The sequence below is a fragment of the Heteronotia binoei genome, chromosome 15, assembly GCF_032191835.1.
Source record: "Heteronotia binoei isolate CCM8104 ecotype False Entrance Well chromosome 15, APGP_CSIRO_Hbin_v1, whole genome shotgun sequence".
In the NCBI taxonomy this organism is placed as follows: domain Eukaryota; kingdom Metazoa; phylum Chordata; class Lepidosauria; order Squamata; family Gekkonidae; genus Heteronotia; species Heteronotia binoei.
In genome coordinates this window covers 4,480,104-4,616,812 of record NC_083237.1, presented here as the reverse complement: position 1 = coordinate 4,616,812, position 136,709 = coordinate 4,480,104, and the positions used below count along the sequence as shown (strand labels likewise).

At 48.8% G+C, this 136,709-nt stretch overlaps 2 protein-coding genes across 2 annotated transcripts; both read right to left on the bottom strand.

The window, feature by feature from the left end:
• Window positions 1-4,085: 4,085 nt before the first annotated feature.
• LOC132584496 (polyunsaturated fatty acid lipoxygenase ALOX15B-like) lies at window positions 4,086-35,995 on the bottom strand. Its single transcript, XM_060256387.1, has 14 exons — window positions 35,730-35,995; window positions 26,717-26,921; window positions 25,485-25,566; window positions 24,996-25,118; window positions 22,653-22,756; window positions 21,255-21,427; window positions 20,348-20,491; window positions 19,265-19,468; window positions 18,759-18,845; window positions 18,474-18,643; window positions 17,514-17,635; window positions 13,765-13,865; window positions 7,891-8,061; window positions 4,086-4,274 (listed from the first exon to the last, which is right to left on the bottom strand). Exons 1-14 carry the CDS (start codon window positions 35,874-35,876, stop codon window positions 4,086-4,088), a joined length of 2,022 nt encoding a protein of 673 aa, XP_060112370.1. The 5' UTR covers window positions 35,877-35,995.
• Window positions 35,996-45,626: 9,631 nt separating this feature from the next.
• On the bottom strand, window positions 45,627-103,856 carry GUCY2D (guanylate cyclase 2D, retinal). Its single transcript, XM_060256073.1, has 20 exons — window positions 102,984-103,856; window positions 89,796-90,094; window positions 88,081-88,435; window positions 86,124-86,208; window positions 85,767-85,863; window positions 83,600-83,707; window positions 73,222-73,305; window positions 64,260-64,340; window positions 63,899-64,075; window positions 63,467-63,623; window positions 62,555-62,704; window positions 58,122-58,270; window positions 57,863-58,026; window positions 54,629-54,821; window positions 53,000-53,174; window positions 50,209-50,307; window positions 48,689-48,783; window positions 47,765-47,850; window positions 47,524-47,653; window positions 45,627-45,756 (listed from the first exon to the last, which is right to left on the bottom strand). The coding sequence occupies exons 1-19, from the start codon at window positions 103,699-103,701 to the stop codon at window positions 47,566-47,568; spliced, it is 3,360 nt and encodes a 1,119-aa protein (XP_060112056.1). The 5' UTR covers window positions 103,702-103,856; the 3' UTR covers window positions 45,627-45,756; window positions 47,524-47,565.
• Between the last annotated feature and the right edge of the window lie 32,853 nt (window positions 103,857-136,709).

Sequence of the window (136,709 nt, the reverse complement as noted above, 5' to 3'; positions counted from 1 at the left end):
GTTCTTATGTGACACAGTGTTGAACTGGATGGGCCATTGGCCTGATCCAACATGACATCTCTACTGTTCTTATGTGACACAGAGGGTGTTTTCGCACTCACCTTCAGCCGGCGCCGCGACCCTCTTGACGACGGAGGATCTGTGCTGATTTCCCACACGAAGCGCTGGAGCAACCAGAAGAGCCGCCAATTTCCGGCGCGAAGCCCGCTCAAACGTAAATCGCCAAGAAGCAGGAAAACGCTTGAGCGGGCTTCGCGCCGGAAATTGGCGGCTCTTCTGGTTGCTCCAGCGCTTCGTGTGGGAAATCAGCACAGATCCTCCGTCGTCAAGAGGGTCGCGGCGCCGGCTGAAGGTGAGTGCGAAAACACCCACTGTGTTGGACTGGATGGGCTGTTGGCCTGATCCAACATGACTTCTCTTATGTGACACAGAGTCTTGGACTGGATGGGCCATTGGCCTGATCCAACATGGCTTCTCTTATGTTCTTATGTGACACAGAGTCTTGGACTGGATGGGCCATTGGCCTGATCCAACATGGCCTCTCTTCTGTTCTTATGTGACACAGAGTATTGGACTGGATGGGCCATTGGCCTGATCCAACATGGCTTCTCTTATGTTCTTATGTGACACAGAGTCTTGGACTGGATGGGCCATTGGCCTGATCCAACATGGCCTCTCTTCTGTTCTTATGTGACACAGAGTATTGGACTGGATGGGCCATTGGCCTGATCCAACATGGCTTCTCTTATGTTCTTATGTGACACAGAGTCTTGGACTGGATGGGCCATTGGCCTGATCCAACATGGCCTCTCTTCTGTTCTTATGTGACATAGAGTGTTGGAGTGGATGGGCCATTGGCCTGATCCAACATGGCCTCTCTTATGTTCTTATGTGACACATAGTCTTGGATTGGATGGGCCATTGGCCTGATCCAACATGGCTTCTCTTCTGTTTCTTATGTGACACAGAGTCTTGGACTGGATGGACCATTGACCTGATCCAACATGGCCTCTCTTATGTTCTTATGTTCTTATGTGACTCAGAGTGTTGGAGTGGATGGGCCTTTGGCCTGATCTAACTTGGCTTCTCTTATGTTCTTATGAGACACAGAGTGTTGGACTGGATGGGCCATTGGCCTGATCCAACATTGCTTCTCTTATGTTCTTATGTGACACAGAGTGTAGGACTGGAGGGGCCATTGGCCTGATACAACATGGTTTCTCTTCTGTTCTTATGTGACACAGGGTCTTGGACTGGAGGGGCCACTGGCCTGATCCAACATGGGTTCTCTTCTGTTCTTATGTGACTCAAAGTCTTGGACTGGATGGGCCTTTGGCCTGATCCAACATGGCTTCTCTTATGTTCTTATGGGTGGGTGGGTGGATGGATAGATAGATAGATAGATAGATAGATAGATAGATAGATAGATAGATAGATAGATAGATAGATAGATAGATAGATAGATAGATAGATAGATAGATAGATGGATGGATGGATGGATGGATGGATGGATGGATGGATGGATGGATGGATGGATGGATGGATGGATGGATGGATGGATGGATGGATGGATGGATGGATGGATGGATGGATGGATGGATGGATGGATGGATGGATAGATAGATAGATAGATAGATAGATAGATAGATAGATAGATAGATAGATAGATAGATAGATAGATAGATAGATAGATAGATAGATAGATAGAAGATGATGATGATGAGAGAGAGAGAGAGATGCGTGTGAGAGAAACTGGATGAAATCAGACTTGCCTGTTCATTTTTATATAAGGCAGAGGCTGAACAACAAATTAGCATACAAGCATATAATATAATGAAATCTTATTTCAGCTTGTTATTTCTGCTTGCATCTGCTGAAACATATTGCTGCGCAAGAACCACAACAGTCACGAGAGACCCAAGTGGACAGCCGTATTGGTATGAAGCAATGTGGCAAAGTCCGATGGCACCTTTAAGACCAACAGAGTTTGATTCAGGCTGTGAAGCTTTCGTGTGCATGCAGAGGTTGAACAACAAATTAGCATACAAGCATACAATTTAATGAAATGTTATTTCAGCTTGTTATTTCTGTTTGCATCTGCTGAAACATGAAACAAAATGGTTGCTTTGGGGGGGAGGGGGAACTCAATGGCAAGATATCCCATTGAGAGCCTTTCCCGAGCTCCACCCCAAAATCTCCAACTTGGAATTGGCAGCCGTAGCGGTCATGCCGCTTTCCAGCAGCCTTACTGTAGCTTGGCCCTCACTCCAACACGATGCATAGCTCTCTGACACCTGAAGCAGGATTTCCACCCTGAACAGTTGAACTGCCTTCGTTTCACACAACACACACCTTCGACAGAATTTGCCAGCTTTCAGACAAACCTTGGAGATGGATCTCTACTGAAAAACACTCCTTCCTGCCCTCACCTCCTGTAGCGGGTTTTTTTTTTTAATATTGTGGAATTGTACTGTTATTACTCTAAACATTACAGACAAACCGGAATGGGTCCAGAGGAGGGCGACGAAGATGGTGAGGGGTCTGGAGACCAAGTCCTATGAGGAAAGGTTGAAGGAGCTGGGGATGTTTAGCCTGGAGAGGAGGTGGTTGAGAGGTGATAGGACCACCATCTTCAAGGACTTGAAGGGCTGTCCTATAGAGGAGGGTGCGGAAGTGTTTTCTGTGGCCCCGGAAGGTAGGACCAGAACCAACGGGTTGAGATTAAATCAAAAGAGTTTCTGGCTCAACATTAGGAAGAACTTCCTGACTGCTAGAGCGATTCCTCAGTGGAACAGGCTTTCTCGGGAGGTGGTGGGCTCTCCTTCCTTGGAGGTTTTTCAATAGAGGCTAGATGGCCATCTGACAGCAATGAGGATCCTGTGAATTTAGGGGGAGGGGTTTGTGAGTTTCCTGCATTCTGCAGGGGGTTGGACTAGATGACCCTAGAGGTCCCTTCCAACTCTATGATTCTATGATCATTTTGTAGTTTGCCTTTCTAATTTTAAAAAAGCAACAGACATCTCTGTTGCCTTTACGCCAGGACAGCGGCAATCCCCCAAAATCTTTTCACCATTCTCCCTTGGATTTGTCGGTGAACTCTGAAAATCTCACCAGTGGAACTAAAAATAATGGGTTTTGTTCTTATCTGCTTTTCCGCTTGTGCAAGAGGTTAGAGGAGCCCTTCTGACCCCGCCCCCCCTCCAAAAGAAACCACTATGTGACAGTTGAACTACCCATGTAATCAAAAGTTATGCTCAATAACAGACTGCAGTGGGGGTGGCGGGTGGGAACTGGGCAAGCTTGTCCCTTCTGTTCCTTCTTTAGCAGTGGAAAAGCTGGTACGACGTAACCTACCATCTGGACATCTCATGAAGCTAACAAAATGATGCCGGTTAATACGGTCACAAGCAGCGTTGTGTGTAGTAGGGTTGCCAATCTCCAGGTGGGGGCAGGGGCTCCCCCCACTTCAGGGTCGTCAGAAAGCGGGGGGAGGGGAGGGAAATGTCTGCTGGGAACTCTGTTATTCCCTGGGGAGATTTATTCCCATAGAAAATCATGGAGAATTGATCTGCGGGTATCTGGGGCTCTGGGGGGGGGTTGTTTTTTGAGATAGAGGCACCAAATTTTCAGTACAGCATCTAGTGCCTCTCCCCAAAATATCCCCCAAGTTTCAAAACGATTGGACCAGGGGGTCCAATTCTATGAGCCCCAAAAGAAGGTGCCCCTATCCTTCATTATTTCCTATGGAAGGAAGGCATTGAAAAGGTGTGCCGTCCCTTTAAATGTGAGGGCCAGAACTCCCTTTGGATTTCAATTATGCTTGTCACAGCCTTGATCTTGGCTCCACCCCCAAAGTCTCCTGGCTCCACCCCCAAAGTCCCCAGATATTTCTTAAATTGGACTTGGCAACCCTAGTGTGTAGACACAAACTCAGGCATTGGAAGGAAAAAAGCAAAGCAGACATCCCACTCCGGGTGCATTCACACAACACTCAAGAATGTAGTTTGCAACTGAATTTTTACTGTGCAAGAACAGCAAAAATCCACTTGCAGAACGGCATGCTTTAGCGTCGTGTGGGACGCACCCTATATGGAGACGCTGTTCTCGATTTCCGGAGGGTAGAGGTGCCAATAGCCGATGAAGCCTGGCTCCAGCTGCTGGTTCCGCTTCTTAATTTCCTCGGAGATCTTCTCCAGATGTGTCTGGAAGGCCTTCATTAACCTCTTCGGCTCTTCCTCCGTGAAATGCTCTTCAGGGTAATTCCCCAGGGGGATCTGTTAAGGCAGGGAACGGGAAGAGAGACGCCACATTAGGTAATGGATAATGGCATGAAAGGATCTGGGGAGGGAGAATCAAAGGCCGGGTTGTGGGTTATCAGTTGCAAGTTCAATGCTGCTGTGATGCAGGGGGGGGCGGTTCCTCAGTGTCCCCACAGCATTATGGTACAATCAGGCCTCAGATTCGGCTGTAGCTCACAGGAGCGCAGCTCCTAAACCTCCCTGAGAGTTCCTCCTCTTCCTCCCCACCTACCTACCTTGTCCATTGAATAGGAGGTGCAGCTGCATAACTAGGGTTGCCAATTCAAGAAATATCTGGGGACTTTGGGGGTGGAGCCAGGAGACATTAGGGGCAGAGCCAAGATCAAGGCTGTGACAAGCATAATTGAACTCCAAAGGGAGTTCTGGCCACCTCATTGAAAGGAACCACACACCTTTTCAATTCCTTCCTTCCATAGGAAATAATGAACAGGGGCACCTTCTTTTGGGGCTCATAGAATTGGACCCCCTGGTCCAAACTTTTTGAAACTTGGGGGATATTTTGGGGAGAGGCACTAGATGCTATACTGAAAATTTGATGCCTCTACCCCAAAAAACAGCCCCCCCCCCAGAGCTCCAGATACCTGCAGATCAATTCTCCATGATTTTCTATGGGAATAAATCTCCATAGGGAATAATAGAGTTTCCAGCAGACATTTCCCTCCCCTCCCCCTGCTTTCTGACGACCCTGAAGAGGGGGGAGGGTCTCCAAACCGGGGGATCCCCTGCCCCCACCTGGGGATTGGCAACCCTATGCATAACAATCCTTGGATTAGGAGAGCGGGCAGCCAGCCAGCCACCAGGGGCTTTGCCCTGCCCCCACAGCCAAGGAGAGCCCCAAGTGAGCGAGGCCTGCTTGGGCCGGCTGGATCTCTAGCCAGCCCAAGCAGGCCTCGCTTGCCTGGGGCTCTCCTTTCTTGCATCAGGTTGCTTTTGGCTGGGGGTGGGGCGGCATATGCTAATGTGGATTGGAGCCTTTAGTCCCTGCGCGGAGAATGTGCAATCGTCATTCTGCCTTCAGATTTTCGGCGCTCCCAAATGTGTGCCCCGCTCATCCATTTGTGCAGAGCTAGGTTTACACCTTCTAGAAACCAGAGCCTGGATTATGGCTTTTTAGTTCTGGTTAAAACTTCATTTCAGAACGGATTCAGAAAGTTTATTACACTACCTGATGAAACACAGGCTTAGCATGACTTGGCTCTCTACATTTACCCACAAACTACAAAAACTTGGTATTGAGGTGGACTCTCTTTTCTTATGTGACGAATTATATATCTTAAGAACAATCCAACTAAGGCTTACGGATCACGAATACCAGAAAGTGTTCCCCTCACATCCCCCTGCTTGCTCTGCACCCAACCTAGGTATACCCCAAAGACATTGGAAGATACCCCATTATTATTATTTTTTTACTTTAGACTCCCCATTCCATCATCGGACTTTTACTTTGGCATGTTTAAATGCCTTCTCATCAACAGTTCTCGATGGTAGGTTTAGACAAGATAGCTCTCCAAAACAGATTATGCCCATGTGAATTAGAGTCCTTGATTCTAGATCCCATATTATTTTAGAATGTCCTCTCCAGGCCTCACAATGTAGACAATTTTAGCTGAACATCTCCCAACACAATGTATTTACTAAAAGGAAAATTCTATCCTGCCTTTTAGAAGTTGTCAATCCCCATATTACTACATGTGTTGCGAACTTCTTAGTAGATACCTATAAAATTAAAATCTAGGCATACTACTGTATTTTAATTGCTGGGTGTCTCCTTTTGATTAGTATTATTGGCTGCTATTTTAATTGATTGTTTATGTATTGTTCTTACTAAATTTCAGGCCTTTGTACCTACTTTTGATTATGAATCGTTATTGCTCTTATGCCAATAAAGGTCTGCACTGAACTGCTAATGAGTTATGCTAATGAGTTCCACCAAATGGCCCGAATACAATCATATGCTTCCCAGGGCTCCCTCAGTTTTTCTCAAATCAGCTTCATTTTTTTTAGGATTGCTGTAAAGCCTCAATTGTAGCAGGAACTCTTTTGCCTACATCAGGACCGCCTGATGTAGCCAGTCCTCCTGGAGCTTACAGTAGGCCCTGTACAAAGAGCCCTGAAAGCTCCAGGAGGATAGGCTACATCAGGGGGTGTGGCCTAATATGCAAATGCAGGGCTTCTTTTGTAGCAGGAACTCCTTTGCCTATTAGGCCACACCCCCTTGATGTAGCTAATCCTCCTGGAGCTTACAGTAAGCCCTGTACAAAGAGCCCTATAAGCTCTTGGAGGAAGAAGAAGAAGACTGTAGATTTATACCCCGCCCTTCTCTCTGAGTCAGAGACTCAGAGCGGCTTACAATCTCCTATATCTTCTCCCCCCACAACAGACACCTTGTGAGGTGGGTGGGGCTGAGAGGGCTCTCACAGCAGCTGTCCTTTCAAGGACAACTCCTGCGAGAACTATGGCTGACCCAAGGCCATTCCAGCAGCTGCAAGTGGAGGAGTGGGGAATCAAACCCGGTTCTCCCAGATAAGAGTCTGCACACTTAACCACTACACCAAACTGGCTACATCAGGGGGGCGTGGCCTAATAGGCAAAGGAGTTCCTGCTACAAAAAAAAAAAGAGGCCTGCCTAGATTTCACTTTTTGAAAAAGTAAGATTCTAGCCCTTCCATTAAGGAGATATAAGGGGAAAGCATTCATCTGAAAGGAGTGGAGAGGCAAGATTCACTCTGCCAACGCCTTGCAGGAGCTCCTCCAGTCGACCCAAACCACTACGATCCAAGCCCACACCCAGGCCACCTAAATGGATAAGGTGCAAGCATCGCATGGTTTAAGGTGGCCAAACTCCAGATGGTAGATGTCAGTCTTGCAGGATTTTGACTGACCTCTGGGCAACAGAGATCAGTTTTCCTGGCACATATGTTTGTTTTGGAAGGCCTAATACCCTACTGGGGCCCTTCCCCTCCCAAACTCGCCCTTTCCAGTTTCCAAACCCAAACTCCAGGGATTTCCAAACTTAGAGCTACATGCGTGGGCATTGCTGTTTTCCAGGTTCAATGCAACTGTTCTCTTGCTCAGCAGCAGGCTTCAGATTCAGCAGGAGCTCACAGGAGCACAACTCCAGAACCTTTCTCCTCCTCCACTTCCCCATATACCTACCTTGTCCATTGAATAGCAGGTACAGCTGTATAACAATCCTTGGATTAGGAGAATGGGCAGGGCTTTGCCATGCCCCCAGCAGCCCTCATTAACCCCTGGAGAAGCCCACCCCACCCTTTCTCCACTTCTTATGTGATTCTGGGCGGCAGGTGGCTTGCTGTCCTTTTGACTGGGGAAGGGGGGGAGGGTGGCCCAGGCGAACCCCTGGAGAGCAAGGCCTGCTTGGGCTGGCTGGATCTCTAGCCATACCAAGCAAGCCTCGCTCCCCTGGGGCTCTCCTTTTTTTGCATCAGGTTCCTTTTGGCTGGGTGGTGGTGGTATATGCTAATGAGTTATGCTAATAAGCTCTGCCAGCTATTTTTTCGACAAAACGGCCCCTTCTCAAGAGCTTCTGGGGTGTCACCCACACACTCACCATGTCTCCAGGATCGGCACTAAGCAGCCAGAGGGTGCTAAGGATGATGCAGGTGGTGTTGATGGCGGGGATGGTCTCTTTGTAGTCCTCCTCGTTCGCTGTGCCTTTGGTCTTCGGAGGGGGCTTCCTCATGGAGGAGGGGAAGTTGGGCATCCAGGCGCCCAAATCGTACTGTGGCCAAAAAATCCCAGACATTCAGTACCTGCGGGTTCTACAGAGCCCAACCCACCTTTGTTCTTAACACCTGTGTAGCAGCAAGGGCGGGAGACACCTGCTGGGCTTCGCACCAAAGTCCTGCACGGGTCTGTCCATCCCAGTCACGCATCCTCCTCTCACACCCGCCCAATGACAGACTCGTGTGCCGCGGTAGGTGTGAGAAGATGCAGAAGGGCTGAAGGAAGAGGGGGAGACACAGCCGTCACCCCTCTCTGCCTGAATTCCTGTTGCACTGATGTCTGGCTTCTGATTCAACAGGAGCAACTGATGCAGGCCTCAGATTCCACAGGAGCTCACAGGAGTGCAGCTCCTGAACCTTTCTGAGGGGCTCCCCCCTTCCTCCCCACCTACCCGCCTTGTCTGTTGAATAGTAGGTGCAGCTGCATAACAATCCTTGGATTAGGAGAGCGGGCAGCCAGCCAGCCACCAGGGGCTTTGCCACGCCCCCAGCGGCCCTCATTAACCCCTGGAGAAGCCCAGCCCACCCTTTCTCCACTTCTGATGTGATTTTGGGTGGCGGATGGCTCGCTGGCCTTTTGACTGGGGGGGAGCGGCCCAGGAGAGCCCCAGGTGAGCGAGGCCTGCTTGGGCTGGCTGGATCTCTAGCCAGCCCAGACAGTCCTCGCTCACCCGAGGCTCTCTTTTCTTGCATCAGGTTTCTTTTGGCTGGAGGGGGTGGCATATGCTAATGAGTTATGCTAATGAGCTCCACCACCTATTTTTCTACAAAACATCCCCTGGTCAGCTCCAAGGCAGAAGGCTAGGAACCCTAACTCCCCTGCCCACACAAAGTGTTCTCATTTCCATCCTCCACTTGGGCCCTCCAGCTAAGTATTAAGCCCCAAGCGAGGGGTTTTCAACCACCTGGAAGAAAACGCAGCCTGCCCGTTCACCCTTCATGTTCCCACAGCCACCCAGAATTCCAAGGGGCAGACAGCAAAACTCCACCACCTGATGAAGTCTTATCCAAGCTGTGCAAAGTTTTCATCTGGCCCTCTTCCTGGAGGGCTGCCACTCTCCAGGAGTGACTTGTACAACAACACAAAAAAAAACTGCGGAAAACAACGAAGAAATCATGAAAATTACTTCAAAAATCGAATGAATTAATTTTTATAAACACTACAACATCACATATTATTGTATATTATCGAAAATTTGTGAATACAAGGTATAAAGTGCAGAGAAGACGCTTGAAGACTATTCACCCGACTCTGCGGGACAAATAAAGTGCCGTTGTCACAGGAATGCGGTATGCTGGGTGCTGATAAGTGGAATGCGTCTCTCGGATGAAGACGCTTGAAACAGTATTACAGGCTTTACTGTTAGAGGCTGATGACTATCCACTATTAGCCACAGTGTGTGTGTGTGTGTGTGTGTATATATATATATAAAAAATTTTGGCCACTGTGTGACACAGAGTGTTGGACTGGATGGGCCATTGGCCTGATCCAACATGGCTTCTCTTATGTTCTTATGTTCACTATATATCAAACTTCTTTAAAGGATGAAAGTCTAAAGTAACGTCTTAAAATAAAAATAAAAATTCTGAAAAACAAAAACTCCCTGCATTTGCAACACGGTTGACGCTGGCACTTTCTTTGTCCCGCGGAGTCGGGTGAATAGTCTTCAAGCGTCTTAAGTCGGCAAGGGACATGATTAACTGCAAGCACTTTTGAAAATTTATTCTCTCCACTTTATACCGTGTGTTCATGAATTTTTGATAATATACAATAATACGTGATGTTGTAGCATTTAAAAACTAATTAACTATATTTTTGAAGTACTTTTCATGATTTATTCGTTATTTTCCACAGTTTTCTGTGTTGAATATATGAAGCTGCCTTCTACTGAATCAGACCCTTGGTCCATCAAAGTCAGTATTGTCTTCTCAGACTGGCAGCGGCTCTCCAGGGTCTCAAGCTGAGGTTTTTCACACCTATTTGCCTGGACCCTTTTTTGGAGATGCCAGGGATTGAACCTGGCGTTGTTATATAAGTCGCTTTGTCCCGTGGAACTCTAGGCTTTTCTACTTTCCAGGTGTGGCCTGGGGATCTTGCAGAATTATAGCTGCTGCTGATGCTATTGGATTACTCCCTGCCTTTCTCTCTGAATCAGAGACTCAGAGCAGCTTACAGTCTCCTATATCTTCTCCCCGCTTCCCACAACAGACACCCTGCGAGGTGGGTGGGGCTAAGAGAGCTCTTACAGCAGCTGCCCTTTCAAGGACAACTCCTGCGAGAGCGATGGCTGACCCAAGACCATTCCAGCAGCTGCAAGTGGAGGAGTGGGGAATCAAACCCAGTTCTCCCAGATAAGAGAGCTCTGGCTGACCCAAGGCCATTCCAGCAGGTGCAAGTGGAGGAGTGGGGAATCAACCCCGGTTCTCCCAGATAAGAGAGCTCTGGCTGACCCAAGGCCATTCCAGCAGCTGCAAGTGGAGGAGTGGGGAATCAAACCCGGTTCTCCCAGATAAGAGAGCTCTGGCTGACCCAAGGCCATTCCAGCAGGTGCAAGTGGAGGAGTGGGGAATCAACCCCGGTTCTCCCAGATAAGAGAGCTCTGGCTGACCCAAGGCCATTCCAGCAGGTGCAAGTGGAGGAGTGGGGAATCAAACCTGGTTCTCCCAGATAAGAGAGCTCTGGCTGACCCAAGGCCATTCCAGCAGCTGCAAGTGGAGGTGTGGGGAATCAAACCTGGTTCTCCCAGATAAGAGAGCTCTGGCTGACCCAAGGCCATTCCAGCAGGTGCAAGTGGAGGAGTGGGGAATCAAACCTGGTTCTCCCAGATAAGAGAGCTCTGGCTGACCCAAGGCCATTCCTGCAGCTGCAAGTGGAGGAATGGGGAATCAAACCCGGTTCTCCCAGATAAGAGAGCTCTGGCTGACCCAAGGCCATTTCAGCAGCTGCAAGTGGAGGAGTGGGGAATCAAACCCGGTTCTCCCAGATAAGAGAGCTCTGGCTGACCCAAGGCCATTCCAGCAGGTGCAAGTGGAGGAGTGGGGAATCAAACCTGGTTCTCCCAGATAAGAGAGCTCTGGCTGACCCAAGGCCATTCCTGCAGCTGCAAGTGGAGGAATGGGGAATCAAACCCGGTTCTCCCAGATAAGAGAGCTCTGGCTGACCCAAGGCCATTCCTGCAGCTGCAAGTGGAGGAATGGGGAATCAAACCCGGTTCTCCCAGATAAGAGAGCTCTGGCTGACCCAAGGCCATTCCTGCAGCTGCAAGTGGAGGAATGGGGAATCAAACCCGGTTCTCCCAGATAAGAGAGCTCTGGCTGACCCAAGGCCATTCCTGCAGCTGCAAGTGGAGGAATGGGGAATCAAACCCGGTTCTCCCAGATAAGAGAGCTATGGCTGACCCAAGGCCATTCCAGCAGCTGCAAGTGGAGGAATGGGGAATCAAACCCGGTTCTCCCAGGTAAGAGAGCTCTGGCTGACCCAAGGCCATTCCTGCAGCTGCAAGTGGAGGAATGGGGAATCAAACCCGGTTCTCCCAGATAAGAGTCCGCACACTTAACCACTACACCAAACTGGCTCTCCAGAACACAGCTCTCCTGGCTGCTTAGGAGGGTAGACTCTGTGGCATCATAACTCCCAAATGTCCAGGAATTTCCCAACCTGGAGTCGACAGTGTTAATTAACGGCATCTGTGTGCCTAGCAGACTTCACATATCCGTGGCTCTCTGCTCCCCTCTAGAGGCAATGGAGTGCCATTACTAGATACGTAGGAATGCACGCGGTCTCAAAGCCACCACTGACTTACAGGCAACCGCAACAAGGGACCGTCAAGACAACTGAAAAGCAAAGGTGCTTTGCCACCAGCGTTCCCTCTGGGCTGAGTTTGTGTGAGCTAGCTCGCCGTTTTTCAGCCTCCAGCTCACACATTTTTGCCTTCGCTCAGGAAAGACAGCCCCAGAGCAAACGGATTTATGCTTGAATGCCAGTAGCTCACGAAGTGGAATTTGTGCTCACAGACTCCACAGCGTGGAGGGAGCATTGTTCACCACTGCCTTCCTCTGCAGAGTCCGCTTTCATTGCCAAGTTTCCTCGGGTTACAAAGCCCAGTTCAATAAATATCTGGAGCCTTTGGGGGTGGAGCCAGGGGACACTGGGGGTGGAGCCAGGAGTAAGGTTGTGAAAAGCATCATTGAACTCCAAAGGGAGTGCTGGCCATCACATTGGAAGGGACCGCACACCTTTTAAAATGTCTTCCCTCCATTGGAAATAATGACGGATAGGGGCACCTTCTTTGGGGACTCATAGAACTGGACTCCCCGGGTCAATCCTTTTGAAACCTGGAAGGTGTTTTGGGGAGAGGCACGGGATGCTATGCTGCAAATATGGTGCCTCTTCCTCAACAAACAGCCTCCCCAGAGCCCCCGGTACCCGTGGTTCAATTCTCAATTATTCCCTATGGGAATTGGTCTCCATAGGGAAAAATTGGTGCCCAGCAGACATTCCCTACCCCCGCTTTCTGATGACCCTGAAGCAGGAGGAGGGCCTCCAAACTGAGGGATCCCCTGCCCCCACCTGGGGATTGGCAACCCTATGGTCTCCCTTCCTAGTAGGTGGCAACCTTATGGTTTGCCAGTTTGGTGTAGTGGTTAAGTGTGCGGACTCTTATCTGGGAGAACCGGGTTTGATTCCCCACTCCTCCACTTGCACCTGCTGGAATGGCCTTGGGTCAGCCATTGCTCTGGCAGAGGTTGTCCTTGAAAGGGCAGCTGCTGTGAGAGCCCTCTCCAGCCCCACCCACCTAACAGAGTGTCTGTTGTGGGGGAGGAAGGTAAAGGAGATTGTGAGCCGCTCTGAGACTCTTCGGAGTGGAGGGCGGGATATAAATCCAATATCTTCTTCTTCTTCTATCTTCTATGGTCTCCCAACCTAGAAGGTTGACTGGTGGAGTGTTGCCCAGAAACCAGACAATGAAGCTCCTGTGAATTTAAGGGGAGGGGTTTGTGAGTTTCCTGCATTGTGCAGGGGGTTGGACTAGATGACCCTGGAGGTCCTTTCCAACTCTAGGATTCTTTGGGAGGTGGTGGGCTCTCCTTCCTTAGAGGGTTTTTAAACAGAGGCTAGAGGGCCATCTGACAGCAATGAAGATCCTGTGAATTTAGAGGGAGGTGTTTGTGAGTTTCCTGCATTGTGCAGATGGTTGGACTAAATGACCCTGGAGATCCCTTCCAACTCTATGATTCTTTGGGAGGTGGTGGGCTCTCCTTCCTTAGAGGGTTTTTAAACAGAGGCTAGAGGGCCATCTGACAGCAATGAAGATCCTGTGAATTTAGGGGGAGCTGTTTGTGAGTTTCCTGCATTGTGCAGGGGGTTGGACTAGATGACCCTAGAGGTCCCTTCCAACTCTTACGATTCTGACTGTTAGCCACCAAGAGTCCGCTTGCGGAGTGGGTGACATATAAATCCAAAGTAAGTAAATAAATAAGACACTTAACAGGGCCAAATACAGCTGATTTTAAGAGGCATCCTCTTTCCCCAGTTTGTCCTGGGAATATAGTCCTGGAGAAGGGCAATGCCAGAGATCTCATCTAGAGAAGTCTCAGCGTCCCCTGTAGTCCCTTGTATCCTAATGGGGAGCCGGAGCTTAGTTCCACGTGAATGGCCATGCATTTGCAGGTGCAACGAAGGAGCCCCTTTTCCCTACCTGTCCGCTGTTGACAGCACTGTGCTGGGCTGAGCAGGTATAGATCACCATAGTCAGGAACTTCTTGAGCTCTTTCAGGCTGCCTAGTGAGGACGGAATGCCTGCAAAAGGAAAGCAGCCTTCAACCGCAATCGATCAGGAATGATTCCGCTACAATTTAAAGGTTGGGTGTGAAGTCCATGAGACCACACATCGTACCCCTATCACCGCTCCACATCTGATATCCAGCAGATTTCCAACCATCCGCTTGTTTTTGCCAAGCAGTTGCTAGTCCTCATGATCCCCAAGGTTATTTATGCATTTAGTATACCTTTTCCCACCAAAGGGATCGAGGTGGTTAACAATATCAAAAATCAGTCAGAACCATATATGGTACAGGAAAGGAAAGGTCCCCTGTGCGAGCACCAGTCATTTCCGACTCTGGGGTGACATTGCTTTCACAGCGTTTTCACGGCAGACTTTTTTGACGGGGTGGTTTGCCACTGCCTTCCCCAGTCATCTACGCTTTCCCCCCGACAAGCTGGGTGCTCATTTTACCAACCTCGGAAGGATGGAAGGCTGAGTCAACCTTGGGCCGGCTACCTGAAATCCAGCTTCCGCCAGAATCGAACTCAGGTCGTGAGCAGAGAGTTGAGACCACAGTACTGCAGTACTGTTGCTTTACCACTCTGCGCCACGGGGCCGCTATATATATGGCATAACCATTTGTTAAAATTCAAACCATCAGCATTTTGAAAAGGACGTTTCTAGACAATAGCGAAAGAAGAAAGTTTGTCAGAAGAAGAATTGATCACCGTCATCCCTCTTCCTTTATATCTATTAGTCACCATGGCCGGTGTGTGGGAGCGGGCGAACCAGGCGATTGCCTAGGGTGCCCACTCCTGCAGCGCCCCCTCCCCACTCACACCGTCCCTAAACCTCCCGCTTGTTTTTTCTCGACTCTGAGAGATTGGAGGAACTCCCCCGATCCCTCAGAGCTGAAAGAGCAGCGTTCCCTTCTCCAGCATCCTCTGTGGATGTCAAGCATTGTCTCTTTTTCTGATGATAGTTATCAAATTATAGAAATGTTACTACCCCTGAATTAAGCTATGCACATCAAAGTGATGAAACCCTCTTTTGTCCCTTTCGCTTTTACTAACAAATGCAGGAATGCACTCTTTGAAGATAAAACCTCCTGGGGCTAATTCCCATGCCAGCCAGGCTGGAACCCAGGATGAGCTGACCGCAGTAGAGATAAGGAAGTTACAGTCAGAATTTTCACACGCGAATGGAGAGTTGTTTAGGGAATGTAGAATTGTTTATAGAACCTTTGATGTGCCATCTTTAAGTATGCATTTTATTATTACTCTGTATCCGTTCCAATTCTTAGCTCAGCTGAGCCACAGGGATTATCGATAAACCATACTTTGTTTCAAAATTCAAGGACTGGTTACTTTGAGATCTAATGCTTGACATTGGGTGCTGGGGAAAGGAAGGGCTGAGTGCTCTGGCCCCACTCTGGGGGGGGGGGGGGGGCGTTTGCTCAAGAGGAGCCCTCCGTGCAGATGGGGCCATGGGGAGGTCGAGTGGGGGGCGGCATTTGCACAGAGGGCTCCACAAGAGGAGCCCTCTGTGCAAATGGGGTCATCTGGCCCTGCTCAGCTTTCCCGCACAACAGGAAGGGGGTGGTGCTGGTGCTTTTCTCCTGGCCCAAGAGGAGCCCTCCATGCACTGCCCAGAGCCTTTCCTGGGGCAGCAAAAAGCCTAGCGCCTGCCCTGTTAGTCACCGTAAGAACATAACAAGAGGCCCACTCAATCAGACCAGTGGTCCATCTAGCCCAGCATTCTGTCTCAAACAGTTCCTTTGGAGGGCCAACAACAGGGCACAGAGGCCGAGGCCTTCCCAGTTATTGCCTCTGTTCCTGTCAAGAGTATTCCAACTGAGGCTGTGCCATAGATCTACACAGGGGTGGAATTCTAGCAGGAGCTCCTTTGCAGATTAGGCCACACACCCCTGATGTAGCCAGTCCTCCAAGAGCTTTGCTGCAAATTTAGTGCCTCTATCTCAAAAAACAGCCCCCACAGAGCCCCAGATACCTGTGGATCAATCCTCCATTATACCCTGCGGGAATCGGTCTCCATAGGGAATAATGGAGTGCCCAACAGATATTTCCCCCCCCCCTGACCCTAAAGAAGGGGGAGGGCCTCCAAACCGGGGGATTCCCTGCCCCCACTTGGGAATTATAGCAACCAAAAAGAGTAACATGGAAATTGGAGCAGGAGAAAAGCCCAAAGGCATCCACATCAAACCAGCCTCAAATATAAAGGTTCAATATTTTATGTAACAATTCATTGGTAAGAAATTACAATGCTATACAAAGCGCAACTGGAAGCCACAAGCCCGAACAAAAAATTCATCTACTCATAGTTGACCGTCTAGTCTTTAAAACTGGAATTTCGGGAAGTGGTATGGAAAGCCGTGAGAGTAGGGTCCAGTGCTCCAAATCTTCTTTTAGCCAGTGTAAAGGTGGGAAGCACAAGACCGCAACCGGGATGCGCATAATGCCCTGTTTCGCACGAGGCTTCGACGAGCTTCAAAACGCCGTCGTCTGTCTGCAGAACGGTTGGAGCGTTGGTCTCCCATATGAATTGTTTCTATTTGTTTTGAAGCTCATTCGTGTGAAACTTTCACACGAGGCTTCACTCTTGTGAAACAGGGCCTTATGCGTATGTATCCCTGTTGCAGTCTTTTGTCTTGCTGCTTCCATCCTTTGCACTGATTTGGAGCACTGGACTCTGCTCTCACGGCTTACCATACCACTTCCTGAAATTCCAGTTTTAAAAACTAGACGGTCAACTACGAGTAGATGAATTTTTTGTTTGGGTGTGGTTTCCAGTTGCACTTTGTATAACATTGTAATTTCTTATCAATGAATTGTTACATAAAATATTGAACCTTTATATTTGAGGCTGGTTTGACGCGGATGCCTTTGGCCTTTTCTCCTGCCCCACCTGGGAACTCGCAACCCTAGTGAAGACCTTTAATAATAATAATAATAATAATAATAAAATTTTATTTATACCCCGCCCTCCCCACCGAGGTAGGCTCAGGGCGGCTTACAGAGTGTGGCAAAAGCCATATTAAACAATAAAACAATTATACATTCAGTACCATTTAAAATTACCATTAAATTACATAATATAAAAATCTAAAATCAATCTAAAATAATCTTATCTTATTGCTAACTCAATTGTTGATGTTAGTGATGGCATGGTGTTCGTTTCAGGTTCCATCTTGGAAGGCTAGCCGGAAGAGGGCAGTTTTGCACGCCCTACGGAATTGGATAATATCCCGTAGGGCCCGCACCTCTTCCGGCAGCTGCTTCCACTGTTGGGGTGCTTTTATAGAGAAGGCCTGCTCTCTGGTTATTTTTAGTTTGGCCTCCTTTGTGCTGTGGTAGGTAATAGCTGCTGTCAAAACAACATTTATAAAACAAAAAACCTGCACAGTCAATCAAACCTCCAGTGGCCAATCAGAGACCTTGATGGGCAAAAGCCCCACCTGGCCCTGCCCACTTTCTAAAAACACTTGATGAGCACCAGGAATGGTGTTAGCAGCAAGCACCCTGCTCCCCCTGAACACCACACTGAGAACCACCCATGGGTCAGAGTTCGTTAAGCTATATTAAGGTGTCCCAACAAGCATGGAGTAGTTGCATGAGAGGTCCTCTTAGCTCATCCCATCCCAAGAGAAGAAGACTAGATTGTACCTGAGGACTTCCGATTCAGAAAGCCTTCCGTAAAGATCTCCTTGATCCAACACTGCAGCTCAGGATCTTCTGATACGGAGGAATCCCTTTTGTAATAAAGGTCAACAATGCCTGAGACAAATCTGCAAGAGAACAGCAGGATCAAAGGCTCCTTAATAAGCTCGAGAGTCATGGAGTAAAAGGACAGGTCCTCTTGAGGATCAAAAACTGGCTAATTAATAGGAAGCAGGGAGTGAGTATAAATGGGCAGTCTTCATAGTGGAGGACAGTAAGCAGTGGGGTGCCGCAGGGCTCAGTACTGGGTCCCATGTTCTTTAACATGTTCATAAATGATTTGAAGTTGGGAGTAAGCAGTGAAGTGGCCAAGTTTGCAGATGACACTAAATTGTTCAGGGTGGTGAGAACCAGAGAGGATTGTGAGGCACTCCAAAGAACAGAAGAGAAGCCATGTTGGATCAGGCCAAAGGCCCATCCAGTCCAACATTCTGTGTCACATAAGAACATGAGAGGAGCCATGTTGGATCAGGCCAATGGTCATCCAATCCAACACTTTGTGTCACATAAGAGAAGCCATGTTGGATCAGGCCAATGGCCCCTCCAGTCCAACACTCTGTGTCACATAAGAACAGAAGAGAAGCCATGTTGGATCAGGCCAGTGGCCCATTCAGTCCAACGCTCTGTGTCACATAAGAGGAGCCATGTTGGATCAGGCCAATGGCCCATCCAGTCCAACACTCTGTGTCACACAGTGGCCAAAAAACCCAGGTGCCATCAGGAGGTCCATAAGTGGGGCCAGGACACTAGAAACCCTCCTACTGTGCCCCCCAAGCACCAAGAATACAGAGCATCACTTGCCCCAGACAGAGAGTTGCAACAATACACTGTGGCTAACAGCCACTGATGGACCTCTGCTCTGTATGTTCATCCCACCACCTGCAGTCCCGCCCACTCCCACCTGACCTTTCCACAGCCTCCCAAATCCTGAGGCCATCATCCCTGTAGTTGTAATTGGGTGTGGAGGCCACCCCACGAGACTCCAGCTCTTCCCCCAGGCAGAGGGAGGAGTAAGTCAAGGCTTCGGTGCCCTTCTGCAGAAGCTTCATCAAGCCATCGTAACCAGTGCCGGTCGCCTGAAAGGGGGATAGAAAGGGGACCGTCATCACCCCTGCAAGGAATTGAAACTCCTCTTGCTTTTTGGATTGGGACAAAAATGGGGTGGGGGGGGTAAAAGGCAGGTGTGCTTACTTTGTCAAAGACACCACCCTGGTTAATGAGACGTTCCCGGGCCACCGCGTTGATGTGGAGGGTGAAGCGAGTGTGGGGGATGAGTAGCTGAAAGAGAAGACCGAAAAGGAAGAGATGGAACATCAGTTGGCTTCTTGGCTCTTCTCCTGGCCCCAAACTCTCTCCTAAAGCAGAACGGTGCTGGACTGAGCGGAAGCGCTGTACTTATTCCAGGAAGAGGTGCAGAATTCTGCCGACTGAATTCTGAAACCAGGATGCTTTGAGCAGATTAGGTTCATTTGCATGTACAGGCTCCTTTTGCACGCTCGTTTCTTCCAGCCATGGGGCAGAACAACGAACAAGAATCTAAGGCACTTTGGAAACCTCCGTCGGACTTTTTACCTGGCATTAATCAAACACGCCTCAGTCGAAGGACCAGAGTCTTGCTTTAAAGCAACTAAACGCCGTCCTCCGCCCAATGCTATATTCCAGGACTGTCAAAAATCCCTCCCCGATCTCAGCCTCACCTTGTAGACTGGGTGGCACATGGGCAGCTGGCGGAGCGTGGCCAGGGTGAAGACTTCAGCCAGCAGGTGTGTCCGGAGCAAGTGGGCGAGTGCTTGGTGAACATGGAAGTCGGCATTTCGCACCCAGGTCTTGGCTAGGATCCAGTCCCATTCGGAGTCACTGGGCAGGAAGATGGGAGCGTCTGGGCCAGGGGTCTGGCTCAGCTGTGGGGGAAGAGTGAAAAACAGCCTTAAATGGGAGACAACAGCCGAGATTCGGAATGAACCAAGACGCTGCACGGCCGGGAACTAGGGTTGCCAAGCCCAATTCAAGAAATATCTGGGGACTTTGGGGGTGGAGCCAGGAGACTTTGGGGGTGGAGCCAGGAGACACTGGGGGCGGAGCCAGGAACAAGGGTGTGACAAGCATAATTGAACTCCAAGGGAGTTCTGGCCATCACATTTCAAGGGACGGCACCCCTTTTAAATGTCTTCCTTCCATAGGAAATAATGAAGGATAGGGGCACCTACTTTGGGGGCTCATAGAATTGGACCCCCTCGTCCAATCATTTTAAAACTTGGGGGTACTTTGGGAAGAGGCACTAGATACTATACTGAAAATGTGGTGCCTCTACCTCAAAAAACATCTCCCCCAGAGCCCCCGAAACCTCCAGATTAATTCCCCATTATACCCTATGGGAATCCATCTCCACATAGGGAACAATGAAGTGCTCAGCAGATGTTTCCCTCCCCCACCCCCCGTTTCTGGTGACTCTGAAGTGAGGGGTTGGCCTCTCTACTCACGAGTTGCTGCCAACTTCTTCACAGCAACACAGACACCCCATCCCAAGAGGAAGCCTTTCAATCGGAGACTGAAGCCTCTGGAGTGGGAAAGTCACATGATCCTCTGGGGGCAGGGCTTCCCCCCGCCGGCCAGCTGACTGGGGGCGGGAAGGAGCCTGGGAAAGCGGAAGAACCCCCGCTGGGACCTGGGGATTGGCAAGCCTACCAGGAACTCTTCAATGCTTTTGTTGTGTATGTGGATTAATGTGGATGGTTATCACGGCATGCCTGGTACACCTTTGCAGCCCCCAGACTTGTTACCTGAATGGCCAGGGGCACCACCTCCTTCTGGGGTGAGAGGTGCAGCAGGCAGAGAGGGGCCGTGATGTACTGCTGCTCGTCATTATTGAGGCCTGCGGGGATTCCCTCTAGGATGTGGTAGTCAACGATGAAAATGGTCCCTTTCTGCAGAGGAAAAGAGTGCAGAGCAGACTTCAGACAGAAGACAGGGAGGAGGAATGGAGGCAGGATGGGGCCCCTCCTCCACTTGCACCTGCTGGAATGGCCTGGGGTCAGCCATAGCTCTGGCAGAGGTTGTCCTTGAAAGGGCAGCTGCTGGGAGAGCCCTCTCCAGCCCCACCCACCTCACAGGGTGTCTGTTGTGGGGGAGGAAGGGAAAGGAGATTGTGAGCTGTTCTGAGACTCTCTGGAGTGGAAGGCGGGATATAAATCCAATATCTTCATCTACCTCACAGAGTATCTGTTGTGGGGGGGAGGCAAAAGAGCTTGTGAGCCCCTCTGAGACTCTTCGGAGTGGAGGGCGGAATATAAATCCAATATCTTCATCTACCTCACAGGGTGTCTGTTGTGGGGGAGGAAGGTGAAGGAGCTTGTGAGCCCCTCTGAGACCCTTCGGAGTGGAGGGCGGGATATAAATCCAATATCTTCATCTACCTCACAGGGTGTCTGTTGTGGGAGAGGAAGGGAAAGGAGATTGTGAGCCCCTTATGAGACTCTTCGGAGAGAAGGGCGGGATATAAATCCAATATCTTCATCTACCTCACAGGGTGTCTGTTGTGGGGGAGGAAGGGAAAGGAGATTGTGAGCCCCTTATGAGACTCTTCGGAGAGAAGGGCGGGATATAAATCCAATATCTTCTTCTTCTCCTCCAGCATGAGGGCATTCCCCCCCCCCACACACACACACTTCCCTGCTCCTGGCTCCTGACCTCCAGTTCCTTCTTCAGCGTGGTGCTGCTGCCCAGGGAACTGGCCACCATCTCTTGGGTCACGGGGAACTTGGCAGGGATCTCCATGCATTTCTGGATCATCTGGGGGTTCAATCCATTCAGGAACTGGTATCCAAAGAACTTGTTGCTCTTCCAGTTATTTGTGGCATATTCTGGAACAGGGAACACCAAGGCAAGGATTTAAGGGGGTCAAATCCATTTTCAGAGGGCAGCACTGGTGTGTAAGAACATGGACCTTTCAGCTCATCACACACACACACACACACACACACAAAGAGTTTTGGGCAGGGAATTGGGTTGGCTCAGGTGTGTTACATCAGTAAGAACATTAGAGAACATAAGAGAAAACATGTTGGATCAGGCCAACAGCCCATCCAGTCCAACATTGTGTAACATAACTGTGTAACATAACTGGAGAGCCAGTTTGGTGTAGTGGTTAAGTGTGTGGACTCTTATCTGGGAGAACCGGGTTTGATTCCCCACTCCTCCACTTGCACCTGCTGGCATGGCCTTGGGTCAGCCATAGCTCTGGCAGAGGTTGTCCTTGAAAGGGCAGCTGCTGTGAGAGCCCTCTCAGCCCCATCCACCTCACAGGGTGTCTGTTGTGGGGGAGGAAGGTAAAGGAGATTGTGAGCCGCTCTGAGCCTCTTCGGAGTGGAGGGCGGGATATAAATCCAATATCTTCTTCAATAAGAACATAAGAGAAGCCATATCAGATCAGGCCAAAGCCCCATCCAGTCCAACACTCTCTGTCACATAAGAGCAGAATAGAAGCCATGTTGGATCAGGCCAGTGGCCCATCCAGTCCAACACTCTGTGTCACATAAGAACATAAGAGAAGCCATGTTGGATCAAGCCGAAGGTCCATCCAGTCTAACACTCTGTGTCACATAAGAACAGAAGAGAAGCCATGTTGGATCAAGCTAAAGATCCATCCAGTCCAACACTTTGTGTCACATAAGAACATAAGAGAAGCCATGTTGGATCAGACCAATGGCAAATCCAGTCCAACACTCTGACCATTTTCGCACACAGCTTACCACACAGTCACAATCCTGTTCCCTCTGCAGCGTCCGGTCGGATTTCCCACCATCTGCTGTTTACGTTTGCTACGCAAAAGCCGCGGCACTTCCTGTAACTCCGGCGCAGATGGTGGGAAATCCGACCAGATGCTGTGGAGGGAACAGGATTGTGACTGTGAGGTAAGCTGTGTGTAAAAATGGTCTCTGTGTCACATAAGAACAGAATAGAAGCCATGTTGCATCAGGCCAAAGGCCCATCCAGTCCAACCCTCTGTGTCACACAGTGGCCAAAAAACCCAGGTGCCATCAGGAGGCCCATCAGCGGGGCCAGGACACTAGAAGCCCTCCATCTTACCTGAGAGAGGAGTCTTGTTGAACCAGAAGACCTGCTTGATGTCCTCCAGCTCCTTCCAGGATTCTTGGCTATCAGAAAACCCCTTCAGCTTCAGCTCCACTTTCCTAGGGATTCCAGAACAGGGCAGAAAAGTGGGTGCCACGTTTTAAGAGGCTTCCTGCAAGGGGATAAGCAATCCCCTCCAGTGATGGGTGAGGACACTGGCCACGAAATTGCGGAGGGAAACCACAGAACAGCCTCCTGCTACTTGTACACATGGCAAAAGGGACAGATGGCTACAGCACCTGAACTACTGTTGAGTGTCTGCAGTTTACTCATGATTGTCACATGGTTGTAACTCATGGCTGAAGGCATCTTTTGTGAGGGCCGCCTTCTGTAAATCTTCCTGGAAACTCCCAGAGTCCAGCATTATAACTAGAGCATCACATCTGTCCTGCGATTCTCTCCTCCCTTTGCCCCCCAGCCTCATGTTTTCACTTGGCTGGACGAATGTTGAGCTCTGTGTCCCTCTTTTTGTTCTGCTGCTGAGCTCCTGTGGTTGCTGGACTGAGGAACAACCCCTTGCTAGGCAGCTTGCTACAACAGGAAGTCGTCGCACATTTCTGGCCCCCTATTGGCCCAGAGAGTGTTTTTGTCCAGCGACTGATGGCAGAGCCAAGGCCCTTGCCCAAGCCCCTCTGGATGTGGAGAGCTCCCTCCCTGAAGAGAAGAGTCAAAAGCAGTGTTCCCTCTAAGTTGAGTTAGTGTGAGCTAGCTCACAGACTTTTAGCCTCCAGCTCACACATTTTTGTCTTCACTCAGGAAGGATGACCTCAGAGCACAATAATTTACGCAGTCGCTCACCACTTGAATGCCAGTAGCTCACAAAGTAGAATTTTTGTTCACAAGACTCAGTAGCTTAGAGGGAACATTGGTCCCAAGCCAATGGAAAAGGCGTATTCTTAGCCCTACAACACTGCTGTAGCTATAAGAGAAGAAACCTGGCTGCATCTGGGATTCAGCGAGTCCTCGTGCTCCAGGTTCTAAGTATCCCCCATACATATCGTAAAAGTTTTGTTTTCGTTGCATTATATGCAATTCTGTCTCATGACACCGTTTATTACATGCCTTATAGCACTCACGTCGCTCTGTTAAATTTTATGGTCTCTTGCCAGATCTCAGAAGGTAAGCAAGGTTAGCTTTAGCTAATATTTGGATGGGTGACTTCTAAAGATTACCAGAGTCGTGGTGCAGAGGCAGGCAATGGCAAAACCACCTCTGAAATGCCTCTTGCCTTAAAAACAAGTCTAGCTTGCCACCTAGTGGTGCATAATAGTGAAGAGCTAAAACTTTTGGCTGCCAGACAGTCATAGGATCTCCAAACTACAACACTACAAACAATGTTTGATGATGATGAAGAAGAAGAAGATGATGATGATGATGAAGATGATAAAGAAGATGAAGAAGAAGAAGAAGAAGAAGATGATGATGATGATGATGATGATGATGATGATGATGATGATAAAGTAGATGAAGAAGAAGATGATGAAGAAGAAGATGATGAAGAAGAAGAAGATGCTGAAGAAGAAGATGATGATAAAGAAGATGAAGAAGATGAAGAAGAAGAAGATGCTGAAGAAGATGATGATGATAAAGAAGATGAAGAAGAAGAAGATGATGATGATGATAAAGAAGATGAAGGAGAAGATGATGAAGAAGATGAAGAAGATGATGATAATGAAGATAAAGAAGAAGAAGATGATGATGATGATGATGATGATGATGATGAAGAAGAAGATGAAGATGAAGAAGATGACGAAGATGAAGAAGATGAGGAGGAGGAGGAAATGAAGATGATGATGATGATGATGATGAAGAAGAAGATGATGAAGATGATAAAGAAGATGAAGAAGATGATGATGATGAAGATGATGAAGATGATGATGATGATGAAGAAAAAGATGATGATGATGATGATGATGATGATGATGATGATGATGGTGATGGATATGATATAAATAAAGTAGGTGCATAAATCCCCTGACCTAAATGACCCAGGCTAACCCAATATCATCAGATGTCATAAGCCAAACAGGATTGGCCCTCCCTGGTTGATACTTCAATGGGAGACGACCAAGAAAGTTCAGGGTTACTATGCAGAGGCAGGCAATGGCCAACCACCTCTGAATGTCTGTTGCCTGGAAACCCTACAGGGCTGCCATAAGTCTGCTACGACTTGATGGTACACTCTACCACCACCAAGTACACAACTAAATAACTGGGTCCTTCTAACCAGGACATCCCACCAACCCCCTGGGCAAAACCTCCTTTGCTTCTTCATGCTCTCTTTTGCACATCACTTACTTGGCTGTGGTGCGTGTCTTAAAGAGTGAAGACTTCACAAAAGAAAACTTGTCATCTGTGTCCAACTGTTGGGGGGATTCCACATCCAGGCAGTGGGGGATGCCCTCAACCAATGTCTTCCACCTTTACAGAAGAAAGCAAATGTCCTTGAGATGTCTCCACCTCCATTCCACACCAAAGCAAGAACAACCTACTAAATGAGACCAGTGACCCCTCTAGCCTGGCATAATCCTGTTCCCCACAGTAGCCCCCCAGCGGCCTTGGGAAGCCAAACAACAGGGCTTTAGGGACCGAGGCCCTTCATTTGTGCTGCCTCCCAGCTCTGGTATTTCAGAGGTTTGCTGCCTCCAAACATCGAGGCCCTCTTCAGTGTCCATGGTGACTAGCCATGGATGGACCTCTGTAACTCTCTTCTCCTGGGGGACAGAGCCCAGAAGCCCCTTCAAGACTTGAGGAGCCGTGCCTATTGACATCAGAAGTCCTACTCACCCGTAGTCCTCCTGTCTGCTCTTCAGCTGTTCCTCCCTGTGTGTTCGGAGTAAGGGGTTCGAGTCCATGGCAACCGTTTTTGCTGCAGCGACAGATAACAAAATGGTGCACCTAGCAAAGAGGCACGGTTCCGATCCAGAGAGCCCCGGTTCAAACCTAGTTTACAAGTCTCTTGTGATGTCATCTCAGCAAAGGACACTCTTGGAAGAGCTGCTATGTGCTGGGACGGGGGAAATGTCAGACCATCTTCAAGAGATGACCCCCAAACCAGAAGCTTCTCTTTCTGAGACCATGCTAACAGGTTTGGTCAAGGAACAGTGGCAAGTGGTTTTGTGATTCAGTGAGTTGGGCTTGGTCTGAAGGCCAGAGTAGACATAAAAGGGCCTTTATTTACCCATGGGTCCACCAATTCACTTTCAAAACATCAGGGGATCCATTTTTGTCACAGAAAATGAAGGACAATCCCCCCCACACCTTCTTTTTCCACATCACATAAAGGCACATAAGAACATCAGAAGAATGCTGCTGGATCAGTCCAGTGGTCCATCATCCTGTCTCATACAGCAGCCAATCACTTCCTCTGGAAGGCCAACAACAGGGCAGAGAGGCCGAGGCCTTCCCCTGAGAAGAACATCAGAAGAGCCCTGTTGGGTCAGACCAGTGAGAGTTCATTTAGTCCAGCCTCCTGTCTCACACAGTGGCCAACCAGTTCCTCTGGAGGGCCAACGACAGGACAGAGAGGCCGAGGCCTTCCCCTGAGAAGAACATCAGAAGAGCCCTGCTGGATCAGACAACTGAGGGTCTATCTAAACCAGCATCTCGTCTCACATAGTGGCCAACCAGGTCCTCTGGAGGGCCAACGACAGGACAGAGAGGCCGAGGCCTTCCCTTGAGAAGAACATCAGAAGAGCCCTGCTGGATCAGACAAGGGAGGGTCCATCTAGTCCAGCCTCCTGTCTCACACAGTGGCCAACCAGTTCCTCTGGAGGGCCAACAACAGGGCAGAGAGGCTGAGGCCTTCCCCTGAGAAGAACATCTGAAGAGCCCTGCTGGATCAGACCAGGGAGGGTCCATCTAGTCCAGCCTCCTGCCTCGCACAGTAGCCAGCCAGTTCCTCTGGAGGGCCAACAACAGGGCAGAGAGGCTGAGGCCTTCTCCTGATGTTGAGTCCTGTGCCTCTTTTTTGTGCTCAGGGAAATGGGAAAGGGCAGACCTGAAGCAGAACCACTTACCTGTCCCCTCCCTCAGCTCCAGGTGCTCAGAGCTTTCAAGCCACTGGTAGCAGGGGAAAGTGTAGGTATGGCCCTGTGGGGAGATCACCTTGACATAATTTAAGTACCGCTGGGTCGGGATGATGTTAAGCAAAAGCTTTTTCTGGAGACGGAGGAGCAAAATCTCTCCCAGGTCCCGCTCACAGGTAACTTCATATTTGTTCTCCTGAAATGGGAAAATTGGACGATGGAAACTTGGCATCGGCAGAGAGAGAGAGAAGAGCTGGTTAACGGCAAGAAGCTATGAGTTCGAGTGTGATTCCTGGTTGAAGATCCTCAGGTCTAACTTGCTCTCTTGCAGCCCCTCTGGGACTCAGCCATGTCCTCCTCCGTCCTGCCTGGCCCTCTGGCTCTCTGACAGACGAACATCAAACTGCTCCACCCTCTTTCCTTCCATTGCTTACATTCCCCCAACTGAACCCTGTTCTCATACTCCCTCTAAGCCATGGAGTCTTGTGAGCAAAACTCTACTTTGTAAGCTATGTGAAGTTCTGAGCTACTGCATAAATTAGTTTGCTCTGGGCCATTTTTAAGAACGTAAGAGAGACCATGTTGGATCAGGCCAACGGCCCATCCAGTCCAACACTTTGTGTCACACAGTGGCCAAAAAATCCAAGTGCCATCAGGAGGTAAACCAGTGGGGCTAGAAGCCTTCCCGCTGTGCCCCCCCCCCCCAGCACCAAGAATGCAGAGCATCACTTGCCCCAGACAGAGAGTTCTAACAATACACTGTGGCTAATAGCCACTGATGGACCTCTGCTCCATATGCTTATCCAATCCCCTCTTGAAGCTGGCTATGTTTGTAGCCGCCAACACCTCCTGTGGCAGTGAATTCCATGTGTTAATCACCCTTTGGGTGAAGAAGGACTTCCTTTCATCCGTTCTAACCTGACTGATCAGCAATTTCATTGAATTTTTTCTGAGCCAAGACAAAAACGAGAGAGCTGGAGGCTAAAAAACCCGTGAGCTAGCTCACGCTAACGCAGCTTAGAGGGAAGAACCCCACCTAAGACATTATGATTGTGATTAGACAGTAGTTACCAAGTTGCCAGGCTCCAGGCAAGCCCTGGGGATCTCCAGGTTACAGAGATCAGTTCCCCCTGGAGCAAACAGCTGCTTCGGAGGTCTCTGCGGCGGTATATCCCACGGAGGCCCCTCCCTCTTCAAATTCAGTCCTCCCCAAGGTCCACCCCAAATGTCCAGGAGTTTCCCAACTCAGATGTGGCAACCCTCGCTGGGGAGGGCAAAATGTATATACGAGGGGTGGCCAACGGTAGCTCCCCAGATGTTTTTTTGCCTACAACTCCCATCAGCCCCAGCCAGCATGGCCAATGGCTGGGGCTGATGGGAGTTGTAGGCAAAAAAAAACATCTGGAGAGCTACCATTGGCCACCCCTGGTATATACTGTTCATTGGGGGACTTCTCACGAAGGAGGGCTCCTGCAGAATAAAATGCAGCCCAAATGCTGCTAGCAGGGGAGAAGCCCGAGCAGAAAGGAAGGAAATATTTCTCAACCTTTCCTGTCTTGCACGTGCGCCCCTCCCCTCCCTTCCCTGCATCAGTGATAAGGATCTCGGCTTCTGGGGAAGCCACAGGCAGTGAAAACCACACACGAGCTTCTGAAGAAAGGGCTCTGCCATAAGAACATAAGAGAAGTCATGTTGGATCAGGCCAATGGCCCATCCAGTCCAACACTCTGTATCACATAAGAACATAAGAGAAGCCATGTTGGATCAGGCCATTGGCCCATCCAGTCCAACACTCTGTCACATAAGAACATAAGAGAAGCCATGTTGGATCAGGCCATTGGCCCATCCAGTCCAACACTCTGTCACATAAGAACATAAGAGAAGTCATGTTGGATCAGGCCAATGGCCCATCCAGTCCAACACTCTGTCACATAAGAACATAAGAGAAGCCATGTTGGATCAGGCCATTGGCCCATCCAGTCCAACACTCTGTGTCACAGAAGAACATAAGAGAAGATATGTTGGATCAGGCCAATGGCCCATCCAGTCCAACACTCTGTGTCACATAAAAACATAAGAGAAGCCATGCTGGATCAGGTCAAAGGCCCCTCCAGTCCAACACTCTGTGTCGCATAAAAACATAAGAGAAGCCCTGTTGGATCAGGCCAATGGCCCCTCCAGTCCAACACTCTGTGTCACATAAGAGAAGCCATGTTGGATCAGGCCAGTGGCCCCTCCAGTCCAACACTCTGTGTCACATAAAAACATAAGAGAAGCCCTGTTGGATCAGGCCAATGGCCCCTCCAGTCCAACACTCTGTGTCACATAAAAACATAAGAGAAGCCCTGTTGGATAAGGCCAATGGCCCATCCAATCCAACACTCTGTGTCACATAAGAGAAGCCATGTTGGATCAGGCCAATGGCCCCTCCAGTCCAACACTCTGTGTCACATAAAAACATAAGAGAAGCCCTGCTGGATCAGGCCAATGGCCCCTCCAGTCCAACACTCTGTGTCACATAAAAACATAAGAGAAGCCATGTTGGATCAGGCCAATGGCCCCTCCAGTCCAACACTCTGTGTCACATAAGAGCTTCTGAAGAAAGGGCTCTGCCATAAGAACATAAGAGAAGTCATATTGGATCAGGCCAATGGCCCCTCCAGTCCAACACTCTGTGTCACATAAAAACATAAGAGAAGCCCTGTTGGATCAGGCCAATGGCCCATCCAGTCCAACACTCTGTGTCACATAAGAGAAGCCATGTTGGATCAGGCCAATGGCCCCTCCAGTCCAACACTCTGTGTCACATAAAAACATGAGAAGCCCTGTTGGATCAGGCCAATGGCCCCTCCAGTCCAACACTCTGTGTCACATAAAAACATAAGAGAAGCCCTGTTGGATAAGGCCAATGGCCCATCCAATCCAACACTCTGTGTCACATAAGAGAAGCCATGTTGGATCAGGCCAATGGCCCCTCCAGTCTAACACTCTGTGTCACATAAAAACATAAGAGAAGCCCTGCTGGATCAGGCCAATGGCCCCTCCAGTCCAACACTCTGTGTCACATAAAAACATAAGAGAAGCCATGTTGGATCAGGCCAATGGCCCCTCCAGTCCAACACTCTGTGTCACATAAAAACATAAGAGAAGCCCTGTTGGATCAGGCCAATGGCCCATCCAGTCCAACACTCTGTGTCACATAAGAGAAGCCCTGTGACACAGAGTGTTGGACTGGAGGGGCCATTGGCCTGATCCAACATGGCTTCTCTTATGTTTTTATGTGACACAGAGTGTTGGACTGGAGGGGCTTCTCTTATGTTTTTATGTGACACAGAGTTTTGGACTGGATGGGCCATTGGCCTGATCCAACAGGGCTTCTCTTATGTTTTTATGTGACACAGAGTGTTGGACTGGATGGGCCATTGGCCTGATCCAACATGACTTCTCTTATGTTCTTATGGCAGAGCCCTTTCTTCAGAAGCTCTTATGTGACACAGAGTGTTGGACTGGAGGGGCCATTGGCCTGATCCAACATGGCTTCTCTTATGAGGGCCTCCAGGGACCCGCGGGCCTCTGGAGGCCCTCCAGGGACCCGCGGCGACCTCTCCGCGGCCTCCGCGGGCCTCTGAAGCAGCCTGTCGGTCACTTCCGGGTTCCTGTCCTGCATCTCGACCTGTGTTATTAGTGACAGGCTGCTTCGGTGTGCTGCTGCGCCGGCCCCCTGGGTCCCACAACAATGGGACCGATGCCACAGGGACAGGCTCGAAACACTCTATAACCCCTCAAAAGAACAGCAGTCTAGCTCGCTTCCCCCGAGCCCTGCCGCCATTAGCCTCAAGGGGGCTCATTTTGCGGCATCTCCCAGCAGGAGGGTGGCACCTGCACGGGACACATATCAAATGAAAGAGGGGGCGCAGGGCTATCAGAAACAGCCGGCGGAGGGAGTCGGGAGACCACCCCACTGGGGGATCCACACCCCGAAAGTGATGAAGGTGGCACAGATAGAGCCAACAGAGCAAACAGGACAAAATAAATAGGCTGCATTATGCAGCACAGTCTCACTGGAATCTCACTGGAATCTGACTGGCTTCTCAGCGTGGAACCCGTTCTCTCTAGTCTTCTCACTTTGAAAAAAGTAAAAAAAGAGTTTTATTTAACTTTATTTCCTCCTTTCCCTCTCTATAAATAATCTTGGTGTTTCAGGCGGTGATATTTGGGGGATTTTTGGGGACGTCACAGGAAGTGCTGTGAAGTCACTTCCTGTTTCCAGCAGTGGCATTTGGGGGAAATGATGTCACAGGAAGTGATGTCACTTCCCGTTTCCGGCAGGTGGCGCGGGGGAAATGATGTCACAGGAAGTGATGTCACTTCCTGTTTCCGGCGGTGGCATGACATCACCGGAAGTGCCGTCACCGGAAGTGACGTCACTTCCTGTTTCCGGTGGTGCGCGCGCGCACCCCTACCTTCCCCCTCCCAAAGGTGTCCCTGGCTGGCCTTCAGACATTATGGCCACCCTACCCATAATCACGTGGTCAAAGAAGAAGACGATCGAAACACGCGAAGATAAGACAACCTAGGAAGCGTGTTACCACATTCATTGTAATCCACACACATGAATAACCAACAGAAAAGCAGTCTTGATTCGTTCTTCCAGGCCTATGCTTAATTCAAGGACGTCTTAGCTGATCATGTATACTGCAAACTTTGCATTTTGCACACAGAAGTAATTGCTGTTTAAATCTGGCAGTCTTTGCATGTTTTCTTCAGAAGTATTGTTGTTAAAAAAGTTGATACTGGTACTTTCCTTTGAAACGCCATTAACATAAATACTAAATATATTGCAGAGTGTGATTAAGCACTAATATAATATTGTGGGGAGTGTGTAATTCTTATATTAAACTGTGTTACACTAGCTGTAATTACTGTTTGCATAGTAGTTTTTCACAGCCTCCTATGTTGCTCTCAACCTTGGCTGTGTTCCCTTGTTTAGTTGCCAAGCCTCCAGGTGTGGCCTGGACATCTCCCAAAATTCTCATTCATCTCCAGACTTCAGAGATCAAATTCCCCTGGAGAAAACGGATACTTTGGCAGCTGAACTTTTGGGAATTATACCTTGCTGAACTCCCTTCCTTCCCCACCATCTACCCTTAAATCTCCAGAAATTTCTAAACCCAGAGTTGGCAACAGTGGGTTAGGGTTGCCAGGTCTGTGTCAGAAAATACCTGGAGACTATGGGGGTGGAGCTGGAAGAGGGCGGGTTTTGGGGAGAGGAGGGGCCTCAGCAAGGCACAATTCCACAGAGTCCTTCAAAGGAGTAATTTTCTCCAGGGGAGCTGATCTCTGCTAGCTGAAGATCAGTTGTGAAAGCAGGAGATCTCCAGGCCCCACCTGGAGGCTGGCAACCCCAGGAAGAGTTGTTTTGAGTAGGAGAGAAAGGGAAGCAGCCAGTGGGGGAAGGCCTAAAAGTCTCTGCCTACATCCTAGTTTCTGAAACACGTGTGTGCAAGATAGGCTTGCCAATCCCCAGGTCCCAGCGGGGGTTCTTCCGCTTTCCCAGGCTCCTTCCCGCCCCCAGGCTGTCAAGTCTGCTGTATTTTGGTCAAACTGCATTATCTTAACTTTGGATCAGAAGTAAAGGGTTCTGGGTAAACCACACTGAACACCAAGTGCTGCTATCTAACTTTCCTCACCCCCTCACCGTCCCTTTGTTGTGTAGCCTGCTTTGAAATGGTGATATGGGAACAAGATAGTGGAACCTTCTCAGGCAGGGTGTCTGTGGGAGTGTGAAAGCGCCAAGGCCGCAGCTTGGGAACGAAGTAGTAACATCCTGATGTGAATATACACTGCATAGAATGCCCCTCCCTCAGGAATCCTTTTGATCTATACCTTAAATGCTTGGTTAATGTCTATGTACCCCAGTCCTTCAATCTCTATCATGGTCTGTAGTTCTGTCTTCAATAAACTAGTAACTTTGTTTCAACCAAAGACTCGTTATTGAATCCAGCCGACTTGACACAGGCAGCTGCCGGCAGGGGGGAAGCCCCGCCCCCAAAGCCACCATATGATTTTCCCTCTCCGGAGGCTTCAGTCTCCGATTGAAAGGCTTCCTCTTGGGATGGGGTCTCTGTGTTACTTTGAAGAAGTTGGTAGCAATTCGTGAGTAGAGAGGCCAATCCCTCGCTTCAGAGTCGCCAGAAACGGGAGGGGTGGGGCTCTTCATTATTCCCTACGTGGAGATCGATTCTCATAGGGTATAATGGGGAATTGATCTGGAAGTTTGGGGGGCTCTGGGGGAGCTGTTTTTTGAGGTAGAGGCACCAAATTTTCAGTATAGTATCTAGTGCCTCTCCCCAAAGTACCCCCCAAGTTTCAAAACGATTGGACCAGGGGGTTCAATTCTATGAGCCCCAAAAGAAGGTGTCCCTATCCTTCATTATTTCCTATGGAAGGAAGACATTTAAAAAGGTGTGCTGTCCTTTGAAATGTGATGGCCAGAACTCCCTTGGAGTTCAATGACGCTTGTCACACCCTTGTTCCTGGCTCCGCCCCAATGTCTCCTGGCTCCACCCCCAAAGTCCCCAGATGTTTCTTGAATTGGACTTGGCAACCCTAGTGCAAGACATGCCATTTGGCCTTCGAGACGTTTTCTGGATTGATGTGAGCCCAAAACATCACTGCTGCCTCTCACATGTTAACAGCCAGTGGCCACACACAATGCACTTGAATGCGCTGCGCTGCTGTCTCTCTGGAGACTCATGCAGTTAAAATCCCACCCCACCTCTGCGGGGGTGTGATTCTGAGGAGGAAAACAGCCAGTGAGGGAAAGGCTCAAAACCACCACCGCCTCCTCCCAAATTTGTGACACGTTTTTGCCATTTGCCCTTTCATAAGTTTTCTTTATTAATTTGTGTGTGTTGTTTTTTTTAAAAAAAAAATGTCTCTGGCGCTTCTTTGGGGACTTGCTCCGGCCCTCTCACAAAATGAAAATAGTAAAATTATACATACAAACTAGGGTTGCCAAGTCCAATTCAAGGAATAACTGGGGACTTTGGGGGTGGAGCCAGGAGACATTGGGGTGGAGCCAGGAGCAAAGGTGTGACAAGCATCACTGAACTCTGAAGGGAATTCTAGCCGTCACATTTAAAGGGACTGCCTTCCCTCCTTTGGAAATTTTGAAGGATAGGGGCATCTTCTTTGGGGGCTCATAGAATTGGACCCCCTGGTCCAATCTTTTTGAAACTTGGAGGGACTTTTGGGGAGAGGCACCAGATGCTATTCTGAAAATTTGGTGCCTCTACCTCATAAAACAGCTCTCTCTGAGTCCTAGATACTCGCAGATCAATTCACCATTATACCTATGAGAATTGGTCTTCATAGGGAATGATGCCCAGTAGACATTTCCCTCCCCACCCCCACCGCTTTCTGATGATCCTGAAGCGGGCGGAAGGCCTCCGAACCAGGAAATCCCCTGCTCCCGCCTGGGGATTGACAACCCTAAGACAAGCAACCATCAAACTTATCACCAGCCCCCCAGGCTAAAAACAATAGTCACTGTTTTAAAATGGTGTCTATAGAGATGTTCCCAAGCTAATGGTGGGCCGTAAACCCACAACTAAAAATGATGGAACCTCTCACTGAAAAGCTGGGGTAACAAGGAACATTTCAGCCTGGCACCAATGGAATGCATAGGGTTGCCAACCTCCAGGCCTGGGTATCTCCTGCTTTTACAACTGATCTCCAGTTGGCAGAGATCAGTTCCCTTGGAGAAGATGGCTGCTTTGGACTCTAGGGCATTGTACCAAGCCGAGGCCCCTCTCCTCCCCTCCCCTTCCCAAGCCCCACCCTCTCCTGGCTCCACCCGCAAAGTCTCCTGGTATTTTCCAACACAGACCTGGCAACATTATGCAAACGTGAGGTGCCACCAAGTGAAAGGCCCTGTCTCTTGCCTTGTGGTGACGTGGGGTGGGCAGGGGGAGACTGAGAAAAGGAATCAGAAAAGAAAGTAAAGACGACCCCGCTGTGGGAGAGAGACGAAGCTGACAGTAGTAAATATAAATAAATGCTGAGAAAATGTCCTGTGTTATATACAGAGGGACTATTTGAAACTCCCATGCTCAGTATCAAAGTTACCTGGAACTTGGCCACGGCTATATCGATTCCAATTAAATTAGGATGCCCTTGGGTAGAAAACGCTGCATGCCTAATGTTGCATGCCTAAACATGGAAAACGTCAAGCAATCTGCCACAACTACTATAAAAAGTATTCCTTTCAGGTACGTAAACCATTTGAAAACTAAAAGCCTATTGCGTGGGGGGGGGGGGGTGTTAATGCAAGTTAGTGCCGCTTTGAAAATGTTATTTGTACACCTTTTCCTTGTTCATGCAGTAGTCTAAGAAAGTGTGTGTTTTTTTTTAAAGAAAAAGAAGAAAGTGCCACGCCCCAAAAGGTTGCCCTGCAATTAGGGTTGCCAATCCCCAGGTTGGGCAGGGGAATCCTCCGGTTTGGAGCCCCCCTCCGCTTCAGGGTCGTCAGACAGTGGGGGGAGGGAGGGGAATGTCTGCTGGGAACTCCATTATTCCCTATGGAGATTTATTCCTATAGAAAATCATGGAGAATTGATCCGCGAGTATCTGGGGCTCTGGGAGGGCTGTTTTTTGAGGTAGAGCCACCAAATTTTCAGTATAGCATCTAGTGCCTCTACCCAAAATACCCCCCAAGTTTCAAAACGATTGGATCATGGGGTCCAATTCTATGAGCCCCAAAATAAGGTGCCCCTATCCTTCATTATTTCCTATGGAAGGAAGGCATTGAAAAGGTGTGCCATCCCTTTAAATGTGATGGCCAGAACTCCCTTGGAGTTCAATTATTCTTATCACACCTTTGCCCCTGGCTCCACCCCCAATGTCTCCTGGCTCCACCCCCAAAGTCCCCAGATATTTCTTAAATTGGACTTGGCAACCCTACCCGCTATCCCCCACCCGCTCCCCACCCCTCCCCACTCACCACTCCACTGACGAACTTGGAGGGCCAGCTGCCCAGACTGGTTTCAGGGCTTTCTCCTTCGGTGCCCACAAAGGAGAGGGAAATGGGATCAAGGGCTCCCAAGTATAAAAAACTGCCAGTGGACACACAGACCGTGTACGTGGCCATGCTGGAGCCTGCACGGAAGAGTAGTCTGTGCCTTTTGCCTTGTCTCGTAAGGCTGTGGCTGTAAGAGGAAGCTTCAGTCTGTCCCAACCAGCTACTTCAGCCGCCTCGCCTTGGGATGGGTTTTTGTAAAAGTGTCAACCAGCCTTAGCAAAATAACCCAGCCCTTCTCCAGCTCCACCCCTGTCAATTGAGGCAGGCTGATGCCCAGGCAGCCTTAGGAGGGGATGAGGGACTGGTTGTGACTTGTGCCTGGGAGTGTTTTGTCCTTTCCAGCAAGGCTCCAGGGTCACCGGCAAGCAGGAAATGCAGAAGGCGAAGCTTCCCCCAAAACTGTGTCTGCTCCTAGGGCTTCCCAGCCTCCAGGTGGATGCAGACAGACAGGAAATGAACACCGCTAAGGTTGAACAATCACAAACAAAACACCGTGTAACATAAATTTACACCACGCTAGACCACGGGTGTCAATCTGACATAAATGAAACCTTGTCGGGCTGGACCATGTGGGTCATAAAAATGTAACGCCAGGCAGCAGAGACATAAACTTTATAAAGGACAATTACCATTAAAGATTTTTTTTTAAACACCCCTTAAAATAAAACCTGCTTAAAACGTTAGCACTCGTTGGTCTTAATGGTGATTTCTTTGTGGGATCCAGGGAACCGGGCAAAGGAAGCTCTGGCTCGTTCCTTCTTTCCCCAGGGGACCAGGAGAGGGAGGAGCTTCAGCCAATAGGAGGAAGAGAGGCTTCGCTTAGTAGCTCTGCTGTGCGATTGAGAGAGCCTGGCAAAGCAAGCTCTCCCTCCCCCCTTTCCTCCCCAAGGGAGGAGCCTCAGCCAATGGAGAAAATAGTGGTTTTGCTCTGTAGCTCCTGTGTGATTGAGCAAGCCTGGCAAAGCAAACTCTCCCTCCCCCACCCTTCCTCCACAAGGGAGGAGCTCAGCCAATGGAGAAAATAGAGGTGTGGCTTAACATGCAAAAGAGCTCCTGCTAGAATTCCACCCCTGATTACAACTGATCTCCACAGAGTTGTTCCCCAAAAGGCAATTGCTGTTTTGGAGAGTGGACTCTATGGCATTGTACTCTAGACTGGATGGGCCACTGGCCTGATCCAACATGGCTTCTCTTATGTTCTTATGTGACACAGAGTGTTGGACTGGATGGACCTTTGGCCTGATCCAACATGGCTTCTCTTATGTTCTTATGTGACACAGAGTGTAGGACTGGATGGGCCATTGGCCTGATCCAACAGGGCTTCTCTTATATTCTTATGTGACACAGAGTGTTGGACTGGAGGGGCCATTGGCCTGATCCAACATGGCTTCTCTTATGTTCTTATGTGACACAGAGTGTTAGACTGGAGGGGCCATTGGCCTGATCCAACATGGCTTCTCTTATGTTCTTATGTGACACAGAGTGTTGGACTGGAGGGGCCACTGGCATGATCCAACATGGCTTCTCTTATGTTCTTATGTGACACAGAGTGTTGGACTGGATGGGCCTTTGGCCTGATCCAACATGGCTTCTCTTATGTTCTTATGAGTCCAGAGATAACAGCAGGGCAAAAGAGCTCCAGAGGAAGAAAGCTTCTCTTCCAGATCCATAGAGTTTATAACTTGTGCCCCCTTCAGTTGGGAGATAATTTGAGGGAGGTGACCTAGCAATCCTTTGTTCCCCCCCCCCTTCGCTCAGAGATGGGATTTCTCCATCCATTTGCCTGCCCATAGGATTGCTTGCCTTCACACTGGTTTGTTCCTAGAGTCTTACTAGCCCTGACAGATGGACGTTGCCCTGTTACAAGAAGACAGGCCAAGCGCAGTCAACGTTAAGAGAAAATTGTGGACCAAAGGGCCATTTTTTGCACTCAGCTTTAACTGATTGTAATTAATTAATTGTAAAAAGAGCCCCGTGGCGCAGAGTGTTAAAGCTGCAGTACTGCAGTCCTCAGCTCTGCTCACGACCTGAGTTCAATCCCCGTCGGAAGCTGGGTTTTCAGGTAGCGGCTCGAGGTTGACTCGGCCTTCCATCCTTCCGAGGTGGGTAAAATGAGCCCCAGCTTGCTGCGGGGAAAGCGTAGACGACTGGGGAAGGCAATGGCAAACCACCCTGTCAAAAAGTCTGCCGTGAAAACGTTGTGAAAGCAACGTCACCCCAGAGTCGGAAACGACCGGCGCTTGCACAGGGGACCTTTCCTTTTTCTTAATTAATTGTAAATGTTTTATGACGTCTCCATTGTGTGTGGTCCTTAGCCACCCATGGCTGTGAGGCAGGACAGACAGACAGACAAGACACCCCCAGAACCTCCAGCTTTGCCTTTTAATTAGACAGTCGCATACAGTCATTTATGGCCCAGCTGCAAAGCAACTACCGCTAATCTGATATGGTACAAAGTAGGAGACCAACCCACCCTCTCCAATGTTATAGTGATTTATATTTATATAGTGATTTACACACTGACGTCTCTCCCACGCCCAGATGCCCGCGCTGCTCTCCCCGCCCTGCTCCCTGAGATCTGCAGAAAAACAGCATTGCAAAAAATACAGGTCAATAATGCAAGTCAATAAAACACTCCGTCGTTATTAACAACAGCCAGAAGAATAAAGAAAAAGTACAATCTGTACACAGTCTATGAAAATGATAGACAAATTCCAAGGCTAGCCAATCTCTGCCCAGTGGGGAAATGGTGGGCGACCACCATTGCCTGCCCCTTTAAGGAAGTATCTTTGTCTGGTGACAAATAGCAACCATCCCTTTAACGAAATATCATTTCATTGTTCCCTTTTCTCTCTGTACATGTATATATAAATAAATAAAACGTTCTTTCGAACGTGTCGCCTCGCTGCTGTCAGGACGACACGTTTCTAAAGCAAGTAGGAAACCAGTATTACATGGTAAATGTTCAGCAAATCTTTGAAACCCAGAGGTACTGGTAGGAGCTTCACCCCAGACATCTACCGCCAACCTCCCCTTTCCACATGTCGCTTTTGTACCTGAAGAATCTAGCTAACAACAGCACCCTAAGCAGAGCTACATCCTTGGGCTTAGAAGGCTGTCATTCGGTTTAGGATGGCGCTGTATGCAGAGACCGGATTACAGAGAAGATCGGTTATGATGCGTCCCTTTAAAACAGGCAGTTTGCTAAATCGATTGAAAACATTTCAATCCATTAACTTGGCAGCAGATTTTTAAAATGTTACTTTTTAATGCAAGTTGTTTTAAAAATCAAGGATTTTTTTTTTAATTGCATACAATCATCTTAGAAGGGACTTTCCTTCTGTGCAAGAGAGCAGAGAGGGAATACCTCTCTTGAGACTAAACTCGTGTTCGCGGTAAAGCACAGGAATTATTAATCAACCTTCCTACATGGTAAATTCATAAATCCAGTAGAAGCGCCATGTCAAATTGTCTTTTGTGTTTTCACACCTACGGACAGAAGGTAGCTGCAAAGCACTTTTAAGTGGCAAGAGCGCATTTGGTCTAGGTTACACTGTGATGCCTGGACATGTCATCTAAGAATAAAGTTTGCTTTGTCCCCTTCAGAATGATTGCTTGCTTCTTGTTTGCAAATCTGTGTGTGATTCATTCATTTAATTGAACCGGATACACCGGATACTCAGTTCTTTGGTACAGATTAACCAAGCGCCATAAGATTTATGTATCACCCCCATGATCTTGCTTTATCTCATGATAAGGACTTAAAATCTTCAGGGAGAGACCACAGCATCACGTTTCAACGCCGATTCCATAATGGCATCACACCAAATGACGCAAGCCTTGATTGAGACCGATTCCCCACTAGCCTTATGCCGCTCTCACCCTCCTCTTCTCCGCAGGGCTTCTGTCGGATTTCACACCATCTGCAACTCACTCCGCCTCTTTCGCGCAGCAAACAAGATCCTCTAAAAACTGGTTTCTGTTTGCCGTGCGAAAAAGGTGAAGCGAGTTGCAGCCCTGGGGAAGATAGTGTGAAATCCAACACAAACCCTACAGAGAAGAGGAGTGCGAGAGCAGCATAAAGCTAGCGAGGAATCGATCTGAGAAATTCGGGGCCCTATCTTGAAGGGTTGCCAATACTGACTATTCTTTTGACGCTGAAGGCTTCCTTTCCTTCAGCAGATTTCCTTACATTTGTTCACCATCCTTCATGAAATATTGATTCAAACTCAAATCAGTACATTTCTAATGCTCAACCAAACTTTCCTGGTCCATCTTCCTTCGACACAATTAAAGGATCTTCCTAGCCAGGACTTTCCCCCCGTGTCTCTTTTCCCCACCCTAACAATCATTCCCTTCCAATTATATGAAAGTTTAACGAATTATCCCAGTGTTTCTCACTATCCTTTCGTCCTTCCAGCTTCAGGATGGAGGCAGCTCAAAGAAGAGCATATACAGGGCAAGGCAAGAACTTCTTTAACTCCACCCAAATCTGTCAATCAATCACAGTCTGCTTCCTTCCCTCACCCCACAACAGATGTTGGAGATTATTTCTTCGTTACTGAATCAAACGATTAAATACTTGAAGCTGTCTTATACTGATTGAGACCGTTAGTCCACTGATCTGTCTACTCAGATTGGCATGGGCAATCCAAGGTCTCAGACAAAGGTCTTCACACCACCGATTACCTAGTCCATTAAACTGGAAATGGTGGGAACCCAGGAGTTTCCTCTTGCCAAGCAGATGCCCTGACACTAAGCTACAAACCCTCACCACTGCTGAAGCCAATTTTCTTGAGTCCTCCTGTAAAGTTCTTGCTTCCTAGCCAGCCCCTGTCCTCTCACTTCTACCTTTGGAAAGCCAGTTTGGTGTAGTGGTTAAGTGTGCGGACTCTTATCTGGGAGAACCGGGTTTGATTCCCCACTCCTCCACTTGCACCTGCTGGAATGGACATATGGACATATGAAGCTGCCTTATACTGAATCAGACCCTTGGTCTATCAAAGTCAGTCTTGTCTACTCAGACTGGCAGCGGCTCTCCAGGGTCTCAAGCTGAGGTTTTTCACACCTATTTGCCTGGACCCTTTTTAGTTGGAGATGCCAGGGATTGAACCTGGGACATTCTGCTTACCAAGCAGATGCTCTACCACTGAGTCTACCACTGAGTCCCAAGGAATGGCCTTGGGTCAGCCATAGCTCTGGCAGGAGTTGTCCTTGAAAGGGCAGCTTCTGGGCAGAGCTCTCTCAGCCCCGCCCACCTCACAGGGTGTTCGTTGTGGGGGGAGAAGATATAGGTGATTGTAAGCCGCTCTGAGTCTGATTTGGAGAAAAGGGCGGGGAATAAATCTGCAGTCTTCTTCTTAAAGGGTGGCCTCTTCCTCCCCTCTCAAAATTCTGCTGCCCATCCCTAAATCTCCAGAATTTTCCCAAATTGAAGTTGGAAAACCCGGGTGCTTTCTCAACCTATGTGACATTGTGAAGCACAGCACTGGGGGAAGGAAACCTGACACCTTTGTAGCTGAAGTCTAGGATTTATGGGTTTATACTTTTTTAAACATTTCCCACTATGGAAGAGCCGCAGAGGGGCGGGGGGTAGGCTTCCCAATCCCCAGGTCCCAGAGGGGGATCCCCGGGTTTTACAGGCTTCCCCCCACCCCCAGCCAGCTGGCTGGTGGGGGAAGCCCCGCCCCCAGAGCCATCATGAACCTCCATAAACGATTCCCATAGGGAATGATGGGGAATTGATCTGTGGGTATTGGGGGCTCTGGGGGAGCTGTTTTTTGAGATAGAGGCACCAAATTTTCAGTATAGCATCTGGTGCCTCTCCCCAAAATACCTCCCAAGTTTCAAAAAGTTTGGAACAGGGGGTCCAATTCTATGAGCCTCGAAAGAAGGTGCCCCGATCCTCCATTATTTCCTATGGAAGGAAGGCATTTAAAAGGTGTTCAGTCCCTTGAAATGGGATGGCCAGAACTCTCTTGGAGTTCAATTGTGCTTGTCACAGCCTTGATCTTGGCTCCACTCCTAATGTCTCCTGGCTCCACCCCCAAAGTCTCCTGGCTCCACCCCCAAAGTCCCCAGATATTTCTTGAATTGGACTTGGCAACCCTAGCGGCGGGTGGGGAATCAGAGTGGAGAAATAACAGGGAAAGGATAATATACCCTCTCCCTCCTCCACCACTTCTCTACTATACATTTCCCCTTCTCAAGTTGTTGTGTTTTTATTTAAAATTGGCTTCATGATGAAGTATACAAGATTATAATGGGTAAGAGTTAACCAACCCCTTAAGAGAAAAAAAAAACCCTAATTTTTGACTGCCACATACGGTAATTATTCCCACAAGACAATTCTGCCCCCCTAGTGACATGTTACATGGACTGCATTTCAAAGAAGAGCTTAAACGGGTCTAAAGTGCTTAAATATGGGGATCCTCTGGGCTTTTTTGTAGCAGGAACTCCTTTGCATATTAGGCCACACCCCCCTGATGCAGCCAATCTTCCTGGAGCTTACAGTAAGCCCTGTCAGAAGAGCTCTGGAAGCTCTTGGAGGATTGGCTGCATCAGGGGGTGTGGCCTTATAGGCCCTTATAACAAATGAGTGGAATGGAACCCCAGGGTATCCCTGTAGACCTTACAGTAGGCCCTGTCAGAAGAGCTCTGGAAGCTCTTGGAGGACTGGCTGCATCAGGGGGTGTGGCCTTATAGGCCCTTATAACAAATGAGTGGAATGGAACCCCAGGGTATCCCTGTAGACCTTACAGTAGGCCCTGTCAGAAGAGCTCTGGAAGCTCTTGGAGGACTGGCTGCATCAGGGGGTGTGGCCTTATAGGCCCTTATAACAAATGAGTGGAATGGAACCCCAGGGTATCCCTGTAGACCTTACAGTAGGCCCTGTAAGAAGAGCCCTGTAAGCTCCTGGAGGATTGGCTGCATCAGGGGGTGTGGCCTAATAGGCCCTTATAACAAATGAGTGGAATGGAACCCCAGGGTATCCCTGTAGACCTTACAAGTAGGCCCTGTAAGAAGAGCCCTGTAAGCTCCTGGAGGATTGGCTGCATCAGGGGGTGTGGCCTAATAGGCCCTTATAACAAATGAGTGGAATGGAACCCCAGGGTATCCCTGTAGACCTTACAGTAGGCCCTGTCAGAAGAGCTCTGGAAGCTCTTGGAGGATTGGCTGCATCAGGGGGTGTGGCCTTATAGGCCCTTATAACAAATGAGTGGAATGGAACCCCAGGGTATCCCTGTAGACCTTACAAGTAGGCCCTGTAAGAAGAGCCCTGTAAGCTCCTGGAGGATTGGCTGCATCAGGGGGTGTGGCCTAATAGGCCCTTATAACAAATGAGTGGAATGGAACCCCAGGGTATCCCTGTAGACCTTACAGTAGGCCCTGTCAGAAGAGCTCTGGAAGCTCTTGGAGGACTGGCTGCATCAGGGGGTGTGGCCTTATAGGCCCTTATAACAAATGAGTGGAATGGAACCCCAGGGTATCCCTGTAGACCTTACAAGTAGGCCCTGTAAGAAGAGCCCTGTAAGCTCCTGGAGGATTGGCTGCATCAGGGGGTGTGGCCTAATAGGCCCTTATAACAAATGAGTGGAATGGAACCCCAGGGTATCCCTGTAGACCTTACAAGTAGGCCCTGTAAGAAGAGCCCTGTAAGCTCCTGGAGGATTGGCTGCATCAGGGGGTGTGGCCTAATAGGCCCTTATAACAAATGAGTGGAATGGAACCCCAGGGTATCCCTGTAGACCTTACAGTAGGCCCTGTCAGAAGAGCTCTGAAAGCTCTTGGAGGATTGGCTGCATCAGGGGTGTGTGGCCTTATAGGCCCTTATAACAAATGAGTGGAATGGAACCCCAGGGTACCCCTGTAGACCTTACAGTAGGCCCTGTAAGAAGAGCCCTGTAAGCTCCTGGAGGATTGGCTGCATCAGGGGGTGTGGCCTGATAGGTAGGCTTCCCAACCCTCCCGATCTGGCGGGGGACGCCAGGATTTCCACCCTCTTCCCCCGCTCCCCCCAAAAACGGAAGCGGGGGGAGGGGGGAAACGGTGCCACGAACATGGCGAGCCGCCCCCTCCCCCCGCAGCTGCTCCTCCGTGGCGCTGTTGGGCCAAAGGCTGCCGAGGGCGGGCAAGCCGGGCAAGGGGGCTCTGCTCTCAGCCAGCGGCCGTTTCCCAAAGGGGAAGCAACGGGGGCGGAGTGTTGAGGCGGCCTGGTGCCCTCCCCGGCCCGGCCCCCCTGCCCGCACATGCAGCCGCCGCTCCCTCTGGCCGGGTTTGGGGGCTGGCTGAGCGGCTCGGGGTGGGCGCGGCATTGCCAGTGGCTGAGAGAGGCGCCGAGGGGCCGGCCGGCGGGTGTGGCGAGGCAGGGCGGCTGTAGCGGGCCGCGGGAAGGGAAGAGAAGGCGGGCGAGCAGCAGATCAGGATGGCAGCGGCGCTCGGGAGGGGTGGCTGGAGCTGCGTCAGGCAGGCGAGGCCGGTACTGGCGGCGGCGGGGCGGGCAGCCCCACGAGGCACTGGGCCAGCAGGCCGCGGTAGGCCGGTGCGTCTCCCTCCTGCAGCAGCCCCCGATTCCAACCCAGAGGCGGAGCGCGCAACGCTGCTGCGCCGCTGCCCCCCCCCCCCCCCCCGCAGCTGCTCCTCCGAGAGGGGCCCAATTTGAGCCCATCTCAGAGGAGCAGCCATGCTCCCTGGCGCCGTTTCCCCCTCTCCACCTAGCTCCACCCCAGTGTCTCCTGGCTCCACCCCCAAAGTCTCCTGGCTCCACCCCCAAAGTCCCCAGATATTTTTAAAATGGGACTTGGCAACCCTACTGATAGGCCCTTATAACAAATGAGTGGAATGGAACCCCAGGGTACCCCTGTAGACCTTACAAGTAGGCCCTGTCAGAAGAGCCCTGTAAGCTCTTGGAGGATTGGCTGCATCAGGGGGTGTGGCCTAATAGACAAAGGAGTTCCCCCTGATGTAGCCAGTCCTCTTGGAGCTTACAGCAGGCCCTGTCAGAAGAGCCCTGTAAGCTCCTGGAGGATTGGCTACATCAGGGGTGTGTGGCCTAATAGGCAAAGTAGTTCCTGCTACAAAAAAAAAGGCCCTGGGGTTCCTTATTGCATTGCTTCATCCACCATGACATCTCCAAACGAATCCTGTCTCACAGGACTCCTCAGCTCCCAAGCAGAGTTCCCACTTACAACCGATACCAGTTCGTCACAAACAGAAGGAACAGGGGATACATCCTGCCCTCAGGCCAACCAGCGACCCTCTCTTGCCCTGGGAGTGGGGTCCCCGTTTAGCCAGATCATCACCACCACCACCACCACCCCCCGAGGAACCACTCCCCGAAAAGCAAACACGGCAGGATGACCAAACCTCCCTTGTAAGAGAACCACTCTGGCAGGGTCAAGCAAGACCTTCTCTGTATCCGTCCTCATTCAGCGACCTTACAATTCAAGGATAAGCCCCTTCCAGAATAAAGCAAAGTCTCTCAGATAAAGGAGCAGAGTGTGAACTGCCGCACTTGGTTTGGGAAGTCCCGTCATGCACTTGGTTCTAGGGATGACAGTGCAAATGGCCCAAAATATGAGTCAGCCTCCATCTGGTTTTTCAATCCCAGGCCATGCGGCGTATCCCAAAGTAGCCAAAGTCCCAGCATGGAGCTGTCCTTGATTTCTTTGGTCGCTTGGAAAGCGAACGGCGAACTCCAGATTGGTAGAAGTCCCATCGCCCCGCACCGGAACCAAAAAAAAAAAGCATCGAGAAAAGGATGAGCCAGCTTTGATTCATGCAAGACGGCTGTGGGCAAAGGAGGCCGGGAGCTCCTCCAACACCGGCCCTGATCCGTCCTCCTTCCACAGAGTCCCTCCTGTCCGCTTGCCTCCTCCGTGCATGAAGGGCTTCGTCAGGGTTGGTCAGAAAGCTCCAGCAGGCCACCGGGAATCAGCTGTTGGTTTCACTGGTTAAACGGGAGGAATGAGGTTAGCTCTTCTCAAAAGGAAGCATACCATTGCTGTCAACCCATCACTCATTTATTTGTCTCCCAAGCAAGGTTCCCTCTAAGCTGCAGAGTCTTGTGAGCGGAAATTCCACGTTGTGAGCTGCTGGCATGAAAGTTGGGAGCTACTACATCAATGAGCGTGCTCTGGGGTCATCCTGCCTGAGCAAAAACTCACAAAAACGTGTGAGTTGGAGGCTAAAAATCTGTGAGCTAGCTCGCATTAACTCAGCTTAGAGGGAACACTGCTCCCAAGATATACTTGCTTCAACCACCGCACCCCACCCCCCGCCGCCCAGTACCACTGGGAAAAGGGCTGCAGGCTGCGGGGAGCGTGGGCAGTGGGTGAAAGTTCGCAAGTGAACAGGGAAAAGACACACAGGCAGGTGGGAGGCATATGGGTAGGGCATAGGGTTGCCAAGTCCCCATCGGCTGCTGGTTGGGGGACTTTTTGCACATGCGCAGCCCGCACAGTGCAATGACATCACCTGAAAGTGACATCATCACATCGGGCATATTGTGCAGAACGCTCTAGCAATTGGGGGGGGGGGAACTAGGGCACTATACAGTTTCCCCCCAAATTGCTGGAGTGCCCCTGCATGAAACCATAGAGTTCCCCCCCCCCTCCAAATTGCTAGAGCGTCCATGCTCCACAATGTCATGTCTTGGTGACGTCATCACGCCACAAGTGATGGAGCTCTTAGTGGGCGGGGATCCCCTGGCAGCCCGCTCTGTGCTGGTGGGTTGGGTGCCCTGAAACTGGGGGGAAACCCCACCCCCAGTGGGAGCTTGGGAAGCCTAGCAGGACAAAGAAAAGGGAGGCATTTGTGTGTTGGGGGGGGCGGCTTTTGATGGGAAGAAGAGGGAAGGGAGGCGCTGGGAACTGTCTCTGTCCAAGAGCCCTCAAAAACAAGAACTGGCCCTAGAACAAAGCAGTAGACAAGCGCACCTTGAAGACCGACTAAGTTTTATTCAGAATGTAAGCTTTCGTATGCTCTTAAGCAGACTTCATCAGACAAAACGGGAACGGCAAGCATCAATTCTTAATATAAGTGGGCAATGCAGAATCAGGGGAATGTTTTTAGCAGATTAAAAGAATCCCAAATAGGGATCTGTGTCTGTTAGTGTTACGACAGAGCAGGGCTGAAACAACACCGGAGGGTGATGAAAAGCAGGCTGCTGTTGTAGGCGCGAAGTGCCATACATCTAGGTAACATTTTGGCTTCGTTAGTTTAAACAGAGGGCATGGCTTCTCAAGAGGTTATAACATCCATTATAGTTTGCCATTAGAAAAAAAAAAGGAAGGCATTAAAATACCGTGGAGGATGGATTGGAATATGCAATAAGACAAACAGCCAATATCCCCCACTTGAGTGTGTTAACGCAAAAAATAAAAAACCCAAATATTCTGATACGCTGTTCTAAAAGAGAAATGATATGTTATTATGCTAGCCTTCACCGCTCCGCTTCTTTGAGGGCAAGAGGATCTTTCTCTTGATGATCAGAAAGATGTGGAGAACTGAGCAGTCCTTAGAAAGCAGTGCCTCAAGAACAGCTCTGTCTAGAACTCTGCATAACAAAGGGTGGAGAGCTCAAAGCCGCAATTAACCCATCTTGTACACCCATTTTGGTTTTTGGTTTTTTCAAACGTCCAGGGGCTTTCATTTAAGGCTGCTTTCGCCAGAGACAGCAAACTGGGTACCCCTCACCCTTCCAGCCCAGGCTCACCTCCATTTCACCCTGGCCTCATGTTGCGCAGCCCCTCTCAGGCTAGATGGCTTGCCCCGGACGTGCTTTCTGCAACTTCTTCTTCCGGTCGTCTGGAATCTCCGCCATGTTGATACCGTGGCTGCTTACCCTGCAGCAGAGAGAGGAAACGGGGTCAGAAAGTGATGGGTGACTTTCCACAACTGGCCTATTCTGTTCCTAAAGGGGATGGAAATAAAACAAACCAAAGAAATAAAATTACCCTCCTAGCAAGTCAGGAGGCATCGGTATGGGCTTATGAAATCCCTCTCGGCCTGTCAGCCAATAGGTGTCTTCCACGCCTTTCCCCTGAAGAGAAAAGAGAGCTGTTGAATATGGGGGGGGGGGGGCACTGTCACCTGGACTATTAAGGGGGCCAGCATCACTGTAGGCTACAACTAGGGTTGCCAAGTCCAATTCATGAAATATCTGGGGACTTTGGGGGTGGAGCCAGGAGACTTTGGGGGTGGAGCCCGGACACATTAGGGTAGAACCAGGAGCAAGGGTGTGACAAGCATAACTGAACTCCAAAGGGAGTTCTGGCCATCACATTTCAAGGGACGGCACACCTTTTCAATGCCTTCCTTCCATAGGAAATAATGAAGGATAGGGGCACCGTCTTTGGGGGCTCATAGAATTGGACCCCCTGGTCCAATCTTTTTGAAACTTAGGGAGTATATTGGGGAGAGTCACCGGATGCTATATTGAAAATATTTTGCCTCTACCTCAAAAAACAGGGGCCCCAGAGCCCCAGATACCTGCTGATCAATTCTCCATTATTTCCTATGGGAATAAGTCTCTGTAGGGAATCATGAGTTCCCAGCAAACAATTCCCTCCCCCGTTTTCTGATTACCCTGAAGCGGGGGGAGGGCCTCCAAACCAGGGGATCCCCTGTCCCCACCTGGGGATTGGCAACCCTAGCTACAGCCCAAGCTTCTGTTGGCCCCGTCCGGCAGCTCCAACAGACACAAAACGTGCTGTGCACAACCCCATGCCTTTTTACATCCAGGCAATCCTATAAACGAGGCAGGCTGTTTGTTGGCCAAAGCTCTCCGGAGACAAGGATCGTGTCCCAGGTTTGCAGATGGCACCCTGGGCGGAGAGAGGAGCAGAGCTTGAAGAAAGCAGGGTGTGGTGGGGAGATACCTTGAGTTCTGTTTTGCCCCGGATCTCCAGTTTGAAGCCTTCTCTGAGCGATTGCAGGAGCTGTACTGTACGTATGTTGACGTGGATTCGATAAGCTGCAGAGGCAACAAAGGGGGAAGGGGCGGGTGAGAAGAAGAAGAAGAAGAATTGCAGATTTATACCCCGCCCTTCTCTCTGAATCAGAGCGGCAATCTCCTTTATCTTCTTCCCCCACAACAGGCAACCTGTGAGGTGGGTGGGGCTGAGAGAGCTCTCACGGAAACTGCCCTTTCAAGGACAACCCCTGCAATAGCTATGGCTGACCCAAGGCCATCCCAGCAGCTGCAAGCGGAGGAGGGGGGAATCAAACCCGGTTCTCCCAGATAAGAGTCTGTGCACTTAACCACTTAGCAAGAGCTATGGCTGACCCAAGGCCATTCCAGCAGGTGCAAGCGGAGGAGTGGGGAATCAAACTCGGTTTTATTTGTTTTATTTTATTTGCGTTATATTTATATCCCGCCCATTCCATTCAGACTCAAGGTGGCTAGCAGCATAAAATAGACAGTCAACAAAAACAATATTAAAACAATAAAACAATCAGATAAATAACAATACTTCAGACAGATCATATAATATTTTCTTCTCACGCGCACAGATCCTGGGCAGTTAGATGTGGTGGCAGCCCTCTCTCTGTTTAGATGTCATATGCCATCCGAAACAGTTCAGTCTTGCAGGCCCTGCGGAACTGCGATAAATCCCGCAGGGCCCTGATGGCTTCTGGAAGGGTGTTCCAAAGTATTGGGGCCACCACCGAGAAGGCTCTTGCTCTGGGGGAGTTGAGCCTAGCCTCCTTTAGCCCAGGGACGGCCCAAAGATTTTGAGAGCTTGATGGCAATGCTCTCTGGGGAAGATGTGGGGCAAGGCGGTCCCGCAGATTGGTAGGTCCTAGGCCGTATAGGGCTTTGAAGGTTAATACCAGGACCTTGAAACGGATTCAGTATGCAACAGGCAGCCAGTGGAGCGCTCTCAGCTCGTCAGCTCTCCTGACAAGGAAGCCCCATTAGTAGCCTGGCTGCGGCATTCTGCACCAGCTGCAGCTTCCGAATCTGAGCCAAGAGCAGCCCCATGTAGAGAGCGTTACAGTAATCGATTCTCGAGGTGACCGAGGCATGGATCACCGTTGCTAAGTCGCCACGCTCAGGGCAGGGGATTGACTGCCGTGTCCGCCGAAGATAAGAGTCCACGTACTCTTTTCCCAGATAAGAGTCCGCGCGCTTCACCACTACACCAAACAGGCTCTCAACCCAAGGGGGTGAAAGATGCAGTTTCAGGCACACATGAACAAGTCGAGATTCCTGAACAAAAGGCATTGGGGAGAGAACCTGCTATCCTCTGCGGTAACAGACGCTTGGGGGCCAGAGGACTGCAGCGCCTGAAGTACACGAATCCCTCACTCTAGGCCTGGGCTCAGACGGGATGTATGCTCAGGGCAGGGGGGCTGCCTGTCGAGCACACACTTTCAATCACTCTAAGTTACTCACGCAGGCCTGTGGACTCCATTCGAGAGGCTGTGTTGACGGTATCCCCAAACAGACAATATCGTGGCATCGTCAGCCCCACCACGCCAGCCACGCAAGGCCCTGTCAAGGAGGATGGCCACAAGTTGCCATGACTTTTTAAGACCACAGCTCTTATTTAACAGTTCTTTCTAGGGTTGCCGACCTTCAAGGGGTACCAGCAGATCTCCCAGAATCCCCACCAATTTCCAGACCGGAGAGATCAGTTCCCGTGGAGGAAACAGCTGCTCCAGCAGGCATACTCTACGGCAGGGCTCTTTTTCTAGCAGGAGCTGCTCTCCATATTAGGTCACGCCCCCATGATGTAGCCAATCCTCCAAGAGCTTAGAGCAGGGGTGTCAAACATGCAGTTCAGGGGCTGAATCAGGCCCCCGGAGGGTTCCTATCAGGCCACTGAGCAACTGGCTGTCATTTGCTTCCTTCTCCCTCTCTCTTGCTTCCTTCTGCATAACAGCTTGCTTTGCAAGGCTTGCTCCATTGCATAGGAGCTACAGAGAAAAACCTCTATTTTCTCCATTGGCTGAGGCTCCTCCCTTGGGGAGGAAGGGGGGGGAGGAATAGCTTGCTTTGCCAGGCTCTCTCAATCGCACAGCAGAGCTACTGAGCCAAGCCTCTCTCCCTTCTATTCCCCTGGGGAAAGAAGGAAAGAGCCAGAGCTTCCTTTGCCCAGTTCCCTGGATCCCAGGGGAGAAATACAAAGAAAGTATCTTTAAGACCAATGTGTGCTAACGTTTTAAGCATGTTTTAAGTTTTAAAAATATATATATATTTGTGTTTGTGTTCTTTATCAAATTTATATCTCTGCTACATAATCTTAAATAGGTATACACATGGCCCGGCCCAACATCGCTTGGCCCAACCAAACATGGCCCAACAAGGTCTCTTTTATGTCAGATCCGGCCCTCATAACAAACCTCTGGCTTAGAGGACTCTTAGTCCAGGGCCTACTGTAAGCTCCGGGAGGATTGGCGACATCAGGGGGGCGTGGCCTATGCAGAGGAACTCCTGCTAGAAAAAGAGCCCTGCTCTATGGTAAACCATAGATTCTTGGTGAAATCCCTCCTCGTTTATTCTCCCATCCATAGGCACCGCTCCCAAATCCCCAAGAATTCTCCAGGTCAGAGATGGCAACCCTTCTTCTTTCCTGTTCTCAGCATCCAAGTTTCTCTCACAAGGTAGGCACGCCTTAAAGAGACTACGGGAAAGCCGTGTTGAAATGCTAAATCTGCCAGCACATATAACTGTTACTCACAAGTGATACTAGTTTGCTATAATGCTTATGTTTGTTTACTCCTAAAAACTGATCAATTTGCTCTTATATAATGAACAGAAGTACATGTCTGAAGATACATTCAAATTACAATAAATGCCACGTATCATCCACTGGTACAATAATAACAATTTATACACAAAAACTTATATAAAGGTGCCAGAGTTTCTCATCCAGAAAACAAATTGTTGGTGACACGTTTCTGGTAATATGCATGTTTCGAATACGATTCTTTGTCCGACAAAAGAGATTAATTTCTCTGGAACCACAGCCCATTTCAAAGTAAGTCTAGGTCAATTTCACAAGGCAACAGTTCTCATTGACGGCTGATAGCCGCAGGGTGATAGTAATTAGTCTGGAACCAGTGCTCTGTGCCAGGGGTGGCCAACAGTAGCTCTCCAGATGTTTTTTGCCTAGAAGATATTGGAAGATATTGGATTTATATCCCACCCTCCACTCCAAAGAGTCTCAGAGCGGCTCACCATCTCCTTTCCCTTCCTCCCCCACAACAGACACTCTGTGAGGTAGATGAAGATATTGGATTTATATCCCGCCTTCCACTCCGAAGAGTCTCAGAGCGGCTCACAATCTCCTTTATCTTCCTCCCCCAAAACAGACACCCGGTGAGGTAGATGAAGATATTGGATTTATATCCCGCCCTCCACTCCGAAGAGTCTCAGAGCGGCTCACCATCTCCTTTCCCTTCCTCCCCCACAACAGACACTCTGTGAGGTAGATGAAGATATTGGATTTATATCCCACCCTCCACTCTGAAGAGTCTCAGAGCGGCTCACCATCTCCTTTCCCTTCCTCCCCCACAACAGACACCCGGTGAGGTAGATGAAGATATTGGATTTATATCCCGCCCTCCACTCCGAAGAGTCTCAGAGCGGCTCACAATCTTCCTCCCCCACAACAGACACCCTGTGAGGTAGATGAAGATATTGGATTTATATCCCGCCTTCCACTCCGAAGAGTCTCAGAGCGGCTCACAATCTCCTTTATCTTCCCCCCGCCCCACAACAGACACCCTGTGAGGTGGGTGGGGCTGAGAGAGATCTCCCAGAAGCTGCCCTTTCAAGGACAACTTCTGCCAGAGCTATGGCTGACCCAAGGCCATCCCAGCAGGTGCAAGTGGAGGAGTGGGGAATCAAACCCGGTTCTCCCAGATATGAGTCCGCACACTTAACCACTACACCAAACTGGCTCTCCCATCTGCAAGTGGAGTAGTGGGGAATCAATGACCAATGGCTGGGGCTGATGGGAGTCGTAGGCAAAAAAACATCTGGAAAGCTACCCTTGGCCACCCCTGCTCTATACGCTACAAACACAGTGTTACTGGTCAGTTACTCAAGGCAGGCGCTATCGGTTCTCCATTAAGGAGAGGCAGGTCACGGCGAGCAGCACTGCCACATACAGGCAAGGCCACGCTCGGGGAGGCCGTAAGCACAGCCGTCCAGCAAACCAGCCTTCACTGCAACTCACCCGAGTGCAGGCCGATGCGAATCCGTACGGGCAGCTCTGGCATGTGGCGCATTCTGAAGGTCCCGACAGCGCTGAGGATGTCCAGTGACATGTTGGCGATCTCAGCCGCGTGCCGGTTCTCGTTGCGTTTGGGAAGTCCCGATGCCACCATGTAGGCGTCGCCAATGGTCTCCACCTATCGGTAAAAGACCAGCCGTCTTGGAAGGGAGAGATGGAGTCCCCTACTCATCCATTTGTGCAGAGCTAGCTTTACACCTTCTAGAAACCGGAGCCTGGATTTTGGCTTTTAAGTTCTGGTTAAAACTTCATTTCAGAACGGATTCAGGAAGTTTATTATACTATCGGATGAAAGACAGGCATAGCATGACTTGGCTCTCTTCATTTACCCACAAACTACAAAAACTTGGTATTGAGGTGGACGCTCTTTTCTTATGTGACGAATTATATATCTTAAGAACAATCCAACTAAGGCTTACGGATCACGAATACCAAAAAGTGTTCCCCTCACATCCCCCTGTTTGCTCTGCAGCCAATCTAGGTATACCCCAAAGACATGGAAAGATACCCCATTATTTATTTATTTTTACTTTAGACTACCAGATGAAGTGAGGGCTTTGCGGAACCGGGTGCAGTTCCGCAAGGCCTGCAAGACTGTCCTCTTCCGGCTGGCATACAATTGACTGGCACCGGTATTTAAGAGCTGTGGAAGAAGGCCGTCGCCATCAGAATAGCATCAACTTAATAGTCTGTTTTTCTGTTTTCACTGTTTTAATCGTTATTCTATTACCGAATGTGTATTTTTTATATTTATTAATTTTATTGTTTCCGGGATTTTATGCTGTAAGCCGCCCTGAGCCTGCTTCGGCGGGGAGGGCGGGGTATAAATAACATAAAATAAAATAGATTTTAACAAATAAAATAAAAGCTTCTGCCTCTCTCCCCGCCCTCTGGCATTCAATGTCAAGATGGTCATAGCAAAAACTTTAGTAGCATTGAAGTGGAAAGATTCAAAAATGCTTACTATTGACCGATGGATGAACAAACTGTGGGATTACTTTATTTTAAGTAGTAGTAGAAGAAGATATTGGATTTATATCCCGCCCTCCACTCCGAGTCTCAGAGCGGTTCACAACCTCCTTTATCTTCCTCCCCCCACAACAGACACCCTGTGAGGTGGGGCTGAGAGAGCTCTCACAGAAGCTGCCCTTTCAAGGACAGCTCTGCGAGAGCTATGGCTGACCCAAGTCCATTCCAGAAGGTGCAAGTGGAGGAGTGGGAAATCACACCCAGTTCTCCCAGATAAGAGTCCATACACTTAGTCACTACACCAAATTGGTTTTTACTACTTCTAACTGCTCTCCTGCATTGTACGATAGAAAATTGATAAGACCATGGTACTCTATAGTTTGCTATCTGTTGCAAACTGATTACTTACCTGCTAATGTAATATACCAGAAACTGATTTACTTTTAGAATATCTGAAGTACGCTGTATTTCTTTACTGTTTCATTCAGCAGACGTTGTATATCTATATTACTTTGTACTGTTTGCTTATTTGTATTTTTTAAATTCATAAAAACCTTAAATTAAAGAAAAGAAGAAGACGGCCAAGAGCACCGATTACGGCACCTTATAAACGTCGTGGGAGCCGATGATGGCATCAAAGAGGGTGTAAAGGTCGTTCAGGAGGTCAACCACCTCAATGGGTTCGCTCATGGCGGAAATGGTGGTGAAGCCCACAATGTCGCTGAAGTACAGGGTCACTTCTTCAAAATACTCAGGCTCCACCGGTGCTCCCGTCTTCAGGGCCTCCGCGACTGACCTGGAGGGGGTCACAAGCAGAAATATCAGTCCACCCACCAGGATGTCCGGAAGGCTGGAGGTGACTGAAGTTTTCACATTGCCGTGCACTTCCGGTAACACAGTTAGACTTCATGTCAGGGCAGGGTTGCCAAGTCCAAGAAATATCTGGGGACTTTGGGGGTGGAGCCAAGAGCAAGGTTGTGACAAGCATCACTGAATGCCAAAGGGAGTTCTGACCGTCACATTTAAAGGGACCACACACCTTTTAAATGCCCTCCCTCCATTGATAATAATGATGGATAGGGGCGCCTTCTTTTGGGATCATAGAATTTGACCCCCTGGTCCAATCCTCTTGAAACTTGGAGGGTATTTTGGGGAGAGGCACTGGATGCTATGCTGAAAACTTGGTGCCTCTATCTCAAAAAACGGCCTCCCCAGAGCCCCAGATACCCACAGATCAATTTTCCATTATACCCTATGGGATCTTCATAGGGAATAATGGAGTGTCCAGCTGACATTTCCCTCCCCACCCCAATTTTCTGATGACCCTGAAGCAGGGGGAGGGCCTCCAAACCAGGGGATCCCCTGCCCCCACCTGGGGAATGACAACCCTATGTGGTCCCCAATTGTTGTGAGCCTGTGGGCCACTTTGGAATTCTGACACAGGGTGGTGGGCACAAACATACAAATGGCTGCTGTAGGAGGTGGAGCCAAACGCAAAATGACTGCCACAAAAGGCGGAGCCCCATCCTCAGAAGAAGCCCAAGTGCAGGGGAGAAGAGGGATAATTTTTAAAATATGCTGAGAAAGAGGGGCACTGAGCTATGGCCCCTTCTGTCTTAACACGCTTCTGTCTGTAGTGCTTGAAAACTCCCCTCCTACAAGTGAGAAGCGATAGAGGGACCTAAAGCCCTCCTGACAAGAAAGGAGGCGGGCCAGCCGGACTTCTAGTAGCATCTCCAAGTGCCCTCTTTCTTCCTCTTCTCTCTCATGCAGCTCATCTTCCCTGATCCTCCCTCTCCCAACTGCCCAGGAAGATCAGAAGAGGAACTACTGGGGAAGGAATAAGGCCACCCTCCTTCCTCATGAGTAGGACTTCAACCTCCTCCAACTTTCTGTGCCTACAGAAAAGGCAGCCATTCTGAACAAGCAGAGGCAGGCTTTGTTTGTTTGTTTCCCAAACAGCCATCATTGCAAGGATTGAGAGAGAGACAGAGACAGAGAGAGACAGAGGAGAACTGTAAAGCACTTTGCATATCAAGCAGCCCCAGGAGAAAGAAACAGAGACAGAGACAGAGAGAGACAGAGGAGAACTGTAAAGCACTTTGCATATCAAGCAGCCCCAGGAGAAAGAAACAGAGACAGAGACAGAGAGAGACAGAGGAGAACTGTAAAGCACTTTGCATATCAAGCAGCCCCAGGAGAAAGAAACAGAGACAGAGACAGAGAGAGACAGAGGAGAACTGTAAAGCACTTTGCATATCAAGCAGCCCCAGGAGAAAGAAACAGAGACAGAGAGAGACAGAGGAGAACTGTAAAGCACTTTGCATATCAAGCAGCCCCAGGAGAAAGAAACAGAGACAGAGAGAGACAGAGGAGAACTGTAAAGCACTTTGCATATCAAGCAGCCCCAGGAGAAAGAAACAGAGACAGAGACAGAGAGAGACAGAGGAGAACTGTAAAGCACTTTGCATATCAAGCAGCCCCAGGAGAAAGAAACAGAGACAGAGAGAGACAGAGGAGAACTGTAAAGCACTTTGCATATCAAGCAGCCCCAGGAGAAAGAAACAGAGACAGAGAGAGACAGAGGAGAACTGTAAAGCACTTTGCATATCAAGCAGCCCCAGGAGAAAGAAACAGAATTTAAAAGCAAGTTCTCTGAAACAGATCTTCAGACCATACCTGGCAATACGCACAGCAGAGGGGAATGAGAAAGGGAAGAAAAAGGAGGAGGAGGAAGAGGACACCCTGTGAGGCAAGTGGGGCTGAGAGAATTCTGAGATAACTCCTTGAGAAAACATCTCTGAAAGAGTTATGACTAACCCAAGGTCACACTAGCAGCTGTAAGTGCAGGAGTGGGGAATCAAACCCAGTTCTCCCAGATTAGAATCCACACTCCTAACTACTGTACCAAACTGTCCCTAATGCAATGAAGAGAGACATCATAAAAGGTCAAAGAGGGTCATCGCTAATCAGTTTTACTGCATTAGTAGTTGAGCTTCAACCAAAGTAGAAGAAACACCCCAATGGGAGAGGTTTACCCTGGAAACCCAGGGGTGCTGTTAAAATCCTCTGGGACCTCATGATTGCAAGGTCTCTTGCTATGAAGTTTTTGCTATAGAGTTCCCAGTGATTCCTAGAGCAACATGATATCACTTCCAGTTTTTCTCAGAAGTGACATCATATCATGTGCCTCCCCATATCCCTGAGGCCCATTTCTCCCTGGCTTCTCTTATGTTCTTATAAGGAAGTCCTTCTACACCCAAAGGATGATTAACACATGGAATTCACTGCCACAGGAGGTGGCGGCGGCTACAAGCATAGACAGCTTCAAGAGGGGATTGGATAAACATCAGGAGCAGACGTCCATCAACGGCTCTTAGCCATAAGGTCTAGATGGAACTTTCTGTCTGGTGGGGCACTGGTGCTCTGTAATCTTGGTGCTTGGCAGGGGGCCACAGTGAGAGGGCTTCTACTGTCCTGGCCCCACTGTTGGACCTCCAGATGGCACCTGGCTTTTTTGGCCACTGTGTGACACAGGGTGTTGGACTGGATGGGCCATTGGTCTGATCCAACATGGTTTCTCTTACATTCCCACAGGGTGCCAGGCACTAGCTGGCAACTCTAGAGGAGGCACAGTACAACTGACTCTCCTTCCACAATCATACAATCCACCAGAAGGAGCCACCAAGGGGCACCTGGCCTAGGTTCTTTTCTCCAGGACACCTTCCTGAGTTCATTGGTTTCTTCTAATCCAGACTGTGAGGGAGTCTCTGTGGCCAGGACCCTCATTCCAGATTCCCACAGGTCAGCTCCCACACCCTCCTGAAACAGACTCACGGGGGAAGCATTTGCGTCAGTAGCCTGTCCGTTTTCTGCTTCTCAATCTCCAACTCTTCTGTCCTCTCCCGGATTAAATCCTCCAAGTTGCTGGAGTACTGTTCTAACATGCGTAGCATGGAGTCGATGATGTTTGTCTTCCGACCCTTGTTGATGCTCTTAAACTGAGGGAGAGGGAAAGTGTCAGAGGTCGCATCCCTCCCACCTAGGGGTCCCGGCATCCAGTCTCCCGGGGACTGTCCCTGCAGCCGTGACTCACCTGGTCAAAAATCTGATCAATGTTCGGCCGCCTTTCCGGCTGCTCACTCCAGCACTGCTTCATCAGCTGTATGCACTCCATGGGAGCCTGGTCCACCGAAACGGAGGGCCGGCAAAGCGGCGGTGGCCTCTCCACCTTCTGGATGATCTCTGCCCGAATCAAAACAATCATTTGGATCTGCTTTGGTGGATATTATTATTGTTGTTGTTTGTTGTTGTTATTGTTAGTATTATTATCATTATTGTTATTGTCATTATTGTTATTGTTAATATTATCGTTATTATTGTTGTTTCTGTTATATCATTATTATTGTTGATTGTTGTTGTTATTATTATTGTTGTTGTTATTATTATTGTTGTTATCATTATTGGTATTGTTGTTATCATTATTGTTACTGTTATTATTGTTGTTATTACTATTGTTGTTGTTAGTATTATTATTATCATTATTGTTATTATTATCATTGTCATTATTGTTTGTTGTTGTTGTTAGTATTATTATTATCATTATTGTTATTATTATCATTGTCATTATTGTTTGTTGTTGTTGTTAGTATTATTATTATCATTATTGTTATTATTATCATTGTCATTATTGTTTGTTGTTGTTGTTGTTGTTGTTGTTATTATTATTATTATTATTATTATTATTATTATTATTATTATTATTATTATTCCGCCCATTTCCCCATTGGGGGCTCAGAGCCCAAACAGAAATACCGTACAGCGAATAGAAATACAATACAGCAAATAGAAATAAAATCACAATAAAATAATAATAAAAGCAATTGCTACATTCACCAAAGTGCAGCAAGATGATTCAGCAAGATGACAGGACAGTAAGGTGGTACAGCACAAAATAGTACCGCAGTGCAGCTTCACGGAACAGCAGCGCAGTAGAGCAGCAGAGCAGTAGGGGGGAGGCCAAACCAATTGATAAATAGATAAATAAATTATCTGGGAGAACCGGGTTTGATTCCCCACTTCTTCACTTGCACCTGCTGGAATGGCCTTGGGGGAGCCATAGCTCTGGCAGAGGTTGTCCTTGAAAGGGCAGCTGCTGTGAGAGCCCTTTCAGCCCCACCCACCTCACAGGGTGTCTGTTGTGGCGGGGCAGAAGATATAGGAGATTGTAAGCCGCTCTGAGTCTCTGATTCAGGGAGAAGGGCGGGATATAAATCTGCAATTCTTCTTTGATAGCACTAACCCATCTTCATCCACCCCTATGTTCAAAGATGGGCTGGCCCTTTAACTTGCAAAGGAAATCCCTGCTGGTCTGCAGACGGCCAGAAGCAAGCTGAGTTCGGTCTCAGCAGCACTGGTGATGGGCAGGGGACATGGGTTCAGACTTGACCAACTTGCTTGTCTCTTGCCACCTGCTGTGAAGGAATCAATGGGCAACTGTTTCTGGCCAGGTGTCATGATCTTGGGGCTGGCAAGGCCTGCAGGTCCCATGGAAGCCTGCTTTGGAGTTACTGGGAAAAGCCTACATTTGCCAAGATCCCCTCTGTCTCTCTGATTGGGTAGCAAGGGGTTTGGAGGGAAACAGGCTCAGAGAGGGGTGGGGCCTGGGAAAAGAATATAAAGGCCAAGCCCAGGGTGTTCTTTCCCTGGAACGCTGAGCTGGAGGTAGGCCGTGCCTGAAGAGCTCAAGCAGGGAAAAGTTCCCTCACCCAAGGGAAGGGGTGAGTGCTGGTTAGTAGTTTAGGGACTGTAAGTTCAGATGCATTAGAACTTTTGTTTATTTTCCCCAGAGAGCACTGCGTTCAGGAACTAAAAATCGATTGTCCATCCCCGGACCAAGGGCTCTACACAGGCCAGGGCCTTCTCAGTGGCAGCACCAATGTTGTGGAATGTGCTCCCTGAGGCCATAAGAGCTCTGCGGGGTCTCTCCCAATTCCACAGACCTTGTAAAACTGAACTTTTTAAACAGGCCTATAACAACTAGGATAGAAGGCTGCCACTCTTATTCTGCTGGGCAACTCAACCAAAAGGACCACCAATAGATAAACCGTATACTCTGTATAGCACCGGTACTTTGTTTTAAATTGTTTTAAATTATAACTGACTGTCCTATTGTTTTATATTTGAAATTGAGATGCTGGTTTTGATATGATTGTTAGCCGCCGTGAGTTTGTTTGGAATGGGTGGGATATAAATGGAAAGTAAGTAAGCAAATAAATTAATTAATTAAGAACAGTAAAGCATCATCACAGCTCAGTCAGCCCCATTCATAGGGACGGTGCTAAGGTGCAGGCCAAGGACCAGCACCCCAGGCAAGCAGCAGTTGCCACCCTGTCGCCAGCACCGGTGTGGGCGAGCACAGCAGCAGCAAAGCTACCGGCCTCCACGTGCATGCTGCCGCTACATGCTGCTGCTCTGCCTCTCGCATCTGTGACGTGAGAGGCAGAGTGATGGCAGCGTGCACGCAAAGACCAGGAGCCTCGCTGTTGATTCTGGGTGAAATATTTCCATCCGCCCGGAAGCAAGGGAGGGTGGGAGGGCCCAAACCTGGCTCCCTTTCCCCGTCTCTGCGCACCCAGAAGCCGCCTACGGTCACCTACCGGTAGTGCCTGCCCTGCCCATTCAAGCACATGAGCATCTTTGTCAGCTCACACCACATTTCAGATTCCACCCCCACCCTTCCCGCCATACAGCCGGAGTTTGCACAAATCAAATCAACATCAGCTCAGTTGGCTCAAGGCAGCCTTGAACTATCTCCAGCTCACTGGCTGCAAATTCATCCATCAATGGAATATATTTTCCTTCAGTTGCGGGTATTTTTTGTTTCTTTTCTATTTACTAACACTTTTTTTTATCTCTCTCTTTATCTACCTTCCTTTTCTTTTACTGTGCTAGCCGTGGATCGCACCTAATTATAATTACCAGATAGTAAATTTTGGAATAACCTGTAATAGTTTGCATAGAGAATATTTAGTCAGTTAAGAATTCATAGCAACGCGTAAGTAATAGTTTAATGATAATATAGGGTTCAATTAGATTAACTGTGTTTCGATACAGGAATTATTGTCCTAATCTTAATCTTGTTTTCATCTTGACCTCTCTCCTTGGATAGAAAAGGGTCTACATCTCTAGATACATCTTTATAACTTAAAATCCTTGCTCGATATTTTATTGCATGCGTGTAAGTATTTATGCTTGTTTACAACCTGATTCCATAAGTTGAATTAATTGTATATGAATATTAATATTGATATTAACTCGTATATTTCTTTTAAAATTCAATAAAAAATATAAAGAGGAGGGAAGAAGAAGAAGAAGATATTGGATTTATATCCCGCCCTCCACTCCGAAGAGTCTCAGAGCGGCTCACAATCTCCTTTACCTTCCTCCCCCCACAACAGACACCCTGTGAGGTAGATGAAGATATTGGATTTATATCCTGCCCTCCACTCCGAAGAGTCTCAGAGGGGCTCACAATCTCCTTTACCTTCCCTCCCCCACAGCAGACACCCTGTGAGGTAGATGAAGATATTGGATTTATATCCTGCCCTCCACTCCGAAGAGTCTCAGAGCGGCTCACAATCTCCTTTCCCTTCCTCCCCCCACAACAGACACCCTGTGAGGTAGATGAAGATATTGGATTTATATCCCGCCCTCCACTCCGAAGAGTCTCAGAGCGGCTCACAATCTCCTTTCCCTTCCTCCCCCACAACAGACACCCTGTGAGGTACATGAAGATATTGGATTTATATCCCGCCCTCCACTCCGGAGAGTCTCAGAGCGGCTCACAATCTCCTTTACCTTCCTCCCACCCACAACAGACACCCTGTGAGGTAGATGAAGATATTGGATTTATATCCCGCCCTCCACTCCGAAGAGTCTCAGAGCGGCTCACAATCTCCTTTACCTTCCTCCCACCCACAACAGACACCCTGTGAGGTAGATGAAGATATTGGATTTATATCCCGCCCTCCACTCCGAAGAGTCTCAGAGCGGCTCACAATCTCCTTTCCCTTCCTCCCCCACAACAGACACCCTGTGAGGTGGGTGGGGCTGAGAGGGCTCTCACAGCAGCTGCCCTTTCAAGGACAACCTCTGCGAGAGCTCTGGCTGACCCAAGGCCATTCCAGCAGCTGCAAGTGGAGGAGTGGGGAATCAAACCCGGTTCTCCCAAATAAGAGTCCGCATGCTTAACCACTACACCAAACTGGCTCTCCAGGGGCCACTGGAGTCACTTTTCCTCTTTCAAGACAACCACGAAGCACTCCAGACTTCAGAAGCACTCAAGATTCAGTGGCAGATGAAGAAACAGCCGTATTGACTCAGTGTGTGTCAGGCCCAAGTTCATATAGATAGGCCGAGGCCCAAACACTCCAACTGTATTCACTTTGTGCGGCGACAGCTTCCTTTGAAGCCACCCTTGCGCACTGAAATGGAGATGTTCTAGCAGCAGTGCTCCGAGCTGTATACCTTCAGGAGTCATATCCAGCATGCAGTAGGGAGCTGCGCGGCAGATGACTTCCTGCATAATTATTGAGATGCTGTAGACGTCTCCCCGTAATGTGCCTCTCCGTTCTAGCGATGAATCCCGCAGCATTTCTGGGGCTGTCCAGAACCGATCTAGAAGGGAAACAGAAAGCAAAAGTCCAGCACTTTCCTCATATCTATTTCCTTATACCTATTTCCTCATTCCTTGCATATTAAAAAAAGCACCAGTCGTTTTTGAATCTGGGGTGATGTTGCTTTCACAACGTTTTCACAGCAGACTTTTTACGGGGTGGTTTGCAATTGCCTTCCCCAGTCCTTTACACTTTCCCCCCAGCAAGCTGGGTACTCATTTTACCAACCAAAGGCAATTTTAAAAAGGTAAAAAATGTAGTCCCCTGTGCAAGCACCAGTCGTTTTTGACTCTGGGGTGACGTTGCTTTCACAACGTTTTCACGGCAGACTTTTTATGGGGTGGTTTGCCATGGCCTTCCCCAGTCATTGACGCTTTCCCCCCAGCAAGCTGGGGACTCATTTGACTGACCTTGGAAGGATGGAAGGCTGAGTCAACCTGGAACCGACTACCTGAACCAGCTTTCATTGGGATCAAACTCAGCTCATGAGCAGAGGGCTCCGACTGCACTACTGCAGCTTTACCACTCTGCGCCACGGGGCTCTTAATATACTATAAATAAAATGTTCCCAAATTTTGTCATACCAATTGTTGAGCGTATAGATATGCGTTCTTCCTTCCATTTTGAGACTGTTGATCTCATCGGCTTGGTAGCAATCAGTAGACAAATATGGCCTTGTCCAATATTTCCCACCAGGAAGGAACCATCCCACCATCCTACCAAAGCCCTCGTCTCCCTCCCTGGTCCCACTTTCCTTACGAACCCTCAGCTTTTGGCCTGTCCCGAGGGATCCGCTGTGACTCCAGCAGCTGGTTGTAGCCGTGGTCTGTGACCTTCAGGACAAAGCGGCCGTCCACCACACAGTTCCGAGACTTCAGCCGCCCGTGTACTACTTCTCTGTGGTGCAGGTATTTCATCCCCTAGAGAAATAGGAGAGGTGAAGGCCTGCTCACGGCCCCATTTGATTCCTCTGACCTCCTCTTGACACCTCCATTCCCTATCATCACACTGCCCCTTCTTTCAGAAAGTCATACATGGTCTCTCTTGCATCGGGTTGTTTTTGGCTGGTGGGGGGGGGGGCAGCATATGCTAATGAGTCATGCTAATGAGCGCCGCCACCTATTTTTCCACAAAACAACCCCTGCCCAGATGTATTCACGAACAATCCCAGCATTTTTGGATATCCCTCAAGCACCTTGATAAGGTCCAGCAGCAAAGACGACTTGAACATCCAATCCAACTTCATGTCCTCGTTGTAGATGAGATCCTCAAGGCTTCCGCGTGAGCAGTGCTCCGAGACAATGGCAAAGATCCCGCAGTCGTGGAAGAAGCCCAAGAAAAGGTTGACATTTTCATGCCGCAAGTCCCGGAGCTAGAGACAAAACCGAGCAAGGGTGGAGGGAGGGAGGAAGACCGTGGGTCCTGAAAGAGGGTATTTGCAGCAGGGGTGCTGTGCACTCCCCTAGTGGTCAATTTGAGGATTACACCGGATTTATTATTCCACCCAGGGAGCACCACTGGCTTCCATTGGCCACCGAGAATAATACAAAACTCACCTTGCAAAACACTGTTTTGGTGGCAGGTCTGATTTCGGTGTGCTTATCTCCTGGGAATTTCTTGAGCCACACCCAGTCACCCTAGAAGGGAAGACAATGGACAGCATCAATGGTCATTGGCAGGACCACGAGAGACACACACACACACACACACCTTCTCCCCCTCTAGCCAGAAAGAAAAGACCACAAGGAAAGAGAAAGGGGTAAGTTGATTTTGAAAAGGGAGCAAGAAATTAACAAATGATAACCCTGCAGGAGCCAGAAAGGGATCGGTCTAGGCTAGGAAAGCAAAGCCGTTTGGAAATTCTCCATCCTCAAGAGCGGGCAGGGGATCTGGCAGTCTATAATGCAAGGAACGTCGTTCTCCTACATTCTCTGCGTATTCACCCCGAGAACATTGTAGTTGATGCACCTGATAGCTTGCTAGGATGCACCCAGCTAGACTCCTCTGCCCTACCCCTGCACTTAGAAATTGACCACAGAGACCAGTGTTCCCCCTAAGCTTGAGTTAGCGTGAGCTAGCTCACAGATCTTTAGCCTCCAGCTCACGCATTTTTGTCTTAGCTCAGGAAGGACGACTCCAAAGCACAATAATTTATGCAGGAGCTCACCGTTTTAAGGCCAGCCGCTCACAACTTTCAATGCCAGTAGCTCACAAAGTAGAATTTTCGCTCACAAGAGAGAGACTGCAGCTTCGAGGGGACATTGACAGAGACTCAGCCCATTCTTTTTGGATCTTCCTTCCCTCCACAGGAAACATGGTACCTTTCAGGGCCCCGACACAGTCTTGGATTATACCAAAGCCTCGTTCCTCCAGAAGTTACAAGAACAACCAGAAGTAGCACCTTGTGCATCTCTGAAGCCAGGCTGGGGTCTGGATGGGAGAACATTGGGGATCCTAGCTATGCCCAGGGCTTTTTTGTGTAGAAAAAGGTCAGCTGGAACTCATTTGCATATTAGGCCACACCTCCTGGCACCAAGCTAGCCGGAACTGTGTTCCTGTGCGTTCCTGCTCAAAAAAAAAAAAGTTCTGACTATGCCATTCATAGTCCCTTTACAGAAGGGGGGGATGTACATAGAACGATGAAACCGTGGCATTCTCCCTGCTCTTATGCAGGACTAAAACTCAAGAGAGGACTAAAACTGCCCCATCTTCCACCCATTAGATTCTCTCACTGGGGCAAAATTCAGGGACGCCCTAACACCGAGCCCAGAGGGTTTATTCACAGGCAGGGGTGGAATTCTAGCAGGAGCTCCTTTGCATATTAGGCCACACACCCCTGATGTAGCCAATCCTCCAAGAGCTTACAAAAAAGAGCCTGGTAAGCTCTTGGAGGATTGGCTACATTGGGGGTGTGTGGTCTAATATGCAAAGCAGCTCCTGCTAGAATTCCAAGCTCTTGGAGGATTGGCTACATCGGGGTGTGTGGCCTAATATGCAAAGGAGCTCTTGCTAGAATTCCAAGCTCTTGGAGAATTGGCTACATCAGGGGGTGTGTGGCCTAATATGCAAAGGAGCTCCTGCTAGAATTCCAAGCTCTTGGAGGATTGGCTACATCAGGGGTGTATGGCCTAATATGCAAAGGAGCTCCTGCTAGAATTCCAAGCTCTTGGAGGATTGGCTACATCAGGGTTGTGTGGCCTAATATGCAAAGGAGCTCCTGCTAGAATTCCAAGCTCTTGGAGGATTGGCTACATCAGGGGTGTGTGGCCTAATATGCAAAGGAGCTCTTGCTAGAATTCCAAGCTCTTGGAGGATTGGCTACATCAGGGGTGTGTGGCCTAATATGCAAAGGAGCTCCTGCTAGAATTCCAAGCTCTTGGAGGATTGGCTACATCCGGGGTGTGTGGCCTAATATGCAAAGGAGCTCCTACTAGAATTCCAGCTGCGTTCACAGGACTTCCAATGCACTACTTAACAAACATTTCCTCAGCATGAGGAGGGAGCTGTCCTTGCAGCCTATGAATTCAGCAATTGGTGTCTGTTTGGGGACAGTAGTGGGAAGGAAAGTAAGAAAGTGGGGGGGAAAGCCAACGTTTTACCAGCTATGCTTCTACGATCGCTATGGCATATGTTTTGCTACTCCACAAATGGCTTAGTATTCTCAGGGTTTGCCACGCCAGTGAGCACTCCAAACAAAAGAGAAGGCTGTGCAACAGACACCGAAAAAGAACAAGAAGCCCATGCAGGGCACACAACCTATCATGCTGCAAATACTTATAGAACACTTTTATAAGGAAAGGAAAGGTCCCCTGTGCAAGCACCAGTCATTTCCGACTCTGGGGTGACGTTGCTTTCACATTTTCACAGCAGACTTTATACAGGGTGGTTTGCCATTGCCATCCCCAGTCTTTTACACTTTCCCTCCAGCAAGCTGGGTACTTATTTGACCGACCTCGGAAGGATGGAAGGCTGAGTCAACCTCGAGCCAGCTACCTGAACCCAACTTCCGCCGAGGATCGAACTCAGGTCGTGAGCAGAGCTTAGGACTGCAGTGCTGCAGCTTTAACACTCTGTACCACGGGGCTCTTACTTTTATAAGACACTTTTGTAAATTCATCGAAGGTTTTTAATCCTGCGTGCTGTCTCAATTGAAGAAATTGAAGCGGTACACAAAGAGCGCTCGCTTCGTTTTCTGAGGACCCTTAAGGACACATACAAATTTGGACATGTTTTCTAATGGCTCCATAGAGCAGGGGAGTCAAACTCATTTGTTAGGAGGGCCAATTCTGACATAAATGAGACCTTGTCAGGCTGGGCCACGTTGGGCCAGGCCGGGCCATGTGTGTACCTATTTAAGATTAAGTAGCAGAGATATAAACTTTATGAAGGGCACAGACAAACACAATTAAAGGGTTTTTACAAAACTTAAAACATACTTAAAGCGTTAGCGTCTTAAAGGTACTTTCTTTGTATCATTCCCATGGGATCCAGGGAACTGGGCAAAGGAAGCTCTGGCTCTTTCCTGCCTTCCCCAGGGAACCAGGAGGGGGAGGAGCCTCAGCCAATAGAAGGAAGAGAGGCTGGGCTCAGTAGCTTTGCTGTGTAATTGGAAGAGTGTTGCAAAGCAAGCTATCCCTCCTCCCCTTCCTCCCCAAAGGAAGAGCCTCAGTCACTGGAGAAAATAGAGGTTTTGACAGCCAGTTGCTCGGGGGCCTGATAGGAGCACTCCCCGGGCCACATGTTTTACACCCCTGCCGTAGAGATTCCAATGTTGTTGTCTCAATCCAAAAGAGTCCAGAAGTCCCTTATGTGGAGGTCTTCCGTACAGGACACCGGTAAGACCCCATTTCCCATAATCGCTTCATCAGGCGCATGCGTGAGGGACTTCTGGACTGAGACAACAACATTGGAAGCTCTACGGAGCCATTCGAAAATGTGTCCAAATTTATATGTGTCCTTAAGAAGAAGATATTGGATTTATATCCCGCCCTCCACTCCGAAGAGTCTCAGAGCGGCTCACAATCTCCTTTACCTTCCTCCCCCCCCTCCACAACAGACACCCTGTGAGGTAGATGAAGATATTGGATTTATATCCCGCCCTCCACTCCGAAGAGTCTCAGAGCGGCTCACAATCTCCTTTACCTTCCCCCTCTCCACAACAGACACCCTGTGAGGTGGGTGGGGCTGAGAGAGCTCTCCCAGAAGCTGCCCTTTTAAGGACAGCGGCCTGCAATCTCCTTTGCCTTCCTCTCCCACAACAGACACCCTGTGAGGCGGGTGGGGCTGAGAGAGCTCTCACAGCAACTGCCCTTTCAAGGACAACCTCTGCCAGAGGTATGGCTGACCCAAGGCCATTCCAGCAGGTGCAAGTGGAGGAGTGGGGAATCAAACCCATTCTCCCAGATAAGAGTCCACACACTTAACCACTACACCAAACTGGCTCTCTCTTAAGGGTCCTCAGGAAATGAAGCGAGTGCTCTTTGTGTACAGCTTCAATTTTTTTTTCGATTGAGGCAGGATTAAAAGCACTGATGAATGTACAAAAGTGTCTTATAAAAGTGTTCTATAAGTATTTGCAGCATTATAGGTTGTGTGCCCTGCATGGGCTTGTTGTTCTTTTTCGACGTCAGTGAGCACAACAGCTCACATATTTTGCTTCCCTACAGTACTAGTTTCCAGCCAGGATGAAAGAAATGGGAGCTGGACTCTATCTAAGGTTGGAGGGAACGGCCTGGAGGGAAATGTCCTGGTCCCTGGAACTGAGGGTTTCACGCATGGATATGGACAGCTGATGTTTTCATGGTTTGGAGGTAAATAACCTCTCTATCCTATTAAAGGGACAAGGACATTTTCTTCACGGCAGTTGGCAACCCTGATTCCGTAACCTACGGGCAATTTATTTGGGTGATTTTGCTGCCCAGAGGAATCCAATGTTCAAGCCCAGGAACACTCCTTTTCTTCGCTCCCCGCCCCCCACCATGAAATAATTCAGGAATAAACCTAAGCATTATTCTGCAGAGTGGATCTATAATACTAGACATTATACTACTACACATTATTTCCCCGCCTTTTGTAATAAAATCCCACAATAATTTATAAACTCTAGAAAGAAATACTGCGCACATCAGCAAAATGGAAAACAAAACTGAAGCGTCTGCACACTGATGGCTCATTGGAAATGCACAGTTTTATCACTGTGGGATTAGGGGGAGAAGGGAAATCTGATTTGTGAAAAGGGTTTCAGTTACTTTTAATTGCAATTATGCAGCCAGTAGAGATGCCAGCCTCCAGGTGGGGCCTGGGGATCTCCCAGAATTACATTTGGCTGTGTGTGTGGACCTGGCAACCCCAGCTAGTCAATCATTCTGCAAAGTTGCAAGCAGTAAGAAAGAAGCTCTTTAGGGCTGAATAGGTACACCCTTTTCACAGTGGGCGGTGGAGGCATGGATAAGAAGCACTAAATTCCCCCAGCTCCGCTCCCCTCCCTCCCAGTCTATTACCAGAGCCAGGCTGGGGAGGAAAAAGAAGACTTGAGACATGGAGGAAGAGTAGGAAGATTCAGCTACCATCCCCTGTCTGCTCCTTTCAAAGTCAAAATTAGGCCCAATCCATCCTCTCCCCCGCTCCATACGGGAAGAAGGCTAACCTGTGAGTAAAATAAGAATGGCTGTGGCCAACTTGTATTCACTGAGGTCTCCGGGACTTAGCAGACCGGTGCGAATTTTTAAAACAATTTCAAGGAGAGGGGGGAAAGCTCTGATAACTTAACAGGAAGAAAAGAAGAATGACTAAACCGGAAAAGGTTTTTTTTAGAAGAAGAAGAAGATATTGGATTTATATCCCGCCCTCCACTCCGAAGAGTCTCAGAGCGGCTCACAATCTCCTTTCCCTTCCTCCCCCACAACAAACACCCTGTGAGGTGGGTGGGGCTGGAAAGGCCTCTCACAGCAGCTGCCCTTTCAAGGACAACCTCTGCCAGAGCTATGGCTGACCCAAGGCTATGCCAGCAGGTGCAAGTGGAGGAGTGGGGAATCCAACCTGGTTGTCCCAGATAAGAGTCCGCACACTTAACCACTACACCAAACTGGCTCTACGGGGAAGAAGAAGAAGAAGAAGAAGAAGAAGAAGAAGAAGAAGAAGAAGAAGAAGAAGAAGAAGAAGAAGAAGAAGAAGAAGAAGAAGAAGAAGAAGAAGAAGAAGAAGAAGAAGAAGAAGAACTGGATTTCTGTAGTGTGGGTGGGCCTGAGAGAGCTCTGAGTGAACTGCTCTTGAGAGAACAGCTGTGAGAGAACTGGGACTGATCCAAGGTCTCACCACCAGCTGCATGTGGAGGAGGAGTAGGGAATCAAACCCGGTTCTTCAGATTAGTCCGCTGCTCTTAACCACTACAGCAAACTGGCTCTCTGAACCAAAGGCCTTTGAGACCCTGGGAAGTCTGTGAGAATCCACCTTCTTTAGATGCTGAAGTCCAAGTGCCATTCATCACTCTCCATCCCCAGCATCTGACAAATCCTTGAGGGAGCCCCGGTAGCTCCAGACTCATGTGGTCTCCCTTCAGCAGCTGATTAGTGACCCATTCAGAGGGTTTTTTTGTAGCAGGAACTGCTTTGCATATTAAGCTACACCCCTCCCCCCCCCCGATGCAGCCAATCCTCCTGGAGTTTATAGTAGGCCCTGTGCTAAGAGCCCTAGAAGATCTTGGAGGGTTGGCTATATCAGGGGGTGTGTGGCCTAATATGCAAAGGAGTTCCTGCTACAAAACAGCCCATCTTTCATCTCCTCACCAGTGTTCCCTCTAAGCTGAGTTAGTGTGAGCTAGCTCACAGTTTTTTAGTCTTGGGCTCACACATTTTTGTCTTAGCTGAGGAAAAATGGCCCCAGAGCAAACTAATTGTTCCAGCTCCACTTCAAGAAGAAGAATTGCAGATTCATACCCCGCCCTTCTCTCTGAATCAGAGACTCAGAGCGACTCACAATCACCTATATCTTCTCCTTCCACAACAGACACCCTGCGAGGTGGGTGAGGCTGAAAGGGCTCTCACAGCAGCTGCCCTTTCAAGGACAACTCCTGCGAAAGCTATGGCTAACCCAAGGCCATTCCAGCAGGTGCAAGTGGAGGAGTGGGGAATCAAACCCGGTTCTCCCAGATAAGAGTCCGTGTACTTAACCACTACACCAAACTAGCTCTCAAGCACCGCTCAGCTTGAAGTCAGCATGCTTTTAAAAGTTTAGCAGACCTAAAGTCATTAAAATGTATTTTAAAAACAACCCCTGTCTATGTTTAATTATGCGAGTTTCAAAATCTTGGCAGGTGATGAAATCCCACCCCAGGCACATCTTGATAGATTTTTTTTTTTGCCACCTTATAATATTTTTTTTAATCATGATTTTGAGATTAGGGAAATCTGAATATATATAAACTTTTATTTATATCCCGCCCTCCCCGCCTAGGCAGGCTCAGGGTGGCTGACACAGGGGTATAACTTATACAGCACTAAATGGGGACTTCTTCCCCCTTGAGACCAAACGGAACCTACATCTAGGGTTGCCAATCCCCAGGTGGGGGCAGGGGATCCCCCCGGTTTGGAGGCCCTCCCCCCACTTCAGGGTCATCAGAAAGCGGGGGTGGGTGGGAAATGTTGCTAAACATTCCATTATTCCCTATGGAGACCGATTCCCCTAGGGTATAATGGAGAATTGATCCATGGGTACCTGGGACTATGGGGGTGCTGTTTCTTGAGGTAGATGCACCCAATTTGCAGGATAGCACCCGCTGCCTCTCTGCGAAACACCCTCTTCGTTTCTAAAGGATTGGACCAGGGGATCCAATTCTATGAACCCCCAAAGAAGGTGCCCCTATCCTCCATTATTTCCAGTGAAGGGAAGGCATTTAAAAGGTGTGCGGTCCCATTAAATGTGATGGCCAGAACTCCCTTTGAAGTTCATTTATGCTTGTCACACCCTTGTCCCTGGCTCCACCCCCAACGTCTCCTGGCTCCACCTCCAAAGTCTCCTGGCTCCATCCCCAAAGTCTCCTGGCTCCACCCCCAAAGTCCCCAGATATTTCTTGAATTGGTCTTGGCAACCCTACTTCCATCTCAGCACTGAAACTGGCTCAGTAGTGCAGCACTGTGCATGTGGACTACCTCAGGCTCTCAGGCTAGGCAGTTTTGAGAAAGTCCTTTCTCTGCCTGAGACCCTGGGGAGAGGTTGCCAGTCACGCAATCGATGCTGAGCTGGACGGACTGAAGATATGGCAGCTTCATCCACCATACAGATCTCCAAATTAATGACCATTCCAAGCCTCTTTCACTATGCCTTGCTGACATTTCCTCCAATACAACAAACCCGAAACCGCTGTGTTCAATGACGCTACAAAACTATAATGTACAAAAATGATATTCAACAAATACTGACACAATCCTTATTATCCAAATTCAATGTCGATCAAGAGCCATAAGACCCGAATTCTGAATCATGTGAAGCTGTTAAGTTGTGTGATATTGTTAATCGGGACCCCGAAAGGAAGCTATACACAAACTTGTTTTTGAAAGTGTTTGGAATGAGTATATGAAGTAGAATTTTTCTGGAAGGAAATATACCTTACCTGAGGAGGGACCATGGACTGAAACGCGCTTTAAAATCCGGAAATCGCGTAGTGGGGATTCATCACTTTTTTTGAGGCTACTTTTCAAGAATATATTCCTCTGAAGACAACAGTGAACAGTATTAAAAGACTGCTTGAGTGAAGAGCCATGTGGCGCAGAGTGTTAAAGCTGCAGTGCTGCAGTCCTAAGCTCTGCTCATGACCTGAGTTCGATCCCAGCGGAAGCTGGTTTCAGGTAGCCGGCTCCAGGTTGACTCAGCTTTCCATCCTTCCGAGGTCAGTAAAATGAGTCCCCAGCTTGCTGGGGGGAAAGTGTAAATGACTGGGGGAGGCAATGGCAAACCACCCCGTAAAAAAGTCTGCCGTGAAAACGTTGTGAAAGCAATGTCACCCCAGAGTTGGAAATGACTGGTGCTTGCACAGGGGACCTTTCCTTTACTTTCCTGAGTGCTTGGTTGGAAGGACATTACATATTGAATTTGTATAATAAGGATTGTGCCAATGTTTGTTGAATACAATTTTGGTACATTATATTTTTGTAGCGTCATTGAACACAGTTGTTCGGGTTTGTTGTATTCGAGATATTTTTACCGTGCTCCCCTCTTTTGTAACTTTTGACATTTCCTCTAAAGCAGAGGCGTTATAACCCAGAAATAGAAGAATGCAATTAACAAACGCCATAGCTTATTTTTTTTCCCCTCCTTTCTCTGTGAGAGGAGCAAAAAAAGGTAGAGAGGGGAGAGAGAGAGAGAAAGAACACGTTAAAGTGCACAAGAGAGGAAGAAAGTCAAATGAAGGACAAAGGATGCACATCCAGTGTTTGAGGTGTGGGGGAAAGATAATGAAAGGTAAAGGCACAGCGATGGGGCAAAAGGCACGCCTCAGGGGCCTTTTCGCCAGACAGGACTTACCTGGACGGCAGCTACAATGCCTTGGCTGTTAAACAAAAGGAGGAGCAAAGGAACGTGGCTGCCAACTTTTTGCTTCTCCTCGGCCTAAGGACAGCAGGAAGCAAGCGGTCAAAACGTGATGCCGGTGGTAGACGGAAGGGTGCAAAAGGGAAGGATGGGAGAACGCTTGAACAACGAGCGGGTTGGGGGAGAGGAACTAATCGACAGCAGCCATGATCACAAAGTTCCCATGGCTCCATTTCAGAGCCCGCCCCGGAAAGCTGAGGCCAGTGGCAGTGCCCTTGTGCATGCACAGAGTGCCTTTCTCTTATAACGCTGAAAAATAAGAAGGTGGGGAGCTTCCAGGTCAGAGGACATGATGGCCAGATCTCTGCTTAGAAATTAGGTATTCAACCTGTTATAACTTGGGGAGCTGTGATTTGGGTGACATTCCCTTATTTATAGTTATTTTAACATGATCCCTGAAGAAAAAAGCCTTTAGTTTTGGTTTTCATTCGTTATATCGGTTGCTGACTGTGGCTGGTTATGGCCCAGCTGGGCCCAGACCAGGCCTTGCTAAGTTCTAGTAAAATTCTGTTTTTCTACCGAGAGCTGTGGAATTCTTACAGAAATCGCTTTGTTCTCTCAGCGATCACTCTGTGGAGGAGAGCTGGGTGGGTTTCTTTTTTCTGGAGAACGGCGGGGATAAGGGAAAGCGTCGCCCAAGCTGGAGAAGGTGGATGCGCAGACAGAAATGAAAATGTTGGGATGACAACACAGAAGCTGTGATCGAGCTCACAAAAGAAGTGCCAAAAAAAGGACGTGGGAGTTACAACACATTTTGAATCCCTGCATGACCCCCGTGCCACCATCTTAGAGGTTTGGAGGGCCACAATCTCCCTGCTGTTTGATTAGGAATTGGCACTGGAGACAGGACAGAATGCTACAGTCTCCAAGACCAACAGAGGAGGAGGAAAAGGCACAGCTCCTGTGTTGCCTAGCAACGGATGGCTGCCGCATCCCAGTTTCCTAGCAACCACCAATAGGGGAGCAGCGTGGCTGGCAGCGATATGAGGGGGAACTGCCCAGTTTGGCTTTTATTTGACTTTATACCTCATGCATGGCCTTAAATTTTTCTCCAGAATTGTTAATATATTGGCTGTCAAGTAATTTGTTTATTCTCCACCCTATAAGGGATATTTGAATCTTCTGTCCTTTAGATACAAGGAAGAATGATGACTTTTCTAATTTTCCGTGGAGAAACACCATTTTTGGTTTTATTTATTTCATTCTCTTTATTTTAGATCACCCAGAGCCCTGTAGTAGCAGGGACTGGGCGATTCATAATCATCAGCAAGGATGGAATTCTAGCAGGAGCTCCTTTGCATATTAGGCCAAACCCCCCCTGATGTAGCCAATCCTCCTGGAGCTTATAAGAGGCCCTGTAAGAAGAGACTTGTAAGCTCTTGGAGGATTGGCTACATCAGGGGTGTGTGGCCTAATATGCAAAGGAGCTCCTGCTAGAATTCCACCCCTGGGCCACACCCCCTGATGTGGCCAATCTTCTTGCAGGTTATAGTAGACTCTGTAAGAAGAGCCCTGTAAGCTCTTGGAGGATTGGCTACATCAGGGGTGTGTGGCCTAATATGCAAAGGAGCTCTTGCTAGAATTCTACCCCTGATCATCATTTTTCCTCTTCTCCATTTTATTCTCACAACACCCCTGTGAGGTGCCTGAGGGTGTGGTTGGCCCAAGGCCACCCAGCCAGCTTCCACGGCGAAGTAGGGATCTGCATTTATGTCATTCAGATCCTAGACAGAATCGGTGACCACTACACCTTGCCACCACTCAGCATGCTCTGTTTCAGTTCTATAACCAGGGCTCAACCTAACCTCAAAGAAAAAGAAAAGGTCCCCTGTGCAAGCACCAGTCGTTTCCGACTCTGGGGTGACGCTGCTTTCACAACGTTTTCACGGTAGACTTTTGACGGGGTGGTTTGCCATGGCCTTCCCCAGTCTTTGACACTTTCCCCCCAGCAAGCTGGGGACTCATTTGACCGACCTCGGAAGGATGGAAGGCTGAGTCGACCTTAGGCCGGCTACCTGAACCAGCTATCGCTGGGATCGAACTCAGGTCATGAGCAGAGAGTTCAGATCACAGTACTGCAGTACTGCTGCTTTACCACTCTGCGCCACGGGGCTGCTAACCTCAAAGGCACCCATGTATAACTGTTTGCCCCGTGGCATTAGGCTTCCCAATCCCCAGGTCCCAGAGGGGGATCCCCCGGTTTTACAGGCTTCCCCCCTCCCCCAGCCAGCTGGCCGGTTGGGGAAGCCCCATCCCCACAGCCATCATGCACCTCCATGAACAATTCCCATAGGGAATTATGAGGAATTGATCTGCGAGTATCGGGGGCTCTGGGGGGCTGTTTTTTGAGATAGAGGCATAAATTTTCAGTATAGCATCTAGTGCCTCTCCTCAAGATACCTTCCAAGTTTCAAAGAGATTGGACCAGGGGGTCCAATTCTATGAGCCCTCAAAGAAGGTGCCCCTATCCTTCATCATTTCCTATGGAAGGAAGGCATTTAAAAAGATGTGCAGTCCCTTTAAATGTGATGGCCAGAACTCCCTTTAAGTTCAATTATGCTTGTCACACCCTTGGTCTTGGCTCCTCCCCAAAGTCTCCTGGCTCCACCCCCAAAGTCCCCAGATATTTCTTTAATTGGACTTGGCAACCCTACGTGGCATTCAGCACAAAGAAACTGGCGAGAACAAAATAAATGGCCTGATATTTCTCTCCCCACCACTTCCTTTTAAAAAAAGTGTAACCTCTTGACTGGGGGAGAGAGTTCTGGTGAACTCAAAAATTTGCACACTGCTTTGGGCCAACGGAGTAAGTCCTAAGAAAAAGAACCAAGTGGACTATGATTTGCTTTCGATTTTGATCCTGGACCACACCACTTCATCGGCCTTCAGACAGCCCACCTGCCACAGAGTTCACTGACACATCCCTGGGTCTTAGTCACACGCCAGGTTCCAACAAAACCAGCAGCTCAGTGTAGGGACTGCGGCTCAGTGGTAGAGCATCTGCTCAGCATGTCGAAGGCCCCAGCTTCTACTTCCAGCATCTCCGGTTGAAGCCGTAGGTGATATTAAAGACCTCCACCTGAAACCCTGGAGAGCCGCTGAGCATCTAAGCAGGCAATAATGCCCTTGATGGAACAAGGGTCTGATGCAGTATAAGGCAGCTTCGTGTGTTCATGTGTGGGGACTGGAAGACTGGTTGTAGTACTTGGCTCCTAGCAGTCCTGATCACCGATTCCGCCTGCATCCACATGGTGAGGATTCTCCATTCAGGGCCAGCGCGTGGGAGTAGGCCAAGTAGGTGGCTGCCTCGGGTGCCACTTGGCCTAAGGGCACCATGAGGTGCGCCCTCTACCCGCATCTGCTGTTCCACGCGCCCGCTTCCCGCCGCAAGCGCTCGCCCAGCCTTTCCCTGCTTAGAAGGGAGCCGGGCAGAAGGGAGCCAGTCGGGGAGGGCTGGGCTGAAGCAGGGAAGGGCTGGGCTGAGCGCTGGCGCTCGCAGCCTGATGATATCACTTCCAGTGATGTCATCAGGCTGCTCACTTTGCACACGAGAGAGAAGATGAGGGGGCAGAGAACAGACCCTGGCCTAGGGGCGTCAGAACCCCTAGCACCGGGGCCTGTCTCCACTGCATTCTGCATTCAGTGGTCATAGCAAATGCTCAGGCATTTTCATTAGCAGTGGTTCGTCCACACGAGTTTTCCACGAGCTTTCCTTCATCAGCTGCCGTTTTCCCTGACACAGCAACGGAGAGCTTTTTGAGGGCACCCGTTTGTTCGTTTAATTGGTACAATGCAGTGGCGTTATATTATTACAGCACTGCAGCAATTACCAATTTCTGTTTAAAACAAAGCCCTCAAAAACCATCCAGTGACGCAGCAAGGAGTATGGTCACTATGAGGGACTGATGGAAGAAAAATGGAGTTGGTGGGGGAGAGGACCCTTTAAAAAAACATATCTTCCAATCCAGACGGTTTTCTAACTCACTTGGACTGTGTTCTTTCAGGGGGAAAAAGCTGTAGCTGGGGAGAAGCTGCAGCACAGTGATAGAGAATCTGTTTGGAATGCAGAAGGTCTCAGGTTCACGCCGCTTCTTCACTAGCAGTTGCTCCGCCGTTAAGCTTCTGCATTCCCCAGCTCAAGCAATCAATTCCCCACCAGTTGCCGTGCGGGCACATTTTGATCCGCAGCTCCCTCCAATTTCCCCTGCAGCTTCTGGATCTCTAAAAAAACAAGAGCAGGAAGCTGCAAAAGAAACTGGCAGGAGCTGCGGATCAAAATGCACCCATGCGGCAACTGGTGGGGAATTGATTGCTTGAGCGGGGAAAGCAGAAGTTGCTAGCGAGGAATTGGTCTCAGTCTCTGACATCTCCAGTAAAAAAAGGACCAGGCAGGAGGGGTTATGAAAGACCTCCGCCTGAGACCCTGGAAAACCGCTGCCGGTCTGAGTAGACACCTCTGACCTTGACAGACTATGGGTTTGATTTGCACTGTGCTGAATTATGTTCAAAGCAGTTTCGGAAAAGAGTATGTAACAAGGATAGCCAAAACCTAGAAAGTGGACAGCCGGAGGACGACTTTGTGCGGATGCGTCCCAGAGCAGTGCTCCACTTGGGAAGCCAAGGCAGAGGAAAAGATCCCTGAAGAAGCAGCCAGGAGGATATGAAGAACTGGGGTGGGGCAGGGAGCAGGAAAAGTCACGCGGGGGCAGCAAGCAGCACCAGCAAGCAGAGCCCTACTGAGGACACCGATAGGGATGGAGGGGGAGGGAGATCCACGAGGCCCTCCTAGCAGAGACCAGGCTGGGCCTGTCCCTCAAGTCCACTTAAGGCCTGTCCCCCTGCCGCTCTCTGTCGCTGCGCCGCCGGCAACTGACTGCCACTCGGTATGCCAAAATGGTGCCCTTCACGACAAGAAGTGCTGCTGAAGATGGGAGAAGACTAGAGAATGTAGGGAAAGCGGGGAGGCGGGGGAGGAGAGGGGGCTTTTAAACAAAAAAAAATCTCTAAAAGGCAGAGGTGCAAACTGGGAAGTTGGAAAGGAACAGGCCGCGTGAGCAGGTAAGGCTGATGGGTAGAGTTCAATGCACATATTCATTTACTTATTCTGCTTTATTAAAACATTTAGATCCCACCTTTCCTCAGATTTCATGACGACTTACAATAGTTGAAAACATTTTTAGTTCAAAACCAAAAATAAAACAAGCCCCAAATCCTCCCCCACCCCCAAACTAGGATTGCCAAGTCCCCTGCGGCCTCCAGCACCATAGAGTTTCCCTCCCAAATTGCTAGAGCGTCCAGAAAAACCATGGAGTTCTCCCAGAAACTCCGAGAGCAGCCAGCGTGATGACGTCACTTGCAAATGACATTATCGCGCCAGTAATGTCGGAAGGAGAATCCCCTCGCCGGCCCAATGCAGCCCTACCCCCTCAGCAAAAAAAAAAGATGGCTGCCATTCAAACTCCCTCAAAAGCCCTGGAGAGGAAATATGAAAAATTCTTACTTCTGGATTTTTAAAAATTGTTCTGTGGAGGTTTTTTCGTTTGTTCCACATAAATTAGTAAACAGTTCAGGAGATTGTTGCTCCGTTTGTTACAATTACAAATAAATATAATTTTAAAAGTAAATGTTTGTAATAATTGTTTGGATACACTATATTTTTAATATGCTAATTGTGATGATTTCAAGACAAGTAAAATTCTCCATAGTCATATTTTATGTTTTTAAGGTAACAGAATGACGTTTAATCTGGAAAGAAAAAAAAAAAGAAGTCGCATTTTTTTCAATTTTTCTGAAAATTTCTGTTTTTTTTCTGAAAAAAACTGGATTTTTTTTTCTAAGCTTTAAAATTTCAGGAAATTTTACATCTCTAAGTATAAGCTTTTGAGAGTCCGAGCTATCTGATGCAGAGAGCTTTGACTGTCAAAAGCTTATACCTTAAACTCTTGTAGATCTCTAAGGTCGTTGTCAGCCTCCAGGTGGGGCCTGGAGATCTGCCGCTTTTACAACTGATCTCCGGCTGGCAGAGATCAGCTCCCCTGGAGAAAATGGCCGCTTTGAAGGGTGGACTCTATGGCATTGGACCAGGACCAAGCTTCTCTCCTCCCCTCTCCAAACCCCACCCTCTCCTAGCTCCACCCCCAATGTCTCCAGGTATTTTCCAACTCAAACCTGGCAACCCTACTCTAAGGTGCTGCTGGACTTGAACCTAGCCTTTAAACCCTGCAACACCAAATATTTTTGCCCGGGATGGAATTCTAGCAGGAGCTCCTTTGCATATTAGGTCACACACACCCCCAATGTAGCCAATCCTCCAAGAGCTTACAGGGCTCTTTTTTTGTAAGCTCTTGTAGGATTGGCTACATCAGGGGTGTGTGGCCTAATATGCAAAGAAGCCCCTGCTAGAATTCCAAGCTCTTGGAGGTTTGGCTACATCAGGGGTGTGTGGCCTAATATGCAAAGGAGCTCCTGCTAGAATTCCACCCCTGGTTTTGTCAATTCCCCATACTCACCTTACCCATAGCACTTATATAGCTTTTTGTTCCATCCTAGGAGAAACCATTTGGCAGGAGAAGGGGGGTGATGTCCAGTGCCACAAGAGACCTTGGAAAGGGCACGGCACTAGAAGACCCATCTACTGAAAAAAGTTCCCCTCTATGGTTTCCAGCCTCCAGGTGGCAACCGGAGATCTCCCAGAATTACAACTGATCTCCAGACAACATAAAATAGCTCTGGAGAAAATGGCTGTTTCAGAGGGGGGACTCTATGACCGTATAACCTGATGAGGGCTCTCCCTTCACCAAACTCTACCCTTCCCATGCTCCACCTCTCGAAATACTCAGGTATAAAGGGTTGCCAGATAACCGTGTAGAATTATTTAGTCTGCAATATTACTGGAACACTCTACTGTTAAACACTATTGTTGCTTGCAAGAATCAATTTATATGATTAATAAAGAATGTAGTACAACTTAACATACTTTCAAGTTGTAACACTTTACATATATAAGATGAACATTCGCAATATCATTTGCTGGAATAATGTTCACACAGAGTCCACTAGCAATTAGGAAATTAAAGTCTGGTGTAGTGGTGAAGTGTGCAGACTCTTATCTGGGGGAACCGGGGTTGATTCTCCACTCCTCCACTTGCAGCTGCTGAAATGGCCTTGGCTCAGCCATAGCTCTCGCAGAGTTATCCTTGAAAGGGCAATTTCCATGAGAGCTCTCTCAGCCCCACTTACCTTACAGGGTGTCTGTTGTAGGGGAAGAAGATATAGGAGATTGTAAGCCAGAGGGTGCGGTCACACTCACCATTAAATTCATCTGCAACGCACCTCTATTATAATCCACACAACCAATTTCCCGATCAGACAACAGCCAGGCTTCCGTTCTATCCCATGTGGGTCCCGTCGCTGGTCGATCAGAGTGCTCTACCAGACCTCGTTTCATGAGACGTCAATCTGCATTAGCGCAGGCACAGTGATGCCCGCTATCTGCACTATCTAGCAGATCCAGCGTCTCCTCCCTTCTCCACGCGAGACCTCGCACACCCACCATGACCTCGTTCTTGAGGGCGGGGATGCACGTCGCTTTTAAATGGGTCGGATCACTAACAGTTTTGCTAGTCTGCTGGCACTACTTTTCCAGCACGAGCTCTATGCGTGCAGAAAAAAAACCAGGAATTCAAATCAGTTCACATCTAGTTCACATCTAGTTTCAAAAGTGAGTTTTATTTCCGGACATAGGGGCGGGTAAACGATTTATCGAGCCAACATTCGCTCGCTCATTCACTGGCGCAGTGATATCACTTGCAGGGGGCTTTGGACGGGAAGCGGTGGTGCACTTCCAACGAGTCACCAACAATGGAGCGTTCAAACAGAGAAATTCCGCTCAGGAACCGTCAGAAGAATTTTCTTCCGGATTTAAAGCAGTATCAAATTAGTCTGCGGGACTCTAACGAGCTAACCACCATTCGCAGATGCTGACGTTTGGACAACCGCTTAAAATCCAACATGCTTCCGGACTCCACTCATGCCCGTAGTGGGATTTTCTGAATGTCTGACCTCACCCTCTGAGTCTCTGATTCAGAGAGAAGGACAGGCTATAAATCTGCAAATAATCTTCTCCTTCTTCATCTTAATCCTCTTCTTAATACTGAAAAGTATACAGTGAATCAATTTCTCAAGGCTCAAGAGGTTCTCTCATGCGGCGTTAAAGCCTTGAGAAATTGATTCACTGTTTTTTGTGCCTACAATGAACTGAGCATTGGTTCCAGAATAATTAAGTGAATTGTCGGACGAAGGATGCTACCGAAACCTGCCTATTTTTACCGGAAGTATGTCACTTTCACTTTTATTCAGGAAAGAATCGCTAGCACCTTTTGAACTTTTCAGTATTAAGAAAATGATTAATTTTCTAATTGCTAGTAGACTCTGTGTGAGCATTATTCCAACAAACGATATTGTGAATGTTCATCTTATATATGTAAAGTATTCCACATGAATGTATGTTAAGTTGTACTACATTCTTTATTAATCATATAAATTGATTCTTGTAAGCAACAATAGTGTTTAAGTAGGGCAGGGGTGGGGAACCTTTTTTCTGCCGAGGGCCATATAAATATTTATAACATCATTCCCGGGCCATAAAAAATTATCAAGTTAAAAAATAGCACTCCGCTGAGGGAGAATGATTCAGGCTGGCAAAATTAATGCAAATAATTGTTTTTCTATTTGAAGGCATGTGGGGAGAGCCTAATCTGGCACACACACATGGCCCGCCGCCATAGGCAAATGCCTAGGTCCAGGGCTTTTTTGTAGAAAAAGCCCAGCAGGAACTCAGTAGCATATTAGACCACATCCTCTAATATTAGCATATTAGGTCATACACTCATTAGCATACTAGGCCACACCCTCTGGGATAATCAAATGCAAACTGAACTGTGACCGTAACTTTTCCAGGCCTTGCAACAATTCTGGCCGGCCAGTAGGCTTCCCAAATCCCCCGCCTGAGCGGGGCCCCCCAATCTGGAGCCTCCTTCCCCCGCTCACCAAAAATCCAAAAAGCGGGGGGGGGGGGAATGGCACCCACCCAGCCCCGATCCCAGCAGCTTCTCCTTGCCCTTCCCTTCCCACCCAGCCCCAATCGCAGCAGCCTTTCTTCCATTTTCCCAGGCTGCTTCCCGCCCCAGTCAGCTGGCTGGAGGGGGGGGGGGGAAGGGAAGCCCCGCCCAGCCTGCAAAGGACCATGTGCCTTTGCACCTCCAGAGGCTTGACTTGAAAGGCTTCAATGGTGTGTCTGTGTTGCTGTGAAGAAGCTGGCAGCAACTGGTGAGTAGAGAGGCCAATCCCCTGCTTCAGACTCGCCAGAAACGGGGTGGGGAGAGAGGGAAACGTCTTCATTATTCCCTATGCGGAGATCGATTCTCATAGGGTATAATGGGGAATTGTTCTGGAGGTTTCGGGGGCTCTGGGAGAGCTGTTTTTTGAGGTAGAGGCACCAAATTTTCAATATAGTATGTAGTGCCTCTCCCCAAAGTACCCCCCAAGTTTCAAAACGATTGGACCAGGGGATCCAATTCTATGAGCCCCAAAAGAAGGTGCCCCTATCCATTATTTCCTATGGAAGGAAGGCATTTAAAAAGGTGTGCTGTCCCTTTAAATGTGATGGCCAGAACTCTCTTGGAGTTCAATTATGCTTGTCACACCCTTGTTCCTGGCTCCGCCCCAAATGTCTCCTGGCTCCACCCCCAAAGTCTCCTGGATCCACCCCCAAAGTCCCCAGATATTTCTTGAATTGGACTTGGCAACCCTACCGGCCAGTCAGGCCCCAGGGAGGCTGCCACATGGCTCAGTTCGGCCCAGCAATCCCCGAGGGCCACACCAAGTGACCTTGAGGGCCATATACAGCCCTCGGGAAAGAGGTTCCCCACCCCTGAAATAGAGTGTTCCAATAACATTGCAGACTAAATAATAACTCTATGTGGTTGTATCCAGGTCCTCAACTTCACCGTGTTCCTTTCCCTTATTTGCCAGTCTCCAGGTAGTGGCTGGAGATCTCTTACAACATATCTCTAGACCACAGAGATCAGTTCACCTGAGGAAAATGGCCACTCTGGAAGGTGGAGTCTATGGCATCATACCCCAAAGAAGTCCCTCCCCTCCCGACACCCTCCATCCCCAAAATCTCCAGGTATTTCCCAGTCTGGAGCTGGCAACCCTACTCCCTCCCCATCCACCCCACTCCCCACACAACCAGTAACCGGAAAACAGGAGAGCGGGACTGAGCACAATGCGGGGAGGGACACGCCATTACCTCAGCCACGGCAACGTTGCTGTTATCCGCATTTGCTGTCACGCTCTTGAGACTTTTCATGTCCGAATTGCTCCTTCCAGCAAGACTAGAATGGCTGTCATCCACTTTCTGGGAGAAAGAAGAAGATGATATTGGATTTATATCCCGTCCTCCACTCCGAAGAGTCTCAGAGCGGCTCACAATCTCCTTTACCTCCCCCCCCCCACAACAGACACCCTGTGAGGTAGATGAAGATATTGGATTTATATCCCGCCCTCCACTCCGGAGAGTCTCAGAGCGGCTCACAATCTCCTTTCCCTTCCTCCCCCACAACAGACACCCTGTGAGGTAGATGAAGATATTGGATTTATATCCCGCCCTCCACTCCGAAGAGTCTCAGAGCGGCTCACAATCTCCTCTACCTTCCTCCCCCACAACAGACACCCTGTGAGGTAGATGAAGATATTGGATTTATATCCCGCCCTCCACTCCGAAGAGTCTCAGAGCGGCTCACAATCTCCTTTACCTTCCTCCCCCACAACAGACACCCTGTGAGGTAGATGAAGATATTGGATTTATATCCCGCCCTCCACTCCGAAGAGTCTCAGAGCGGCTCACAATCTCCTTTACCTTCCTCCCCCACAACAGACACCCTGTGAGGTAGATGAAGATATTGGATTATATCCCACCCTCTACTCTGGAGAGTCTCAGAGCGGCTCACAATCTCCTTTGCCTTCCTCCCCCACAACAGAGCGGCTCACAATCTCCATTATCTTCCTCCCCCCCCCCACAACAGACACCCTGTGAGGTGGGTGGGGCTGAGAGGGCACTCACAGCAGCTGCCCTTTCAAGGACAACCTCTGCCTGAGCTGTGGCTGACCCAAGGCCATGCTAGCAAGTGCAAGTGGAGGAGTGGGGAATCAAACCTTGTTCTCCCAGATAAGAGTCCACACACTTAAGGAGGAGATGTCACAGGTTAAACTCAGGAGTCAGGACCTACTTTCTCTTAACTAACAAAGGGAAACACTTTGATCTATGACGTGTTGTTTCTGGCAGACCCCATGGCCCTCTACACGGCACCTATCGCCAGATACCTCTGATCTGGCCACCACCCATGTCCACCAGTGTCCGGTGGCCAGAATTTGACTGAACATGTCCTTCTGCCCCCTGCAGTTTTTCTACCAGTGCCGGATTAAACCCTGTGGAGGCCCCTAGGCAGTCAAAATCTCAGGGGCCCCTTGCAAATTATCTGAGTCAGAGCGCCTGCTAGGGTTGCCAATCCCCAGGTGGGGGCACGGAATCCCCCGGTTTGGAGGCCCTCCCCCCATTTCAGGGTCGTCAGAAAGCGGGGGGAGGGGAGGGAAATGTCTGCTGGGAACTCTATTATTCCCTATGGAGATTTATTCCCATAGAAAATCATGGAGAAGTGATCCGCGGGTATCTGAGGCTCTGGGGGGGGGCTGTCTTTTGGGGTAGAGGCACCAAATTTTCAGTATACCATCTAGTGCCTCTCCCCAAAACACCCCCCAAGTTTCAAAAAGATTCGACCAGGGGGTCCAATTCTATGAGCCCCAAAAGAAGGTGCCCCTATCCTTCATTATTTCCTATGGAAGGAAGGAATTGAAAAGGTGTGCCATCCCTTTAAATGTGAGGGCCAGAACTCCCTTTGGAGTTCAATTATGCTTGTCACAGCCTTGATCTTGGCTCCACCCCCAAAGTCTCCTGGCTTCACCCCCAAAGTCCCCAGATATTTGAATTGGACGTGGCAACCCTAGCGCCTGCCCAGCCACCCACAGCCAATGCTGCAGCCCGCAGACACTTTCTCAAAAGCCCCTTTTACTACGCTGCAGGGGAGAGGCAGAGAGAGGCAAACTTGGCGAGGACGCCAGCAGCAGCCGCACCAGGCAAGTCAGAGGAAGAGCGGCTCAGTTGCTGGCTGCACATGCAGGCCGGGAGGGCTGCAAGCAGGGGGGGAAACTGGGGGGGGGGAGGTGCCTACTTGGCCTGATTGTTAATACAGCCCTGTTTTATACAAACCACCCTTCATTCAAGCCTTTGGTGTGGCCACACACACTCCTTTGCTGCCCTTTATTCGTTGTTGACTTTGGAACGGACCCTCTTTCCACTCCGTCATCAGCCACAATCCGCTCGTCCCCCAAAGGTACCCCCCACAACAGCCTCCGTTCACCTTCTTGCTGCTCTGCATGTTAATGAAGGTCAAGTCGTCCATGGTGAGAATCATCTTATTGGGTCCTTTCATGAGCTGGGCATGTTGGATGTAGCGCCTGCGGGGATCAACACAAACAGAGCAGAAAATGCAAGACGTGAAAACAGCCAGAGAAACTGCAAGGAGTGTGTTACTGCAGGGGTGGCCAACGGTAGCTCTCCAGATGTTTTTTCCCCTACAACTGGGGCTGATGAGAGTTGTGGGCAAAAAAACATCTGGAGAGCTACCGTTGGTCACCCCTGTGTTACAGGATCCCAGCGGCTTCCGGCAGCTGCACCCCCCGCGCCCCTCGTCACAGCAGACGATTGGCTGGCTCACCTGATATAGAAACTGAGGAAAATCCCAAACATGACCAAGAATATGACCAAAACGAATAGGAGGACAATGTAACTGGCATCCACCCCTAAACGAAAACAAAAAGGAAGTGTTAGGACCACTGAGGGATTTGATTTAACCCACAGTCTGACCATGCTGTCCACAGAAATACAGTACCATTTCCTCTCTCCTCTTAGCCCTTTCCTGTTTCCTCTGAGGGGAAAAGAACCTAGACAACTTTTCCAGCAGCGTACCTGGTTGTACAGCACCTTCAAACTCTAGCGGACGGGACTCTGGGGAGGGACGGTGGCTCAGTGGTAGAGCATCTGCTTGGTAAGCAGAAGGTCCCAGGTTCAATCCCTGGCATCTCCAAGTAAAAAGGGTCCAGGCAAGTAGGCGTGAAAACCTCAGCTTGAGACCCTGGAGAGCAACTGCCAGTCTGAGTGGACAAGACTGACTTGGATGGACCCAGGACAGTCTGGTTCAGTAGAAGGCAGCTTCATATGTTCATAGATATCAGAATTTTCTTCTTTCTTCTTTCCACCACCTGACAGTGCCGGATTAAACCCTGTGGAGGCCCCTAGGCGGTCGAAATCTTGGGGGGCCCCCTTGCAAATTATATCAGTCTGAGTGCCTGCCCCACCGCCCACGGCCCCCGCTGCAGCCACCTTCTCAAAAGCCCCTTTGACAAAGCTGTGGAGAAGAAGTAGAGAGAGGCAAACTTGGTGACGACGCCAGCAGCAGCCACACCAGGCAAGTCGGGCAAAGAGCAGCTCAGTTGCTGGCTGCTTGTGCAGCAGTGCCGGATTAAACCCCGTGGGGGTCCCTAGGCAGTCGAAACCTTGGGGGGCCGCCTTACAAATTATGTGGGAGTCTGACAGCCTGCCCCACCACCCATGGCCCCCACTGCAGCCTGCAGGCCCCTTCTCCAGAGCCCCTTGGACAAAGCTGCAGGGGAGAGGCAGAGAGAGGCAAACTTGGCGACGACGCCAGCAGCGGCCACACCAGGCAAGTCGGGCAAAGAGCAGCTCAGTTGCTGGCTGAATGTGCAGGCTGGGAGGGCTACGGTTGCCAAGTCCAATTCAAGAAATATCTGCGGACTTTGGGGGTGGGGCCAGCAGACTTTAGGGGTGGAGCCAGGAACAAGGCTGTGACAAGCATAATTGAATTCCAAAGGGAATTCTGGCCACATTTAATGGGATGATGTTCCTTTTCAATGCCTTCCCTCCATTGGAAATAATGGATAGGGGCACCTTCTTTGGGGGCTCAAAGAATTGGACCCCCTGGTCCAAACCTTTTGAAACCTGGAGGGTATTTCGAAGAGGGGCATCAGATGCTATGCTGAAAATATGGTGCCTCTACCTCAAAAAACAGTTCCCCCAGATACCCGCAGATCAATTCACCATTATACCCTACGGGCATCGGTCTCCATAGGGAATCATGGAGTGTTTAGCAGACACTTCCCTCCCTGCCCCTTGCTTCCTGATGACCCTGTAGTGGGGGAGAGGGCCTCCAAACCAGGGGATCCCCTGCCCCCACCTGGGGATTGGCAACCCTAGCTACAAGCAGGGGCGAAAACGGGGAAAGCCTGCCAAGGGCCCCTAAAGGCGTGGGGCCCCATAAACCAGTACCTACTTGGCCTAATTGTTAATCCAGCTCTGTTGTGCAGGCTGGAAAGGCTGCAAGCAGGGGGGAAACCGGGGTGGGGGGGGAGCCAGCCTGGGGCTCCATAGGCCAGTGCCTATTTGGCCTAATTGTTAATCCAGCTCTGTTGTGCAGGTTGGAAGGGCTGCAAGCAGGGGGGAAACCGGGGGGGGGGGAGCCAGCCTGGGGCCGCTAAAGGCGTGGGGCCCTATAGGCCAGTGCCTACTTGGCCTAATTGTTATTCCGGCTCTGGGCCTAACCAACAGAGGGAGGCCTGGGAACAGAGCTTGCTATCCCTCCCTCTTTCAGCGCTCACCCCCAGTGCAGATGGCAAGGGAATCAAACCAGCAGCTAGAGTCAGTGTTCGGCATTGAACTGTGAGGCCAATGGACAGTATGCCCAAAATGGCGCAGGGTACGAGCGGCCAGATCCACGCTGTAGGTGGGCCAAAGGCGGTTGCCCCTGCCGTCAGTGTCCAGGATGACGTAGGGGAGCACGGCGTCTCCATGTTCGTTGGCCGCAAGCGTCTGGCTGAAGCCTTCGAGATGGAAGTCCTTGGCCTTTTCGGCGATGGTGGCGCCCATCACCCACTTCCCAGACCGTTGAGCACTGTCCACTGCCTTGGCCAGGAAGTAGATAGAGTTGAAGATGGTACCGAACAGGGGGTGCACCTGCAGAGAGAGAGGCGAGGGAGACTGACGGTGGAAGGTTTACCTGGATGCTGTAGCCCAAACTTAATCCTGACAAAAGGGAGGCGCTACCGGTGGGGAAAAGGTCTGACACAGGAAATGAGATCTCCTCTGTTCTGGATGGGGCTGCATTCCCACTAAAGAAGCAGTTTTGTAGCTTGCGGGGGGGGGGGTGCTCCTAGACCCAGGCTTCCTGTTGGATAGACAGGTGGCAGCAGCACACAGGGTGTCTTTTAGTAGCTGTGCCAGTGAGCCACCTGTGTGTCCCTTCCTGGCTAGAAAAGATCTTGCCACTGTAATGGTTGCCTTGGTCACATCAGTATTAGATTACTCAGGGGTGGCCAGCGGTACCTCTCCAGATGGTTGGGGTTTTTTGCCTACAACTCCCATCAGCCCCAGCCAGCACGGCCAATGGCTGGGGCTGATGGGAGTTGTAGGCAAAAAACATCTGGAGAGCTACCGTTGACCACCCCTGGTTTACTGCAATGTGCTCTATGTGAGGCTGGCTGCCCTGGAAGACTGTCCAGATGCTACTGCTGGGACATCTGCACTGGCTTGCAATATGTTTCCATACTGGCTGGCTTGAAGAAGGCATTTCTCTCTTTACATCCATACTGGCTGGTAGCTTGGAAAATGCATTTAAAGTTGCTTTCTTTCCACCACTCCTTCCTTCCTTCCTTCCTTCCTTCCTTCCTTCCTTCCTTCCTTCCTTCCTTCCTTCCTTCCTTCCTCCCTTCCTTCCTCCTTCCTGCCCCCTCCCTCCTCCCCTTCCTTCCTTCCTTCCAGCAGCGGAGAGAGCGGGGGCAGCCAGAGCGGGGGGTCCTCCATCAGAAATTTTATTCTGCGCCCCCCCCCCCCCCACCTAAACTTTTCTAGCTACGGGCCTGTCTTACGTTGATGTACTTTCCAACTGTGCGAACTGGCCAAATCCAGCTGGAAAGTGCACTGGAAGCGGATTTGAAGTGGATTATTTAGCATGTGTGAGCCCAGCCTTTAAGTCAGCTGCCACTCAACAGCACTTTCCGCCACCACGGAAGGTGCAGGATTACATACACCATTACACACCTCACGCATGATGGCAAGCCCAAGAGCGTGTAGCCCAGGGGTAGGGAACGTTGGCTCTCCAGATGTTTTTTGCCTACAACTCCCATCAGCCCCAGCCATTGGCCATGCTGGCTGGGGCTGATGGGAGTTGTAGGCAAAAAAAAATCTGAAGACCCAACGTTCCCTACCCCTGGTATAGCCCGATGCACAGTGGGGCCTCATATGTTTTAAGACATCCTCTCCCAACCGCCCCACATTCCCCACTCTGCTCCCCTTCCCCCTCGCCCAGCGGCTGCACCTCCTCGGTGTTGATGTGGGTGGGGATTTCCCCCTTCTCTTGGGCTTCCCGAATGGCCTTTCTGAAGGGGACTTCTGGGGAGTCGATGGTGACGGTGAGCACGGCGTCGTACGCCAGTCGCAGTTTGCTGTTCTCGTCCAGTATGGGGTAGGGCTCCTCGTAGGGCATGCTGTAAGTCAGGGCATCATAGGGGAGGAAAACGTAGGTCCCATCGATCATACTCAGCTCTTCGGCCTTCTCCAGCAAGACTTTTTCCTGACGGCCGCCCAGCAGAGCAGAATGCATGCACATGATGATCACTGGAGAGGAGAGGGCAAGGAGGAAGAGGAGGAGGAGAAGGAAAGAATCATGCAGAAGGGCATATTGGAAATGGCAGGAAGGCCAAACAGGCTAAGGAGAAAGGGCAGGTACAGTCCATAACGTGTTGGGAGTTCACCTGAACCCCAGAACTTGTGAGAACATGCTAAGGAAGGTGTCCCAAGAATTTCCGAGCCTGCAGGGACTTTTGGATCTCTGACACAGGGCAGGGGGCACAACTACAAAATGGCTGCCGCAGGAGGCAGGACCAAACCACGTAATGGCTGCAGCAGGAGGTAGAGCCAAACTCGTAAGAACATAAGAGAAGCCATGTTGGATCAGGCCGATGGCTCATCCAGTCCAACACTCTGTGTCACATAAGAACAGAAGAGAAGCCATGCTGGATCAGGCCGATGGCTCATCCAGTCCAACACTCTGTGTCACATAAGAACATAAGAGAAGCCATGTTGGATCAGGCCGATGGCTCATCCAGTCCAACACTCTGTGTCACACAGTGGCCAAAACCCAGGTGTCATCAGGAGGTCCATCAGTGGGGCCAGGACACTAGATGCCCTCCCACTGTTGCCCCCTCCCAAGCACCAAGAATACAGAGCATCTCTGCCCCACACAGAGAATTCCATCTATAAGAACATAAGAGAAGCCATGTTGGATCAGGGCAATGGCCCATCCAGTCCAACACTCTGTGTCACACAGAGGCCAAAAAACCCAGGTCCCATCAGGTGGTCCACCAGTGGGGCCAGGACACTAGAAGGCCTCCCACTGTTTCCTCCCCCCCCCCACCCCAAACACCAAGAAAACAGCATCACTGCCCGAGACATAAGAACATAAGAGAAGCCATGTTGGATCAGGCCAATGGCCCATCCAGTCCAGCACTCTGTGTCACATAAGAACATAAGAGGAGCCATGTTGGATCAGGCCAGTGGCCCATCCAGTCCAACACTCTGTGTCACGTAAGAGAAGCCATGTTGGATCAGGCCAATGGCCCATCCAGTCCAACACTCTGTGTCACATAAGGACATAAGAGAAGCATGTTGGATCAGGCCAGTGGCCCATCCAGTCCAACACTCTGTGTCACGTAAGAGAAGCCATGTTGGATCAGGCCAATGGCCCATCCAGTCCAACACTCTGTGTCACATAAGGACATAAGAGAAGCATGTTGGATCAGGCCAACGGCCCATCCAATCCAACACTCTGTGTCACATAAGAACAGAAGAGAAGCCATGTTGGATCAGGCCAATGGCCCCTCCAGTCCAACACTCTGTGTCACATAAGAGAAGCCATGTTGGATCAGGCCAATGGCCCCTCCAGTCCAACACTCTGTGTAACGTAAGAGAAGCCATGTTGGATCAGGCCAATGGCCCATCCAGTCCAACACTCTGTGTCACATAAGGACATAAGAGAAGCATGTTGGATCAGGCCAATTGCCCATCCAATCCAACACTCTGTGTCACATAAGAACAGAAGAGAAGCCATGTTGGATCAGGCCAATGGCCCCTCCAGTCCAACACTCTGTGTCACATAACATAAGAGAAGCCCTGTTGGATCAGGCCAGTGGACCATCCAGTCCAACATTCTGTGTCACATAAGAACATAAGAGAAGCCATGCTGGATCAGGCCAATGGCCCATCCAATCCAACACTCTGTGTCACATAAGCACAGAAGAGAAGCCATGCTGGATCAGGCCAATGGCCCCTCCAGTCCAACACTCTGTGTCACATAAGAACATAAGAGAAGCCATGCTGGATCAGGCCAATGGCCCCTCCAGTCCAACACTCTGAGTCACACAGTGGCCAAAAAAACCAGGGGCCATCAGAAGATCCATCAGTGGGGCCAGGACACTAGCAGCTGTGAGAAATGGCTTTGGGCTTGGAAGACCACCTCAGGGGCAGGAAGGTTTCCTGTCACTCTCCCTCAGTCACATTCTGAGCTGAAGCAACACTGGTGGTGGGGTGGGGGAGCCTTCTCTGTTTCTGCTGTACCACATGGAGTATTTGTATGCCCACGGAGCTGCAGAACGGGGAAATAACTCCCCTCAACGCTTTGTCAGTGCAAAAAATAGCTGGGGAGGGGAAGGAAGGAAGGAAAGCGGCTGGCTTCTGGCAACTCCTGCCCACCTTCTATAGAGTGAGGACAGGGCCGGCCCTGCCATTAGGCAAAGTAGGTGGTTGCCTAGGGTGCCAGCCTTCTGGGAACATCAAATTGGGCACCCCCATGTGACTCGGTGATGTCATCAGTGTGAGGGGGGGCAGGGTGGACCAGAAGTTATCCTTGCCAGACAGTCTAGGGTCAGGCCTGTGTGAGGGCCTCCCTTTGTGCCTGCTGTGGGGGTGGGGGATATAGAGCAACCCAGCAGAGTAACGTGAAAAGGTAGAGCAGGAGGAAGGAGCCACACAGGCATTCGCGTGAAATCAACTGCAGATCCTTAGAAATTCAATTATTTATACAACAAATTATTCATAGAAAACACAGTATAAACACAAAGTGCAAAGGAAGAACTACTCCCGAAACAACCAGCCCTATATTGATGTCCGACAGTAGTGCGCAATGCCGTGAAAACAGAGTCAACTAGAATGATTAAAATTTTTGGCCACTGTGTGATACAGTGTTGGACTGGATGGGCCATTGGCCTGATCCAACATGGCTCCTCTTATGTTCTTATGTGACACAGAGTGTTGGACTGGATGGGCCATTGGCCTGATCCAACATGGCTTCTCTTATGTTCTTATGTGACACAGAGTGTTGGACTGGATGGGCCATTGGCCTGATCCAACATGGCTTCTCTTATGTTCTTATGTGACACAGAGTGTTGGACTGGATGGGCCATTGGCCTGATCCAACATGGCTTCTCTTATGTTCTTATGAGTCCAATGCTGCAATTCCTCTCTGTTAGCCAATATCTGGATGGAAAGCAGCAAGGCAGTAGGACGCAACAGGGATGCGCTAAGTGCCCTGTTTCACACGCGGCTTCAATGAGCTTCAGTAATGACTAAAACCATTCATATTGGAGACTAACGTTCCTACATTCAACAGACGATTGGAGGTTGCCTGTTGGGGGGCGGGGTGGTAATGATTCTTGGGCCCCATTCTGGACTTTTGCCCATGGCCCCCACCTGTTTCATCCAGTCTCCCATACTCTTGCATATAGGTATGCCAGCCTCCAGGTGGGCTGAAGTAGCCAGAGAGATCACGGGATTGGTCAAAGAAAATTAAACAATAACAACCCCAGTATATTGCCTTGAGCGTGAGCCACTGTAGAAATGTTTTCCGAACTGCAGTAAAAAGGAGGATGTTTTCATTGATTTGCTCTTGAAAGAGTTGGAACTGCCCTCGGGCGGTTGTTCGAAATGCGCAGCAAGTCAAGTCGACGAACGCGTTGAAAGCTTCTATCTTCATCGTCGTGCTCGGAAGGTGGAGAGGAGAGAGAAGGACTGTGCCACAGTCATCCTCTGGACATGTTTTCACCGCTCCGTTCATGTTTGGAACTAGCATGGTTTGACCACACCTTAGTGGTTTTTAACAAGATTCTTTGGACTTGGGGATTATTTATGTGTTGTCTTGTGGCACTTTGTATTACATAAGATACTTTTGTATAGAAGGTTATTGAAGTAAAATTGTAAGAACATAAGAACTTAAGAACATAAGAGAAGCCATGTTGGATCAGGACAATGGCCCCTCCAGTCCAACACTCTGTGTCACATAAGAACATAAGAGAAGCCATGTTGGATCAGGCCAATGGCCCATCCAGTCCAACACTCTGTATCACACAGTGGCCAATACACACACACACACACGCTGTGGCTAATAGCCACTGATGGACTTCTGCTCCATATTTTTATCCAATCCCCTCTTGAAGCTGGCTATGCTTGTAGCCGCCACCACCTCCTGTGGCAGTGAATTCCACGTGTTAATCACCCTTTGGGTGAAGGACTTCCTTTTATCCATTTTAACCTGACTGCTCAGCAATTTCATTGAATGCCCACGAGTTCTTGTATTGTGAGAAAGGGAGAAAAGGACTTCTTTCTCTACTTTCTTCATCCCATGTATAATCTTGTAATCTTGTTCAAGATATTTTGTTTGGCCACACAGTTGCTTTGTTGTTTTGGTTTGAACCCCCAGGTGGGGGCAGGGGATCCCTCAGTTTGGAGGCCCTCCCCCTGCTTCAGGGTCATCAGAGAGCGGGGGGGGCGAGGAAATATCTTCTGGGCACTCCATTAGTCCCTATGGAGAAGGATTCCCACAGGGTATAATGGATCCACAGGTATCTGGGGCTCTAGGGGAGTTGTGTTTTGAGGCAGAGGCACCAAATTCGCAGCATAGCATCTGGTGACTCTCCTCAAAATAATTCCCAGGTTTCAAAAAGATTGGACTAGGGGGTCCAATTTTATGAACCCCCAAAGAAGGTGCCCCTATCCTTCATTATTCCAAATGGAGGGAAGGCATTTAAAAGGAGCGTGGTCCCTTTAAATGTGATGGCCAGAACTCCCTTTGGAGTTCAGTTGTGCTTACCACACTCTTGCTCCCTGCTCCACCCCCAAAGTCTTCTGGCTCCACTCCCAAAGTCTCCTGGCTCCACCCCCAAAGTCTCCTGGCTCCACCCCCAAAGTCCCCAGATATTTCTCGAGTCGGATTTGGCAAACCCTACCTTCATTTCAGGTGTCATTCAAAGCAATTAAAGCGCAAAAGGCCAGGAAGAAATTCTTTATGTTTCTGTGTCTTTCTTGCTCGTGTTCAAGTAGCGTAAGGAGTCACGATTCTGCAGAGAGGCTAGCTTAAACACCTGTTTCAATAGGCTTCCTCAAAGCAGAATACATATAGACCAGAAGTGTTCAGCTCATTTGCTATGAGAGCCGGATCGGACATAAATGGGACTTTGTGGGGCCAGACCATGTATGTCATAAAATGCAGGGGGATTTTTTGAGCAGGAACACACAGGAATGCATTCCGGCTGGCTTGGTGCCAGGGGGTGTGGCCTAATATGCAAATGAGGTCCTGCTGAGCTTTTCCTACAAAAAGCCCTATGTCAGGGGTGGCCAACGGTAGCTCTCCAGATGTTTTTTGCCTATAACTCCCATCAGCCCCAGCCATTCGCCATGCTGGCTGGGGCTGATGGGAGCTGTAGGCAAAAAGCATCTGGAGAGCTACCGCTGGCCACCCCTGCCCTATGTGAAACAATGGTGCCAGGGGGTGTGGCCTAATATGCCAATGAGATCCTGCTGAGCTTTTCCTACAAAAAGCCCTATGTGAGACAATGGTGATGTCATGGGGTGTGGCCTAATATGCAAATGAGTTCCTGCTGGGCTTTTTCTACAAAGAAAGCCCTGATAAAATGTAATGCCAGGTAGTGAAGCTATAAACTTTATAAAGGACACAGACAAACACAATCAAAGGTATTATTTTAAAACTTAAAATACAAGCGTCCTTAAACCTCTTGCAATGTTTTGTTTAAAATGGAACGGTGGGGGGGCGAATACTGAGATTTGGCGTTGCAGTTTTTAAAATAAAACATCAAAAAAAAGCACAAGGATCACAGCAAAAAAAAAGCACAAGGATCACAGCAAAAAAAATATAAAAAGCTGGGAAAACAATGAAATGGCAGGGCATTGCAAGCTTCCCCCCCCCCCCCCGCGGGTCTACTCAGATTCGCAATGGCTCTCCAGTGTAATATCCCCCTTTGGCGGTGGGTTCCAAGGTTAGAGTACTCATTAGGCACCAGTTCTCAGGTCCATTCAACACAGACAAGCTGGCTCAACGCGTCAACCCTTTCTTTGCAAGGACACAACTCCAGGAACCATGAGCTTCAGCTGGGAATAGGAAGGCTGAAAAGTGAAACTGAGCTCCACTCCATTGAAACACATTGAAGCACAGACAAAGTTGCAAGAAAAATGCGGAATGGATTTTCCATTAAGGTCTCTGGGCCCAGAGAGACCTTCATGGAGAATCCACTCACTTTTCTTTGCAGCTTTGCTTCCTGCTGCAGCCAGCAAAGACAATGCAGAAAGAACAAGGAACTTCACAGCCTCAGAGCTTCAAAGGGTGAGGACAAGAGGAGGGTGTGAAGAAAAAAGCCCAGCAGACCTGATTAAAGCTCTGGGCAGGATGATTCTGACCCACAGGCCAGAAGATATAAAAAACATTTTCTTGGCCTTTTGCATTTTGAATACTTTGGATGACACTTGAAGTCGGCTTGCCAATCCCCGCCCCCACAGCCACCATGTGCCTTTCCACCTCCGGAGGCTTCAGACTCCGCTTGGAAAGGCTTCCTCTTGGGATGGTGTGTCTGTGTCTTTAAGGCTGAAGGGGTTTTGCATTGCTGGTGGACTTGCCCAAAAATAAGTAATTTTGGTTCCAGTATTGTGGCTAAAATTTCAGAAATGACAGGCACAATGGTGCCTCTAAAACCAGATTTAATTTTACTGAATTTGTGGCCAGAAAATTGGTCTACTCCCTTACGTTTGGAACTTATCTCGATGTTACTGTTAGCTGGCAAAAGTTTGGTAGCTCAAGTTTGGAAGAGTACTAAGGGTGCATTAAGGTGAGGGACATAATTGCACAAGATAAGATCTCAACGCAACTACTACTAATGGAAACTCCAGCATACAAAAATACCTTAACAGAAAAATGGCTCCCTTATCTAGAATAAGTGAAATTCTACTGCTACGGAAAGTGAAAAGTTGCCTCCTGAAATGTTGGATTTCGTTATTATTTAAGGAAATTATCCTGTACGTATGTTATGTTTGAATCAAATCTGTAGTGTAAGGATTTGTTATGTATTTTTTATAATTATGATTTGTACTAAATTGTTTATTTTTGGTTATAATAAAATTTAAAAATGAAAAAAAAATTTTTAAGGCTGAAGGGGGGTGGGGGGAAGGAGGCAGAACAACATGGCTGATCCCAGTGGCTGTGAAAACAGCCCAAATCCTCCGTTGGTTGCAGAATCTTTTCAGAGGCCGTTTGCATCAGAAAGGTAAACTTGAACCTTTGAAGAAGCTGGAAGTTCAGCAACTCCCCAGATGGATTCAACCAACAACAAAAAACTGTGGGAAAATAACGAAAAATTAGTGAAAAATACTTCAAAAAGTGTAATAGATAATTAAACACTTCAGCTTCACACGTTTTCACATATCATTACATACAACAGCATATTATCACAAATGCAAGATATAAAGTAGAAAGAATAAATATTCAGAAGTGCTTGCAGTGAGTCCATATCCAGTTTGAAGTCCTTGAAAACCATTAATTAAAGTGCCAGTGTCCAATGTGTTGCAACTGCAGGTAATTCTTGTTCTTCAGCAAAGATTTTATGATGTTAAGACGTTGCTTTAAACTTCATTTCTTTAAAGATGTTTATTATTGTTGCGATCTGGCAACAGTGATCCATGCAACAGTCACCTCAAGGCTGGACTACTGCAATGCCCTCTACATGGGGCTGCCCCTGTGCCGAACCCGGAAGCTACAGCTAGTGCAGAATGCTGCCGCCCGGCTGTTGTTAAGGCTCCCTAGAAGTGAGCACATTCAGCCGGGGCTTCGGGGACTGCATTGGCTGCCGATAGCATACCGAGTTCAATACGAGGTGCTGGTTATGACCTTTAAAGCCCTTTATGGTCTAGGACCTGCCTACCTTAGGGACCGTCTCTCCCCACATGTTCCCCAGAGAGTGCTGAGATCAGGGTCTCAGAACCTCCTTACAATCCCTGGGCCAAAGGAGGCCCGTCTGAAAACAACTAGAGACAGGGCCTTTTCGATTGCAGCCCCCTGTTGGTGGAACCAGCTCCCGGAAGAGGTGAGGGCCCTGCGGAATCTCAGACAGTTCCACAGGGCCTGTAAGACAACCCTCTTCCGGCTGGCATACAACTGACCGATATCTGAATATCCAAATTCATGAACATCAGCATATCTGAACTTTGGAATACTTGAAGAACCGACTTTTAGGGAAGATGTAGCATGGTATATTGATAAATGTGTTTTTAAGTATTTTACTGTATTAATTATTAATGTATTTAACCTGATTTACTGTTAGAGTTTTATGTTGTGAGCCACCCTGAGCCCGCTTTGGTGGGGTAGGGCGGGATATAAATCAAATGAAATAAATAAATAAATATATATATATATATATATATATATATATATATATATATATATATATATATATATATATATATATATATATATATATATATATATATATATATAGTGGATGGTCATAAGCCTCTAACAGTAAAGCTTGTAATACTGTTTCAAATGTCTTCATCTGAGAGACGTACTCCACTTATCAACTTCCAGCATACAACATTCCCATGACACCAGCTCTTTAAAGAAATGAAGTTTAAAGCAACGTCTTAACATCATAAATTCTTTGCTGGAGAACAAGAATTATCTGTAGTTGCAACACATTGGACACTGGCACTTTAATGAATGGTTTTCAAGGACTTCAAACTGGATATGGACTCACTGCAAGCGCTTCTGAATATTTATTCTTTGTACTTTCTATCTTGCATTTGTGATAATACGCTGTTGTATGTAATGATACGTGAAAACGTGTGAAGCTGAAGTGTTTAATTATCTATTACACTTTTGGAAGTATTTTCCACTCATTTTTCGTTATTTTTCCACAGTTTTTTGTTGCTGGTTGAGTCATTCTCTGTGGAACTCTGGGCTTTTCACATACAATCCCCAGGTGGGAGCAGGCCCTCCCTGGCTTCAGAGTCATCACAAAGAGGGGGAGGGGGGGAAACGTCTGCTTCGTTATTCCCTATGGAGATCGAGTCCCATAGGGTATAATGGAGAATTGATCTGGGGGGTGGATCTGGGGCTCTAGAGGGGCTGTTTTTTTGAGGTAGAGGCACCGAATTTTCAGCATAGCATCTGATGACTCCCCTCAAATTGCTTTCAAAAAGATTGGACCAGGGGGTCCAATTCTATGAGCCCCAAAAGTAGGTGTCCCTATCCTTCATTATGTCCAATGGAGGGAAGGCTTTTAAAAGCTGTGCGGTTCCTTTAAATGAGATGGCCAGAACTCCCTTTGGAGTTTAATTGTGCTTGTCACAACTTTGCTTCTGTCTCCACCCCCAAAGCCTCCTGGCTCCACCCCTCAAAGTCTCCTGGCTCCACCCCCAAAGTCCCCAGATATTTCTTGAATTGGACTTGGCAACCCTAACTTGAAGTGAAGAGCGGCAGGTAGTCTCCAGCAATACAAAGCAGTATCATATTACTGGACTCTGCTCTGGAGAGCCAGTTTGGTATAGTGGTTAACTGTGCGGATTCTTATCTGGGAGAACCGGGTTTGATTCCCCACTCCTTCACTTGCACCTGCAAGCATGGCTTTGGATCAGCCAGAGCTCTGGCAGAGGTTGTCCTTGAAAGGGCAGCTGCTGTGAGAGCCCTCTCAGCCCCACCCATCTCACAGGGGGTCTGTTGTGGGAGAGGAAGGGAAAGGAGATTGTGAGCCGCTCAGACTCTTTAGAGTGGAGGGCGGGATATAAATCTAATATTATTATTATTATTATTATTATTATTATTATTATTATTATTATTATTATTATTATTATTATTATTATTATTATTACGGTTGAATGATGTTGATGTAAATTCACATAACTGCATTATGATTGTTCAAACCTTGAGAAATGTGAATTTGTTTCTCATAAAAATAACACAATTGTTATTGTTTAATTTTCATTTATCGGCCTCCAGCCCTGCGGATTCCCCGGAACCACAGCTCAGCTCTAGTTTACAAAAATTAGATCCCCTGGATGCTTTAGAAGGTGGACCCGATGGCTTCGTACCCCACTGAAGTCCCTGTTCTCCCCGGGCTCCATCCCCATATCTCCAGGAGTTTCTCTACCAGGATATGGAAACCCTGCACTCATACCCATCCTCCGCTGGAAGCCGGGGGGACCTGGCTACTCTAGATACAGTTATCCACACCTTTCCACATCTTATCAAGGTTGACTTGATCACAATTATTCCCACTGTAAATGCAAGGGTTGCACCCACTGGCAGGGGATAAGAACATAAGAGGAGCCATGTTGGATCAGGCCAATGGCCCATCCAGTCCAACACTTTGTGTCACATAAGAACATAAGAGAAACCATGTTGGATCAGGCCAAAGGCCCATCCAGTCCAACACTTTGTGTCACATAAGAACATAAGAGAAACCATGTTGGATCAGGCCAATGGCCCATCCAGTCCAACACTCTGTGTCACATTAGAACAGAAGAGAAGCCATGTTGGATCAGGCCAAAGGCCCATCCAGTCCAACACTCTGTGTCACATAAGAACATAAGAGATGCCATGTTGGATCAGGCCAAAGGCCCATCCAGTCCAATACTCTGTGTCCCATAAGAACATAAGAGAAGCCATGTTGGATCAGGCCAAAGGCCCATCCAGTCCAACACTCTGTGTCACATAAGGACATAAGAGAAGCTATGTTGGATCAGGCCAATGGCCCATCCAGTCCAACACTCTGTGTCACATAAGATAAGCCATGTTGGATCAAGCCAAAGGCCCATCCAGTCCAACACTCTGTGTCACATAAGAACAGAAGAGAAGCCATGTTGGATCAGGCCAATGGCCCATCCAGTCCAACACTCTGTGTCACATAAGAACATAAGAGAATCCAGTTTGAATCAGGCCAAAGGCCCATCCAGTCCATGTCACATAAGAACAGAAGAGAAGCCATTCTGGATCAGGCCAGGGCCCATCCAGTCCAACACTCTGTGTCACATAAGGACATAAAAGAAGCCATTTTGGATCAGGCCAAAGGCCCTTCCAGTCCAACACTCTGTGTCACATAAGAACACAAGAGAAGCCATGTTGGATTAGGCCAGTGGCCCATCCAGTCCAACACCTTGTGTCACACATTGGCAAAAAAGACCCAGGTGCCATCAGGAGGTCCATCAGTGGGACCAGGACACCAGAAGCCCTCCCACTGTTGCTCCCTCCCCAAGCACCGAGACTACAGAGCATCACTGCCTCAGACAGTTCCAATAATGCGCTGTGGCTAATAGCCACTGATGGACCTCTGCTCCAGATATTTTATCCAATCCCATCTTGAAGACTGTAAAGCAGGGGTAGCCAAACTTGCTTAATGTAAGAACTACATAGAATAAACAGCAGATGAGGGAGGGAGGAAGGAAATGGGGAGGGAGTGACGTCGAGGTTGAAAGAAAGCAGCTTTAACTTTAAATGCATTATGGAAACCACCAGCTGGCTTGACTTGGGGAAGCGATTTCAAAAGACAAGCGCCTTCTCCAAGGCAGTCAACAGGCTGAGGGGGGCTTTGAGAATCACACAATCTGTGTGAAAGAGCCACATGCGGCTCCCAGGCTGCAGTCTGCCCATCCCTGCTCGACAGCATACCCCTGATTCTAGGTGAAGTTATTTATTATTTATTTATTTATACCCCACCTTTCTCCCCAAGGTGGTTTTCAACCTTCTCCTTTCCTCATATTAAGAATGATGCAGAGTTCTTTTCTGTGGCCCCAGAAGGTCGGACCAGAAACCAAGGGGTTGAAATTAAATCAGAAGAGTTTCCGTCTCAACATTAGGAAGAACTTCCTGACCGTTAGAGCGGTTCCTCAGTGGAACAGGCTTCCCCAGGAGGTGGTGGCCTCTCCTTCCTTGGGGGTTTTTAAACTGAGGCTAGATGGCCATCTGGAAGCTATACGAGGGCTGCCAAGTTCCTAGGCTGGTCAGGGGTTCTCCCGCCCTAGAGGCTCTCAACCCACCAGCCCGCATTGGGCCAGCAGGAGAGATCTTCCCCCAACGTCACCAGCATGATGACATCACTCACAGTGATGACATTGCAGCAGCGACGTTGAGCACCGGCCACTCTAGGAGCTTCCAGGAAAATTCTTTGGTTTTCCCTCCCAAATTGCTAGAGCATCAGGGGGAAACCATAGAGTTTTCCCGGAAGTTCCTAGAGTGGCTGGCGCTCAACGTCGCTGGCACAATGATGTCACTGCGATTGATGTGCTCATGAAAACAGTCCCCCCCTGGAGGCTGCAGGGGACTTGGCAAGCCTAAGCAATGCTGATCCTGTGAACTTAAGGAGACGTATCTGTGAATTTCCTGCATTGCACAGGGGGTTGGACTAGATGGCCCTGGAGGTCCCTTCCAACTCTAGGATTCTATGGACTGCCTGACCATTAGAGTGATTCCTCAGTGGAACAGGCTTCCCCAGGAGGTGGTGGGCTCTCCTTCCTTGGAGGTTTTTAAACTGAGGCTAGAGGGCCATCTGGAAGCTCTACTAGGGCTTCCAAGTTCCCAGGCCGGTCAGGGGTTCTCCCGCCCTAGAGGCTCTCAACCCACCAGCCCGCATTGGGCCAGCAGGAGAGATCTTCCCCCAACGTCACCAGCATGATGACATCACTCACAGTGATGACATTGCAGCAGCGACGTTGAGCACCGGCCACTCTAGGAGCTTCCAGGAAAATTCTTTGGTTTTCCCTCCCAAATTGCTAGAGCATCGGGGGGGAAACCATAGAGTTTTCCCGAAAGTTCCTAGAGTGGCTGGCGCTCAACGTCGCTGGCACAATGATGTCACTGTAATTGACGTGCTCATGAAAACAGTCCCCCGCTGGAGGCTGCAGGGGACTTGGCAAGCCTAAGCGATGCTGATCCTGTCAACTTAAGAAGACGTATCTGTGAATTCCCTGCATTGCACAGGGGGTTGGACTAGATGGCCCTGGAGGTCCCTTCCAATTCTAGGATTCTATGGTTCCTTCAAGAAGTGAAGGGAGGGGTATAAAACCAACTTTTCTTCTTCTCCTTCCCTCCTGCTACAAAGCCTAGCTCTATTATCCTCCGAATGTGAGGATAGCTTCCTTTGAGGGCAGCATCCACACATATCACTTCACCCTGCCGTACCTCGTATATCGTGAGCCCTTCGTATCTTGCAGAGAGTGTCCAGTGCTCCGTCGGGTTCGTCCTCCATCGTGGTCAACACACCAACGGGGAGGCCAAAGCCGCGCAGTGCGTGAGCCAGGGCGTAGGCTATCTCCACCCAGAAGTCCTGTTCAGAGCTTACGATGGCAACGTGAGCCCACTGGAAGTACTTCAGCACCGTGTAGATCACAGCTGAGCTCTGTGGTACCGCCCGGATAAAGGTGCCGTAACGATCTACTGCGGCATTGTCACTCAAGCAAGACCAGGAGAAGACGGGTTTGTTCCAAGCTCGTCCCAACCAGCCCGCTGCCTCACAGATCCCGGGGTTGACCGGGCCTATGAAGCCGGAGGCGGAGCGTTCCGCATTCACAAAGCCCACCAAGGCCTGAGCCGTCTGGCAGTCTTCGTTGAGGAGAATGTAATCGAACCAGTAAAACTGATTCATACTCGGGTCTTTGTTGATGCGGGTAACAGCCAGCTTAGCTGCCACCTCTGGGAAGGACTGGGCATAGACGGTGTCACACTTCCACGGCCCAACCACGCCCACCTTGAAAGTAACCAGGTGAGCGCCGCCAGGCAAACAAAGTACCAAGAGCCAAACAAGGAGAACTCGCCAGCGAGAACTTCCGTAGCAATTCCACCTCGGATGGTTAGAAAGCTGGAGAAGGAAACTCAGGGAGCCGCACCAGGCTGGGATCATGTTGTGGAGCCAGGGGACGACACAGCGAAGGAAAAGACAGGGAAAGGTGAAAGGGGAGAAGGCACAGCTTCCAGGGCCTTTAGTTCCTCAGTGGACAGGCCCAGAGGTCTTTAGTCAAGGTAGGTCCATTGGCTTCCATCAGCTCGGTTGAGGTTCACCACGCACAATGAGAAAAAGGGAAGGAAGAACGGCCCTGGGAAAGAGAGAAAAGAGAAACTTCAGACTCCAGTGGGAGAGAGACACTTAAGCGCCTCACCTAGCTGTGGGAGAACAGCAAGCAAATAATCACAATTAGTCTCAGTTTTTACTTAACTTTGCCCGTTTTAAACCCTGCATGGGAGAACTGTGCTGTCCAGAGGACACAGAAGACTCCTGCTGGATCAGACCAACAGTCCATCTATTCCAGCCTCCTGCATCACACTAGGGTTGCCAGGGGTGGGTTGGAAAATACCTGGAGACTTTGGGGTGGATCTGGGAGAGGGTGGGGTTTGGGGAGGGGAGGGGCCCCAGCATGGTCCCATGCCCTAGAGTCCGCCCTTCCAAGCAGCCATTTTCTCCAGGGGAGCTGATCTCCAGACCCCACTTGGGGACTGGCAATCCCATCTCACACAGTGGCCAACCAGATCCCCTGGACATCTATGGTTGCCAGCCTCCAGGTGGGGCCTGGAGATCTCCCGCTTTTGCAACTGGCCTCCAGCTGGCAGAGAAAGCTCCCCTGGAGGAAATGGGTGCTTTGCAGGAGGTGGGGTTGCCAGCCTCCAGGCGGGGTCTGGAGATCTCCTGCTTTTGCAACTGGCCTCCAGCTGGCAGAGATCAGCTCCCCTGGAGAAAAGGGGTGCTTTGCAGGAGGTGGGGTTGCCAGCCTCCAGGCGGGGTCTGGAGATCTCCCGTTTTGCAACTGGCCTCCAGCTGGCAGAGATCAGCTCCCCTGGAGGAAATGGGTGCTTTGCAGGAGGTGGGGGTGCCAGCCTCCAGGCGGGGTCTGAAGATCTCCTACTTTTGCAACTGGCCTCCAGCTGGCAGAGATCAGCTCCCCTGGAGGAAATGGCTGCTTTGCAGGAGGTGGGGGTGCCAGCCTTCAGGTGGGGTTTGGAGATCTCCCGCTTTTGCAGCCGATCTCCAGCTGGCAGAGATCAGCTCCCCTGGAGAAAACAACTGCTTTGAAGGGGGGGACTCTAGGTAGGGTTGTCAATCCCCAGGTGGAAGAGTCGGGATAAATGCCGGAGAAAAGAGGATCATGGAGAGGAGAGTCAGGCTTTGCCTTTTAAGGACTTTAATTTATGGACTGTTTACCCTTCGCTTTCTTGTTCTGTTTCTGTATAACACGGTTGGCCAATGGTAGCTCTCAGATTTTTTTTTTTTGCCTACAACTCCCATCAGCATGGCCAATGGCTAGGGCTGATGGGAATTGTAGGCAAAAACCATCTGGAGAGCTACCGTTGGCCACCCCTGCAAGTTGTGGTTGTTATCTACCATAAGTATTTTGGATACATAGTATTTAGTATTGTGTTGGAATTTTATAAACTGTTATTTATTTATTTATTTGATTTATATCCCGCCTTCCCCACCGAAGCAGGCTGAGGGCGGCTCACAGTATATATTGAAATAAGTGCACAGCGGTTTTTCCTTCTCTGCTTTAATCCCCAGGTGGGGGCAGGGATCCCCTGCCTTGGAGGCCCCCCCCCCTGCTCCAGGGTCATCAAAAAGCGCGGGGGGGGGAATGTCTGCTGAGCACTCCATTATTCCCTATGGGGACCGATTTCCATAGAGTATAATGGAGAATTGATCTGCGGGTATATGGGTTCTGGGGGAGCTGTTTTTTTTTAGGTAGAGGCTACCAAATTTTCAGCATAGCATCCAGTGTTCCTCCTCAAAGCACCCTCCAAGTTTCAAAATGTTCAGACCAGGGGGTCCAATTCTATGAGCCCCCAAAGAAGGTGCCCCTATCCTTCATTATTTCCATTGGAGGGAAGGCATTCAAATGCGGTGGCCAGAATTCTCTTTGGAGTTCAATGATGCTTGTCACAACCTTGCTCTGGCTCCACCCCCAATGTCTCCTGGCTCCACCCCCAAAGTCTCCTGGCTCCACCCCCAAAGTCCCTAGACATTTCTTGAATTGGACTTGGCAACCCTAACTCTAGGGCATTGTACCATGCTGAAGCCCCTCCCCTCCCCAAACCCCACCCTCTTCCAGATCCACCCCCAAATCTCCAGGTCTGGACAGCCAACAACAGGAAATCGAGGCTGAGGACTTCCCTGGATGTTGCCTCCTGGCTCCGTGATTCAGATGGGATATGGCCGATGCCATCTCTTCCTTGGCTGCCATCTTGTCACTGATGACAGCCATCTTGCCTCTTCTACCAACCTACACATTTGTAAAAGTCATTCGGTCCCCAGGGGCAGAAATGGAGCAGCCGTTTTGATGCCAAGACTTGCAGGAGCTGTATTTCCTTACAAATATGCTCATATTTCCTTGCAGAAGTCAAGAGAAGCCCTTCCCATCTCTTGATAACTATAGTTGACACCCCACACACTCAATGCCATTCATATAGGGCAGGAATCCCCAACCTGACCTTCATTGGATCCATGGTGCCCACCAACATCTTTCCCATTTCATAATTTTAGAAAGTGGGCAGGGCCAGATGGAGCTTTGGCCCAGTGAGGCTTCTGATTGGCCACTGGAAATCCAATTGGCTTTGCAGGTTTAAAAAAAACAAATTTGCTTCAGCGAGCACAAGGATATTTACCTGAGACCCAGTTTGGTGTAGTGGTTAAGTGTGCGGACTCTTATCTGGGAGAACCGGGTTTGATTCCCCACTCCTCCACTTGCAGCTGCTGGAGTGGCCATGGGTTTGCCATAGCTCTTGTAGGAGTTGTCCTTGAAAAGGCAGCTTCTGTGAGAGCCCTCTCAGCCCCACCCACCTCACAGGGTGTCTTTTGTGGGGGAAGGAGATAAAGGAGATTGTAAGCCGCTCTGAGACTCTGATTCAGAAAGAAGGGTGGGGTATAAATCTGCAGTCTTCTTCTACCGTGTTCCTCTGCGTGCTTTAAAAGGCATCCTTTTAAACGGAGCTTGTACCTGAAATGTTTCCATTAGACCAGGGGTGGCCAACGGTAGCTCTCCAGATGTTTTTTGCCTACAGCTCCCATCAGCCCCAGCCATTGGCCATGCTGGCTGGGGCTGACGGGAGTTGTAGACAAAAAACATCTGGAGAGCTGCCGTTGGCCACCCCTGCAATAGACTTATGCATAACCTCACTGTCTGACATATCATGGTTAGCTCCACCTCTTGTGGCAGCCATTTTGAGGCCGGCTCCACCTCCTGCAGCAATTCCGTAGTTGTATTCTCCACCCTGTGTCAGAATTCCAAAGGTGCCCAGAGATGTGCCAAAGTCGGGGACCCCTGATATACGGCATCTAAAGGCTTCCACAAGAAGGAAAGCTTTCTCCCCTCAAGCAGAAGCATGGGGTCATGGCAGGAGAGGACGAATGCTTTGGCCTGAGTCCACCCTATCCCGTCAGCCTTGGCTGGTATTAGTCAAACCGCTGTCCTGCTGACGCTTCGAGCAAGCTGCCCCCATCCCACAAATCCTAATCTTACCGCTGAACTAAAACAAGATTGACCTTTTGGCCTTAACTGTCAGATCCTATTAGACATGAATCAGAGGGGTGGCTTTCCACAGGTGCCAAGCCGGTCACCTTTACCTTCTGAAAAGCAACCGGAGCTGCTTATTTTGATGTCATACATCTCAGCCACAACCCCATTAAATCCATGGCTTCATAATGTTGTGGAGACCGGAAAACGAGATGAGGAAGCCCACCTCAATCTCCCCCTCCCCCCCAATTTCATTCACACACAAGGTTGGCAAGACAAACAGAACACTGTAAATGTACGTTTCGTACTATGTTTTGTACTCGTGTTGCTTTAGTTGCCTTTAAAAGGAATTGGGCGAATGCATAGAGGAGAAATCCATCGATGGAGGAAAGATCCATCAATCAAAAGTGGGTGGCGTCAGGTAGGGCTTTGGCCGGCATGGCTTCTGATTGGCCATTGGGGATTGGATTGGATTATTAAAAACGTTGCTTTGGCAGCAGCTGTTATCGGAGGATATCCACCCTGTGACAGAAGGTAAGCTGTGGCAGCCATTTTGTGGCTGGCTCCACCTCCTGTGGCAGCCATTTTGTGATTGTGCCCACCATGATGTGTCAGGATGCCAGAGGTTCCCACAGGCTCATAAAGGTTGGGGAGCCCTGTTTTAGATGCCAGTTCAGGGGGAGGCAAGAGGTGGAGAAGTTTGATCCTCCATGTTTTGTTGGTAGGTCTCCAGGGGTGCCCATTTGGCCACTCTGTGAACCAGGATGCTGGACTAGATGGACCATGGGTCAGATCTAACATGGCTATTCTTACATTCTACTTTATATTTGCACGATAATGACAGGCAAATGGTGTTTTCATATATTATTTGAATCTGACAGACTTACAAAATGTCAAGAAGATAGGGGGGGAAGGAGGAGACCGTAGATTTATACCCCACCCTCCTCTCTGAGCAGCTTACAATCTCCTTTATCTTCCCCCCCCCCCACAACAGACACCCTGTGAGGTAGGTGGGGCTGAGAGAGCTCTCACAGAAGCTGCCCTTTCAAGGACAGCTCTGTGAGAGCTATAACTGACCCAAGGCCATTCCAGCAGCTGCAAGTGGAGGAGTGGAGAATCAAGCTCGATTCTCCAAGATAAGAGTCCGCACACTTAACCACTACACCAAACTGGCTTTCATATTACACAAAAAATTGGCTTTCCCCCCAGCTTTTAACACTTCTAAGAAACTGCACACTTAACCACTACACCAAACTGGCTCTCATATTACACACAAAATTGGCTTTCCCCCCAGCTTTTATCACTTCTAAGAAACTGTACACTTAACCACTACACCAAACTGGCTCTCATATTACACAAAAAATTGGCTTTCCCCCCAGTTTTTAACACTTCTAAGAAACTGGCTCACTACCATCTTCCAATGTGGTGGCCATTTTGTAAACAAATTTTTTTTCCCCCATCTGTTCCACACATTTGTGCCTTGTTATGAGCCATGCTACCCAGGGGGCCAAAAGATTTCTGCTAGGAACTGGCCTAATTGTTTGGTTACCATAACTGAGTCCTGAAATAAGTGATTGGCGGTTCTAGGAAATGCCGAAAAATCTATAGAACTCTATGACAGCAAAAAGGTTTTTTAAAAGCTAGATAAATACGAGAAATTATCTTTTGAAACCGAGGTGTTCAAAAGCCATTTTGAGGAGGATTCCTTCCCACCACAACCACACACACGCAGACACAAAGTACTTTTTGCATGGCAAGTTTCCTGGGACCAGAAAGACCTGAGTTCAAATTCTGGCCCCAATCATGAAACTCATGGGGTGTTATGCGTGTTTATGTTATTACTGAACTGACATTTTAATGCTGAAATATTTTAATATATTTATGCTTGGTGTGGAAAGGAGAAATAGAAATGTTCTAAATAAATAAAATCTCGGGCCTGTTTTCCTCAACAACTACCTCACTGGGTTCTTGTGAAGATAAAACAGTGGAAGAGGAGAGAACCATGTATACGGATCCAGGCTTCTTAAGTGGAAAAGTGAGATAAAAATGCAATTGGTTGGAGCTGTTGCATTACAGGACGTAAAGGAAGAATCCTCACAGTCAGAAAGCCAAAAGGCAATGAACTGTGATGAACGCTAGTAGAAGAAGAAGATGATGATATTGGATTTATATCCTGCCCTCCACTCCGAAGAGTCTCAGAGCAGCTCACAATCTCCTTTACCTTCCTCCCCCACAACAGACACCCTGTGAGGTAGGTGGGGCTGAGAGGGCTCTCACAGCAGCTGCCCTTTCAAGGACAACCTCTGCCAGAGAGCTATGGCTGACCCAAGGCCATTCCAGCAGCTGCAAGTGGAGGAGTGGGGAATCAAACCCGGTTCTCCCAGATAAGAGTCCGCACACTTCATCACTACACCAAACTGGCTCTCCTATCAGTAGACAGATGAGCTGGAGCTGCTGAGAAACCCAGCACAGCATGGGGAAACCAGATGGTTGGCTTAGTTCTACAAAGAGATGGAGGTATGACAGTAAGTACTGTTTCATATAAGGCCATCATAGGCCCAAATCGGGCCTCAAGTAGTCTTGGTTCTGAAGGATTGAACTGGTTCCCAACTAGGTTATGGAGAGCTAAAATTGGTTACAGCCTAAATTGAGGGCTTGGGAGACCAAGTATCAACTCATTTGACCGACCTCGGAAGGATGAAAGGCTGAGTCAACCTCGAGCCAGCTACCTGAAAAGCCAGCTACCGCCGGGGATCGAACTCAGGTTGTGAGCAGTACTGCAGTACAGAGTGGCAAAGCTGCAGTCCTGCAGTCGGAGCCCTCTGCTCACAACCTGAGTTCGATCCCAGCGAATGCTGATTCAGGTCGCCGGCTCGAGGTTGACTCAGCCTTCCATCCTTCCGAGGTCGGTCAAATGAGTCCCCAGCTTGCTGGGGGGGAAGCGTAGAGGATTGGGGAAGGCAATGGCAAACCACCCCGTAAGTGAAAGCAATGTCATCCCAAAGTCGGAAACAACTGGTGCTTGCACAGGGGACCTTTCCTTTTAAGAGCCCCGTGGTGCAGAGTGGTAAAGCTGCAGTACTGCAATCAGAGCCCTCTGCTCACGACCTGAGTTCGATCCCAGCAGAAGCTGGTTCAGGTCGCCAGCTCCAGGTTGACTCAGCCTTCCATCCTTCCGAGATCGGTCAAATGAGTCCCCAGCTTGCTGGGGGGAAAGCATAGATGACTGGGGAAGGCCATGGCAAACCACCCCGTAAAAAGTCTGCCGTGAAAACGTTGTGAAAGCAACATCACCCCAGAGTCGAAAACGACTGGTGCTCGCACAGGGGACTACCTTTATAATGGAGTACCAAGAAGAAATTTCCCTTCCCCCACCACTTTCTGATGACCCCAAAGCAGGGGGCGGGCCCCCAAACTGGGGGATTGGCAACCCTAGATCACACCAATCAACAGTGTTTCTCACCCCTGCCACGAACTTCCCACTTTTTTCTTCTATGGATGTGGTTGCCAACCTCCAGGTGGATCTTGGAGAACTCCTGGGATTAAATCTGATCTTCAGACTACAGAGATCAATTCCCCTGGAGAAAATGACAGATCTGGAGAATGGATTCTATGGCCTTCCACAAACTCCATGCTTCCCAGGCCCCACCTTCAAATCTCCAGCGATTTCCCAACCTGCAGTTGGCAACTCTAGGTCTCCTCTTGCTTTGGTGCTCTTTGACCCAGAGGAAAGCACTGTACTTGGCAGGATGGAGCCACAGGAGTCAGGCACTCCGTTGCATGTCATTCCTATTCACTACTTCAAGAAGAACTCCAGCCCATGAATAACAGCTTGCCATAAATCAAAACGGGCAGCTGTGTGAGTCTCTCTGTAGCTGTAGAAAAAAGCAAGACTCCAGGAGCAACTTAAAGCAGGGGTGTCAAACATGCAGCCCGGGGGCCAAATCAGGCCCCTGAGCAACTGGGGGTTGTCTGCATCCTTTTCCCTCTCTCTTGCTCCCTTCTGTATCGCAGCTTGCTTTGCCAGGCTTACTCAATCGCAAAGCAGCTACAGAGCAAAACCTCTATTTTCTCCATAGGCTCAGGCTCCTCCCTTGGGCAGGTGGGGGGGTGGCAGAGCTTGCTTTGCCAGACTCTCTCAGTTGCACAGCAGAACTACTGAGCCAAGCTCCTCTTCCTTCTATTGGCTGAGGCTCCTCCCCCTCCTGGTCCTCTGGGGGAGGAGGAAGAAGATATTGGATTTATATCCCACCCTCCACTCCGAAGAGTCTCAGAGCGGCTCACAATCTCCTTTCCCTTCCTCCCCCACAACAGACACACCCTGTGAGGTAGATGAAGATACTGGATTTATATCCCGCCCTCCACTCCGAAGAGTCTCAGAGCGGCTCACAATCTCCTTTCCCTCCCCCCCCCCCACAACAGACACCCTGTGAGGTAGATGAAGATATTGGATTTATATCCCGCCCTCCACTCCGAAGAGTCTCAGAGCAGCTCACAATCTCCTTTGCCTTCCTCCCCCACAACAGACACACCCTGTGAGGTGGGTGGGGCTGGAGAGGGCTCTCACAGCAGCTGCCCTTTCAAGGACAACCTCTGCCAGAGCTATGGCTGACCCAAGGCCATTCCAGCAGCTGCAAGTGGAGGAGTGGAGAATCCAACCCGGTTCTCCCAGATAAGAGTCCGCACACTTAACCACTACACCAAACTGGCTCTCCAGAGCTTCCTTTACCTAGTTCTCATGGGAGAAATACAAAGAAAGCACCTTTAAGACCAACGAGTGCTAATGTTTTAAGTGTTACTTTTTAAAAACTTTCACTGTGTTTGTCTGTGTTCTTTATAAAGTTTATATCTCCGCTACCTGACCTTAAATAGGAATATACCTGGCCCGTCCTGGCAAGGTCTCATTTATGTCAGGTCCGGCCCTCATAACAAATGAGCTAAAGACTACCAAAATTTGAGGAAGGGGAAGAGCTTTCATGAAGCAAGCAGTGACTCACAAAAGTTCATGCCCACTCAAACTTTGTTCTTCTGCCTCAGCTTTTGTTAGTCTTTAAGGCAGGGGTGTCAAGCTCATTCGTTATGAGGGCCGGACCTGACACAAATGCGACGTTGGGCTGGGCCATGTGCGTGTCATAAAATGTAATGCCAGGTAGGAGAGATGAAAACTTTATAAAGGACACAGACAAACACACACACTCAGCCTAATCCACCTCACTGGCTCGCTGAGCCTCAGCCAACAGAAGGAAGAGAGGCTTGTGTTATGTATATGAATCTGTGTGTACCAAATGGTGTTCCTCCCTGGCTCATTGGAGCCTGTCGGACTGAGCTTGGGGACTTAGCAACAATGGGCAGGAGGATCCAAATCTGCCCAATCACAGGCCCCTTGCTGGTTTGAATGACCCAATCACATGCTAGCGCGGGAACCCAGTGTTGTATATAGCTGGCCCTGGGGGCCCCGTTCTTCAGTTCAGTTAGTGCAGCCACCCACCATGCTGTACTCATTAAAGAGCTTGTTATCACAACTAACTTGCCTCTTCAATGCCTAAGAACCCACTAAATTATAGCTTGGCTCAGTAGCTCTGCTGTGCAATTGAGACAGCCTGGCAAAGCTGTGCAATTGAGACAGCCTGGCCAAGCTAGCTCTCCTTCCTTCACTTCATCCCCAAGGGAGGAGCTTTGCTCTGTAGCTCCTGTGCGATTGAGCAAGCCTGGCAAAGCAAGCTGGGATGCAGAAGGAAGCAAGAGAGAGAGGGAGCAGACGATAGCTAGTTGCTCTAGGGGGCTGATAGGAGCCCTCTTGGGGCCTGATTCGGCTCCCAGGCTACATGTTTGACACCCCTGCTTTGAGGTGCTACTGGTCTCTTGCTCTTTTCAACAGCTGGTAATAAAAGTTTTTGGTCCACAAGTCGCAACTAACTCATGGGAGTTTCAAGGCAAGAGGTGAGCAGAGGTGTCTCGCCGTTTTCTTCCTACCCACAGCAACCCAAGGCTTCCTTGATAGTCTCGCATCCAAGTACTAACCTGGCAGCCCTCACTAAGCTTCCGAATTCTGACAAGATCAGGCTAGGCCGGGCTATTGGACTAGGAAAGAAAAGGTCCCCTGTGGAAGCACCAGCCGTTTCTGACTCTGGGGCGACGTTGCTTTCACAACGTTTTCACGGTAGACTTTTTACGGGGTGGTTTGCCATTGCCTTCCCCAGTCTTTTACACTTTCCCCCCCAGCAAGCTGGGGACTCATTTTACCGACTTCGGAAGGATGGAAGGCTGAGTCAACCTCGGGCTGGCTACCTGAACCAGCTTTCGCTGGGATAGAACTCACGTCGTGAGCAGAGAGTTCAGATCACAGTACCACTCTGTGCCACGGGACCAGGCTATTCACGAAAAGGGAAGATCAGTTGAAAAGTTGTTCTTTGTTGGCACAACAAGCACCAAAATGTCTTTTCCCTCCTCCTGGCTATGACAAATCACATTACGATTTCAACAGCTCGGAAGAAAGAACAATGTAGGAAACTAGTGGCCCATATACATTTTTAAAGAGACCACTGTTTCTTTCTCAAGAATCAACAAAGATTACGCAATCTGGAAAACGTTAGCCTCCCTGGCAAAACAAGAGAGAAAACTTCCAAAGAAACATGAAGAAATAATTATGACTGTGGCTTAGTTCCCACATCTGTTTCCTCAGCGTTAAACACATGTGTAAAGCGTCTTTCCTTTGCCAAACACCAGCAACAGATAGCCCCTGCGTGTTCAGGACTGGGGGAAAAGCTTCTAAGGCCAAGGCTGTAATTGTGCTTCTTTTTCTGCTACATTTTTATTCTGTTCTTTCCCCCATTAAACTACAGGGTTCTCACCTATTTTTCCTCACAACCACGTTAGGCTAGTTCAAATGAAGAGCAACCGGCCCGAAGTCACTTAATGAATTTCCTAAATCGGGCAATTTGACCATAGTCAGGCCAGATCGTAGGCCAATATTGTGTGATAAGAACACAAGAGAGGCCATGTTGGATCAGGCCAAGGGTTGCCAAGTCCAATTCAAGAAATATCTGGGGACTTTGGGGGTGGAGCCAGGACCAAGGTTGTGACAAGCATCACTGAACTCCAAAGGAAGTTCTGGCCATCACATTTAAAGGGACCGCACAGCTTTTAAGTGCCTTCCCTCCATTGGAAATAATGGATAGGGGCACCTTGCTTGGGGGCTCATAGAATTGGACCCTTTTTGAAACTTGGAGGGTATTCTGGGTAGAGGCACTGGATGCTATGCTGAAACTTTGATACCTCTACTTCAAAAAACCAGCCCCCCAGAGCCCCAGATACCCGCAGATCGATTCTCCATTATACCCTATGGGAATTGTTCTCCATTTGTGTCCCTGAATGCAGTGCTCGCTGGGGAACATCCATTCCAATGCTCTGTGTCACACAGTGGCCAAACCCAGGTGCCATCAGAAGGTTCACCAGTGGGGCCAGAACTCCAGAAACCCTCCCCATTGTTGCCCCCCAAGCACCAAGGATACGGAGCGTCACTGCCCCAGACATAAGAATGTAAGAGAAACCATGTTGGATCAGGCCAGTGGCACACCCAGTCCCACACTCTGTGTCACACAGTGGCCAAAACCCAAGTGCCATCAGAAGATCCACCAGTGGGGCCAGAACTCCAGAAGCCCTCCCCATTGTTGCCCCCCAAGCACCAAGGATACAGAGCATCACTGCCCCAGACAGAGTGTTCCATCTGTATTTTGCTAATAGCCACTAAAAAACCTCTGCTCCATTTCTATCTAAACCCCTCTTGAAACTGAGTAGCTGCCACCACTTCCTGCAGCAATGAATTCCATGCACTAATTACTCTTTGGGTGAAGAATTACTTCCTTTTATCTGTTCTAACCCTAAAAAGGTCAAGGTAGTCCCCTGTGCAAGCACCAGTCGTTTCCGACTCTGGGGCGACGTCGCATCACAACATTTTTGCAGCAGACTTTTTACGGGGTGGTTTGCCATTGCCTTCCCCAGCCATCTACACTTTCCCCCCAGCAAGCTGGATACTCATTTTACCGACCTCGGAAGGATGTTTTTTGCCTTCAGAAGAGAATGTCTGATGCAACGTTTAAAGTAACTGTTAGAGGCCACACAGCCCAAATAGGTGTGGATTGAAGGTTATAAAAAGTAGATTAAAAAGGCCCCTCTGAGAAGCTTCTTGTTAAAACTGATAATGCAGAGGGACAAGGAATGGAAAATTACTGGAAGGAAAGCAAGGAGGTGGGGCATGTTGAGTAGATAAGGCTGGAGGCTTGGCTGCTTGTTTTGGGGTTGAATAAAGACGGCTTGTATGAAAATAACTTTAACTTAGTCATTTTGAAGGCTTATGCTGGCTAAGTTCTGTTTTGGTGCCAGAGTAAAATCATTTCAACACAGCAATGTGTGGACCTCGTTATTTTCCTGCTACACTGCTTCTAAGTGAGACCAGGGGATCCCGTGGAATTACAGCTCATCTCCAGCCAGCAGAGATCAGTTCTCCTGCAGAAAAGGAACCGTAGAATCGTAGAATTGGAAGGGACCTCCAGAGTCATCCAGTCCAACCCCCTGCACATTGCAGGAAATTCACAAATACCCCCACACTGCCAGTGATCCCTGCTCCATTCCCAGATGGCAAAAACAAAACAAAAAAGCTTTCCGGGCAAAACTGGCCTGGAGAAAAATTGCTGTCTGACCCCAAAGTGGCAAACAGCATTTCCCTGGGCATCTAAGAAAGGGCCACAAGAACTAAACAGGTTAGGGCCCTGCGAGAGCTTTTAGAGTTCCACAGGGCCTGCAAGACAGCATTCTTCCGCCAGGCATTTACAGGATGGTAACATCTGCAGCAACAGGACTGGCCCATAAAACCACCACCGATGGCCTACCTCACCACACTGTGGCGATCCTGAGAAACATGGCTTCTCTTATGTTCTTATGTGACACAGAGTGTTGGACTGGATGGGCCATTGGCCTGATCCCACATGGCTTCTCTTATGTGACACAGAGTGTTGGACTGGATGGGCCTTTGGCCTGATCCAACATGGCTTCTCTTATGTTCTTATGTGACACAGAGTGTTGGACTGGATGAGCCACTGGCCTGATCCAACATGGCTTCTCTTATGTTCTTATGTGACACAGAGTGTTGGACTGGATGGGCCATTGGCCTGATCCAACAGGGCTTCTCTTATGTTCTTATGTGACACAGAGTGTTGGACTGGATGGGCCTTTGGCCTGATCCAACATGGCTTCTCTTATGTGACACAGAGTGTTGGACTGGATGAGCCACTGGCCTGATCCAACATGGCTTCTCTTATGTTCTTATGTGACACAGAGTGTTGGACTGGATGGGCCTTTGGCCTGATACAACAGGGCTTCTCTTATGTTCTTATGTGACTCAGAGTGTTGGACTGGATGGGCCACTGGCCTGATCCAACATGGCTTCTCTTATGTTCTTCTGTGACACAGAGTGTTGGACTGGATGGGCCTTTGGCCTGATCCAACATGGCTTCTCTTATGTTCTTATGTGACACAGAGTGTTGGACTGGATGAGCCACTGGCCTGATCCAACATGGCTTCTCTTATGTTCTTATGTGACACAAAGTGTTGGACTGGATGAGCCACTGGCCTGATCCAACATGGCTTCTCTTATGTTCTTATGTGACACAGAGTGTTGGACTGGATGGGCCTTTGGCCTGATACAACAGGGCTTCTCTTATGTTCTTATGTGACTCAGAGTGTTGGACTGGATGGGCCACTGGCCTGATCCAACATGGCTTCTCTTATGTTCTTCTGTGACACAGAGTGTTGGACTGGATGGGCCTTTGGCCTGATCCAACATGGCTTCTCTTTTGTTCTTATGTGACACAGAGTGTTGGACTGGATGGGCCATTGGCCTGATCCAACATGGCTTCTCTTCTGTTCTTATGTGGCACAGAGTGTTAGACTGGATGGGCCATTGGCCTGATCCAACATGGCTTCTCTTATGTTCTTATGTGACACAGAGTATTGGACTGGATGGGCCATTGGCCTGATCCAACATGGCTTCTCTTCTGTTCTTATGTGGCACAGAGTGTTGGACTGGATGGGCCATTGGCCTGATCCAACATGGCTTCTCTTATGTTCTTATGTTTTAAGACTCTGCAGCTTAGAGGGAACATTTGTCTGGACACCCTACCCCCTGCTGGTGACCAGGAAGAACCTGCAACCCTGGGGAACTGCCTCTCACAGAAGCATTTGTGAGCTCCCTAAAAATCTACAAGTACAATGTCTCACAGCACCAGAGAGCGGTGCAATGAAGAATACCGCAGCTTTGCGGAGTCTGTCCGTGGCCTATGGCAGTTCTTTTCCTTACAACCCCATAAAAACAGGCCATTTGTTGTGCCGGAAAGATGCATCCAAGTTAACTTCTATGGAACGCTAACTCAGCAGCTGGGCCTGGTTTGCATTCCAGAGCCTGACGGATCCTGTTTAGGAGAGGGAAGGAATATTCCCCTCAGGGGGAAATGGGCCGATAAACCTGGGAGGGTGACTCTCCCCACCCAGTCTCCCACTTTCCTGATTCAATGCAAACTATTTGCTGCATAAGCAGTTTTTTTAGCGGTTGCGCACATTCACACAACTCGATGTAACCCCCTCAGGGGAATGCCATGTCGGAGAAAGCCAAGTTCTGAGACCAGTATTCCTGCCAGCCAATCAGAAGGCAGACCCCTCAAGGCTTGCCCTCCATCTTCTGAGGGAAATTCTGAGGGGAGATGAATTTGGCCCTTTTGGTCACAAATTTTCTCTCAGGGGCCATGAGCCATGGCATGTTGTAGATTATAATGAGTGACAAATAAAAAAAGTGTCTCCTCTACCATCTGAACTGAGGGACGTTGAAAAGTTACATACATTTCCTCCTTCTGACCATATATGCACTTGTTCACACAGTATATGCATTGCCGCTAGCCCTTTTCTCTTTGATATTTAATATTTGACACAGTTGTACTTGTACAAGCTCAATCCCAAAAGGTAGGGAAGGAGGGAGGATTAGTAGACAAGAGGTCTGAATCCGCTTTCTCTAATGTTTGTATCACCTCATGCCTTAAAGAGGGCTCTTAGGTAGCAACACTGGACAATTGTTGAAACTCAGGTTCCCTTTCATAGAATCCCCCTGAGAGAAACAACTACTTTCCTTAGTTGTTGGGACCCAAGAGGGTTTATCTGTGCCTGAGGCAACAAAAAAGATCAGCAAAAAAAGAAAAGGAAAGGAAAAAAGCTTATTTTATATATTGCCAAGAGGCCCATGTTCTAACTCTGTCCTTAGTCAACAAAATAATAAAAGCAACCAGCGTAAAGTTGAAGTTGCTGTAAATCTTTCGGAACGGTTCTTAGTTTGTAGGTTTAAAAACTGGTGACCTTCACAAAGATTCAAACTACGCTTTCCGGTTATCCAGAAGGAAAATTATTTAAAATTCAAGCCAGAACGCATTTTTTATTTGCGGGGAGAGAAAAACTGGGAAGACAGTGTACACATTTTTTTTTGCATTTATTGTCCCCTAGATAATGTTCCTTAAAAACAGCTATTTTGAAAGATGCTCTTTTGATCAGTGTCGAGGGAAGTCCATAAGATTTGGGTTTTTTACCCCATGATCTGGTTTTTTAAAAAGGATACTTAAGGCAGGGGCATGTTCCGGGATGGTTTGTTTGTAAGAGTCACTAAAATTGTATTCTGTTATGTTTGGTGCAATGGAGACTTTCTATGATTATTACTTCAACTGAACACCTGTAGTTTAACTTAACACTGGCGTCACTGATGCTCTGCATGTTAGAGTACCTGTTGCTTTGGGGGCGTGTGGTAACCATTGGTTTTAAACAAATAAATACACTAACTGTTGAACACATGAACTGCCTTATACTGAATCAGACCCTCAAAGTCAGTATTTTCTACTCAGATTGGCAGCTGCTCTCTAAGGTTTCAGGGTCTTTCAATCACCTACTTGCAGATCTTTTAACTGGAGATACCAGGGATTGAACCTGGGACCCTCTGCATGTCAAGGAGATGCTCTACCACTGAGCCATAATTAGGGTTGCCAATCCCCAGGTGGGGGCAGGGGATCCCCTGGTTTGGAGGCCCTCCCCCTGCTTCAGGGTCGTCAGAAAGCGGGGGAAGGAGAGGGAAATGTCTGCTGGGAACTCTATTATTCCCTAGAGAGATTTATTCCCATAGAAAATAATGGAGAATTGATCCGCGGGTATCTGGGGCTCTAGGGGGGGCGCTATTTTTTGAGGTAGAAGCACCAAATTCCCAGTATAGCATCTAGTGCCTCTCCCCAACATACCCCCCAAGTTTCAAAAAGATTGGACCAGGGGGTCCAATTCCATGAGCCCCAAAAGAAGGTGCCCGTATCCTTCATTATTTCCTATGGAAGGAAGGAATGGAAAAGGTGTGCCGTCCCTTTAAATGTGATAGCCAGAACTCCCTTTGGAGTTCAATTATGCTTGTTACAGCCTTGATCTTGGCTCCGCCCCTAATGTCTCCTGGCTCCACCCCCAAAGTCCCCAGATATTTCTTAAATTGGACTTGGCAACCCTAGCCACAGTCTACTGAATAAACTACTGGTCCATCTACTCCAGCATACTGTTCACACAGCAGCCAACCAGTTTATCCTGGAAGGCTAAGCAAACATGGCAAACGGGCTGAGACCCTCCCCGGTTTGCTGCCTCTGGGTATGGAGGCTCTCTTCTGTCACCATGACTAGCAGCCATTGATAGACCTCTCCTCCATGAATATGGACCGAAAAAGCATCTTTTGTCCTAGGGTTGTGAGGTCTGTGTTGGAAAATACCTGGAGACTTTGGGGATGGAGTCGAGAGAGGGCAGGGTCTGGAGAGGGGAGGGGCCTCAGCATGGCGCAATGCCAGAGACTCCACCCTCCAAAGCAGCCATTTTCTCCAGAGGAGCTGATCTCTGCCAGCTGGAGATCAGTTGCAAAAGAGATCTCCAGGCCCCACCTGGAGGCTGGCAACCCTATTTTATCCACTTTCTCTACCTATGGATAACTATATAAACTTTTGTCATGTCTCCCCTGAGCTGTTTTTTTCCTAGACTGAAACGTCTCAGGCTCTTCAGCCTTTCCTCATAGGAAAGTCTCTCTGGCCTCCTAATCATCTTGCTTCCCCTTTTTTTTTACTTTTTCCAGCCCTGTAATTTCCTTTTTGAGTTACAGCAACCAGAACTCACACACTGTTCCAAATGAGGTGCCCAGCAGCATTACAAGAGGGCATTACACTGTTGGCCATTTTCTTTTCAGTCCCTTTCCTAATGATTTGTAGCATGGAGTTTGCCTTTATCACCACTGGCACACACTAAGAACGTAAGAACATAAGAAAAGCCATGTTGGATCAGGCCAATGGCCCATCCAGTCCAACATTTTGTGTCACAGTGGCCAATATTTGTGTGTGTGTGTGTATACACACACACACACACACACACATATATATATATATACACTGTGGCTAATAGCCACTGATGGACCTCTGCTCCATATTTTTATCCAATCCCCTCTTAAAGCTGGCTATGCTTCTAGCCGCCACCACCTCCTGTGGCAGTGAATTCCACCCTTTGGGTAAAGAAGGACTTCCTTTTATCCATTTTAACTTGACTGCTCAGCAATTTCATTGAATGCCCATGAGTTCTTGTATTGTGAGAAGCACTGGGCCAAGTGCTTCATAGAACTTTCCACTAAAACCCCAAGATAAAAAACGTTTCTATGACTCTGCATACTAACTCACTGCCCACTTTCTCTATATTTAGGACTGCTTGCCATTCCATCCTATTGTCTGATGGAGCGTGCTTCTAGCACACAAAAGCTTCCATTCTGAATAAAACTTCGTTGGTCTTAAAGGTGCAACTGGACTCCTGCTTTGTTCTACTGCTTCAGACCATCACGGCTGCCCACCTGGATCAATCCACAAACTTGTTAACCTGCTCAAAGAACGATAAGAGGTTGGTGAGGCAGGCCTTTCTTTTGCAGAAGCCGTGCTGATTTTCCCTCAGAAGACGTCGCTCCTCTCTTTAATAACAAGATGGTCACCATGTTGGGCTACAATAAAACAGCTAGATACCCTAGAAACCAACAAGAAACCAGCTAGATTAAAGACCCCTAGAAATTCACACGTTTTTCGGGATCTGAGTTTTCAAGAGTCAGATCTAGCAAAGGGAACTTGGACTCTCCAAAACTCATACCCTGAAAATCTTGTTCTCTAAAGTGCTTCTGGACTCAGATTTTGCTCTTTAAGAACAGTTTCTATTAATGTTAACTGGAACAGATATTAAGCTAAGTGGCCTGTAATTCCAACATTCTGTGTCACACAGTGGCCAAAAGAATCCAGGTGCCATCTGGAGGCCCATCAGTGGGGCCAGGACACTAGAAGCCCTCTCACTGTGCCCCCCCCCAAGCACCAAGAATACAGAGCATCCCTGCCCCAGACAGAGAGTTCCAACAATACACTGTGGCTAATAGCCACTGATGGACTTCTGCTCCAGATGTTTATCCAATCCCCTCTTGAAGCTGTCTATGCTTGCAGCCATCACCACCTCCTGTGGCAGTGAATTCCACGTGTTAATCACCCTTTGGTTGAAGAAGCACTTCCTTTTATCCATTCCAATCTGACTGCTCAGCAATTTAATTGAGTGCCCACAAGTTCTCATATTGTGAGAAAGGGGGGGAAGTACTTCTTTCTCTACCTTCTCTGTCCCATGCATAATCTTGTAAATCTCTTATCATGTCACCCCTCAGTTCATTGTAAAAGTTGCCGTTTCCCAATCACCCAGCATGGAAACCGATTTTAGTTACATTTACTTCTTAACAGATCAAGAGTTTCATACTGGAGTTCTTTCAGAACCAGCAGGTGTATATCATCTGGACCTGCAGACATTTCAGTTTGCCTAGTTGTTCTAGAACATTATATGTCAATCTCCTCAATTTGACTCATTTTTTTCAAGACTCCCTTCCACAAAACACTAGCTTCGGTGTGCGTATGCACCCCATATTTTCCACGCTGAAAGGAAATGCAAAGAATTCATTCAGGTTCTCTGCCATCTCTCTATCCCCCATAAACAATCCTTTGCGAAGGGATGGTGGCTCAGTGGTAGAGCATCTGCTTGGTAAACAGGAGGTCCCAGGTTCAATCCCCGACATCACCAACTAAAAAGGGTCCAGGCAAATAAGTGTGAAAAACCTCAGCTTGAGACCTTGGAGAGCCACTGCTGGTCAGGGGAGGGACGGTGGCTGAGTGGTAGATTATCTGCTTGGTAAACAGGAGGTCCCGGGTTCAATCCCTGGCATCTCCAACTAAAAAGGGTCCAGGCAAGTAGGTGTGAAAAACCTCAGCTTGAGACCCTGGAGAGCCGCTGCCAGTCTGAGTAGACAATGCTGACTTTGATAGACCGACGGTCTGATTCAGTATAAGGCAGCTTCATATGTTCATATGTTATCCAATGGCCCAGCTACCTCCTTAGCCAGACTTCAGCTAGATTAATGTAGTTTTAAATAGCTTCCAGGAGTTCTGGGGGGATATGAGTCTCTTAAGAGAGCCAGTGTGGTGTAATGGTTAAGTGGGCGGACTCTTATCTGGGGGAACTGGGTTTGATTCTCCACTCCTCCACTTGCACCTGCTGGAATGGTCTTGGGTCAGCCATAGTTCTCGTAGAAGTTGTCCTTGAAAGGGCAGCTGCTGTAAGAGCTCTCTCAGCCCCACCCACCTCACAGGGTGTCTGTTGTGGGGGAGGAAGGGAAGGTGATTGTAAGAGAGCCTGTTTAGTGTAGTGGTGAAGTGCACGGACTCTTATCTGGGAGAACCGAGTTTTATTCCCTACTCCTCTACTTCTTCCTGCTGGAATAGCCTTGGGTCAGCCATAGCTCTCATTATAGTTGTCCTTGAATGGGCAGCTGCTGTGAGAACCCTCTCAGCCCCACCCACCTCACAGGGTGTCTGTTGTGGGGGAGGAAGGGAAGGTGATTGTAAGAGAGCCTGTTTAGTGTAGTGATTAAGTGCGTGGAGAACCAGGTTTGATTCCCCACTCCTCCACTTGTTCATGCTGGAATGGCCTTGGGTTAGCCATAGCTCTGGCAGAGGTTGTCCTTGAAAGGGCAGCAGCTGCGAGAGCCCTCTCAGCCCCACCCACCTCACAGGCTGTCTGTTGTGGGGGGGAGAAGATCTAGGAGATTGTAAGCCGCTCTGAGTCTCTGATTCAGAGAGAAGGGCGGGGTATAAATCTGCAGTCTTCCTTCTTAATACCACCTTTTAACTTCCTTCTCACTAGTGCCCTCATTTTAACGATGTTCCCTCTTTTGAAATCGTAAGCAATTGTTTTGGACTTGGGAGCAGCTTTCTGCTGTTACGAATGATGAAATCAGCACTAAAGGCACAGTTGCCAATTGGCGCAATAACATGTAGCGCAACGTGCGAGAAGGGGCTAAAGGAATTTGGCTGTTTCACAATGACATGTGCCAGCCACATTTGAAATCGCTAACTTCCATCACGTACAACATAGATGCCATAGATTAATCACCACAGCTGGGGGTTTTGTATCACCTGACGCCTTGCCCTGACCTGGAGGGCCCAGGTTAGCCCCGTCTTGTCTGAAGCTGAGCAGGGTGGCCCTTCTTAACGCTCGGGTGGGAGACCACCAAGGAAGTCCAGGGATCCTACACAGAGGCAAGCAAGGGAAAACCACCTCTGTTCATCTCTTGCCCTGAAAACCCTGTGGGGGTCGCCAGAGGTCAGCTGTGAGTTGGTGGTACTTTCCACCAATACTCCCTCTAAGCTGTAGAGAGCCAGTTTGGTGGAAGTGGTTCAGTGCGTGGACCCTTATCTTGGAGAACCCGGTTTGATTCCCCACTCATAAGAACATAAGAGAAGCCATGTTGGATCAGGCCAATGGCCCCTCCAGTCCAACACTCTGTGTCACATAAGAACATAAGAGAAGCCCTGTTGGATCAGGCCAATGGCCCATCCAGTCCAACACTCTGTGTCACATAAGAACATAAGAGAAGCCCTGTTGGATCAGACCAAAGGCCCATCCAGTCCAACACTCTGTGTCACATAAGAACATAAGAGAAGCCCTGTTGGATCAGGCCAATGGCCTATCCAGTCCAACACTCTGTGTCACATAAGAACATAAGAGAACCCATGTTGGAGCAGGTCAATGGCCCATCCAGTCCAACACTCTGTGTCACATAAGAACATAAGAGAAGCCATGTTGGATCAGGCCAAAGGGCCATCCAGTCCAACACTCTGTGTCACACAGTGGCCAATATATGTGTGTGTGTATATATACATACACACACACACATATATGTATATACTGTGGCTAATAGCCACTGATGGACCTCTGCTCCATATTTTTGTCCAATCCCCTCTTGAAGCTAGCTATGCTTGTAGCTGCTACCACCTCCTGTGGCAGTGAATTCCACATGTTAATCACCCTTTGGGTGAAGAAGTACTTCCTTTTATCCATTTTAACCTGACTGCTCAGCAATTTCATTGAATGCCCACGAGTTCTTGTCTTGTGAAAAAAGGAGAAAAAGGACTTCTTTCTCTACTTTCTCCATCCCATGCATAATCTTGTAAACCTCTCTCATGTCACCCCGCAGTCGACGTTTCTCCAAGCTGAAGAGCCCCAAGCGTTTTAACCTTTCTTCACTTGCAGCTGCTGGAATGGCCTTGGGTCAGTCATAGCTCTCGCAGAGCTGTCCTTGAAAGGGCAGCTTCTGTCAGAGCTCTCTCAGTCTCACCCACCTCACAGGGTGTCTGTTGTGGTGGGGGGGGAGGTATTGTGACCGCTCTGAGACTCTGTAAAAACAGAGCTATTCCGCCAAGCATTTGGCTGAGGCAAGCGGGCATCCTTATTTCACTGTACCAATTATACCCTCACGCTGGCCTCCCCGCGCTGACTACCATCCTAACTGCTAGAGATCAGGCCGGCATCCATTTCTGCTAGACATCTATTTCCTAATCTGTAAAATGTGCTTACACTATCCACGCTGTTGTAACTCTTTCAATTGTTTTATTGTTGGGTTTTTAATTGTTCCATTATGTTGTAATCCACCCTGAGACTATTAGGGGAAAGGGCGGACTACAGATCCGCAAAATAAATAATTTAAATCTAAATCCAATACCATTTCTTCTTGTGAGCAAAAGTTCTACTTCGTGAGCTACTGGCAATAAAGTGGCGAGCTGCTGCCTAAATTAGTTTGCTCTGGAGTCATTTTTCCTGAGCGAAGACAACAATGCGTGAGCCGGAGGCTCAAAAACGGTGAGCTCGCTCGCACAAACTCAGCTTAGAGGGGACACTGCTTTCCCCACTGCCGTCTGTCAACTTAGAATCTAGCATGGAGAGAAAGAAACGCTTACGTTTCCCAGCTCTCTGACACAAGCAACGCGTATTTGTTGTTGCTGCAAACATGATTTTAATTAATAAAACTGGACGTTTTGTTTTTATTATGTTTACTTTTTGTCATCCACTTCAGGATGGTTTCCTGGGGAGGTGACATTAAAACTTGCTAAACTGATGAACCAAATAAGAGCTTGCTCCCCCCGGAAACCCTGCCTGCGTTCTACATGTAATTGCGTACAAACACATCCAACTGTATAAATGCACCCGAGAGAAGAGGTTGCATGAATCAGACAGAACCTCCAAACAGCCAGGGGTTGTTTCCATTGGCCGGGCTGCATGGCAGAACTTGCTGAAGTTACAGCCAGACATTCCTCGGTTAACCCCAACATTTCTTCATGCGGTTGCGTAACTCTGCACCCAGTCACACAGAGAAAATCCATACGGTCTCACCCAACGTTCCCTCTAAGCTGCAGGGTCTTAGAATCATAGAGTTGGAAGGGACCTCTACAATCATCTAGTCCAACCCCCTGTACAATACAGGAAACTCACAAACACCTCCCCCTAAATTCACAGGATCTTCATTGCTGTCAGTTGTCCCTCTAGCCTCTGTTTGAAAAGTTCCAAGGAAGGAGAGCCCACCACCTCCCAAGGAGGAAGCCTGTTCCACTGAGGAACTGCTCTAATGGTCAGGAGGTTCTTCCTAATGTTGAGCCGGAAACTCTTTGGATTTAATTTCAACCCATTGGTTCTGGTCCTACCTTCCGGGGCCACAGAAAACAATTCCACCCCATCCTCTAGATGACAGCCCTTTAAGTACTTGGAGATAGTGATCATATCACCTCTCAGCTGCCTCCTCTCCAGGCTAAACATGCCCAGCTCCTTCAACCTTTCCTCAACTTTCCTTCATAGATAGAACCATAGAGTTGGAAGGAACCTTCAGGGTCATCTAGTCCAACCCCCTGCACAATGCAGGAAACTCACAAACACCTCCCCCTAAATTAACAGGATCCTCATTGCTGTCAGATGGCCCTCTAGTCTCTGAAAACCTCCAAGGAAGCAGAGCCCACCACCTCCCAAGGAGGAAGCCTGTTCCACTGAGGAACCACTCTAAACTCACAAACACCTCCCCCTAAATTCACAGGAGCTTCATCACTGTCAGGTGGCCATCCAGCCTCTGCTTAAAAACCTCCAAGGAAGGAGAGCCCACCACCTCCCGAGGAGGAAGCCTGTTCCACTGAGGAACTGCTCTAACGGTCAGGAAGTTCTTCCTCATGTTGAGCCGGAAACTCTTTTAATTTCAACCCGTTGGTTCTTGTGAGCAAAAAATTCTACATTGTGAGTTACTGGCATTCAAGTCGTGAGCTCCTGCATAAATTAGTTTGCTCTGGGGCCATTTTTCCTGAGCTAAGACAAAAATGGGTGAGCTGGAGGCTAAAAATCTGTGAGCTAATTCACGCTAACTCAGCTTTAAGGAAACACTGGTCTCACCCCCCCCCCTTCCAAAAAGAGGTGCTTCTATGCTGAAGATGGATTAAGCCACAGAATATCACCTTTGTTGGCTTAAGCAGTGAGCACAGACTCTTCCAAGGCCAGCCACGTCCTTCCTCCCACCCTCCCTTTGCAAAATAGGTTAAGGACTATCACCCGGCTTTCAAAAAATGAAGGCACGAATATACATTGCTAGGAATCGGAAAAGCACACCACCCTCTTCCCTTATTCAGCGGCATAACAAAATCTGGGAGTTTTATCCAATGGCAAAATTAACTGACAATCTTAATGCAATTGATAGCTGTGCAACACCTTCCAGTTTTAATACTATATGGTTTCCTGTACATGCCCCGTGGCGCACAGTGGAAAAGCTGCAGTCCTGCAGTCGGAGCCCTCTGCTCACGACCTGAGTTCGATCCCAGCAGAAGCTGGTTCAGGTAGCCGTCCCAAGGTCAACTCAGCCTTCCATCCTTCCGAGGTCGGTAAAATGTGTATCCAGCTTGCTGGGGGAAAAGTGTAGAGGACTGGGCAAGGCAATAGCAAACCACCCCATAAAAAGTCTGCCATGAAAACATCGTAAAAGCAACGTCACCCCAGAGTCGAAAACGACTGGTGCTTGCACAGGGGACTACCTTTACCTTTTTACTGGAATATCTAACTGCTCAACAAGAAATCCCTAAAATGGTTAATGATTTACATCTGTGGTAGAATGCGGGCACTGTTTGTTTATTTATTTTATAATACCTTCCTTTGAAGTACATGTTATATGTGTGGAATTGTTTTCTGTGGCCCCGGAAGGTAGGACCAGAACCAATGGGTTGAAATTAAATTAAAAGTGTTTCCGGCTCAACATTAGGAGGAACTTCCTGACCATTAGAGCGATCCCTCAGTGGAACAGGCTTCCTCCTTGGGAGGTGGTGGGCTCTCCTTCCTTGGGGGTTTTTAAACAGAGGCTAGAGGGCCATCTGACAGCAATGAAGATCCTGTGAATTTAGGGGGAGGCGTTTGTGAGTTTCCCACATTGTGCAGGGGGTTGGACTAGATGGCCCTGGAGGTCCCTTCAAATTCTATGATTCCATGATTCTATATAGACAGACATCTAGACAATATCAGCTTATTCATGTTTTATTTACAATTGTACTGTTTCATGATTTAAAACCCATAAACTGTTAATTTACAAAAAAAATGAAAGCACGCACTTCTCCACCTAGGCACTGGAGAGACGTTTCCCTCAAACCCTTTTTTAAAAACGTGACTTTCAGTCCCCAGCATATACCTAGAGCTCTTCTGCCCCTATCTGGCTATGCAGAGCTATTGCTCCCGGCATTTGAGAGACGCATCAGCAAAATGCCTTTGGGGAGTCCTTCAAGACCCAAAGAAAGCACAAATCCAGGTATGTAACATAGTGGACCTTGGTCCCTCTTTTTCTGCATTTTAAAGCTGGATAACAAAATGCAGGTGACAGAAGTCGAAGACCTTTAGGCCACAAACCCATCCACTGAGGAAGCGAGAGGAAGATTACCCAAAATAGGTGCATTGGTTCATAGCAGGGCTGACGGAGCGTCCAAGAAAACCTCCTGTTCCCATAGGGGAAAAAAGAAAAGAAACTTGGCACGCAAATTATATATCCAGGAGTATCGATTCATAACGCTTTGTCTAGACTGTGCCCAGGGCTTTTTTGTAGGAAAAGGCCCAGCAGGAACTCATTTGCATATTAGGCCACACCCCCTAGTGCCGAGTCAGCCGGAACTGTGTTCCTGTGTGTTCCTGCTCAAAAAAAGCCTAGACTGTACCAAAGCAGTCTAGGGTGGGCAGTTGGAAATCACAAATAAAATGTCCTTTTAGAATTCACCCTAGCCCTTTTTTCCCTGCATGTTATTCTTCTACACCAGGGGTTGCCAACGGCAGCTCTCCAGATGTTTTTTTGCCTACAACTCCCATCAGCCCCAGCCATTGGCCATGCTGGCTGGGGCTGATGGGAGTTGTAGGCAAAAACATCTGGAGAGCCACTGTTCCCCACCCGTGTGACTTAGACCATGAAGTTGCCCAAGGTAGCTCTCCAGATATTTCTTGCCTACAACTCCCATCAGCCCCAGCCAGCATGGCCAATGGCTGGGGCTGATGGGAGTTGTAGGCAAAAAAACATCTGGAGAGCTACCGTTGGCCACCCCTGTTCTACACTTTGATTTGGTTTTGTGGGAGAACTTTCACATTTACATCGTTTCAGAGGGTGACCATGGGCTAGGCTTGAGTCCAGGAACACCTTCAAGACCCGCACAATTTTTGAGGTGTGAGTTTTTGAGAGTCAAAAGGCTCCCTTCATAAGATACAAGTTGGAATGGAGATCTCTCGGGCCTTTATCTGCCGGCCAGGAGATGGGAGGGGTGTTGCAAAGGGGGGGCTCAGGATGCAGAGGTAACAATGCGCAAAGGAATTGACTTGATCGGAGCAGAGGGGAAACACTTGAGGGCAGAAAGTTGGTATCTGTGGTGAGATAGGAATGCTAGGTCCCTGTTCAGCCCTGGGGGCCTGCTGTGCTGAACTTATGAATGAAACCTCCTGTTGTAATCTCCCCTTGAAGCTTCTCTGTTTGAGGACTCCACTCATGACCTGGAAGATTAAAGTGTTCTCCAATTGGCTGATGAGTGTTGCGGTTTTTAAAGTCAGATTTATGTCCCTTTATTATCATAATGCCCCCATATAAATCGATGGTGCGGTCTCATTTGGAATACTGTGTGCAATTCTGATCACCGCACCTCAAAAAAGGATATTATAGCATTGGAAAAAGTGCAGAAAAGGGCAACTAGAATAATTAAAGGGTTGGGACACTTTCCCTATGAAGAAACGCTTGGGGCTCTTTAGCTTGGAGAAACGTCGACTGCGGGGTGACATGAGAGAGTTTTACAAGATTATGCATGGGATGGAGAAAGTAGAGAAAGAAGTCCTTTTCTCCCTTTCTCACAATACAAGAACTCGTGGGCATTCAATGAAATTGCTGAGCAGTCGGGTTAAAATGGATAAAAGGAAGTCCTTCACCCAAAGGGTGATTAACATGTGGAATTCACTGCCACAGGAGGTGGTGGCGGCTACAAACATAGCCAGCTTCAAGAGGGGGTTACATAAAAATATGGAGCAGAGGTCCATCAGTGGCTATTAGCCACAGTGTGTATATATATATAATTTTTTGGCCACTGTGTGACACAGAGTGTTGGACTGGATGAGCCACTGGCCTGATCCAACATGGCTTCTCTTATGTTCTTATGTGAAACAGTGTGTTGGACTGGATGGGCCATTGACCTGATCCAACATGGCTTCTCTTATGTTCTTATGTGACACAGAGTGTTGGACTGGATGGGCCATTGGCCTGATCCAACATGGCTCCTCTTATGTTCTTCTGTGACACAGAGTGTTGGACTGGATGAGCCACTGGCCTGATCCAACATGGCTTCTCTTATGTTCTTATGTGAAACAGAGTGTTGGACTGGATGGGCCATTGACCTGATCCAACATGGCTTCTCTTATGTTCTTATGTGACACAGAGTGTTGGACTGGATGAGCCACTGGCCTGATCCAACATGGCTTCTCTTATGTTCTTATGTGAAACAGAGTGTTGGACTGGATGGGCCATTGACCTGATCCAACATGGCTTCTCTTATGTTCTTATGTGACACAGAGTGTTGGACTGGATGGGCCATTGGCCTGATACAACATGGCTTCTCTTATGTTCTTATGTCCCTTTATTCTCCCAGCCTGGATGAGCAGCCAGCAACCGAGCTGCTCTTTGCCCGACATGCCTGGTGCGGCTGCTGCTGGCGTCGTCACCAAGTTTGCCCCTCTCTGCCTCTCCCCCGCAGCTTAGTAAGGTGACTGCAAGCTGCAGTGGGCAGCGACGTTCCCTCTAAGCTGCAGAGTCTTGCGAGCAAAAATTCTACTTGGTGAGCAAGTACTGGCATTAAAGTCGTGAGCGACAGCATCAATGAGTTTGCCCTGGGGTCATTTTTCCTGAGCGAAGACAAAAACTGGCAAGCCAGCGGCTAAAAACCGGTCAGCTCGCTCACGCTCACTCAGCGTAGAAGGAACACCGGTGGGGACTGTGGGCAGCAGGGCGGGTGCTCCGACTCTGAGATAATTCGTGAGGGACCCCCCCAAGATTTTGACTGCTTAGGGGTCTCCACAGGTTTAATTTCGCCCCTGATCATTTGCAGTTAGGGTTGCCAATCCCCAGGTGGGGGCAGGGGATGTCCTGGTTTGGAGGCCCTCCCCCCACTTCAGGGTCCTCAGAAAGCGGGGGGAGGGGAGGGAAATGTCTGCTGGGAACTCTATTATTCCCTAGGGAGATATAATCATGGAGAATTGATCCGCGGGTATCTGGGGCTCTGGGGGGGCTGTTTTTTGGGTTAGAGGCACCAAATTTTCCGTATACCATCTAGTGCCTCTCCCCAAAATACCCCCCAAGTTTCAAAAAGATTCGACCAGGGGGTCCAATTCTATGAGCCTCAAAAGAAGGTGCCCGTATCCTTCATTATTTCCTATGGAAGGAAGGCATTGAAAAGGTGTGCCGTCCCTTTAAATGTGATGGCCAGAACTCTCTTTGGAGTTCAATTATGCTTGTCACAGCCTTGATCTTGGCTCCACCCCTAATGTCTCCTGGCTCCACCCCCAAAGTCCCCAGGTATTTCTTGAATTGGACTCTGCAACCCTATTTGCAGTAGGGGAAGGAAACTGATAGCTCGTGTATGTGTCCCCCCTTCAAAGAGGGGGAAAATGGCTCCCCCTCTCCTCTCTGCCAAACTGCTCAACAGGGAAGAGAAAGGAAGTTTTCTACGATTGCAGGTTTCAGAAGTCCGAGATCCTCCTCCGGCCTCCTTTGCCCCTTGAGAGCTGTACCTCGACTAGGGATTACTGTGCCTTATTTAGTAAACACATTACAGCAGTAAGAACCCTGGCATCTCACTGTCTCACCTGTAAGCTCGGCTGGCTCGTACTCCAGTCTCTTCTCTGTCCACCACCACCCCCCGGCCCCCCTCCCGGGCCTTAAAACTCTGGCAAAAACTAAGCGCTGGGCAGCGGGAGGGTGAAAGGAGGGTAAAGAAATAGCACAGAAGGAATACAGGGAATGCAAGTTGTGTAAGTTTGCCAGCTGGCCAAGAAAAACAATGCCCCGTCCTTCTAACAGGTTTCAGACGCCGAAAAGGGCGTTTAAAGCTGTTTGTGGCATGGAGCTACGTAACATAAACCCAAGAACTGCTGCAGATCCAACTGATATTAAAGGGCTGGGTAGAAGGACCAGCTGAAAAACTGGCAAGCCTAGACTATAAGAATACATCTGGTGTAAAACCATCATTTGCACCAGCTTTGGATCAAATTCTTTTAGGCATTAATAAGAGACCTGATACAGACAACCAAAATCTCAATGGAAAGAATGCACAATAGGGGAGGGACGGTGGCTCAGTGGTAGAGCATCTGCTTGGGAAGCAGAAGGTGCCAGGTTCAATCCCTGTTATCTCCAAAAAAGGGTCCAGGCAAATAGGTGTGAAAAACCTCAGCTTGAGACCTTGGAGAGCCGCTGCCAGTCTGAGTAGACAAGACTGACTTTGATGGACCCAGGGTCTGATTCAGTATAAGAACATAAGAACATAAGAGAAGCCATGTTAGATCAGGCCAATGGCCCATCCAGTCCAACATTCTGTGTCACACAGCGGCCAAATATATATATACACACACACACACACACACACTGTGGCTAATAGCCACTGATGGACCTCTGCTCCATATTTTTATCTAACTCCTTCTTGAAGGTGGCTATGCTTGTGGACGCCACCACCTCCTGTGGCAGTGAATTCCACATGTTAATCACCCTTTGGGTGAAGAAGTACTTCCTTTTATCCGTTTTAACCTGTCTGCTCAGCAATTTCATCGAATGCCCACGAGTTCTTGTATTGTGAGAAAGGGAGAAAAGTACTTCTTTCTCTACTTTCTCCATCCCATGCATTATCTTGTAAACTTCTATCATGTCACCCCTCAGTCGACGTTTCTCCAAGCTAAAGAGCCCTAAGCGTTTCAACCTTTCTTCATAGGGAAGGTGTTCCAGCCCTTTAATCATTTTAGTTGCCCTTTTCTGAACTTTCTCCAATGCTATAATATCCTTTTTGAGGTGCGGCGACCAGAACTGCACACAGTACTCCAAATGAGACCGCACCATCGATTTATACAGAGGCATTATGATACTGGCTGATTTGTTTTCAATTCCCTTCCTAATAATTCCCAGCATGGCGTTGGCCTTTTTTATTGCAAACGCACACTGTCTTGACATTTTCAGTGAATTATCTACCATGACCCCAAGATCTCTCTTTTGGTCTGTCTCTGCCAGTTCACACCCCATCAACTTGTATTTGTACCTGGGATTCTTGGCCCCAATGTGCATTACTTTGCACTTGGCCACATTGAACCGCATCTGCCACGTTGACGCCCACTCACCCAGCCTCAACAGATCCCTTTGGAGTGCCTCACAATCCTCTCTGGTTCTCACCACCCTGAACAATTTAGTGTCATCCGCAAATTTGGCCACTTCACTGCTCACTCCCAACTCTAAATCATTTCTCTCTCTCTCGGCTTGGCTTCGCGAACGAAGATTTATGAACAAGTTAAAGAGGATGGGACCCAGTACCGAGCCCTGCGGCACCCCACTGCTTACCGTCCTCCACTGCGAAGACTGCCCATTTATACTCACTCTCTGCTTCCTATTACTCAGCCAGTTTTTGATCCACAAGAGGACCTGTCCTTTTACTCCATGACTCTCAAGCTTTCTAAGGAGCCTTTGATGAGGAACTTTATCAAAAGCTTTCTGGAAGTCAAGGTAAACAACATCTATCGGGTCTCCTTTGTCCACATGTTTGTTCACCCCCTCAAAGAAATGTAACAGGTTAGTGAGGCAAGATCTTCCCTTGCAGAACCCATGCTGAATCTTCCTCAATAACCCGTGTTCATCAATGTGCCTACTCATTCTGTCCTTGATAATGGTTTCTACCAACTTTCCCGGTATTGAAGTCAGACTGACTGGCCTGTAATTTCCCGGATCTCCTCTGGAACCCTTTTTAAAGATGGGGGTGACATTTGCTACCTTCCAGTCCTCAGGAACGGAGGCAGATTTCAATGAAAGATTACAGATTTTTGTTAGAAGATCCACAAGTTCAACTTTGAGTTCTTTCAGAACTCTCGGATGTATGCCATCCGGACCCGGTGACTTATTAGTTTTTAATTTGTCTATTAGTTGTAGGACCTCCTCTTTTGTCACCTCAATCTGACTCAGGTCTTTCAACACCCCTTCCAATATTAGTGGTTCTGGGGCGGGCAAACACTTCTCATCTTCCACGGTGAAGACGGAGGAAAAAATGCATTCAGCTTCTCAGCCATTTCCCCATCCTCCTTCAGTAATCCTTTTACCCCATGGTCATCCAAGGGCCCCACTGCTTCCCTGGCTGGTTTCCTACTTCTAATATATTTGAAGAAATTTTTATTGTTGGTCTTTATGTTTTTTGCAATATGCTCCTCATAGTCCCTTTTTGCCTGCCTGATCACAGTCTTGCATTTGATTTGCCACTGCCTGTGTTCCCTTTTATTAATCTCACTTGGACTGGTTTTCCACCGCTTAAAGGAGTCCTTCTTACCTTTTACAGCTTCCATTACTTTGTTTGTTAACCATGCTGGCCTCTTCTTATACCTGTTTGTGCCTTTCCTAACTTGTGGTATGTATAAGGCAGCTTCATATGTTCACAATAGAACGAAAGAAACTCGGCAGCACTGGTTAAGTGCCGGTTAAGAGGAAGGAGACAAATAGTATAAGAAGAAAACCTGGTGTTAGGAGAAGCTCAGGTTTGCTTGTGCAAGGAGGGAACCAGATGGGATGCAAGGGCAAACAAAAGTAGGGAAGATGCAGAAACATGCAACTAGAATGATTCAAGGGTTGGAACACTTTCCCTATGAAGAAAGGTTAAAACGCTTGGGGCTCTTTAGCTTGGAGAACCGTCGACTGCGGGGTGACATGAGAGAGGTTTACAAGATTATGCATGGGATGGAGAAGGTAGAGAAAAAAGTCCTTTTCGCCCTTTCTCACGATACAAGAATCCGTGGGCATTTGATGAAATTGCTGAGCAGTCGGGTTAAAATGGATAAAAGGAAGTCCTTCTTCACCCAAAGGGTGATTAACATGTGGAATTCACTGCCACAGGAGGTGGCGGCAGCTACAAGCATAGCCAGCTTTAAGAGGGGGTTAGATAAAAATATGGAGCAGAGGTCCATCGGTGGCTATTAGCCACAGTGTGTTTGTGTGTGTGTGTGTATATAATTTTTTTGGCCACTGTGTGACACAGAGTGTTGGACTGGATGGGCCATTGGCCTGATCCAACATGGCTTCTCTTATGTTCTAAAAGACACCTGGCATAGAGGAGAATCACCAGAAGAATAAAGGCTCAGGGAAAGGAAATTAATGGTTTTTGACAACAGGAAAGAGTCTTTCCCTCAATAATGTCATGACTGTATGTTAGGAAAGAGTCCAGGAAAATGGGGGAAAAAATGGCTGATTGCCTGGTGAATGACATTCAGTTGTTTCAAGGAAGAGCTGCAGTGGAAACAGCTGACAAGTCGTAGCTAAGACCTGGTGGGTTCTTCAAGGCCAGAGACAACATTCCGAGGCGGTTTGCCATGGCCTGCCTCTGTGAGTGACTGCGGACGTCCCTGAGAGTCTCCCATCCAAGCCATCAAGTCCTCTGAGGAAAGGTTGAAGGAGCTGGGGATGTTTAGCCTGGAGGGGAGGCGGCTGAGAGGTGACAGGACCACCATCTTCATGTACTTGAAGGGCTGTCCTAGAGAGGATGGTGTGGAATTGTTTTCTGTGGCCCCAGAAGGTCGAACCAGAACCAATGGGTTGAAATTAAATCAAGAGAGTTTCCACTCAACATCAGGAAGAACAGGCTTCCTCCTTGTGAGGTGGTGGGCTCTCCTTCCTCAGAGATGTTTAAACAGAGGCTAAATGGCCATCTGACAGCAATGAAGATCCTGTGAATTTAGGGGGAGGTGCCTGTGAGTTTCCTGCATTGTGCAGGGGGTTGGACTAGATGACCCTGAAGGTTCCTTCCAACTCTATGATTCTATCTATGAAGGAAAGTTTAGGAAAGGTTGAAGGAGCTGGGCATGTTTAGCCTGGAGAGGAGGCGGCTGAGAGGTGATATGATCACCATCTCCAAGTATGTGAAGGGCTGTCATCTAGAGGATGGTGTGGAATTGTTTTCTGTGGCCGCAGAAGGTAGGACCAGAACCAATGGGTTGAAATTAAATCAGAGTTTCCAGCTCAACATCAGGAAGAACTTCCTGACCGTTAGAGTGGTTCCTCAGTGGAACAGGCTTCCTCGGAGGTGTTTAAACAGAGGCTAGATGGCCATCTGATAGCAATGAAGATCCTGTGAATTTGGGGTAGGTATTTGTGGGTTTCCTGCATTGTGCAGGGGGTTAAGAACATAAGAACATAAGAGAAGCCATGTTGGATCAG

Coding starts and splice junctions, on each gene's coding strand:
- GUCY2D (XM_060256073.1), bottom strand. CDS start 103,701: ATGATCCCAGCCTGGTGCGGCTCCCTGAGTTTCCTTCTCCAGCTTTCT. Junction 73,306..83,599: donor GCAACGTTGCCGTGGCTGAG/GTAATGGCGTGT, acceptor TGCTGTCCTTAG/GCCGAGGAGAAGCAAAAAGT. Junction 47,654..47,764: donor CCTCCTGACTTGCTAGGAGG/GTAATTTTATTT, acceptor TCTCTGCTGCAG/GGTAAGCAGCCACGGTATCA.
- LOC132584496 (XM_060256387.1), bottom strand. CDS start 35,876: ATGGCCACGTACACGGTCTGTGTGTCCACTGGCAGTTTTTTATACTTG. Junction 26,922..35,729: donor CCAAGTTCGTCAGTGGAGTG/GTGAGTGGGGAG, acceptor TTCCCATTTCAG/GAGAACAAATATGAAGTTAC. Junction 18,846..19,264: donor TGTGCCACCCAGTCTACAAG/GTGAGGCTGAGA, acceptor CTTCTCTTTCAG/CTACTCATCCCCCACACTCG.